At 42.5% G+C, this 119,628-nt stretch overlaps 2 protein-coding genes and 1 non-coding gene across 6 annotated transcripts; 1 reads left to right on the top strand and 2 right to left on the bottom strand.

Annotated features, from left to right (window-relative positions):
• Positions 1–2,835: 2,835 nt before the first annotated feature.
• On the bottom strand, positions 2,836–18,784 carry ITGA2B (integrin subunit alpha 2b). Its single transcript, XM_066366307.1, has 30 exons — positions 18,540–18,784; positions 16,234–16,355; positions 16,048–16,145; positions 15,764–15,932; positions 15,471–15,520; positions 15,349–15,394; positions 15,125–15,253; positions 14,742–14,789; positions 14,568–14,611; positions 14,369–14,425; positions 14,178–14,230; positions 13,778–13,989; positions 10,320–10,502; positions 10,037–10,082; positions 9,850–9,954; positions 9,712–9,767; positions 9,467–9,618; positions 9,189–9,314; positions 8,343–8,410; positions 8,043–8,190; positions 7,079–7,171; positions 6,726–6,805; positions 6,378–6,458; positions 6,158–6,254; positions 5,902–6,054; positions 5,694–5,819; positions 4,750–4,863; positions 4,348–4,449; positions 4,020–4,136; positions 2,836–3,066 (listed from the first exon to the last, which is right to left on the bottom strand). Exons 1-30 carry the CDS (start codon positions 18,725–18,727, stop codon positions 3,004–3,006), a joined length of 3,126 nt encoding a protein of 1,041 aa, XP_066222404.1. The 5' UTR covers positions 18,728–18,784; the 3' UTR covers positions 2,836–3,003.
• A 6,455-nt stretch (positions 18,785–25,239) lies between these two features.
• GPATCH8 (G-patch domain containing 8) lies at positions 25,240–118,339 on the bottom strand. Of its 4 annotated transcripts, none has more exons than XM_066363957.1 (10): positions 118,253–118,339; positions 91,725–91,799; positions 83,644–83,716; positions 63,902–63,969; positions 62,808–62,894; positions 53,918–54,061; positions 50,527–50,563; positions 37,371–37,420; positions 36,082–36,212; positions 25,240–31,370 (listed from the first exon to the last, which is right to left on the bottom strand). In XM_066363957.1, exons 1-10 carry the CDS (start codon positions 118,295–118,297, stop codon positions 27,494–27,496), a joined length of 4,587 nt encoding a protein of 1,528 aa, XP_066220054.1. In that variant the 5' UTR covers positions 118,298–118,339; the 3' UTR covers positions 25,240–27,493. The 4 variants fall into 4 exon arrangements, with proteins under 4 accessions (XP_066220054.1, XP_066220056.1, XP_066220057.1 ...); XM_066363959.1 differs by lacking the exon at positions 118,253–118,339 and adding an exon at positions 85,945–85,962 and having other exon boundaries at positions 91,725–91,800; XM_066363960.1 differs by lacking the exon at positions 118,253–118,339 and adding an exon at positions 65,905–65,949 and having other exon boundaries at positions 91,725–91,778.
• On the top strand, positions 97,273–97,348 carry TRNAT-UGU (transfer RNA threonine (anticodon UGU)). The gene has a single exon. It is a non-coding gene; the product is annotated as a tRNA-Thr (tRNA).
• Positions 118,340–119,628: the final 1,289 nt, after the last annotated feature.

Raw genomic sequence — 119,628 nt, 5'->3', positions numbered from 1 at the left:
TTTTTCTTTCTTTCTTTCTTTCTTTCTTTCTTTCTTTCTTTCTTTCTTTCTTTCTTTCTTTCTTTCTTTCTTTCTTTTTCTTTCTTTCTCTCTCTCTCCTTCCTTCCTCCCTTCCTTCCTTCCCTCCCTCCCTATTTTCCTATTTTTTCTCCCTTCCCTCCCCTTTCTTCCTCTCTCCTCCCCTCCCTTCCCCTCCCCTCCCCTTCCTTTCCTTTCCCTTCCCTCTTCTTTCTTTCCTTCTATCCTTTCCTCCTCTGTCTCATAAATTTCCATCTAACCAGATTTCCCAGTCCTGTTCTTATATAACCAAAATTTTGGAACCTCAACACAGGATTTAGCACTCATCCCTGATGAATTTCATCTTGTTGGTTCCAACCCAATTTTACAATCTGTCGAGGCTGCCTTGAATCTGCTTCAGTCACCCATAATATTGGAGCTCTCTTTCAGCTAGCAGCCATCTGCAGGGTGAAGGGACTCATGACAGACAGGTCAAGCAGCCCAGGGCTAGGATGGAACTTTGGAACACCCTCATAGAGATTTATCACCATTTTTCAGTTTTCGGGTGGTGGTGCAGTGGATAGCATGTTGGCCTGGGATGCTGAGGACCCAGGTTTGAAATCCTGAGGTTGCTGGCTTGAGCACAGGCTCACCACTTGAACGTGGGGTCACCAGCTTGAGCATGGGACCATAATCATGACCTCATGGTTGCTGGCTTGAGCAAGGGGTCACTGGCTCTGCTGGATCCATCCCTGCCACCCCCCGTCAAGGCACGTATGAAAAAGCAGTCAATGAACAATTAAGGTGCTACAACTATGAGTTGATGCTTCTCATCTCTTTCCCTTCCTATCGATCTGTCCCTGTCTGTCTCTCTCTCTACAAAAAAAAAAAAAAAAAAAAAAAGTTCAGTTTTCAGTCCAAATCTCTATCATCTAGCTCACATTTCTGTCTTGTGTATAAGAACAAATGCCAAATGCTTTGCTGGAGCAAGATAAATTGTCTGGGGCCATCCAATTGCAATGGCAGAGCGGGGGGGGGGGGGGGGGGATTTGGCTGGTATTCAAGAATCACAGGTTAATCTTTTCCTAAATATTTACAGTCACCCAACTAAGAACCTGTTCTGGAACTTGCCATGCATGGATGTCAAATTGTTCTGTTTTGTTCAGAATTGACCTTCTCCCCTTTGGGTAGCAGCTCTTGTGAGGTAAGCCAGTCATAATGGCTTCCCCCAACACTTAGCATCAAGTCCAAAGTCATCCCCTCGGCCACAAGTGCTGCCTGTCTGCCCCCACCCTGACTTCACCTCCTGGACTCCTCATCTGCCTCCAGCTGACGGACCTGCTTGCTTTTGCTGGAACATACAAAGGCCTGCTCCCACTTCAGGGCCTTTACGCTGGCTGCTTTTTCTGCCCAGAACACTTTATTTCTCTACAGCTGCCTGGCTTATTCATTCATTTCTTTGCTCACCCCATCAGAGAGGCCTTTCCTGACCACTCTGCCTAAGATGTCAGCCTGTTCCCAACACCCACATAATTCCATCACTAGCTCCTTACCTTTTTTATGCCCATCACTAACCACCACTAATAGACATTTATTTATTTTTGTACTCTTTACCCTGGTTGGATATAAGTTCCATGGAGGCAGGGACTTTTTTGTTGTTTTCTGTTCCATCCAAGCATTGGAATGGTACCAGGGACATGGTAAATGCTCAATAAATATTTATTGAACACAGGAACCACCAAATCTCTCAGGACCCTCCCCCCACTGCCACTATCTTCTCACTCCAATCTCAGTGGGGAGAGAATTGTCTTCCACTCTTAGTCCTGCTGGGAGTTCCCTGCCTGGTGCCCTCTGTCCTAACTAAAGACTCTTCTCCTTGGTGAGAAGAAGGAATAGAAGGAACAGTCGCACCTCGCTAACACTGCCTTCCTCAGGATGAGGGCTTAGTCGGCCTCCCTCTGCCCCTCCTCACTCTGAACACAGCTTTAAAGGCCTTTTTTTTTTTTTAAAGTGAGAGAAGGGGAGATAGTGAGACTGACTCCCAAATGCGCTCCAACCAGGATCCACTTGGCAACCCCACATGGGATTGATGCTCAGACCAACCAAGCCACTGGCTGTGAGAGGGGAAGAGGGAGAAGGGAGAGATGGAGAGGAAGAGAAGCAGATGGTCACTTCTCATGTGTGCCCTACCCAGGGATCGAACCTGGGACATTCATACACCGGCCAATGCTCTATCCACCGGTTGGCCTTGATCCAACTGGTCGAGTCTTTTCTTTTTTTCTTTAATGGGAGTGGGGAGAATGTGTTCTTTTCTTTTTTTTCTTTTCTTTTTTTATTTTATTTTATTTATTCATTTTTAGAGAGGAGAGAGAGAGAGGGAGAGAGAGAGAGAGAGAAGGGGGGAGGAGCTGGAAGCATCAACTTCCATATGTGCCTTGACCAGGCGAGCCCAGGGTTTCGAACCGGCAACCTCAGCATTTCCAGGTCGACGCTTTATCCACTGCGCCACTACAGGTCAGGCTGTGTTCTTTTCTTGATGTTTATCTCTTCAAAACCATAAAAAAATACTGTTTAAAGCTGCCCACCAGGGACCCTGCCTTCTTCTCTGCCCCCCCACAAGCCATCCTCAGACAACTCTCCCCCCTCTAGTCTCACCTAGAGGCTCTGTCCCCTTTCTCCCTTGTCTATCCACCCCCACTCTCTACTCCCTGACATTCCTCAAAGACAGTAATTTGCACACTGAACTCTGGCAGAGATGGTCTCTGCTCACATTCCCACCAGCCCCAGATCCCCACTCCTCCTCTGACCCAAGTGGAAGCAGCTCTCTGGGGGTTGGGGCTCAACCTTTTTATTTGGCAGCAGGAAAGGGGGTAACCCAGCTCTGATGGAAGGGGGGAGGACACCAGGAGGCCTCTATGGAACAGCTCCAACCCATGGGTGACCAGCGTCGGGGCAGAGCGAGCATCACACCCAGCCTTCCTGCTGGGAGAGGGCATGGCTGCACCATCACTCCTCCTCCTCCTCTTCTTCTTCCTCTAGGGGTGGCCGATTCCGCTTGAAAAAGCCAACCTGGGGGTGCACAAGGGCCAGGGACAGGTTACAAAGAAGATCCTTAGGCCCAGAGCAGCATTGGAAGAAGTAATTATGCTAGAAACCAGCCAGCCACGAGGTCTTCTCCTGGACCAGCGCAAAACATGGACCCCACTGTGTGCACAAATAAAGGCCTTTCCCCAGATAGAAATAATACATGCAAAAAAAAAAATGGTTTGCTTTTCCTTCCCTGAATTTTCCTTTCTTTTTTTAAAAAAATACTTTATTTATTTTAGAGAAGAGAGAGAGAACGAGAAAGAGAGAGGAGAGGGGAGGAGCAGGAAGCATCAACCCCCATATGTGCCTTGACCAAGCAAACCCAGGGTTTCCAACGGCAACCTCAGTGTTCCAGGTTAACACTTATATCCACTGCACCACTACAGGTTAGGCCTTCCCTGAATTTTTCTTAACTACTGATGGTTATCTCTCTATATGACTCAAGTGCATGATAATACATATTTGACTATTTGAAGTCTAATATGGGGCTTCTCCTAAACGCACAATGCTTCCCAGGGCTTGGGCACCTGAGCGAATGTGAGACCAGCCCACTGTTCTCCAGGCACAAAGGAGAAAGTGACCCACCAGGGGCTCATACAGAGTAGGGAGCAGGGCTGGATCAGACCTGGGTCTCCCGCCCCCATCAGTCCCAGCAAAAGCAGAGCAGGGAGGAGGTGAACTCTGTCCTCTACACCAGCAAGGGAGTTCCTGAAAGCGGGGCTCATTCCCTGTGACTCTTCCTTCCAGGGGTCTAAAGGACTTAGAATTCCAGGTGCCACCTCTTCCAGTGGTCTGTACCTGGAAGAGGTCCTCTGGAGAATGAGTCTAGCAGTAGAGTTGTAAATCAAATGGGCTCCAGGTCACTCACTTGGGCCATGTCTTTCTCTACCTCCCTGTGAGAGTGGGCACGACCCCACCCTCCCTTCAGGCCTCACCTTCCACATGGCCAGGACCAGGAGTGTAAGCGACAGCAGGCCACCCAGCACGCCTACCAGCACCCACCAGATCGGAATGTCCCTCTCCTCTGTGGCCCGAAGCAGCTGTGTCTGGACCTGAGGACAAACCCGTGCATGACCTCAGTAACCTTCACACTTGTCTTTCCCCAAAACTCAAACTTGTGGAGTGGTGACACCCAGTCAAGCCACTTACCTGTCTCACCCTTCAGACCCAGGGAGGCCCCGCCCCCATCCTGCTGGACACAGACATAGATGACCAGTGGGTCAGGCAGGACTCATCTCTTTGACAACATTCTTCCATACTCACCAGAGCTTCCCCACTGGGCAGGCTTAGGGCGGGCACCGCGTAGGGAAGGGAGGAGACATTGAACCAAGCATGCGACTGCAGCACAAATTGATCCAGTGGCCTCTGGATGGGGGTGGGGGGTGGGGTGGGAAACCATTCACACAGGGCCTATTGGTCGCAAGAGTCCCAGCCCCAGACTCTCCTTTGGGGAGCCTGCTCCTGGCCTAATCCCGTCCCCTCCAAAGTAAACTCCCCCCACTTAATAAAGAATTAGTTAATTAAAAAAGAAAAACAAAACAAAACACTAAATCTGGCCTTCCCTCTCTTCCCGCTCGCCAAAGCCCCGCCTCTCCCCCCAGCACACTCTGTCCTCGCCTCCAGAAGGCCCCGCCCCCGGGTCCTGCCCATTACGTCACGCCCCACCTGGCGGAGACTGGGCAGCCACAGGAAGGCCTGCACGGTGACCATGGCCCGCTGCCCGCGCGCCATCTCCCGCAGCTCACACTGTACTACAGTACAGGGCGCCGAGTCGCAGCTCTGAGGGGATACGTTATTAGTGTCCAACACTTCGTGACCCATCACCCCCTCACCCCAAGGACCCAACAGAGAGAAAGACTGGGGGAAGACACGGGAGGGAGGGTGTCAGTAAGGGAGCTTCGGTCTCCCCCTCAGGAAGGGCCTCAGATCTAAGCTTCAGACGTTATCCTTAAACGAGGTTGTTCGCACACTCCCAGACATCCAGGGAGGAAGCTGGAAGAAGTGGCCCATCATACAATGTTCAATATCCAGTATTTTTGAAACCCAGCTTTGGCATTTATTCCTTAATGTACTGGGAACCTTAAAAAATGCAAGTGCTTGCCTGACCAGGCGGTGGCGCAGTGGATAGAGCATCAGCCTGGGATGCAGAGGACCGATGTTCGAGACCCCGAGGTCGCCAGCTCTAGCGCGGGCTCATCTGGTTTGAGCAAAGCTCACCAGCTTGGACCCAAGGCTGCTGGCTCGAACAAGGGGTTACTGGGTTTGCTGTAGCCCCACGGTCAAGGCACATATGATAAAGCAATCAATGAACACCTAAGGTGTCGCAATGCGCAACAAAAAACTAATGATTGATGTTTTTCATCTCTCCATTCCTGTCTGTCTGTCCCTGTCTATCCCTCTCTGTCTCAGTAAAAAAAAAAAAAAAAAAAGCAAGTGTTCCCCCACCCCACCCCAGACGCAAGACCAGCACAATCCTTTATACTCACTTGGCCCAAAGTGACAACCAGAGGCCCACATCACTCTTTTGGCCCCTCTCCCTGCCTCCCATCGTCTCTGCCCCTTGGGCCCCAGGGAGGAGATTCCATCTAGAGACCACAGAGCCTGCTCACCACAAGAACTGGATCCTGAAGACTTGATGGCTGCTTGGGCCCTGACAGGAACGCCTGCCTGCGCTCCCGCTTGTGATGGGATGGGTAAACGGCGGAGGGGGTGGGGGTGGGCAGCCCCCAGTGCAGCTGGGGAGGCAGAGAAGCTGTCAGGTTCCACCCTCTGCCCACCCCCCTGCTCTCCCAGGGTGGCCCACACCCAGGCTCTCACCTTGAGGGGGTTGGGAGAGGGCTGTGGGGAGCACTGAAGCCCCCCCTGAAGCTGTATATCCAGGATGTAGAGCAGGTCAGAGGGCTGGGACTGGCCAGGGAGGTGGAGGCTGAGGTGGAGGCCGCTTACAGTACCAGGGCCATTGTTGTGGAGCTGGTGGGGGGTGGGGGTGGCAGGATATTAGGTGGCTCAGCACCTGGCCTGTAGCTCCTGGGACCCTTCTACCCCGGCATGGGCTGCAGAGGCTCCACCCTACCTCATAGGTGTGCTCCACTTTAGGGCCCCAGCTGTCTGAGCTGTTCTCCCTGTCGCTTTCTTCTGCGGCCACCACCAGGAAGGCTGGAAAGGAGCTCCTGCAGGGGCCGGAGCCCCCAAGTTAAGCTTGATCCTCTGACTTGCCTGTGGGAGTTCCCCCAGTACCCCTTGAACCTTAGGGCTCTGCCTGACATCTCCCCTGTCCACCCCCAGCCTCTCACCCTCGAAGCTCCACGTGGGCCTCAGCCCGGACTGGCACGTCCAGCAGCACAGTCTCACTGTTTGGATTCTGGCTGTTCTTGCTGGAGGGGAGAGGAGGGGATGAGAAGAAGGTCAGGGACACCAGCCCCCAGCCCAGTGAACATCGACTCTCTGGGGGCCGGGCCAGACTTTCAGAATGCCCAGGAAGAGCGACTCCACACACAGCGTGCCACACAATAGCCTGACCTGAAAAAGGACTTCTTCCTGAGCTCCAAAGCTCAGAGAGTCTGAAGAGCCAGCCTCCCAGAGGACCCTTCTGCATGGAAGGCACCTGAATGTGTTTGTGTCAGGGGCTCCCAGCCCAGTACCTCCGGATCTGCAGCCAGAAGGACACATGCTCCCCAGCCTCTTCCAGGTTCTCCACACTCACCAACATGGTGACCCCTATCTGAGAGACCGAGAGGGCCAAAGTCACTGTCCAAATGCCCACTCTGGACACTGAATGTGGCCTCCAGTCCTCATCCTCTAAGGTCATCATTATTATCTTCGTTTTACTCAGAAGCCCACCCAGAGAGAGAGTCACTCACCCAAGAACACATATGTAGGGAGTGTGAGGACCAGGATTCCAGCCCAGGGCTGACTCCCAACCCAGCCTCTAAACCCCAGCTGACCCTTAGACCCTGATAGAGGAGGCCTAACACACAAGACTCAGCGGCCTCACCCGGGCATTCCTCTTCATGGGGTTGCCCAGCTCACACAGCACCAACTTGGTCTCGTTCTCCTTCTTCTGGTTACAGATAAGCCTCTCAAAGCCCTTTGAGGAGGTAGTTTCAAAAAAGAAGATGGTTACAGCCTGACCTGTGGTGGTAGAGTGGATGGAGCATCAACCTGGAACATGGAGGTTGCCAGTTCGAAACGCTGGGCTTGCCTGGTCAAGGCACATATGAGAAGCAACTATGAGCTGATGGTTACAGAGCAGCCCATGTGTATTTAAATTCCTTGGAAAGTCTGGAAAAGACTTCTGTGCCAGGGTGGGATGAAGGCTTCTTGCGGTGAGAATTCAAGGGACTGTCACTCTAACACCTTATTATATTTTACTTTATTTTATTTTTATTTATTATTATTATTTTTTTTACAGAGACAGAATCAGAGAGAGGGACAGACAGACAGGAAGGGAGAGAGATGAGAAGCATCAGTTCCTTGTTGTGGCACTCTAGTTGTTCATTGATTGCTTCTCCTATGTGCCTTGACAGAGAAGCAGGAGGCTCCAGCTGAGCCAGTGACCTCTTGCTCAAGCCAGCAACCTTGGACTCAAGCCAGCGACCTTGGGCTTCAAGCCAGCGACTCTGGGGTCATGTCTATGATCCCGTGCTCAAGCCAGCGACCCTGTGCTCAAGCTGGATGAACCCATGCTCAAACGGGCAAACTTGAGGTTTCAAACCTGGGTCCTCAGCATCCCAGGCCAACACTCTATCCACTGCACCACCACCTGGTCAGGCAGACAATCCACCAAATATTAACAAAGATTTCTGTTAACAGTTAGTCCCTGAGCATTTTTGACTTGGGTTTTATCATAAAGTTCTTGAATTTTGGGCCATTAGCAAGTACTCTTCTTCCAAAAAAGAAGCACAGCTTTTACAGCAAAGCATAAGAGAAGTGCAGGCACTCAGGTTGGGGGACCTCACCTCGATGTTGCTGAGGGCCCGCATGTAGTGGGTACCCGGGGGCAGGTGCACCACCAGCTCAGCCTCGTAGGCTCCCTCCCCTTCATTGGCTGCGTCCATCTTCAGCTCCAACACATTGTCGGCTCCGATCAGGAGTGGAGAGCCCAGCCTGTGGAGAGGATAGAGTAAGAGACCAGGTCTAGGCCCAGGGCCTGGCGGGAGGAGAGGGGCTGAGGACAGCATATTGGTGTATGGCACCCCCCATGGGGAAGCGGTGTCCTCGGCTGACTGGGCAGGGGAGGGTAGAGTGGGAGGTCTCACACGCTGGCGGTGAGTTGAAGCTGGGGCACACACAGGTCATCTTCTCCACAGTCCAGGATGATGCGGGTCTATAGGGACACATCAGGGTATGTGGGTAAGGTAGGGGCATGTGAAGTTTGGGAATTAGAAGACCTGAGAATGAAAGGGCTGTGGAGATACCAGGGATTTGGGGTTTGCAGCTGGGTTTAGCAAATGTCGTGGTTTAGATGGTGACATTAGGGTTCATGGATTTATATCTGAGGTTAGAGGTGATATTGACATTTGAGGTTTATATTAGGGCTTAGGGGACACTGAAGTTTTGGGGTTTTCATTACAGTATAGTGACACCAGAGATTAGAGGTGTCAAAAAGGTTTTGGGGCCCTGGCCGGTTGGTTCAGCGGTAGAGCGTCGGCCTGGCGTGCGGGGGACCCGGGTTCGATTCCCGGCCAGGGCACACAGGAGAAGCGCCCATTTGCTTCTCCACCCCCCGCTCCTTCCTCTCTGTCTCTCTCTTCCCCTCTCGCAGCCGAGGCTCCATTGGAGTAAAGATGGCCCGGGAGCTGGGGATGGCTCCTTGGCCTCTGCCCCAGGCGCTAGAGTGGCTCTGGTCGTGACTGAGCGACACCCCGGAGGGGCAGAGCATCGCCCCCTGGTGGGCAGAGCATCGCCCCTGGTGGGCGTGCCGGGTGGATCCCGGTCCGGTGCATGCGGGAGTCTGTCTGACTGTCTCTCCCCGTTTCCAGCCTCAGAAAAATACAAAAAAAAAAAAAAGGTTTTGGGGTTCATATTATGACTTGTACACTAACTCTAGCCCTGACTTTCTGGCAGGGTTCCTTCACCCCCTTGCTTGCCCTGCACCCCCTCACCTGCTCCTGGACATGGGTGTCTCCATGCAGCACAAGAGCAGGGGCTAGTCCGTCCTTCTCAGGCTGCAGGGATACGTCGATGCTGAGCACGATGGGGCTCAGCTTGTCCCGGAAGTCAGCTTCGTCCTAGGGAGCGGACAAGAATCAGGCCATTCTGCTACTATGCACCCTACCATTGATCGCCCCTGGACTCACGGCACCCAGCCCACACCCCACACGCCAGGGCTGGATGAAGAAGCTCGCACACCCAGCCCCGCCCATCTCCACCCTGGACGTACACGGAGGAAGGCTGTGGTGCTGTGGCAAATGGGGCTGTGCCTCCCCCCCAGGTCTAGGTGCAGGGTGGTGCCCGCCTGTTGGGAATTCAGTAGAAGCACCCGCCGGCCCTGGCGAGGCTTCTGCCGGTCCAGCTGCAGCTCAGCGTTTAGGCCTGACAGGGCAAGCAAGGAGGGTCAGGGACTCCCGGGCCAGCCTCCAGGGGAGCCCAGGCTCACCTCCCTCCAGTCCCCACCATGTCACTCACGCAGAGTCTGAGGAATATTGTGCCCAGTGGCTCCTACACACATCTGGATGTTAAAGCTGCAAAGATATGAGGGAGGCTCAGGGGTTAGGGCCCCTGAGGCCCCAGATCCTGTCAGGCCCATGCCTTCTGACTCCTCACCAGCTCACTGGAGTCTTGGTGTGGGGCAGGACACAATCCTTCACAGCAGGATTCAGCGAATCTTGTACCAGCAGCTGGACAGTGGCTATTACCACCGGCTGAGCTCTGGTGGGATGGGGGAGGCTTGCCATTGTGGCCCCTCCTGGCCTGGTCTCCTCCCCATCTCACCCCTGGAGCTAGTGCTCACCTGTATACAATCACCTTGTCAGCCCCGTATGCTCCCACCAATAGATCTATAGATATTGGGAGGTGTTTGGAATTGGTAATTAGAGAGTGCATGAGGTCCTCACCTTCCCAGGGGTTCCCAAACCACTTTCCCAGTTGGAGGTGTGATCTGGCCCTCCCTGGCATCCCACCCCAACAGACAGGTCAGAGCTCTCAGTGGTGCACCAGGTCAGAGCTGTGCCTCTTAGCATCTCCAGGTAATGCTCTAGAGCCCCTCTTGTTTAGCTAGAAGCAGCCCAGGTCACCTGGGTATCCATTGTCATCAATGTCTGTGGCACCTCGCAGGGAGAAGCCAAAGGCAGAGCCGGTGGGGAAGGGGCTGTCCAGGACCTGGGAGGGTCGGGAACTAAGCCCCTCACTCTGACCCAGGAACACCTGCACTTGGCCCCGACCACTGGGACCCCCGTAGGGGGCAGCCACTGCAACATCTGGAAGGAACAACAGAAAGAAAGTGGCTCTTTGTTTTCTAATCTTTCTAGGTGGCCCTGTAAAACTTTCAGGAGCTCCTACGCAGGGCAGACCCCAGGGGACCAGGAAAGGGATGCAAAGGTCTGGGTCAAGGAAGCAGCAGCAATCTTTGAGGAGTTTACAACTGGGTCAGAAAGAGACCCATTAAGTAGGGTTATACTAAACACAGTAACAGCCCTCACTATCTGATTACATTTGACCCTAAAAATTAAGCATCATTATTCCCATTTTATTTTATTTATATGTTTAAAGTTTTTAAATTTGATTTTAGAGAGAGAAGGACAGTGAGAGAGCAAGAGAAAGAGAGAGAGATTTGTTGTTCCACTTATTTATGCATTCATTGGTTGATTCTGTGTGTGTGTGTGTGTGTGTGTGTGTGTGTGTGTGTGTGTGTGACAGAGACAGACAGAGAGGGACAGATAGGAACAAACAGACAGGGAGGGAGAGAGATGAGAAGCATTAATTCTTTGTTGCGGCACCCTAGCTGTTCATTGATTGCTTTCTCATATGTGCCTTGACCGTGGAGCTACAGCAGACTGAGTGACCCTTTGCTCAAGCCAGCGACCTTGGGCTCAGCTGGTAAGCCTCGCTTAAACCAGATGAGCCCGCCCTCTAGCCATGACCTCTGGGTTTCAAACTTGGGTCCTCCTCGTCTCAGTCCCATGCTCTATCCACTGCGCCACCATCTGGTCAGGCTCATTGTTTGATTTTTGTATGTGCTCTGACAGGAGATTGAATCTGCAACCTTGGCATATGGGGATGATGCTCTAATTAACTGAGCTAATTAGCCAGGGCTCATTATTCCCATTTTCTCAAGAAAACTGAGTCCCAGAAGATTAAGTAACCAAGACATATTAAATACTGCCCCCCCACCCCGTTATCACTAATAACTTTTAAGATCACTCTTGAAAATTTATGCCCTGGCCAGATGGCTTGGTGTCCCAAAGCGCCGAGGTTGTAGGTTTGATCCCTGGTCAGGCACATACAGGAATAGATCAATATTTCTGTCTGTCTCTCTCCCTTCCTCTGTCTCTAAAATCAATCAATCAATTCTTTTAAAAAAGAAAATTTGTTATTCATCATAATCTTATTAATTTGTAAGAATTTTCTGCATGTGATTAGAATCAAGATCTTTGATCTATATGTTGCAACTATTTTTCTTTGGCTTCTGTGTATTTTTTTTTTCTTTTAAAAACCTTTATTGATTTTTCTGAGTGAGTTACCCAGAATTTATCCAAATCAACCACTCTGACCATAATTGTGTCCCCAGCCTCTGGGCCTCCACTCTCTCCTGACCTTTGGCTTCCTCATCTCTTCACGACCAGTCAGTCAGCCCTGCCATATCCTCAGCCTACCTGTCCTACTGCCAGGTTGCGGCAAGCCTGGCCAGACCTCACCAGGCTAGCACCATGAGTACCCGACCTCCAGCCTTCACTAGGCACCGCCCAGCAGTCTTGTGGGGTGGGGCTGGGTTTGCTCAGCTCTGTCTTCCAGTCTGCTCAGCACTATTGCAAACATTCACCATTCTGTCAAGCTTGCAGGCCTTCACTTTCTCCACAAAAAGAAGCAGCCCAACTGTTTTGTTATAATTCTATACCCACTTTTCCTCCTTTTTCCTATCTGACCTTGGAATCGGCATCCCTCCTTTACCCTGCCACTGGGCTTAGCATCTGCCCCCACCTTGCATCCCCAAAGCATCAAAGGGACCCTTCAGCTCATTCCCCACCCCTAACTTCCCAACAAGATCTTTTTTCTTACATTCAACTTATGTCATATTCTTTGAAATTAAAATGACCTTCCCTTGACCCTCATCTCTCAGTAATCATCTTTTCTCTTTCACAAGCCAGTTGGAAGAGCCATCTATATTGGCTGCATCCAAGTCCTCACTTCCATTCATATCTTGCCCCGTGGCATTTGGCTTCTGTCCCTATCCAGCCCTGAATTGGTTCTTTCTTTTTGGCAGAGACAGAGAGAGGGACAGACAGACAGGAAGGGAGAGAGATGAGAAACTTCAATTCTTCATTGTGACACCTTAGTTGTTCATTGATTGCTTTCTCATATGTGCCTTGACTGTGGGGCTACAGCAGACCAAGTGGCCCCTTGCTCGAGCCAGCGACCTTAGGCTCAAGCTGATGAGCTTTGCTCGAACCAGATGAGCCTGCACTCAAGCTGGCGACCTCAGAGTCTCGAACTTGGGTCGTCTGCATCCCAGTCTGATGCTGATGCTCTATCCACTGTGCCACCGCCTGGTCAGGCCTGAATTGGTTCTTGTTGCTGTCACCAATGACCTCCTTCTTGTTAAAGACCATGGATACTTGTTTAGCCCCATCTAATTGTCCCTTTCTGAAACATCTGGAGCCACTGACCTCCTTCCTTCTGTCTAGAGCATTCTTCCTTTGAGTTTGTGCCATCAGATCTCCTGTTTTCTCTCCTATTCCTGTGGACAGTCCTCTGACCCCTTTCCAGATTTGTTCCTCTTGGAGTCCCCTAATGCTCTCTTGCTCCTCAAGGCTCTGTCCTGGGCCTCTCCTCACTTTTATCCCTTATCTAACCTCCCCTCTTCCACTCAGACCTCTCTGACATACCTCCCTAATGTCAGAAAGTCATTCAATATCAAACAGATCTGGAGCTGAACTTCTAATATCCCATGCCGCCTCCCCAGACCAGCCGCCTAGCCTGAGTTCCAGGCAGTGCAGGGCGCCAGCACCCGCCCAACTCCTCCGTCACCCACCCAGCTCTTCTTCCTGGACCAATGCAAACAAATTGGTTTCCTTTAACTCTCTCTGTTTAAAGCTCATCCTGGATCCGCCTGACCAGGTGGTGGCGCAGTGGATAGAGCATCAGATGGGGATGCGGAGGATCCAGGTTCAAGATCCCGAGGTCACCAGCTTGAGCGTGGGTTTATCTGGTTTGAGCAAGGCCCACCAGCTTGAGCCCAAGGTCGCTGGTTCGAGCTAGGGGTTCCTCAGTCTGCTGGAGCCCCCTGGTCAAGGCACATATGAGAAAGTAATCAATGAACAACTAAGGAGCTGCAACGAAGAATTGATGCTTCTCATCTCTCTCCCTTCCTGTTTGTTGGTCCTTATCTGTCCCTCTCTCTGACTCCCTGTCTCTGTTAAAATAAAAAAAATACAAAAAAGCTCTTCCTGTATCCTGCTGTCCTCAGGTCAAATCCATGGTCTTTATTGTGGCTGTTAACCCCTCTGCAGCAGGTGGGGTTCCTCTCCTCCCTTACCATTGTAGCCATCCCGGTTGAGGTCTCCCAGAGGCGCGATGGCTGAGCCAAATCGCCCGTAGAGTTGGGTGCCAGTCAGCAGGAGGCTGGGGCTGCCCAGCGCGTGGGAGCCCCGAGGCTGCAGGAACAAGTACACACGCCCCACCTCGGCCAGCTTGCGGTCGGCGCGGCTCTCCATGAATAGCGGCGCGCCCACCAGCAGGTCGTGCCTCCTGCAGGCCAGATGCGCGGTTACGTGGGGTGGGCTGGCGGGGTGCTGCGTCCCAAGGCTACATCTAGCCATTCAGGCCCTCCCGCTCCCTTCGACGGTCAGCGGGAGCAGGGGCTAGTAAAGGACACAGTCCACGCCTCTGGTAACTGGGGACTCAACTAGGCAGGGTTAGGGCGCTCCCTTCCTCACCCGTCCCCGTTGACATCAGTGACGGCCACCGAGTGCCCGAAATACGAAGCCACCTGCAGGAAGACAAGGCACACCTTAATTCCTGCGCCGAGACCCGCCACCCTCTCTTAGACATCGCCCCCTACACCCAGCGGGATATCCCAGGGTCCCAATCCCCAGCCTCTACCATCCCCATAGGAACCGGCTGGTACCTGCTCTCCATGCAGCCGGTGCAGCCGAGTCCGGAAATTCGAGTGCAAAATTTCCACCTGCGCGGACAACGCGCATGAGCGCGTCATTCTTGTTCCCCAAAGGCAGGCTCCCGCCCCGGGTGGAAAGGAGGGGTTGGTCAGACTCCGGAGTAGGGCCAGGGACTAAAGGATGCCGAACGGCGGGGTAGGTGGTACTTACGGCTCCCAAGGTCCAGCTCCAGGTGGGGGCACCGAAAACATACTCTGGGGGGAGCCGGGCCCAGAGAATGAGTCTCCTCGAACCCCCCTGCCTCCTGCCCATCATTCTGCACGATTTCGGTGCAGGTCTTGGAGGTGCTCCTCCCCAATCCCTGCCCCTAAATGGATATCTTGCCTGTAGTGTTGAGATTCCCGTCGAACTCGCCAACGGCCACCGAATATCCTGAAGACAGAGCGCGAATTAGTCTTTCTGTGAGGGCGAAGCGGGCAGGGGCAGAGGGCGAAGGAGGAGGGGACTCAGATATCACCCGGGTTAAACCCTGCATTATGCAGATGGCAAAACGAACGCCATCGAGAGGCCAAGACCTGCGGGAAAGGAGAGGGCGGAGCATGTGGGGGTTGGTCAGTCTGCCGGGAAAGGTGCGGGAGCAGAGGATGGCGGCGCCCTGAGCCCTGGGGCTGGCCAGGGGCAGCGGGCGCGGGGTCGCTCCGGCAGAAGGCGGTGGTGGACGGTGTGATAGCGTGCTGGGGTGTCTCTTAGAGAGGTGCTAGAGTTACCCCTGTAGCTGTCGAAGTACTCTGGATTGCTGGAGTCGAAGGTCAGGCGTTGGCTGCGCACGTGCCAGAGGAGTGTGCCCGGGCGGTAATTCGAGAAGATATCTGCTATTGGTGCCCGCGCCAGGAGACCTGGGTGCGAGGGGCAGTTGGTGCGGAGGCCCAGACTCCTTGGGATCTCCCCAGGCCGACAAAGAGTGGAGGGAGGTGTGCTGATGGGCACGTACCTACGAAGAAATAGCCGCCAGGGGCCCCAAGCACCAGCTCTCCGGCCTGAAAAGGAAGCCCTGGAGGTGAGACAGGGCCCTGTCTGGGAGCCGCCCTCACGACGCTTGGACTCGCTACTTGCCTGAGTGACTGCAGAGCTGAAGCCCACTTCGCAGTAGCGCTTGTCTTCCACTAGAGGGGGCAAGAAGGAGGGTCAGCGAGGGGGCGGGTCAGAAAGCGCGCGCTGAGCCTGTGGCGCGGCATTGGATCAGCGCCGTAGTGGGGGTGGAGGTGGGGGTCGAGGGGGTTGCAAGGAACTGGGCAGTAGGGCTGCGGGGTCCGAAGCAGGGTCAGAGGGCGCTGGGAGAAGGTTCAGAATAAAGGTTGAGCTAGTGGCCGCGAGTGTGGGGAGCCAAAACGGAGAGCGGAGCTCACAATACATATTTTTCGCGTAATCCGGGCTCATGGTGTTGGCCCGACAAGGTGAGAACTCGGCGCGATGGCGGGTGTTCTGGAGCTTAGCCAAGAAGCAGCCACCTACGGGCGTCTTCTCAGCCTCCGTGGACTCTTCTAGGACGTTCCAGTGCTGCCAGGGGGCGCAGGCCTGAAGGAGGACCACAGGACAGTGGGGAAGAAGCGGGACTCGGGTTTCCATCCACCCTCCCCCAACATGTCCCTATCCCCCAGCTACTTCCTGTGTCCCATCCGGTGGTGCCCACCACAACGTTGTCACTCCAGCTGACGACCGACGCCCCCAGTCCTTGCCCGGCCTTGAAGGTTTGGAAAGTCTGGTAGCCTACTTTTCGGGTCTCATCATCTGGAGGGCACAAGAAGAGCTGGGGCGTTGAAGCCCGGCTTCCACGCTCCCTGTAGCCCCTCCCTTTCCCTCTTTGCCTGGAACTCACTAAGGTCGAAGGGCAGAGAGGAGCACTGGCTGCCATTAGCCTTCCAGGGACACAGGAACACGCCGCCCGTTTCCTCTTGACTGCGGCCCAGGGTCCGGGGGGCGCCCACCAGGATGGCCAAGCTGCGTCGGAAAGCTGCGTGACCACGCGCGGATTCCGGGGTACCCTATGCCCCAGTGCCTGCGCTGGGAGCACCACCCTGAAGGGCAGTGTGACTTGGGGCACACTAGATCATATTTCCTCGAAGAGTCTTTAATGACCATAGAGGCCACCGCCTTTTCATTTTATGGCCCGTGAAACCTACGTCTAGTGAGGGTAAAATCACATGCTCAAAAAAACCCTAGCGAGCCTGACCTGTGGTGGCTCAGTGGATAAAGCGTCGACCTGGAAATGCTGAGGTCGCCGGTTTGAAACCCTGGGCTTGCCTGGTCAAGGCACATATGGGAGTTGATGCTTCCAGCTCCTCCCCCCCTTCTCTCTCTCTGTCTCTCCTCTCTCTCTCTCTCTCTCTGCCTCTCCCTCTCCTCTCTAAAAATGAATAAATAATAATAATTAAAAAAAAAAAAAACCCTAGCGAGTTAAGAGGAAGGCTGGAACTATAATCGTTTAGTTTGATATAAATAGGAGGGGTTTGATACTCTTACTGAAAAAGACCTTCTAAGCTCTGTACTCATCTACACTCCCTATCCCCCCCCCCCCCAAAGCCAGGGTTTACATGATTCCTAGCACATTAAAACTGTTACCAGATACCTTCTTGAGAGTTCATTTTAATGAAGAATTAGGGAAGCTAGTGGGCACTGCTAAAGTGGGGGATAAGGTGCTTATATTGCTGAGGACCCTAGAAGATCTAGGTTCAAACCACAGCTCTGCCATCTGTAAGTTGGGGACAATACCTATCACTCAATGCCATCAGGATAAGTAAATGAAGTAAACACGTGAGGGACATTCAGCATGGCACCAGCCGAGTAATTCATAACAAGTGCTCAAAAAATGCCATATGTATATATAGCCTGACCAGGCAGTGGCGCAATGGATAGAGCGTGGGACTGGGACGTGGAGGACCCAGGTTCCAAACCCCAAGGTCGCCAGCTTGAGCGGGTTCTCATCTGACTAGTGCACAGGTTCATCAGCTTGAGCTCGGGGTTGCTGGCTTGAGCATGATATCATAGACATGACCCCATGGTTGCTGGCTTGAGCCTAAAAATTGTTGGCTTGAGCAAGGGGTCACTCACTCTGCTAGAGCCCCCAGTCAAGGCACATATGAGAAAGCAATCTATGAACAACTAAGGTGCCACAACAAAGAATTGATGCTTTTCATCTCTCTCCCTTCCTGTCTGTCCCTATCTGTCCCTCTCTCTATCTCTCTCTCTGTCTCTGTCACACACAAAAAATGCCATATATATATATGGCATATATATATATATATTTAGCATACAAGGTGTTTGTTAAGTAATGCTCATGAGGAGGGGAAAGAAGCAAGAGTGGCTAGAGGAATCAAGCTGAGATTCAAGTCCAATGACAGCTGTGGGCTACACAAACACCCCAGGAACCCTGGAGTGAGGGTTCTTCAGAACTTCCCAGCTGAGGTGAGAGGGTCAGACCTACACCTCTCCTCCGTCCACACTCCTCACAGATCAATCATTTGTAGGTCACATTGGGAAGTGGACTTGACTTTGGGGGATGTGGCTGTCTTCAGCAGAGGAAATTCATTCACCACGGGGTTGATACTTGAATGCTCCCTGCCACTGCTGCTTCCCAAAGCTGGGTAGCATAGTGTCTACCACAGTATGTAACTAGCTCAGGGTAGTTACTGTAAAGAGGAGCCAGAACGCTAATCTTGGCAGTCTGATCTCACAGCCTGATTAATCCTAACCACTAATGCTCTATTACTTCTTTTCAAATATCTATAATTTTGGTGGGGATAAGGGGAATGGAGTAGAAAACCAAGGTGAGTAATTTTATAGTTTTGTAAGTCAATTTAAGACATGTGCAGTCCTCTCTGTATTTTGAGGGGATGAGAGTGGAGTGGATGATACAACTGATCTATGGGGGGGGGGGTATCAACTTTTGTTTTGCCTTTGTTTTTGCTGTAGTTTCAGCGACCATCTTCCTATCGGTTCCCCTCTCTGATCCTCTCACCTGAGCAGGTCCCTTCCCAGTATTCCTAACAAGAACTCAGCCCAAACAGACACTAGAAGTCACTCTGCTCAACCACTATCACAAACAGGGATCTTGAGGTCCACAGAAGCAGTAATGGTGGCAGAATCCTTCTCTTTCCCAACACCCAAACTTCCCTTAGGGCTCACCTCCCACGGCTGTCCTTGTAGAATTCCAAAGCAAACCCAAAGTGGCTGCCATTGGGGCCTGTGTAGAAGGTGGGCCTCAGTGGGTCCAGGTTCAAGGCCCAGGCTGGAGGAGCAGTACCCGGTCCCAAGAGCATCTGCATCCAGTCCAGAAGCCAGAGGGCCTGCAGTGGGCACAAAGCTCTGGCCATCTTCCTTCTCTCTCCCACAGCCTCCGTGGCAGGAATGGGCTAACTCCTTCCTCTTCTTTTCAGTTCACACCACAGGAAGTCTTTTCTTATCAAACTTGAACCCACTTACTGAGCAGTAGGCAGAACAAAAGGCCATGGTCCCTGGACCCTTATGGCTTCTAGGATTGCCAGGAAGGGAAGGGGGTGAGGCCATCCTGGAGGTGGATGCTGATGGCTGGAAGCCATGACTCCTCCCTTTTCCTGAGAGTAGTTGATCTCCACTTCTTGTTGGTTCTGTCTCTCAACTATGGCTCTTGAATCTTCACAGCCTTTCCACTACCACCATGCTAGTGTAAGCCATCCTAGCTTTCTGCTTGGGTTAGTTAAAACCATGAACTACCTGGTCCGTACACCTCCACTCTAGCCCGTGGTTCTATAGCTCCTCTTCTTCCCACACAGCTGCCTGCACCACTGTGGCACACTGTGACTCTGTCAGAGGTGGGGGAAGGAGCGAGGAAGCTGCTGTCTCCTGATAAGACCTGGGCTGCTGTATCCTTTTGGATAAGGCACCTATCCACTTCCTCCTTTTAAGGACCTTGGGCAGCTTCAGTCAGTCATATTGGCACAGCAGCTTCCTTATTCTTCCTCTATCCGAGGCCACGTCTTGATGTGGTCACAGCAGTTCAGGCAGGGCTGGGGAAGGCGTGGTGAATGGATCTTGGTTGAAGGAGAAAGGAGGTGGGAACAGAGTGAAGTTAGTTCAGGGTATTCTGGCTCTTGGATTTTGCAATTATGCACCAGCAGTTCAGTTGAAAGCAGCTCTCACTCCATCTTGGGTGAGAGTTCTTTTCCAATCATCAAGAATTGATTCTAGTGGGTTCATTGCCAAGGGGAAGCCTCCGCTGACTCTCCAGGCTGGCATCCTGGAGTTAACACACTGTTTAGTCATAGCCTGTTCACTGGATTGTGCCCATGAATCCCTGGAGATAAAGGTTCCTTTCTGCAGCCTCAGGCCTAGCCGAGAGCCCAACATGTAATATTGGGTATTGCTGAAAGACCAAATAGAAATGTGCACGGAGCATGGAAGATGCAAACATAGGGTCCCATAGCAGAAAGAGAAGGAATAGTTTTAAGCAGAAAGGCAAGGTGATTTTCTATGATGAGAGGAGGAGTGCCAAGTCTTACTGACACTGCATGCCTTCCCCAAAAAACAGGTTCTCAGGAAGGAAATTTGAGATCTGCAAGGGGCACAGGAACATAGCCACATCTTCCTTTTGCTCTATATTTTCTGATCAAGCTTAACCATCTTATCCTGCCCAAACTCTGTGCCATCCTGGACTCTTTCAGCTCCTCCCTTCCCCTAATTCACCACCTCAGCACAGAGCTCAAAATCCTACCCCTTAGCCTGACCAGGCGGTGGCGCAGTGGATAGAGCGTCGGACTGGGGTGCGGAGGACCCAGGTTCGAGACCCCGAGGTCGCCAGCTTGAGCGCGGGCTCATCTGGTTTGCGCAAAAAGCTCGCCAACTTGGACCCAAGGTCGCTGGCTCGAGCAAGGGGTTACTCGGTCTGCTGAAGGCCGGCGGTCAAGGCACATATGAGAAAGCAATGAACAACTAAGGTGTTGCAACGAGAAACTGATGATTGATACTTCTCATCTCTCTCTGTTCCTGTCTGTCCCTATCTATCCCTCTGACTCTCTCTCTGTCCCTGTAAAAAAAATAAAAAAATCCTACCCTTTATTAGGTTAGAAGCTCTTTGTACTGTAGCCCAAGACTTCTTCACTGCTGATTTCAGAGTGCCAGGATCTGTATGTAGTGCATCTATTAGAAAGAATACTTAACTCAGTCTTTTTTTATATAATTTTTTAACATTTCATGTGCTTTTATTTATTTATTTTTAATTATTTTTATTTATTTATTCATTTTAGAGAAGATAGAGAGATATAGAGAAAGAGAGAGAAGCGGGGAGGAGCAGGAAGCATCAACTCCCATATGTGCCTTGACCAGGCAAGCCCAGGGTTCTGAACCAGCGACTTCAGCATTCCAGATCAACGCTTGATCCACTGCGCCACCACAGGTCAGGCCTTAACTCAGTCTTATACTTACCTCCCACCTTCCCATTGTCAACCTATGTAGCCCCAAATTAACTCACATTTCACTGAAGATTTTAATAAGTGCTTATTCTGTTCAAGGGTCTTTAAAAAAGTTAGTCCAGAGGGAGTTAAAACATGAAAATGTAACTGCAGCAGAGTAATAGTAAAGGACGCCTTGAAAAGGGTAGAGATTATGTCTAGCTGAAATCATTTATATCATGTACTCCTCGTAACTGCCCTATTAAATAGGTACCATTGTGCCCATCTCATAAATGCCAAAACTGGCAGTTTTTAGGTAAACTGACTAAGTGTACATAGTCAATGGGTGGATTTAGACAAGTTTGTGCTTAATGTTACTAACCATTACACTATGTTGCCTTTTCTCAGAGAATGAAGGGGTTTTACACACTCTGTTTAAGCAAAGAAAGGCAGAAGAACACCAAGGTCAATTACAGGGAAGGGCAAGTGGTCGACTCAGGATAGAGTGGACTGGTGCATGTAGAATGGAAGGCTGAGGTCAAATAACGGGAGGTCCTTGGATGCCTTATATGGAATGTGAACTTTAATCTTTAATGTCAGAGAATAAGAGATACATTGATTTATTGTGCTTTAAGTTGGACAATTACACTGGCTGCCTGTGGCTAGAAGGAACTGGAAAAGGCAGGACTTAGTGGGAAGATCAGATGGAGAGCAACTGCAATCTTCTTGGTTAAAGGTGATGAGGCCTAAAACAGGATACTGGTGGCAGAAGAAGAGAGGCAGCAATGATCCCAGAATCAGTAACTGGATGTGGTGGACAGGTGTCAAGTAATTTGAAACTTTGGTGCCTTGTTGGCTGGTAGGACAGTGGTACCAGCAACTAAAATTAGGAACAGGTGGCCCTGGCCAGATAAGCTCCATTGTGAGCATCGACCTGAAGCAGAGGTTGCTGGTTCGATCCTTGGTCAGGGCACATACAGGAACAGATCTCTGACTCTATCTCCTTCCTCCTCCCTCCCTGGCTAAAATCAATAAATTAAAAGAGAAAAAAAAAAACCCTTCCTTTAAAAAATTATAAAATTGGGAACAGGTGGAACATGAGATTTGGGAAGAGGAGTTTGGTATTCCATAAGGATTGTCTCTGTGCCTTCCTTTGGGGTCAGAGCTGGGTTAATCTCCCTCTGACAGTAGGCAGAGGGGTGCTGCTGACATGCTGCTCCCACTTTTCCATCTGACCCGCCACCCGAGTGCTAAAATCCCTCCATGGATTCAAAGTTCTGTTAAGGCTTAAGTCAACAATTACTAGATTTCTACCATGTGCCTGGCACTGAGCTGGGTGATGTGTACATAAAGAAAAATCTTTCATCATCTTTGGTTTCCTTTCTATATCTTTTTTTTCTTGATAGAGACAGACACAGACAGAAATGGAGAGAGATGAGAAGCATCAATCCTTTGTTGTGGCACCTTAGTTGTTTATTGGTTGCTTTCTCATATGTGCCTCGACAGAGGGGGAGAGGGCTACAGCAAAGCAAGTGACCCCTTGCTCAAGTCAGCGACCTTGGGGTTCAAGCCAGAGACCTTTGGGCTCAAGCCAGAGACCCTGCACTCAAGCTGGTGAGCCCGGGTTCTAGCTGGATATGACTGCGCTCAAGCCGGCGACCTTGGGGTTTCGAACCTGGGTTCTCTGCGTCCCAGTCTGATGCTTTAGCCACTGAGTCAGTGCCTGGTCAGGCCATAATATCTTTCTTGAACATATATAATCAACATGTTGACTATGTGTTCACCTCCGTAAAACGCTCTAAAGAAGTAAGAAAAAAAAGGAAGAATAAGAATCCATCCCTGTTCTCTTGGAACTTCTAATTTTATTGGGAAGCAGTGAATACAAAATGAACTGCACTCAGATTCTAAAAAGCCAGTAAGCTTATCTGGGACAGGGAATTACATCCTAGAGTCAGGGAAGTCAGCCAGTAAATGCAAAAATTCAGACATGAATTGATAAGGGGGAGGTGATGGTGTCTCTGGCAAATAATGGAAATGCTTGACAAGGCCTGGATAAGTCATGGAGGGTGTGGGAGTATGTCTATGCTGCAAGCCCAGGCAGCTGAGACAAGCATTGCACACACCTTCACAAAGCACACTAAGGGCCAGTCTGCTGGTTTAATTGGCACCTTGCCTGCTCAGAAACTTTTTTTTAAAGATTTATTTTTTGAAAGGATAGAAAGGCAGGGTGTGAAGCGGGAAGTATCAGTTCATAGTAGTTGCTTCTCATAAGTGCCTTGACCAGGCAAGCCAAGGATTTTGTGGCCTCAGCATTTCAGGTTGACATTTTCTCCACTGTGCTACCACAGGTCAGGCAAATTCCTTTTCATTTTTTAACATCCTTTCTTTCTGGGTAGGAATTTTGCTATTTTAGGAAAATAGCAGATCTGAGCATCCAACCCAAGGTTCAAGCTGAATAGCTTCTCTTTAGGCACAGTAAGAATACCGCTGTTACACATAGGAGAGAAACAGACATTGTATTACTCCTTCCTGAAAGGCTGAGGAAGAGTCAGGGAGGTCAGCCAGTAAATGTAAATATTCAGACATGAACTGATAAGGGGGAGGTGAAGGTGTCTCTGGCAAGAATGGAAATGCTTGACAAGGCATCACTACAAATCTAGTTAACTTTGACGCTAAACTTTACCTTTTGTGATTTAAAAATAAATTAAAAATATTTTATTTATTGATTTTACGGGGGGGGGGGGAGGATGAGAATTATCAAATCATAGTTGCCTCACTATAGTTGTTCATTGATTGCTTGTTGTTATGTGCCTTGACCAGGAAATTTCAGGGTTTCGAATGGCAACCTCAGTATTCCAGGTCGACACTCTATCCACTGTGTCACCACAGGTCAGGCTGTGATTTTTTTGATACAGTAGATAGAGGCCTTTTATCAGCTCAGTATCAAGAATGTTTCCTTTTACTAGGTAGCTCTCAAGCATTGTACTGGTATTAAAAGATTGAGAATAGTTCAGGACTGGTTCTGGTATACAATACATCTGGAGGGCAAAGGCCAGGCAGACTCTTGTCATCCCACTGCTCTGAAGTTCATCCAAAATCCTAAAATCAAAGGCAGAAATTTCAAACCTATTTATTTAATGAGCACCTGCATGCCATACATTCTACTACACAGATTACATATCTAAGATGAAGGTGGACATAGAAAATCCTATGGGAGTGGAAAGGCAGTGTACATCCCAAGGTACCTAAGACTGAGAAACTTTTCTATATTTCCTCCTACACCATCATCTTTCCCATCTACTTGGGCAGCCTGAGTTCTGAGCACAATTCCAATCATCAAAAACAACGGCTTCAGGCCTGGGCCATTTGCCTCAGTGGGAGTGCTGGCTTGGCATGTAGATGTTTTGGGTTGGATTCCTGGTCAGGTCACAAGAAGTGACCATCTGCTTCTCTACCTCTCCCTCTCTTCCCCTCCTGCAGCCATCACTCAACTGGTTTGAGCACACTGACTCCAGGCACTGAGGATGGCTCCATGGAGCCTCCACCTTAGGTGCTAAAACTAAGCTTGGTTGCTGAGCACTGCAGCAACAGCCCCAGATGGGTATAGCATCACCACCAGAGGGGGGTTCCTGGCTGGATCCCAGTTGGGGTGCATGCGGGAGTCTATCTCTCCTCCTCTCACTTAGAAAAGAAAAATAAATTAAAAAATAAACAAAACAACTAGTTCAGGCCTGGCCTGTGGTGGTGCAGTGGATATCATGTCGACTTGGAATGCTGAGTTTGCCAGTTCAAAACGTTGGGCCTGGCCTGACCTGTGGTGGCACAGTGGATAAAGCGAGGACCTGGAAATGCTGAGGTCGCCGGTTCGAAACCATGGGCTTGCCTGGTCAAGGCACATACGGGAGTTGATGCTTCCAGCTCCTCCCCCCTTCTCCCTCTCTGTCTCTCCTCTCTAAAAATGAATTAAAAAAAAAAAAAAAAGAACTTCCCTCACTTTAAAAAAAAAAAAAAAGTTGGGCCTGCCTGGTCAAGGCACATATGACAAGCAACCAATGCACAACTAAAGTGAAGCCACTATGAGTTGATACTTCTGGCTACCCCCCCCCCCCATAAAATTAGTAAAATCTTAAAAAGAGAAAAAAATGTGTTCACAAGAGTCTATTTCTTTAATTTTTTTAAATTCATTTTAGAAAGGAGAGAGAGAGACAGAGAGAGACAGAGAGGAGAGAGAGACAGGGGGGAGGAGCTGGAAGCATCAACTCCCATATGTGCCTTGACCAGGCAAGCCCAGGGTTTTGAACCAGCGACCTCAGCATTTCCAGGTCGACGCTTTATCCACTGCGCCACCACAGGTCAGGCGAGTCTATTTCTTGATCGCTTCAAACAAATGTTATTTATAACCCACAATTCCATCCCTTTCCAACCTGAATGGATGGAGGAACAATCACAACAGACTCTGCTAAGTTTCCACAAATCATTGGTTTATTAGAAAGTTCCTTTCCCTAATTTTACAGCATATATATATATAGATATATATAGATATATAGATATATCTATCATATGTGATAAATTTAAATACAATCTGTTCTGTTACACTTGTAAGGAAGGATAGGCTATTTTCTCCTTTTTCTTTAAGTTTTAAAATCACTATTCTGGAAGTTAAAGAAAACTGCCCCTAGGAAGGTAAAGGCAGCCAGAGTATGGCTCAAACTACAACTAATGGGAAGCAGCACAAAAATGTTAATACTGTCTTGTTTAACTTATTTACATGGGCCGAAAGCAGAGAAAAATGAGTCCCTTCACTTCAAAGACATGATTTCATTTTTCCAGTGCTAGTCATCAAAATGTGATGCTTCTGAATCACACAGGAGCACTGAACAGGTAGGAAGCTCAGTCAGAGCCTTGTTTGTCTAGCATTTGCTTCTCCTAAGTTCAAAACCTTTTCATTTTGGTAATTTGAGAAGAAAGGCAGAACACGGAGCCTTGGCCCAGGTAACTAGGATTTGTTTTTCTTATCAGGTGACCACCCAACCAATTCTAGCCACATGCCAAACAGGGAACTGCTAACTATATCACACCAAAGATGAGACCAGCAGCATAAACACCTTTGGGTCAGTGTGTTAATTAAGTCTGAGCCTGAGTGAAAGGCAAGAGGAAGAGGAATTGAGATGGTACTTCCTCTCATAGGTGTCATGGTGTCACAGAAGAGAAAAAAGGAACCTTTACTACTTAAACTAAGCTGAGGCAAAGGCATAAAGACTATGAAGCAAAAGAATTTGCAGTATCTAGAAACGTGCTTACCTCCCCCAAAAAGGGGAAGAAAACTGTCTCAACTCTATCATTTCCCAGTCTACTTCAACTTGTTTCTAGCCAACCCAAAAGGCACATAAAAAAAAAAAAGTCAGAGGAGCCTAAAGTACTAAGAAGGCAAATGGACTGCCTGAAACAAGGCACCCAGGAAATTCCCAATCACTCTGAATCTGTCTTCAAATAACGCTTTTCAACATCTTCCTTCTCTGTGGGGCCCATCTGTTTCTCTGTAAAAATCAGCAAAGCATAGGAAGGAGACTGTCATAAGTGAGTATCCCTCTGACAGTCCCAGCTGAGCTGACTGATGCCCATTAGTTCAAAAAACCTGTTGCTGGATTAATGCAAATGACTGAACACTTTGTCCCAGCAAAAATGTTAAATAATGTTCCCTTTTTTTGTCTTAACATTTTTATAGTTCATAACTTCAAAAAATACATGAGCTTGATAAAATATACATGCTTAGTCATTTTTGCATCTAGCAGAAAACAAATACTTTATTTTTTGTTTCCATTTCATAACCTTTAGTTTCTTAATTCAACTAGGGCAAACATATTTACACAAAGCCACCAGAACAAGGATCACTTAAAGAGCTGGATGTAAAAAATATTATTGCAGTATACTACAAATACAGAACCTTTTTTATGAGCTACAAAAAGCAGCATTTACGTTTATAGAGTTCAGTGCAATTTTTTTACATTAGAAAATCCTATAAATTAAGAAGGAAACATCAACATGACAGAAGAAAATACACCCTTCAGACATACGAGCTCCTCTCTGGGGAAGCACATGAGCAACTCTATGTTCCGCATAACTTGTAATCATGATAGGATCTTCTTTTCTGGGATATGCCGATGTCTCTTCTGGGATGAGGGACATGAGGACAACAGTGCCAAATGTGTGGCTATGTGGGAAGTGGATGAAAAACAGCTCGAGTGGCATCTGATTCTAGGTCAGATTCCCTTTCCACCTCACCCGAGAATACAGTCACCAGGGGAAGGTCCAAGACACTGGGAAGGCAGGACAAGATGGACAAACCGCCAGCCAGAGAGGAGGAAAATGTTTTAAAATTTATAGAAGAGCAGAGGTTAAAAAGTAGAGGGAAGAAGGGAGTATCTAAACTTGACCGTGTGGAGATGTTGCTGCAGAGGGGTGGGTAGCACTTACTGATGTTCCCTAGCTTAGAAACACGAGAGGGAAGGACAGAAGGAAAGGGGGGAAATCCCTGATAGTGAACCCAAAGCAAATCTCAAATCTAACACCACCCCTGCAAGCCAAAACTCGATTCTTTGGCTATCAGACACTGCCCATTCCAGCTTCTACTTGCTGGTATTAATGGCTCAACACCCCCAAGGGAAGACTATGTGTCCACCATCCCTGGCCCTACCTGGACCCTCATCCCCCAACTCATGTGCCATGGCTGGGGGGGTGCTGCAGGTCCTGACCTGAGAAGATGGGGTGAAGCAGTGGGTGAAGGTGGAGGGCAGTGGCTGCTGCTGCAGCAGGCCGTGGGGCAAGCAGGGTAGGGTAAAGGGCAGCATGTGGAACAGGGTGGAAGGTGAAGGGTCCAGGATGGATGGCTGAGGCAGGAATGATGTGGATGGGATGGCTAGCGAGAAAGGTGGCGGGATGGCCAGGGATGATTGAGTGAGTAAGGTGGGACAAGGAAATGGGGGTCAAGTGGGGCTGGGGAATATGATGTACTTGAGCAAGTGGCTGGGGGTGAGGGTGTGGGTGAATGCCAATAGCGGCAGCAGCTGCTGCGGCATGATGCTGTAGGATGGCATGCTGAACAGTTGTGATGGAGGTGGCAGAGGCTGTGGCCGGCTGCTGAATGTGGATGGGCTGCAGGGCTGGAGTGGCTGGGGCCAGGGCAGCAGAGGCTGGAAAGGCCTTTACTTGCTTGGCCAGAAGCTGCTGCTGGATGTGTTGCTGTGCAGCCTGTTGGAGCTTGCTGTACTTCTCCATCTCCTCGGGGGTGAAGGTGATGGGCTGGCTCTCCAGGGGGGCCAGGGAAGCATCCTCGGCCCCATCAGCTGACTCAATACTAGGCTCCCCACTGGGAGGCGCATAACTGGGGAAGTGCTCAAGTTCTGGCACTATAGGCAACAAACTAGATTCCACAGGGCCTGGCTGACTGCCACTATCTAAGGATTCTAGGGTGTCCCCATCACTGGGGTCAGGGAGGTAGTTATGGGAGATGGCTGGGTCCCCAGGATAGCAATCAGAGTGCACTGGGGTGCCTAGTGGAGCCACAGGGTGATCAGCAGTAGCTTCTTCAGACTTTGGCTCTTCTGGAGGTGGGTCTGATAAAGGGCCAGCTGTTTCCTCTGAGGGGTACTGATGTCCAAATGGGGTATCACTATTCCCTGGAGGTGCTTCTTCTGTCTCTGACTGTTCTTGCTCATCCCCCCTTTCTAAGCCAGACTCTTCACATTTCTTGGTGTTGGGCTTTCGGGTAGCTGGAAGCTTCCCTATCAGTGGAAGGACAGGCTTATTGCCAAGAGAAGGGGGGAGCTTGGGCCCAAAGTAACCTTGTGGGGGGTCCTTGAGCTTGAGCCCAGCTTTATTAGGGGTGGCCAGCACCTCCTCACTCACACTGGGTTTCCTCTCTACTTTCCTCGACTGGATCTTCTCCAGTAGCAGTTTGGCAGTGACAAAGTTCTTATCTTCAGGGCTGCAGTCACCCTCTGACCCCCTTCCTGTGCCAACGTTGCTATTCTGAGAGGGTGGGCCTGTCCCTTTACCGTCATCTCTGCCATCTTCCTTCTTCTCAGGACCTTCTCCCCGGCCTGCTCGGAAATAATGAGGAGACTGGGAGCGGTAGATTTTAGAACGAATGAAGTCTCGACGGCCAGAACGCCTCTCCTCAGGGCTCTCGTGACCCCACGATCCTTTCCTGGAGCCTGATCTCTGGGAAGGGCTTCTGGTGCTGCGGCTGCGGTCCCGGCTATAGCTCCGGCTCCGATGCCAGCTGTGGGCTGTGGTACTACGGCTTCTCCGTTTGCTCCGACTGCGGCTACAACTACTGCTGCGGCTGCGGCCCCGGGATCTTGAGCGCTCTCTGGTATGACTCCGAGACCGGCTTCGGGACTGGCTGCAACTGAGGCTATAGTCATCATCAGAAGATGAATACTTGTGCCGTTTGGACCGGTGCTTAGAACTGGTATAGTCTGAGTCATCAGAGTCATGGGAGCGCTTTGAGTGCCTTCGTGATCGGTCACTATAGTCACTATAACTGTCATCAGAGTAACTGCGCTGTCTACTATAGCAGCTCTGGTCTGAAGAAGCATCTGAGCTACTTGAATAAGAACGTCGGGAAGAACGGTGTGAGGAGTGGCGCCGGCCAGACCGTGAGCGGCTATGGGAATGCTCACTGCCTGAGTCTTCCTCCTCCTCCTCCTCACTGTACTGGGATGGAGACTTCTGGTGCAGCCGGCGTGATGAAACATCATCACTATCCTCATCACCACTACTGGGTTGACTCCGATGGCTAGACCGGCTGCTCCGTTTGGTGCTAGCTCTTCGCTGGCAGGATGAAGTTGGAGGTTCACCTTCGTGTTTCCTCCCACCATGATCCTGGGAGCTGCCACCACCTCCACCTTCATCCTTCTTGCCACTATTCCCTTCTTCACTTGGGAGGGATCTTCGTTGAGAGTCATCTTGTGCTCGCCGCCTTCTTCTTGGTGGTGCAGGGCTACCACTCCCAGGGGGTTCTGGTTTGGGCCCCCGTTCAGAATCCGCCGGGGCTGACTTATTCTTCTTTCGTTTTCGTTTTTTGCGCTTCTTAGATTTCTCGCCAGACTCAACCTTGGAGCTTTTCTCTTCTGGGTCAGCCTTGTGTTTCCGTTTGTGTTTGCTGGATTTTTTGTGTTTCTTTTTCTTTTTGTGTCGATGGGACTTCCCAGATCGTTCTTTCTTGCTAGGAAGGCTTCTCCCTGTGTCTTCTGTTTCTGATTCATGGCTGCCGCCAGGCTCCTGCTTACTGAGGCTGCGACAGGCAGATCCGGAAGCAGGTGCATCCATCCTGTCTCCTGAGGACTGTTCTATGTTTTCTCCACCTTCCTTGCTTTTATTTGGCTCACTAGGATCAAGGCCTTGGAGGTGGTCCTTTGAGGAGCCTCCTATGTCCTTTGGTTTTCCTGTCCCTTTAGCTCTGGCATCTTTATTCCTTGAAAGTTTAAAGTCAAAGTATAAAGGGTTACAACTGTATGAAATGGAGGGTTCTGCCTTGGTGAAAATCAATAGCTCTGATGGCCATTGGAGGGCAGTGCTTTCATCTTTGCTTAAAACTGGAAAGAAGGGACCAGTAGGATGTTTGGGTCCCTCATGGCTTTCTTTCCCTGCTGGGGTGGTCTGAGAGGTTTCCTTAGAAGGGTTAGACTCACACATTTGGATCTCTGAAGCCTGACTCTGACTCTCTAAATTCTGCTCAGTTATATCCCCCCCTGAGGCCTTCTTTGTTTCAGCCTTGCTTCCAGGTTCTGAGGGCTCAGCTATACTGGTTTCTGCCTGCTGCTCGGATATATCACTAACTGTCTTTTCTGCTCCTTGGTTTGCTGCCACCCTGATGAAACCTTTAGGCTTGGGAGAATTGCTTTTTTTGCTCTCTAGGGTATTTTTTTGGTGTGTACTATTATCGGCTTCCATTTGTTCACTGGCTCTCATAAAAAGTAGAAAGGGAAAACTGGGTTTTACTTTGCAGTGTGCTGGTGGGATGTAGTGGTAATACTCTGGCTCTGTAGCTCCAGTTCCTTCTTCTCGCTTCATTCTTTTTAACTTAGATAATGTGGAGGCCAGGGACCCTCCATCCTGAGGGTCTTCGTCCTCTTTTTTACCATCGAGATTACTACTACCATCAGAATCTCCTACCTTCTGCAGTCCTTGGTCAGAACCCTTCTCATCAGCTTTTGTTCCATCTTCAGGGGTCCCTTCCTCTGCGTGGTCCTTGAAAACTGATGCTATTGATTCAAGTTTGACAGGAGCCTTCTTGGCAAAAGAAAATGACACTCCCAATTTTTGCAACGGTGTACCCAGATTATTCTTAATACCAAAGCTAACAGCTTGGGGGACTAACCCAGAAGCCTGTGCCAGTCCAGTGGTATTACTGGTTTGTACTGCAGTGAAAGGTCCTCCTTTATCTGTGCCGAGTTCAGATGCTAGTCCACACGTGGCTGTGGCACTTATGCCACTATTTGTAGCAGATTCATCTTTATCATCATCTCCACCTTCTTCATCTACAGCCACCGTGGTCGGTCTGAACATAGGACCACTTCCAGGTGCACTACACAATGGTTTAGAAAAAAGAAAAAATAGGTTTAGCAGTATATTTCATACTTTTTATAAAATACTTTATGTGCTTGACCTATGGTGGCACAGTGGATAAAGCGTCGACCTGGAAATGCTGAGGTCGCCGGTTCGAAACCCCAGGCTTGCCTGGTCAAGGCACATATGGGAGTTGATGCTTCCAGCTCCTCCCCCCTTCTCTTTCTCTGTCTCTCTCTCCTCTCTCTCTCCTCTCTAAAAATGAATAAATAAAAAATAAAAAAAAATAAAAAATTTAAAATACTTTATGTTCTATCATTCTTCACAGGTACATCTGAAAGACAAGGAGTAGTAATTATTCCCTAGCTTTGTGCTAATACAGGACACTGCCCTAGTGAGGTTAGGTAAAGTCTCACATTGTTAATCTATCAAGCCACATTTTCAAAATCAGACAGTTATTGCTATTTCTTCCTAAGGTGTCTAAAATTAAAATACTTTTTATCACTACCATCCACTACAGCCTACCCATCCTGTATCCATGTTCATTTCTTATTGTATTATTTTACCTATCAGTATGCTATTAAATGTATGGCTGAAAATCTACTCACAAAGGTTCTATTTAGCTTTAAAAAACCCAACAACCCTAATTTCCTCTGCTTTCAAATTTCATTTTTAAATATGTACATATTCTCTGAGTTAAACAGTCAGAAACCTCCACTGTGCTACTCTATGGCAAACTGTGGCTAGTATGTCTGTTTTAGAAAATAGGACCTGTGCCTTTCTCCTGGGCAAGCCACCCAAGCATTGGCTTTGGTTTTATGATTCTGTTTTTTTGTGTTTTTTTTTGTATTTTTCTGAAGCTGGAAACGGGGAGGCAGTCAGACAGACTCCCGCATGCGCCCAACCGTGATCCACCTGGCATGCCCACCAGGAGGCGATGCTCTGTCTATCCAGGGCGTCGCTCTGCTGCAACCAGAGCCACTCTAGCGCCTGGGGCAGAGGCCATGGAGCCATCCCCAGCGCCCGGGCCATCCCTCACTTCAATGGAGCCTCGGCTGTGGGAGGGGAAGAGAGAGGAAGGAGAGGGGGAGGGGTAGAGAAGCAGATGGGCACCTCTCCTGTGTGCCCTGGCTGGGAATCGAACTCGGGACTTCTGCACGCCAGGCCGACGCTCTACCACTGAGCCAACCGGCCAGGGCCTGGTTTTATGATTCTTTATGGGCATGATACTACCAAAGACTGTCTCAGCTCTGAATACAGGAACACTGAAGAGCCTCAAAGCCAGTTAAACTTCTGTTATGTCTGAAATTTTTATAGTATGTGAACTTCAAAGGTATCTCTCAAGCCAAACTGAAGAAAGAAGAGAATTAGATATTTGAATAAAATAATTGTTATCTGAACCTAGCTACTAGTAGTCTTAAACTCAGGAATCAAATATATTTGGATAATGTGGTATCTCTTGCTATCTGAACTCTTGCTACTGGAAGATGAAAACCCAACAGATCAGGATAGCAACAGACATCATGTGCCATGAAACCTACCCCACAGCAAAGAAACCCTGAAACTGAATAAAAACGGGATTTCTCTTGATCTTTTGCTTAGTCTTTGCCATGTTATTTCAGTATTACTTACTGTGGGGTCATGCATTACCCTTACTTAGGACAATGCAATACCTGATGAGCATTTAAAACCTTTTATTCTCCCAAAGGATTACTCGGTCCTCTTTTAGCTGTTTGTTTATGAAACTAAGGACTAAATAAAAGTCACCTTTGAAGAAAAACATGTATTAAAATATGTCCTGAACTAGCCTGGCCAGGCAATGGTACAGTGGATAGAGTGTCGGAGTGGGATGCAGAGGACCCAAGTTTGAAACCCCGAGGTCGCTGGCTTGAGCAAGGGGTCACTCACTCTGCTGGAGCCCCCTGGACAAGGGACATATGAACAAGCAATCAACAAACAACTAAGATGCTGCAATGAAGAATTGATGCTTCTCATCTCTCTCCCTTCCTGTCTGTCAGTCCCTATCTGTCCCTCTCTCTGTCACAAAATTAAAAATGTCTTTTTTTTTTTTTCTTTCTTTCTTTTTTTTTCATTTTTCTGAAGCTGGAAACAGGGAGAGACAGTCAGACAGACTCCCGCATGCGCCCGACCGGGATCCACCCGGCACGCCCACCAGGGGCGACGCTCTGCCCACCAGGGGGCGATGCTCTGCCCATCCTGGGCGTCGCCATATTGCGACCAGAGCCACTCTAGCGCCTGGGGCAGAGGCCAAGGAGCCATCCCCAGCGCCCGGGCCATCTTTGCTCCAATGGAGCCTTGGCTGCGGGAGGGGAAGAGAGAGACAGAGAGGAAAGCGTGGCGGAGGGGTGGAGAAGCAAATGGGCGCTTCTCCTGTGTGCCCTGGCCGGGAATCGAACCCGGGTCCTCCGCACGCTAGGCCGAAAAAATATGTCTTGAACAAGAAAGTAGCCTGTTACATACTTTTAAAAGAAGGTATCCTTGCAACACTCCCAAGAAGAATGTTTTCACTAAATAAAGAGCTGCCAAAGAAGGAATCTAGAGACAGTTTTACTCACTGGAGCTCATAAGTCAATTCTGTTTCAAAACTTACACTATATGTGACCTCATCCTTCCTTCTGCCTCCAAAACGCGAGAAGTAAATAAGTAAAAAAGGATCCAGAGACATAAATAAATCTAGTAAGTCCAGAAACTGGGAAACTGGCCCTGACTGGGCTAGACATTTAATAGGCACAGTTTGTTCTCTAACTGCAATCAGTTCCCTCCTTTGGGCCTGGCCAGCCATTAAAAACAAACAAACATGGGGGCACAGTCCCTCTCTGATTGGGGCATATATCCCATGAAATCCTCAAATGCTCAAAGATGGGTTCCCCAAAGTGTAGTTGCTTAGAAATTTAGCCCTAGGTGGAAATATTCCACCTAAGGCAAAATACCAGCTCCAGTTTGTTTTGTTTTGTTTTGTTTTGTTTTGAGAGAAAGTGTGGCGGGGAAGGAGCGAGAAGCATCAATTTATAGTAGCTGCTTCTTGTACGTGCCTTGACCAGGAAAGCCCGGGGTTTTGAACGGGTGACCTCAGCATTCCAGGTCGACGCTTTACCCACTATGCCATCACAGGTCAGGAACCAGCACCAAATTGTTAATCAAGAACATGAAGAACATTAAAAAGAACATTCAATAAGACAGGAATCTTAGAGCAATATTTCAGAGTGTTTAGTACTTAACTGGTAGCTACAACACTTGAATCTGTACCCCAGTACTTTTTAGGTATAAGACAGAATATTGTAATATATGTGATTTTCTATATAAGAACAATGTTAGAGAAAGAAACAATTATAGCTGTGTAATTTATTGAGCATCTTCTATGTGCTAAGCATACTTATACGCACTTTTAAAGTAATAACTTAATCACTCCTCACAACTATACGAAGTAGACTCCTATTACCATCTCTATCTTATATAGGAAACTGAGGCACAGAGGTTAGATAATTTAAGGTCACACAGACTGTAAAATACAGCCTCAGAATAGCATATTCTTAATGTTATACTCCAAGTGTAGATATGCTTTTAGGTTGAAAGAAGGATATATTAAAAACTTAAGAATTAACCCTGGCCGGCTGGCTCAGTGGTAGGGTATTTGGATGTCCCAGGTTTGATTACCAGTCAGGGCACACAGGAGAAGTGACCATCTGCTTCTTCACCCTTCCCCTCCCTCTTCTCTCTTTTTCTCTCTTCTCCTCCTACAGCCATGACTCAAATGGTTTGAGCACATTGACATCGGGTGCTGAGGATGCTTCCATGGAGCCTCCACCTTAGGCACTAAAAATAGTTCAGTTGTAGTCATGGTTGGTTGGCTGAATGGTAGGGTTGGTCCAGCGTGTGGATGTCCCAGGTTCGATTCCCAGTCAGGGCACACAGGAGAAGCAACCATCTGCTTCTTCACCCCTTCCTCTTTTCTCTTTCTCTCCCCTTCCCACAGCCATGGCTCGATTGGCTTGAGTGAGTTGGCCTTGGGTGCTGGGGATGGCTCCATGGCCTCTGCCTCAGGTGCCAAAAAAAGGCTCCGGTTGCAATGGCCCCAGACGGGCAGAGTATTGTCCCCCAGTAGGCTTGCAGGGTGGATCCTGGTCAGGGCACATGTGGGAATCTGCCTCTCTGCCTCCCCTCTTCTCACTAAAAAAACCACAACAAAACAAAACAAAAACCCTTAGCTGTGAGCATGGCCCCAGACGAGTGCTGCCAGGCAGAGCCCGCGTGGGGCGCATGCGGGAGTCTATCTCTCATCCTTTCTCTTAGAAAAACAAAACGAAACAAAAAACTTAAGGATCACAATTTTCTTTCTTTCTTTCTTTCTTTTTTTTTTTTAGTGCAAGACAGACAAACATGAAGGGAAAGAGATGAAAAGCATCAACTCGTAGTTGTGGCACTTTTTTTGGTAGGTTGTTCATTGATTGCTTCTCTTATGCGCCTTGATGGGGGGGCTCCAGCCAAGACAATGACCCCTTGCTCAAGCCAGAGACCTTGGGCTTCAAGTCAGTGACCCCGCACTCAGGCTGGAGACCTCTGGGTTTTGAACCTGGGATCTTAATGTCCCAGGTCAATGCTCTGTCCACTGCGCCACCATCAGTCAAGCAAGGATCATACTTCTTAAATTATAATCTTAAATCTCAAGGATTATAATTATCTGTAGACCCTTTGAGAGAAAATATCCTCACCATTCAGCTTGTTTTCTTTGCTCTGCCAACTCATGGAGCCGCCGAAGGGCTTTTTCCTGTTTCTTCTCATCTTTGCGGGATCTTGAAGAAACGTTTCGAGCAAACTCTCTCTGCTTGAGATCTTTCAATCTCTGGGATAACAAAAGAAGGGAACAGAGGATAGGTGATTTAGAATAACTTGGGGATCCTGAAAGCAAGGCCTTTAAAATTTACCCTCAATCAATGGTTATAGTACTAGTTTAAAATACATCATTATATTCTCTTCTGGTACTTGAAAACACAATGCTAATTACATACTTTGGGTAAAACACTTGGTGTATCTGCATTTCTAATTAGGACAGCATACCATTTACTTTATTGGGCAAACTAAAATGATGTCAGAAGCAACAAGCAAATTTTAGAACACTAGGAGGAAAGAAAAATGACTATTCGATCATCTGCTCTTCAAGGATGAAAAACTGGACAAACAGAACATGAGATAAATTGTAATAACACAGCCAAAGAGAACAGAAAGGGGTTAAGCCAGTACAGAAAATTACCCAGGTATAAGATCTTAAAAAGCAATGTACAGCTTACATGGGGAGGTTATTTGAATCAGAACAAATAAAAAGCATACTTTTACTTTACCATATAAAGGTGCTATTATTTCTTTTCAGCATGAACACTTTTCCTGTTACTATCAAACAAACCATTTTCCAATGCTAGCATGTTCAGAGCTCACCAGTTCGACCACGTATCAACTGGTCAGCCTGCTGAAATTAGACAGTAAAATGTGTAGCTTTTCATTGCTTCATAGCCCTAAGAGAAACATCCAGGGGATGAGGAGGGGAAAATAGAGATAAGTCAAATAATTTATTACTTAAAATCCTAATAAAAGAATGGGTCTTTTATTCTCAGAAGCTATTATACAATTTTCCTTAAAACAAAAGAAAAATAACCAAAAAGAACAGTGCTATGATACACTGGTGACAGAATCCAGACAGATCTATCTGCAATGAAGACAGAACTAAAATTATTTTCAACACACTAAATAATATAAAAAACAAACAAATCAAACCAAACCACATACATTAGCCTATGCTTTCACAACACCTTTAGGAAAAAGATTTTGACCCAATATAAAGTGGACATTGCTTTGTGGAAAGGCATGATGTTCAACAGACAGAGGAATTTTCTTATCTAATATATATGAAATGTGTTTCGAATATTTTTGAATTGGAAGGGGAAAAGGATAGAAAGACACACACAAAGAAAGATGTACAGCTAAAGACACTAGTAGAAAAACTCACTCTTGTGATCTGGGCTCCCAAATTAGAAGGATTTGCTTTCAATAGATCAGCTGAAAATGTCACATCACAAAGAAAAAAAAGTAAAAATAAAACAAGAGTAGAAGAGAAAAAAAATTAAGCAAGCATTACTTCACAAGCTCTCTTAGTGAATCTGCAATTATACTGAACAATCAAGGACAAAGCCATCAACTACAAAAGGGTTGGGGAGAAGGGAAGCACCTGTACAACACATATATGTGCACACACACACATACAGACTGACAGTAGTAATCCCTTCTAGATAAATGGAAATACTGCCTTTTCGGGAAAAAATGGTTATTGAACTTTAGGAAAGACTACTGCTGTCTAAAAGCAGTTATTTTCATTTACCTTTATTTTGGGGACACTCAAGTAACCAACAGCTGGCAAAATTGTTTTACTGAGGTTTGCTGCCAAGAATTACGAGTTTTATAAAAATCACTTTCAGATGAGCTATTTTAAATAAATATGAATTCCAGTGAGAAAGAGCTTGTTAGGACTATTATATGATTACTCTAGGACACAAACCTAGTTTTGTTTTTTTTTCCTATTACAAGCACTCAACAGATTGTTTAGTCAAGATTTAAATATAGTATTTTCACATCTGCTGTCTTCTCTCAGCCACTCAATAAGCCTAGAAAATTTCCCCGTGTCCAGTCATTTCCTTCCCTTTTAGAAATATTTCATTACTTCTAGGAGTTATTTCCCAAACTACAGGACATGAAGAGAATGAGCATTTTATTAGTCTGTAGTCTCCAGGGTAAGTCAGACAGAGATTAAGCTTTCCAATCATTCAGCAAGCCACCTGGTACGACCCTGGAGTTGAAGGGGATAGAACTCAGTACACATCATCCTGCAGACCCTCTATCTCAAATTCCTACCACAACATAATTGGAGCTAGGGTAGGAAGAAAATGAGACGATATCAATAAAACAAATCCAAATTGTAGCCCCTTCTATGCAAAGCTATTCTGGTACGACATAGGGTGTAACAAATACTCCTATCACCTTTACTAACTTTGTAGTTAAAATTGAGAATGCCAGAATTTTAACCCAAACCTGAGAGACAGAGCTTGGCAACTGCCTCAAACCCAAAATAAATATATTTAAGGTCTCCTTCAGATAGCACATTCTAATGATGAAAAACAATTCCTAACTCAAAGTCTCTCCTTTCTACTCAAGGTAAAACTGAATTCCCCTCACAAAGTTTCTACTGATCTCTCATAAGCAGGCATGATTTTGCTTCTTTCTGTACTGTCTTATTAGCATTTTGTGACAACATTCATCTAGCAACTATCATATTTTGCTCTGACTATACTTATTTCTGAAAGCAGAAAGGCTACATACACTATGCATAAACTTTCAGAGTCAGAAAACTTGAGTTCAAATCCATTTAATTATTAACAAAGTGGGTTTTACCTCTTTGAACTCCAGTTCCCTCATTAGAAAAAGAGGGATATCTAGCAATAGATTTATGAGATTGTCAAAGTAAATGTAAAGCACTTAAGAGTGGCAGAACTGTTCAGTTCTGCTCCCCTCCTTTATTTGGGGCAAGGACTAGGATTACCTTTATAATCAACACTGCAGTATATGGAACAATACTAAATCTACAAAAGATGTTAGTGGTTGGTGAAGAATTTAGCTTAAATGTTGGATTCTTGACTTTTCCCCATATAGTTTTTACCATTTATAGAAATATTTGATTATGAAATATTTTCATATCTCTACTAAGGACATATTCAAGTATATAATATGGTTTTCCTAGCTATTACTTTCAAGTTATAAGGAGTTACATTCTTTAGAGCAGTGGTCCCCAACCTTTTTTGGGCAACGGACCGGTTTAATGTCAGAAAATATTTTCACGGACCAGCCTTTAGGGTGGGACGGACAAATGTATCACGTGACCGAGACAAGCGTCAAGAGTGAGTCTTAGCCCTGGCCGGTTGGCTCAGTGGTAGAGCGTCGGCCTGGCGTACAGAAGTCCCGGGTTCGATTCCCGGCCAGGGCACACAGGAGAAGCATCCACCTGCTTCTCTATCCTTCCCCCTCTCCTTCCTCTCTATCTCTCTCTTCCCCTCCCGCAGCCGAGGCTCCATTGGAGCAAAGATGGCCCGGGCGCTGGGGATGGCTCCTTGGCCTCTGCCCCAGGCGCTGGAGTGGCTCTGGTCACAACGGAGCGAAGCCCCGGAGGGGCAGAGCATAGTTCCCTGGTGGGCAGAGTGTCGCCCCCTGGTGGGCGTGCCACGTGGATCCCTGTCGGGCGCATGCGGGAGTCTGTCTGACTGTCTCTCCCGGTTTCTAGCTTCAGAAAAATACAAAAAAAAAAAAAAAAAAAAAAGTGAATCTTAGACGGATGTAACAGAGGGAATCTGGTCATTTTTAAAAAATAAAACATCGTTCAGACTTAAATATAAATAAAACGGAAATAATGTAAGTTATTTATTCTTTCTCTGCGGACTGGTACCAAATGGCCCGCGGCCCGGTACTGGTCCACGGCCCGGGGATTGGGGACCACTGCTTTAGAGAATCAAAATTCTAAAATTTTAAGCCTCTGACTTACGAACAGAATTGTGCCAGATGCCCCCCAAAAAGATCCTGTCCAGAAACTTCTCAATTTCCTATATAAAAAGTAATTTTTATAACAAGGTACAAGGCCCTAATTCAGAGTCAGGTCTACCCAAGTTATTTATTCTATTCTAAGCCTGGGTAATTCGCCGCTGAATATCCATATAAAATTCATCCTGACTTGTACTTTCACTTTCCTCTTAAGGGTTAAAAAATCACTTTAGACTTTAGACAACTTCTTCAGGGAGCAACACATCTGTCTATTAGAGAAGAGACAGAGCTCATGTAAGAACAGGATGTGCCATCACCCCTGAACTTTGTTCAAAGGCTGAGCAAATTCCGTTATCATATACAAAAATTCAAGTTAGACTCAAAACTGTGACACAGTCTAATCTGAATGGTACAATCAATCATTTGAGCTAATTTCCAAAGCCAATACATGCCTTTATCTCTGAAAATTATAAAGTATGCTTTCCAAAGAGTTGCTAATAAATTTGCTTATTTACTGAACTATTAATGCTTATTAATAAAAAGTTAAGCCAAATAACAGACTTTTAGTGGGAAAATAAAATCACAAAAATTAGGGGATATTTCTAAATGAATATAAAATGATAAAAAAAGCATTTGATTTTATTTTATTAAACAAGAACATCAGAAAAGCAAATGACAAGTCAAAGAAAGTTGTTCAATAACACAAATGAGTTGCAAAACCAAGTTTTATTTCATTGGTGAAAACGCACTATTTAAAAGGTTAAAAGTACTGGAGTATGGGCCCTGGCCGGTTGGCTCAGCGGTAGAGCGTCGGCCTGGCGTGCGGGGGACCCGGGTTCGATTCCCGGCCAGGGCACATAGGAGAAGCGCCCATTTGCCTCTCCACCCCCCCTCCTTCCTCTCTGTCTCTCTCTTCCCCTCCCGCAGCCAAGGCTCCATTGGAGCAAAGATGGCCTGTGCGCTGGGGATGGCTCCTTGGCCTCTGCCCCAGGTGCTAGAGTGGCTCTGGTCATGGCAGAGCATCGCCCCCTGGTGGGCAGAGCGTCGCCCCTGGTGGGCGTGCCGGGTGGATCCCGGTCGGGCGCATGCGGGAGTCTGTCTGACTGTCTCTCCCCATTTCCAGCTAAAATTAAAAAAAAAAAAAAAAAAAAAGTACTGGAGTATGTGCACGTTCCCTGATCCCCTAATTTTTTTTCTGAGGTTTTATTTATTTATTTATTTATTTATTTAGTATTTTTCTGAAGTTGGAAATGGGGAGGCAGTCAGACAGACTCCCGCATGCGCCCGACCGGGATCCACCCGGCACGCCCACCAGGGGGCAATGCTCGGCCCATCTGGGGCATTGCTCTGTTGCAACCAGAGCCATTCTAGCGTCTGAGGCAGAGGCCACAGAGCCATTCTCAGCGCCTGGGCCAACTTTGCTCCAATGAAGCCTTGGCTGCGAGAGAGACAGAGAGGAAAGAGAGGGGTAAGGGTGGAGAAGCAGATTGGCGCTTCTCCTGTGCGCCCTGGCTGGCAATCAAACCCGGGACTCCTGCATGCCAGGCCGATGCTCTACCACTGAACCAACCGGCCAGGGCCTTGATCCCCTAATTTTTTTTTTTGTATTTTTCTGAAGCTGGAAACGGGGAGGCAGTCAGACAGACTCCCGCATGCGCCCGACTGGGATCCACCCGGCATGCCCACCAGGGGTCAATGCTCGGCCCATCTGGGGCGTTGCTGTGCTGCAACCAGAGCCATCCTAGCGCCTGAGGCAGAGGCCACAGAACCATCCTCAGTGCCCAGGCCAACCTTGCTCTAATGGAGCCTTGGCTGCGGGAGGGGAAGAGAGAGACAGAGAGGAAGGAGAGGGGGAGGGGTGGAGAAGCAGATGGGCACTTCTCCTATGTGCCCTGGCTGGGAATTGAACCTGGGACTCCTGCATACCAGGCCGACGCTCTACCACTGAGCCAACCGGCCAGGGCTTTGATCCCCTAATTTTTATGAGCAGTGTATCTGATTCAAGAAAAAAAAAGACTAAATCCCATTTAAATGAAAAATTTTCCTAAAAAAACAATAGCACATTTCTAAAAAACATGGCACAGAACACAAGGGAAAGAACATTTCTCACTGATTCTGAATCACATGGTAGCTGGGGTTTCCATTAAATTTCTCAAAAGACCAGTGGAGGGAAGACCTTAACAAACAACCTAGAACTTGAAATACCCATCCACATAACTAGGGCCATTTGGGCTAAAGACCACTTCAAATGTAAATGACATTCATGATCTTAAAACACAGCTAAATAGCACTGTATTGGCAGATAAAACATCTAATCCAGAAACAAACTTCTGCTCCACTAACTGTAAATAAAGTAAAACAGGGAAATGAGAATCTGGCAAATCTTACCAAGTTCTAAATATGGGTGATAAATTTGCCCACATCACCTATAATGTGGAGTTGTCAATAGCAAGGAATGGCACTGTGTTTAAGCTGGGAATGAATAAGATAAAGATATTTCTATGCAGTTTTCCCTAACAATGAGTTTGAGTCTAAGAAAACCTTTTTTTGTTGGCCCTGGCCAGTTGGCTCAGTGGTAGAGCGTTGGCCTGGCGTGCAGAAGTCCGGGGTTCGATTCCCGGCCAGGGCACACAGGAGAAGCGCCCATCTGCTTCTCCACCCCTCCCCCTCTCCTTCTTCTCTGTCTCTCTCTTCCCCTCCCGCAGCGAGGCTCCATTGGAGCAAAGATGGCCTGGGCGCTGGGGATGGCTCCTTGGCCTCTGCCCCAGGTGCTAGAGTGGCTCTGGTCTCGAAAGAGCGACGCCCCGGATGGGCAGAGCATCACCCCTTGGTGGGCAGAGTGTCGCCCCCTGGTGGGCATGCCGGGTGGATCCCGGTCTGGCGCATGCGGGAGTCTGTCTGACTGTCTCTCCCCGTTTCCAGCTTCAGAAAAATACAAAGAAAAAAAACCAAAAGCAACAAAAAACCCCCACCTTTTTTGTTATCTTTTGGTGCTACTCTTCTCTATCAAAACAAAATTTGATGCTAGACATTTGCTTGGTGAGTATACTTCACTAGGAATAAATCTTTCTCAAGTATTTTATATCTATTATCTCAATTTAAAATATAAAAACTATTGTTTTCACGTGAAAAATTCCAGGCATCAGAAAATATGCAGAGAATATTTCCTATTGCCACTAAATAAATCCTGTTTTAATATTTAATCAACTCTAAAGAGAAAACCTCATTTTTCCTCTTTAGTGTTAAAATCTTACCCATGGTTTCTTTCTCTACTAGATAGCAATCCCACTCTCCCAGCCACAAGGACATCCTTTGTAACTAACCCTGCAAAATACACACCTATAGCACAAGAGATGCTCAATAAACATTTACCAAACTGGTTTCATTTTTAAAATGAGTTGTTGGGAGAGGGAACACACACACATTTTTATGTATTATTTTTTGGTTATGAACAAAGATGAGAAGTAGTGAGTAAAGGAGGGATGATTGTATGCACTTCAATCTCATTTTTGGACTTGGTATATATATCTGGCCTTTTCTGAACCTTAACTACTTCCTCTCTCCATTAACAATCTGCATACTTCAAATCCATGGCCTCATCTCCCCATTATTTTTCTGCTTTGCTCTTATAACAGTAATATGGATTTCCTCTCCCAAACTGGAGTAACCATACTGTGGTTGTTACCTGGCCAGGTTACTTCAATTAAAGTCTGTTTTTGATGCTTCTGGATGAGACCATCCAAGACATCAGCATGCCACGGTGAGGGAGGAAAAAGACCAGGAGAGAACACGAAGTCTCAGCATTGAAGTACTCAGAGAAGAAAGGTTGTAGCTGAATGATTAAGGAAGTCCAAGTAATAAATGTAAATTCTTTCTTTTAGCATATGCCTATCAGTAAGTAATAAAAATTAATTTTATTCAGTAACAGAAAACAAAATGGTAACAAAAAACTAAACACTAATGCTGATTAGAAATACTGAAAATAAATCAGAGGAAAAAGAGACGTATACACTCTTTTTGTTGGGTGAGAGTACTAACTAGTCATTTCTGAGAATACCTTTTCAAAATTTTATTTTTATTTTTTAATTTTTTACAGAGACAGAGAGAGAGTCAGAGAGAGGGATAGATAGGGACAGACAGACAGGAATGAAGAGAGAAAGATGAGAAGCATCAATCATCAGTTTTTTGTTGCGACACCTTAGTTGTTCATTGATTGTTTTCTTGTATGTGCCTTGACCGTGGGCCTTCAGCAGACCGAGTAACCCCTTGCTCGAGCCAGCGACCTTGGGTCCAAGCTGGTGAGCTTTGCTCAAACCAGATGAACCCGTGCTCAAGCTGGCGACCTTGGGGTCTCAAACCTGGGTCTTCCGCATGACAATCCAACGCTCTATCCACTGCGCCACCGCCTGGTCAGGCCTGACAATACCTTTTATGTGCAATTATTTTGTAACAATGAGTATTAATATCATTTGGCAAATATCAAATTAATTAGTCCTAAAACCACTGTGTAACATAAGTGGGATATAAAACTGAGACTTACGGACATATATAAAAGTGAAGTGGTTACCAGGGGGAAGAGAATGTAGGGGAGGGGGAAGGAAACTTGAGTGAATGGGGGGTGGGGTGGGAAGCAAGGTGTAAAGAGGGACAAATATGAGGCGACAGAAAATGATTTGACTTTGGGTGATGGGTATACAACATAATCAACAGTTCAAATGTTATAGAAACGTTCACCTGAAATCTATATACTCTCCTTGATCAATGTCACCGTTAGTTAATTTTCTAAATAAAAAAAAAAAAAATCACTGTGTAATGCTTGCTTTGTTATGTTCAGGAATTCAATAGAAGACCTTAAAAGTATAGTATATTCTAGCCCTGGCCGGTTGGCTCAGCGGTAGAGCGTCGGCCTAGCGTGCGGAGGACCCGGGTTCGATTCCGGCCAGGGCACACAGGAGAAGCGCCCATTTGCTTCTCCACCCCTCCGCCGCGCTTTCCTCTCTGTCTCTCTCTTCCCCTCCCGCAGCCAAGGCTCCATTGGAGCAAAGATGGCCCGGGCGCTGGGGATGGCTCTGTGGCCTCTGCCCCAGGCGCTAGAGTGGCTCTGGTCGCAACATGGCGACGCCCAGGATGGGCAGAGCATCGCCCCCTGGTGGGCAGAGCGTCGCCCCATGGTGGGCGTGCTGGGTGGATCCCGGTCGGGCGCATGCGGGAGTCTGTCTGACTGTCTCTCCCTGTTTCCAGCTTCAGAAAAAATGAAAAAAAAAAAAAAAAAAAAGTATAGTATATTTCCTCACACACACATGCATGCACATGTGTAGATAGTCACTATCACCATCAAAATCAAAGCTGGAAAATGAGGTTTTAAAAATTTTTTTAATAAAAATATAATTCACATACCATAAAATCCACCCATTTAAAGTGTAAAATTTGGTGGGCATAGTACATTCAGAGTTATGCAACCATCACCATCTAATGTTAGAACATTTCTATTACCCTCAAAGAAACCCCATACCCATTAGCAGTCACTTCCCACTGCCCCTTTCCACTCAGTCCCCAGACACCTAACCTACGTTCCCTATAGATTTGCTTATTCTAGACTTCTCGTATAAATTAAATCATACAATATAGGGGATCTTTGTGACTGCCTTCTTTCATTCAGCATAATATTTTCAAGATTTGTGCACAGTGTATTTACCAGTAAGTCAGTTCTTTTTACTGAGGAATAATACTCCATTGTACCTTCACCTGTGGTGGTGCAATGGATAAAAGTTGACCTGGAACGCTGAGGTTCCAGTTTGAAACCCCAGGCTTGCCCGGTCAAGGCATGTACAAGAGGCAACTATAAATTGATGCTTCCTGCTCCTCCCCCTCCCTTTCTCTCTCCCCCACTAAAAAAATCAATAAATAAAATCTTTAAGAAGGAAAATTCCATTGTAGGGATATATCACTTTGTTTACCCATTCATCAGTTGATAGATATTTAGGTTGTTTCCACTTTCTGGCTATTACAAACATGCAGCTATGGACAATCTTATACTAGTTTTTGTGTGGGCATGTATTTCATTTCTATTGGGTATACACTGGTCATATGGTAACTCTCTGTTTAATATTTTGAAGAACTGCCAGACTGTTCTTCAGAGGGGCTGCATCATTTTACAACCCCATTAGCAATGTAGGAGTGTTCTAATTTCCCCACAGTCTCTCTAACACCTGTTGTGTCTTTTTAATATTTATTTATTTACTTATTTATTGACAGAGACAGAGAGTCGCAGATAGGGACAGACAGGACAGGAGAGAGATGAGAAGCATCAGCTCTTCGTTGCGGCACCTTAGTCGTTCATTGATTGCTTTCTTGTATGTGCCTTGACTGGGGGGTGGTGTTACAGCAGAGCGAGGACTCCTTACTCAAGCCAGTGACCTTGGAGCTTATGCCAGCGACCATGGGGTCATGTTTATGATCCTACACTCAAGCCTGCGGCCTTGTGGTTTCAAACCTGGGTCCTTTGTGTCCCAGTCTGACGCTCTATCCACTGAGCCATCGCCTGGTCAGGCTGTTATTGTCTTTAGTATGTGTGAAATGGTATGTCACTGTGGTTTTGTGGATAACAGGTTTCAAATCTAGGTCATATCTAGAAGCAAAGATTTGCCCTATAAGTTACATTTAAAGGATCATAGTTCATAATAGCTGCTTGGGCACAAAGCAAATGGAACAGCCATTCTAGTTCAGAGTTCTTTTCAGCACTGTCACTCACCAACTTACTATTCCTTAAGTTGCTTTAATTTTTCAGACTACAATAGAACATACAGCCTCAGCTAGAATCTCCACCACAGTGCAACACTGTGATGAATATAAGTGTACAGCAGGTCCTTGAATAATGTTTCATTATAAAGTTGATGAGAAGAAAAAATCAAAAAGATTGATTCCTGGCAGGGGCCTGTGTAGTTTGCACATTTCCCTCATGTCTGCATGGGGTTTTCTCTGGGTACTCTGGATTCCTCCTACACCCCTTAGAAGCACTGGTATGTCTATACACTGTCCCAGTCTGAGTGAGGGTGTGTGTGGGTGCACCTTGTGATGGAAGGGTATTACTCTTTTTGTATTTTTCCGAAGTTAGAAGTGGAGAGGCACAGAGACCGACTCCTGCATGTGCCCGATAGGGATCCACCCGACATTCCCAACAGGGGGCGATGCTCTGCCCATCTGGGACGTTGCTCTGTTGCGGCTGGAGCCATTCTAGTGTCTGAGGCGGAGGCCATTGAGCCATCCTCAGTGCCAGGGCCAACCTTGCTCCAATGGAGCCTTGGCTGTGGGAGGGGAAGAGAGAGATAGAGAGGAAGGAGAGGGGGAGGGGTGGAGAAGCAGATGGGCACTTCTCCTGTGTGCCCCAACCAGGAATCAACCTGGAAATTCCACAAGCTGGGCCAACGCTCTACCGCTGAGGCAACCGGACAGGGCGGGTATTACTCTTTTTTAAAATGTATGTATAGCTCATATTATTTCAATGTTTAAAATTAGAAGTGTTTTGGGTCTTTAATTAGAAGTGTGGTGATGTTTTTGTGACCAGAAATATGCTGTAGGAACTTAGTTTCTTTATGTCAGTTAGCCTGTGGTAAAATTGGTTTTATTATATATTGTTTTGCTTAAAGCTGCAGTTTCCAAGAACCCACTAACAATGTTAAGCCAGGACTTACTGTACAGGGGCAGAAGACAGCTTGAAAACTGAAGAACATAAATAAGGTAAAATCCTTTTTACTCAGATTTGGATTGTGTACCACGATGAAGTACAGAGTTAGAAATATATGGTAAAAGATTACAGGGTTTATCAGCAATCTTAGCTCCCAAAGGGTCTGTTTAGGGTTACCTCTGCTCACAGAAGCAGACAGTTTCCCTAAACAGACACAATTTTACAAGGTTAACGAGGTTGTGATAGCTGGGTTTAAGTCTATTCCCAACAAAAGCAGAGCTGGTGAGTAGGTAAAAGTTAACAGGTAAAGAGCCTTAAAACATGTACAATTTTTGGAAGCAAAAACAGCCCCAAAGAAAAGGCACCCATAGTGGCACAAAGTATCACTGAACCTGAAAATGGCATCTCTCTGCTACAGATTATTTAAACCACAATACCCTAAGTTTTTAAAATGTATACTTCTCTTTATAATTGATTTTCAAAGCATAATCTCTTCAGAAATGAATTGTGCTATTTAAGTCAACATTTATTTAGGTTTGTGATTCATAAGTACTTTATAATTTTCTTAACCTATTTTACATCTTTACAATAATTCATGGTTTTCTAAGAATAAACAGCTTATAAAGACTGAAAATACAGAGCACCTATGAAACATCTTCATTGTCATATGATCTTAGTGGTCTCGCTTCTCAGAAGAGTCATTTGCTTTTTATTTAAGCCCTAAAATAATCTTCTCTCACTTAAAAAAAAATTATTTAGGTCTGTGTTTCCCCCACTGAATATCAAAATAGCATTGAAAAAGGACTCCAGACAACATTTCTTTAAATCTACAGTGGCCTGCCAGAGGTCCAACAGGTTTTGATGTGCTTATTGTTCCTGATGTCAAATGTGCCAAACACACAGAGGATCAAATGTGGTAAAAGATCTTGGGAGGCAAAAATCCAACCAGTAAACAATGAAACTTCAAGTGTAAAGTGACCATGCCAAACATCAATGAAATTCATTAAAGATCCTTCCTCTATCACCATGGAATTTCTCAGAAAATATTTAAAAGGCCATGGCCAGGTAGTTCAGTTGGTTAGAGCATCATCCCACCAAAGCTGCAGGTCTAATCCCCCGTCAGGGCATATACAAGAATCAACCAATGAATGTATAAGTAAATGAAACAACAAATCGATCTCTCTCTCTAAAAATCAATAGAAAAACTTAAGTCAGAACTTATTTCATTTTTGAGAAACGAGAAAAACGAAAATTTCTGTTCCTTAGATACTGAAATAGTCAACTAACTAAGCAATGCTATCAAAAAGTAACTAACAGTTTAGCCAAAGTTAATTAAGTCATTTAGTAATTACTACTCTGTGTAATTTAGAATAAAGACGTTACTGATGGTTGCTACAGGCTTAATCTGTTTTAGTTATTTAAAGCTCCAGAAACCGCTGCTTTTACAGTTAAAAGAGACCCTGGTATTAAATGAGACTTTGGTCTTTCCAAAAATGTAAAAAAGAACACGGGTTTTCATACTGAAGCTATTTTAGAAGAAAGAAGAGGCAGTCTGAAAGCATTCCTTCTTCTGACCAATATATTGATTCTGTAAGTTAGAGAATTGCTCAAAGCTCCTTTAACGGTACCAGATTTTAGTAACTGGATCAGACTACCACAGATGACTTTGAAATCACAAGGACATTGGACCCAACACTAAGGTAGCTTTTAAATGTACTATACTAATTCCCCAGTGTCAATTAAAACCTGTGGGACTTTATGTCAAGAGGAGGCAAAGGTATAACATTAGATCACAAACTCAAATGTTTACAGGAGTTTGGCAGGAAATGTTAATGAGTCACACAGGTTGATGACAGAGAAAAGACAAAGTGGAAACCACAGCTAATTAAGTGTTAGTGCATATGTATGCCTTTCTGAAGAGATGAGCAACTACTTAGCTTTAGCCAACTGTTGTGTGTTGAAGTGAACACTTAGTGTTCTCAGATATTTTTTAAGATAAGCCAAATTCTGAATTATATAAAATCTCATTTTTAAAAATTAGGAACCAACTGAAATTAAAGTGGAAAAAACTAACAGCAGAAAGGCCAAAGTACATCTCTGGGACATTCTGTGGTCTTGGTTTATGTACTAGAGGCTGGTGAGGAGAGCCTTAGTGGCACAAATAGAGAGTAAGATTAGAAAAATCCTGAAGTGCTGCTACAAATTTACCTCTGGGGAAAAAAAGTTCTTTGAAGTTTGAAATTTAGGACCTCTGAGAAGCTAAAGAAAATGGTCTCCATTGTCATATCAATTAGCATACATGTTTTTAAAAAAGATATGCAAAATAATTAGAGGCAGGGAGGTAGAGACGGAAAAATACTTAGTTTCAAAGTCAACTTTAACTTATAACTAAGTCAACAAAGGCAGAAGATGGATACTAATGCTTATTGAACACTAAGGTATATAAAAAATCAACAATATAAAAAGGAATCATTGGGTTTTCTCTTGAGGAATGGAAAGGCATTCACTTGAAGATCTGAAAATTAATAAAATGATTACTTTAAAATATGGGTTGAACCACTGAAAAAAGAAAAAGTCTAACTTTTTCATCTTTGAGGATCAAGCTAGGTTTTGATAATTGTATGTTAATGACTCGCTTCACAAAATATCTTAGAAAATCTGAGGAAAAACTAGGAACAGTGAGAGGTAAAAAAAAAAAATCACCACAAACGAGGGTGACTCTATAGACCCTTCTTGAGAGATTATTTGTGCTTAATGAAGATAAGGGCATGTTTAGAATCCTGATGATACTAGTAGTTTACCATTAACGTAACACAGTATTTCTCCGAAAAATTTAATGGTGAAAATTTGAATGAAGATGCAAACTAGGGATTACTAACATAGGGTTGAATGTACTTACCTATTATCTCAGATTCATAATAATCCTGTGTGCCTTCCTGGAAGACAAGACAGGGTGTCTTTATGATTTTAAAGCATAAATTTGGAAAATGGTAGGTCCATTTGGATGGTAAGTACATGTCACTCAAAGGGGAATAAAAAATAGGACCTACCTCCTCTTAGGGGTTATTCAGCTGTGTTGTACCATGGTCAATTAAAGGCTTCTTAGAAATTTTAAGTGCAGGGAAGAGTGTAACTATACAAAATTTAGTGCTGTGCATTTTCTGTTTATATATTTATATTATTCTGTTTCAAGATTCTACCATTTGCACTAAAAGAGCAGTATAAAGAAAGATGAGGCCCTGGCAGTTTTCTCAGTGGTAGAGTGTTGGCTCAGTATGTGGATGTCCTGGGTTGGATTACTGATCAGGGTATACAGGAGAGGCGCCCATCTGCTTCTCCACCCCCCCTTCTCCTACCCTCTTGCAGCATAGCTCGATTGGAGCCTCAGCCCCCGGCACTGAGGATGGCTCCACGGCCTCAGACTTGGGTGCTAAAAAATGACTCTCTGGTTGCAATGGTACAAGGGCCCCAAATGGGCAGAGCATCGCCCCCTAGTGGATTTGATGGGTGGATCCCGGTGAGGGTACATATGGGAGTCTGTCTCTGTCTCCCCTCCTCTCACTAAATTAAAAAAAAAAAAAAGTGAAAAAGCCTACATTTCAACCAAATAAAGAATATGCCACCAAAACCAAAATAACAAATTCATAATACATCTGTTCTTTTTTTAATACCCAAGATGGGCTTTTGATCAAGGTGGAAAAATAAGTTAACATGCATTCACATTAATTATACCAGGTAAAAAATTTTTTCCCACACCTGAATCAGATATATTCTGTATTAGTAGATAAGGCAATTCATGAATTCTCTATCAGATATCCTTAATTTTACATTTTCATTTTGTGATAATATGAGTAATAAACAAATATTTGAGATCTAGATGAGCACTTTTTACAAAATAACTGGGGAGTTAAAATGATAGTGATTTGTCTGTATGAAGTAAAGGCCAAATGATATCACAATACTATATATATTTGAAAGTTTTCATGAAAAATTATTTGACTTTGGGTGATGGGCACACAACACAATCAACAGTTCAAATACTATAGAAATGTTTATCTGAAACCTATGTATGCTTATTGATTGATGTCAACCCACTGAATTTAATTTTTTAAATAAAAATAAATAAAAGAAAGTTTTCAGTTGTCCTAATAGAGCAGGGCTTCTCAACCTCAGCACTAATGATTGACATTTTGGGCCAGATAATTCTTGGTTACAAGGAGCTTTCCTGTGCATTTTCAGATGTTTACCAGCACTCTTGGCCTCTACCCACTAGATGTCAGCAGCCCCTTCCCCCAGTTGTGATAACCAAAAATGTCTCCAGACTTTGCCAAGTATCCTCTGGAGGACAAAATCTTCCCAACTGGAGAACTACCACAAGGAAAAGTGGTAAGAGAACTGAGTCAAATCAAAGTGCACAGAGAATAAATATGTCAAATTCAAAAGAAGCAGAGTTGTACCAATTTCTACCTTTTTCAGGTTGAAAGAAATCATTAAAACATTATCATCTATCTTATTAATGTTGTCAATGTGAATTGTATTAGTTCTATATTTAATAGTAAATGTTTCACTTTGATAGAAAAAAACAGCAAGTGTACACATTACTCAAATTTGAATTACACATTTCCTGGTTTATTCTTTTCTAATTAAAACTTTACTCAGAGCCCTGGCTGGTGGCACAGTGCAGATATAGAATATAGTTCTGGAGTGCTGAAGGTCACCAGTTCAATCTGGGAGTCACTGGCTCGATCCCAAGGGCATTGGTTTGAGCCCTGGTCAGGACACATATGAGAAGCAATCAGTGGGTGCACAACTAAGTGGAACAAGAAGTTGCTGCTGCTCCCTCCACCCTCCCTGCCTCTCTCTCAAAAAACAAACAAAGCAACAAACCAAGTCACTTTACTCAAGAGACTTCTTGTCAACTAAAAACATAAACTTTCTAAATGTTCTTCTGGTCCCTAGAGTTTCTTCAGGAGTCTTTTTAACTAATTATAGAGTGCTTAATTGAAGAAATTCTCAAGAGCCCAAAAAGGGTGGTTATGTACTTAGATGTAAAATGTCTTTGTTAACGCCATTTAAAAATAACCCGGAAGTCTGAATTATATATACACTGAAAAACTTAAAACGTTGTGAATAAGTATTATTCTCTGCTACATTCTTCTTTCTTGGCAGATGATTCTTTGAAGGAGTAAGGTACTACCAATATATCTTGTTCATATATATGCTCTCTTAATTTCTCTTGTTCAAATCAAAAAGAGTTCATAATATATTAAAGTAGTGTCCTAAGTTGTGTAAAAAGTTGGAAAGCTGTCTTAAATAAAACTCTTATCAGAGAAAGAATCTTAAATTGGTTAGGTATGGTTAAATGTGGAAGAGACTGTTGCATAAAATATAATACCACAATCAGCTTGAAACTTACCCGTTAGTAAAAGTAAAGCTTAGTCAAAGCCTGCTTTTCACCTGTGCTTTGAAGTTTTTGGTTGGTTGAAAAATAAAGCAACGGTTAAAAAAAAATATTGGTTTAAGGGTCCAGCATAAGAAGGCATTCCAGCAATGCCCATAAATCTTACAAGTTTAACAAACATAACTATGTACTCCTAACAAGTTCTGCTAAAGTCACCCAAGATCAAATAGCTCAAAATTCTCTAATAAGATAAAATTGTGCTATAGATTTATAGGTTATTTTCCTCCTTCTAAAACCACCCAGGGAAATTACTGCAGCCTTCTTTAAGCCAGTAACTAGTTAGATACAAGTTTTTTTTCTAAATCAAAGATTGCAAAGAATGTGTAAATCATTTTTCAGCAAGCTCTTCAACATGTAGCATCAGAGTTTTTTGTTAAAGTTAAGATAGCATATAATTTAATTTTCCTTCTCGAGATTTAGGAAAGAGTAGCTAATAAAGCATGCACTATTCTATACAGAAGATGAAACGATCAGTCTGAATAACTGTTCAAAGCTCGACATGTCTAGAAAGGAGGATAAAGAAAAACAAAGCTCCCAGTGATTCTCAGTTGAATTACCAAATCAAATACTAATTTATAAACCACTCAAACCAAAAATTTTATGCAATGTTTATGAAGCTCACAATTCTTCATTCTACATAAAGGTTGGGAGGGGGAGGTCTATGTCAGGACTTCTGTCACTGAAAAAGAAATCAAGTCAGTCAGATGATTTCTTATCAAGACTGGCAGATACAAGAAACCAAAGACACCAAGTTTTTTGAATCCATTCAAAATTCAAATAGTTTTAAACAACAAATAATCTTACTTTTTAGTAAACAACTATTCCTCACCTGCTTGTGTGCGTGATCATATGAGTTAATATGGTTGTCAAATTCCTGATGTTTCTGGTATTGTTTATCACAGAGTTCACAGTAAAAGTTGGCTCTGAGGTCTTCCAATGCTTTGGCAATTGCCTTCTCTTTGTCAACATAATCCTGTTAAGAACCACAAAATACAAACAGAAGATGAACTTTGTAAAATTTTAAGTGTAAATAAGTAGTCTTACCTGAAGAGAGAAAAAAGGGCTTTTCATAAAATTTAGTGATATAGGCCCTGGATGGTGGCTCAGTGGATAGAGCGTCAGCCTGGCATATGAACGTTCCGGGTTCAATTCTGGTCAGGGCACACAGAAGAAGTGACCATCTGCTTCTCCCTCTTCCCCTCCCGCAGTCAGTGGCTCCACCGGTTCAAGTGTAGTCTCAGGCATTGAGGATAGCTCGGACTGTTGGCCCCAGCATCAGCCTCAGATGCTAAAATAGCTCGGTACTGGAGCATCAGCCCCAAATGGGTTGTAGGGGGCAGAGATCCCATCTGGGCATATGTGGGAGTCTGTCTATCTCCCCACCTCTCACTTAAAAAAAATGTTTAGTGGTACAAGTAAAAGCCAGGTGCCCTGACTGGGATCTACTTGGCGATTCCTATCTGGGACCAATGCTCAAATCAACTGAGCTATCTTCACTGCCTAAAGCTGATGCTCAGACCAGCCAAGCTATCCTTAGTGCCCAGGGCCAATGCTGGAACCAGTCAAGCCACTGGCTGCAGGAGGGGGAGAGAAAAAAAAAGGGGAGAGGGAGGGAAAGAGAAGCACAAGGTCACTTCTTATAGGTGCCCTGACCCAGGATTGAACCCAGGACATCTGCATGCTGGGTGGATGCTCTATCCACTGGGAACTAAGATATTCTGGCAGCTCCTACACTTACCCTTGGCTTAAAGAAACCCAAACAGTCATATATATTAAATGTAATTTTTTTTTTTTGGTGACAGAGATAGAGAGAGACAGATAGGGACAGACAGGAAGGGAGAGAGAAGTATCAATTCTTTGTTGTGACTCCTTAGTTGTTCATTGATTACTTTCTTACTGCCTTGACTGGGGGGTGGGGGGGCTTCAGCAGACCAAGTGACCCCTTGCTCAAGCTAGTGATCTTGGGCTCAAGCCAGTGACCTTGGACTTCAAGCCAGAGACCTTTGGGGCTCAAGCCAATGATCCCGCACTCAAGTCGGCAACCTTGGGATTTTGAAACTGGGTCCTTTGTGTCCCAGTCCGACACCCTATCCATTGTGCCACAGCCTGGTCAGGCTCAAATATAACTTCTATTGCACTGAAGGAACCATGCAAGGAAAAGTAAATCCTCAAGACACATTTCTTTCCTGTCCTCTCTCTCTCCATTTTTTGCTGCACTGTGTATATTTCTTGAGATGCATTATAATTTAATATTCTCCCATGTATAATCTGCTATTAAAGCCTTTCATTGAGTTTTTACACTGTCTCTTGCCCTGTACTGATAATCTCAATCCTTTTTCTTTATATATATTAAATTTGCTTCTGATATTGTACTTTTTCTCTATCCCTGGGTATTTGATCAATTCATGTGACTTTAAAATCATCAGTATGCCAGACACTTCCCAAATTTTTATCTCTTGTTGACATCAATTCCTCTCTTATAGTCCAAAATGGAATATTCTGGTGGTTATCTTTATTGGAAATAAGAAATTTCCACAGATGATGACATGACATGACAATCAAAATTGCAAACCACACAAAGAAACAAACCACTGTGAGAAAGTCAGGAGAAGCAACAAACGATAAAAACATAGTATTATAGATAATAGAAAATTTGAAAGGAATTATAAAATAAGAACATTTAGAATGTTTAAAAATAAAAATAGCAGAAATAGTAACCAAAAGGTAAAAGAGCATTATTTAAAAAAAAAAAGTAAAACAAGTCAAGCTGGAAAAAAATTAAAGAGCTATTTTAAGAATTTTAAAAAGGTGTTTGGCAAACCATGTCAACCCAATAAATTAATTATTTTTTGGGGGGGGGGAAGAGCACAGATGAACAGACAGAAAGGGAGAAAGGTGAAAAGCATCAATTCTTCATTTTGGCACCTTAATTGTTCATTGATTGCTTTCTCATATGTGCCTTAAGAGGGGCGTTCCAGCCGAGTCAGTGATCCCTTGCTCTAGCCAGTAATCTTGGGCACAGCCAGATGAACCTGTGCTCAAATCAGTGACCTCAGGGGTTTTGAACCTGGGTCCTCTGCATCCCATGCTGACGCTTTATCCACTGCGCCATAGCCTGGTCAGGCTAAGTTAAAAATTATAATAATAATCAAAAGGCATTGATTTTTAAAAAAAGTTATTGATATGTAATAAAACAGTATTTAAGTGTTAAGTGTAGAATTCAGGTGGTAGGTATATGGGTATTCACTGTATAGTTCTAATTTTTCTGTGTGCTCAACAATTTTCTTAATAAAATGTTGGGGATATATTACTAAAATGAAAAATGAAAAAATAATAAGTACATACAGCTAGAAGAGAGAGCCCTCTCTATACTATATTATTTTTAAAAAATATTTGTTTGTTTTAGAGACGGAAAATTCTGTCTCAGAATCTTTCATTGAAAAGTTCACTCTTACCCTGGCGGGTTGGCTCAGTGGTAGAGTGTCTGCTGTCCTGTGGAAGTCCCAGGCACACAGGAAGTAACCATCTGCTTCTCCACGCATTTCTTCCCCTCCTTGTTCCCCTTCCACAGCCAGATAGATAGGTTGGAGCACTAGGCCCGGGTGCCAAGGATAGCTCAGTTGGTCCGAGGGCATCAAGTCTCAGGTGGGGTTGCCAGGTGGATTCCAGTTGGGGGGTATGGGGGAGTCTGTCTCATTATCTCCCTTCCTCTCACTTAACCCTTATCTGCAATACCATCTTTATCAAGTGGCCAAATACATAAGGGGTCTGTGCCTGGGCTCTCCTTTGTGTTCCACTGATCTACCCTTGTGTCAACAGCATACTGTCTTTCTTACCACAATTTATAATAAATTTTGAAAGCTGGTAAAGAAAATCTTTCTATCTTATGCTTTGAGACTGTTGGACTATTCTTAGCCCTTTACACTTTCATACAAATTTTGGAATCAGCTTGTAAAATTCCATATAAAATCCTGTTGGGATTCTGACTTGGTTGTATTAAATATGATATATAGAAAATTTGGGTCTGACCTGTGGTGGCACAGTAGATAAAGCATCGACCTGGAAAGCTGAGGTTCCCGTTTCGAAAGCCTGGGCTTGCCCGGTCAGGCACATATGGAAGTTGATGCTTCCTGCTCCTCCCCCCTTGTGTCTCCCTTCTCTTTCTCTCTTCCCTCTCAAATGAATAAATAAAATCTTTAAAAAATATATAGAAAAATTGGGGGGAAAAGTTTTTTTATATGTTTTATTGATTTTAGAGAGAGAGGAAGGGGGTAGGGGGTGGGAGGGAGAGAGCAGGAGGCAGGGAGAGAGGAAGAGAGAGGAAGAGAGGGAGAGAGAGAAACATCGATTTGTTCCTGTACATTCCCTGACTGGGGATTGAACCAGTAACCTCTGCATGTTGGGATGAAGCTCTAGCCATCGAAACTATGTGCCCAGGGCAAAAACAAACTTCTTTATAATACTAAGTACTCTAATTCATGAACAAATTATTAAAAATTGCATTTTTTATTCATTGCTCTTTAATATCTCAATAATGTTTTAGAGTTAAGTCTTCCACATCTGTATATCTAAGTCGTTGATATACAGACACAAACAAATTTATTATTTTATATACAGCATCCTGGCTAAACTGTTAATTTGTGTAACTTATCTGTATATTCTTTTAGATATCTATATATATAATCATACCTGCAAATAAAACAATTTTGTCTCTTCCTTTCATCTCTTATATCTTTATTTATTTATTTCTAACTACCTTACTGTGCTGCTTAGGACCTCCAGCACAATATTTAATAAAAATAATAACAGCTTGGCCCTGGCCAGATGGCTCAGCAGTAGAGCATTGGCCTGGCGTGTGGAAGTCCCAGGTTCGATTCCTAGTCAGGACACACAGGAGAAGCGCCCATCTGCTTCTTCAACCTTCCTCCTCTCCTTCCTCTCTGTCTCTCTTTTCCTCCTGCAGCCAAGGCTCCATTGGAGCAAAGTTGGCCCGGGAGCTGAGGATGGCTCCATGGCCTCTGCCTCAGGAGCTAGCTAGAATGGCTCTGCCCGCAGTGAAGCACCACCCCAAATGGGCAGAGCATCACTCTCTGGTGGGCATGCCAGATGGATCCCAGTTGGGCGCATGCAGGAGTCTGCCTCCCTGCTTCTAAATTTGAAAAATACAACAATAATAATAATAATGACAGCAGACATCTTTATTACATCTCTTCATCTCAAAAGGAGAACTTTCAACTTTTTAATATTAAATATAATATCTCCTACATAGTTTCTATAGGCATTCTATCTGGTTAAAGAAAGTCTTTTCTTTATCAAGTTGGACAAAACTAATCATCATGAATGAATGCTGCATTTTAAATAATGCTTTTATATTTTTTTGCATCTATTAAGACAAATCATATTTTTTCCCTTTAATCTCTTAATGTTGCTGATTGTATAAATTGATTTCTAACATGAAGCAATCTTGCATTCCTGAGATAACTTGGACATGATATATCTTAAATTCCCCTGTTTGCTAGTGTCTTTTTTTTTATTTTTTTTTAAAGATTTTTTTTATTTATTCATTATAGAGAGGGGAGAGTGAGAGAGAGAGAGAGAGAGAGAGAGAAGGGGGGAGGAGCAGGAAGCATCAACTCCCGTATGTGCCTTGACCAGGCAAGCCCAGGGTTTTGAACCGGCAACCTCAGCGTTTCCAGGTTGATGCTTTATCCACTGCGCCACCACAGGTCAGGCCTGCTAATGTCTTAAGATGTACATTTGTATTATAAGTCAGTGTCATATAATTATTCTTTGCATACTATCCTTATCAGGATTTAGCATCATGGTGGTATTAGTTTCTCAGCAAATGAGCTCAGAGTTTTTCCTTCTTTTCAATACTCTGAAAAATCAGAAAGTTGCAGGTAAGGTGTAAAGTTATTTCTTTTAGGAATTTTAACAGAACTCAACAGTGAAATTATTGGGCTTTATGAAAAAAAATTTTAAACCACACATTCAATTTATATAATAGTTTTAAGATTATTGCCCTGGCTGAATAGCTCAGTTGGTTAAAACATCATCCTGATATGCCAAGGTTGTGGGTTCAGTTCCTGATCAGGGCACATATGAGTCAACCAATAGATGCATAAATGAGTGGAACAATAAATCAATGTTTCTTTCCCTCTCCTTCCTCTCTCTAGTATCAATCATAAAATTTTAAGAAAGTTATAAGATTATCAAAGTTTTCTATTTCTTTTTTTAAAGATTTTATTTATTCATTTTACAGAGAGAGGAGGGGAAGCGAGCAATATCAACTCATACTTGCTACACTTTAGTTGTTCACTATTTGCTTGCTGTATGTGCCTTGACTGGGCAAGCACAGGGCTTCAAACCAGCAACCTCAGTGTTCCAGTACAATGCTCTATCCACTGTGCCACCACAGGTCAGGCTGAAGTTTTTTATTTCTTTCTGAATCTATTTTAACAATTTATAAAGAAAATGTTTCACTTAAACCTAGTTTTACATTTAGTGGCATGAAGTTGTTTTAGTGTCTGCTACATCTGAAAATAATACCCTTTTTTCATTATTGATACTGATTTTCTATGTTTTTTCTTAATTTCACCACAAGTACATTAAAGAACTAAGTTTTGGCTTTGTTGTATGTTTGTTTTCTGTTTTGTTCATTTCTATTCATTCTTTAGTTTATTCTGCTATTCTATTTCCTGAATTTATCTCCCGCTGCTCTTTTTTCCTAACATAAGCATTAAGAATATGTATTTGCTACCAAACACCACATTGCTTTAGCTTATACTGTAAGTTTTGATATGTAGTGTTTATATCTTTCAGTCTAAAATATTTTCCAATTATCACTTTGTTTTATTCTTTCACTGACAGGTTATATAAAAATGTATTTCTTAATTTACAAACAGGAATTTTTCTATTTTAACTGTTTTGTGGTTTGATAACTTGATTTCAGTTTTTGAAATTTGTTAATACTTTATGACACAATATATAATAAAATTTTCTTTCGTTCCTTTTAGCTGGAGTTTGTTTATTGTGTTATTCAAATCTTCTAAATATCTATGCTGATATTTTCCCTCTACTACTTTTATCATTCACTAATAAAGTATATTAAAATCTCCCACAACTGTGGTGATTATAACATTTCTCCTTGTAGTTCTGTCAGTTTTTGCTTTACATACTTTTTATGGTAGAACACATTAAAAAAACATAAATCCCTGCCCTGGCCAGATAGCTTTGTTGGTCAGAGAATCATCCTGAAGCACAGAGGTTGTTGGTTCGGTCCCTGGTCAGGGCACATACAGGAACAGATCGATGTTCCTGCCTCTCTCTCTCCCTCTTCCCTTTTCTCTCTAAAATCAATAAAATAAATATAATAAATAAATAAATCCCTTTCTCTCTTCTCATTTTAAGTATCGTGAGAAAGTAAGTTTACACACACACACAAGGTGTCCGTAAAGTCATGGTGCACTTTTGACCGGTCACAGGAAAGCAACAAAAGACGATAGAAATGTGAAATCTGCACCAAATAAAAGGAAAACCCTCCCAGTTTCTGTAGGATGATGTGGCAGCATGTGCGCATGCGCAGATGATGACGTAACACAGTGTATACAGTGGAGCAGCCCACGGCCATGCCAGTCGAGATGTGGGCGGTACACAGGAAAGTTCAGTGTGTTCTGTGGCTCGTTAAATTCGAATCCGTGACCAAAGTGCAACGTGAATATAGGCATGTTTATAACAAAGTGCCACCACATAGGAATAACATTACTCAGTGGGATAATCAGTTGAAGGAAACTGGCAGTTTGGTGGAGAAACCCCGCTCTGGTAGGCCATCAGTTAGTGACGAGTCTGTAGAGGCTATACGGGATAGCTAGCTAAGGAGCCCTAAAAAATCTGTGCGTGAGCCCACATTGAACTGCACTGAATAGGTATGAAACTGGGAGAGTTTTCCTTTTATTTGGTGCAGATTTCACATTTCTATCGTCTTTTGTTGCTTTCCTGTGACCGGTCAAAAGTGCACCATGACTTTACGGACACACTGTAGTTGCGTTCCTTTATTTGTGCATTAATTGCTTCTCATATGTGCCTTGACATGGGGGTGTGTGTGCCTCAAGCCAAGTCAGTGACCCCTTGCTGAAACCAGTAACCTCAGGGTTTCAAACCTGGGTAAACACTATTTACTGTGCCACCAATGGTCAGGCTGTTTACTATTCTTAAAACACCCCATCCATTAAAAAACAAAAAAGTTTACCAATAGGTATCAAACTCTCAAAGGACTTTTTTAAATTGTTACTTTTTTTTTTTTTTTTTAGAGAGAGAGAGAGACAGAAAGAGGAATAGAGGGACAGATAGGGACAGAAAGGCAGGAAGGGAGAGAGATGAGAAGCATCAATTCTTTGTTGTGGCACTTTTGTAGTTCATTAATTGCTTTCTCATATGTGCCATGATCCAGGGGCTGCAGAAGAGTGAGTGACCCCTGGTTCAAGCCAGTGACCACAGGATATCTATGATCCCACCCTCAAGCCAGATGAGCCTGCGCTCAAGCCGGTGACCTCGGGGTTTTGAACCTGGGTCCTCTGCGTCTTAGTACAATGCTCTATCCACTGCGCCACTGCCTGGTCAGGCTAACTGTTACTTTTTTAAAAATATTTTATTTATTGGTTTTACGGGGGGGGGGGGGGAGACAGTGGGGAGCAGCAAGAAGTAGAGTTGCTTCAGTTTCGTTGTTCATTGCTAGCTTGTTGCTTGTGTGTGTACCCTGACCAGGCAAGCCCAGGGTTTCAAACTGGTGACGACTTCAGCATTCCAGGTTGACAGTCTAACCCCTGCACCACCACAGGTCAAGCCAAAGAACTCTTAACAATTTTTACCGCTATTAATACCTACTGTGTACCAGGCATTGTGTTTTCAAGCACTAATGCAATCTTCCCAACAAATGTATAAAGTGGGTATTATTATCTCTATAGTTTTATTTTTAATTTGATTTTAGAAGGAGAGGGAGGGAGGGAGGAAACAAGGGAAGAAGGGAAAGAGGGAGGGAGAACGAGAGACAAAGAAACATTGATTTGTTGTTCCACTTATTTATGTATTCATTGGCTGAGTCTTGCATGTGCCCTGACCCGATATTGAACCAACAATCCTGGCGTATGGGGATAACACTCTAACCAACTGTACCACCCAGCCAAGGCTCTACAGTTTTTGTTTGTTTTTTTGTTTGTTTGTTTTTTACAGAGCCAGAGAGAGAGCCAGAGAGAGGAATAGACAGGGACAAACAAAAACGAAGAGATGAGAAGCATCATTAGTTTTCTGTTGCACGTTGCAACACCTTAGTTCATTGATTGCTTTCTCATATGTGCCTTGACCGTGGGCCTTCAGCAGACCGAGTAACCCCTTGCTCGAGCCAGCGACCTTGGGTCCAAGCTGGTGAGCTTTTGCTCAAACCAGATGAGCCCGCGCTCAAGCTAGCGACCTTGGGGTCTCGAACCTGGGTCCTCTGCATCCTAGTCCGACGCTCTATCCACTGCGCCACCACCTGGTCATGCCAAGGTTCTACAGTTTTTACAAAGGCAATAAATAGGAAAGTTCAGAAACTTGAGATCTACTACTTGAGATCTAATCACCACCAAATGTCAAACAAATGCTGCTAACAGAGGTCCTTTTCACTGAAACTTATTTCGTTCAGTGTGAGCACCCCACAGGCAAGAAAGGCTTCATTTAAGTACCTTGTACTTCTGTCTCAATTCTTCCGTGTCTTCTTTTTCCACTTCTAGGACACGGCGCCGTTCGGTAGCATCTTCGGCATAATCGAGCTTAACAAAAATAGGTACAATTAGTCTTAATTCCTAAAATGTCCCCAATTAGCTAATAAAAGTCAACTGCACACCTGCAGTACTGTATGAAAATAAAATACTCTGTATTTTGCTCAGCAATCTTGTTTTATTGTCAACTGACAAAGAAAATGGCAAGCGGAAAAGTTCATTAATCCTCTCATGCTGGTGTTTCTAAAAGGCATATTAAAAAAAAAATGGTAACAGACTTTAATTCAATGTTTAATGCCAAAGAGTTAGGGGTAAACAGAGAAAGTATTTTAGGCAATGAAAAGCTATCACAGATAACAGCTGTACACATCTCTATAGGGACAAAGCTTCGATGACAGCAAATATTTTAAGAGTTAAGCAACAGTGCCTACTGAAACGAGCACCAGGGTCTGAGTTTAAGTCTTATCTTGCCCTTTGGCATAACCCTTTGCAAACCATTCAATTTATTTATGCCTCAGTTAAAATAGGGTTATAACTTGCCACCTATCTGCCTCAAAGGCAGTATTAAATAAAAAAAAATATATATATATTTTTAAATTTCCAAAGAAAAATATTAAAACTATATTCTATTTAATAAATGTATTCTTGCACTGGCATGAGTTTAGAATCAATATACTTTTATTTATTTATTTATTTTTGGTGACAGAGTCAGATAGAGGGACAGATAGGGACAGACAGGAAGAAAGAAAGATGAGAAGCACCAATTCTTCGTTGTGACACCTAAGTTGTTCATTGATTGTTTTCTCATATGTGCCTTGACTGGTGGGCTACAGCAGACCAAGTGACTCCTTGCTTGAGCTAGCGACCTTGGGCTCAAGCTGGTGAGCCTTGCTCAAACCAGATGAGCCTGTGCTCAAGCTGGCGACCGTGGGGTCTCGAACCTGGGTCTTCCACGTCCCAGTCTGACACTCTATCCACTGCGCCACCACCTGGTTAGGCTAGAATCAATATAATTTTAAATGTCCCATAAAACAAGTGAGTTAATGAGATCAATTTACCTCCATTTCCATGCGACCCATGCCCATGACATCATACTTGACAACAATCGGAATGGGATCTGTTCTCCCTGTAACAGGAACACATAATCAAGGTAAGATGCGAAGCTAAACCAACAGCTCACTTTACACATTGGGTTTGGGTGGTTAGAGATCTTGCCTTGGAGTGCAGAGACCAGAAAGCTACAGTGAACCAAACACAAGCCATTCTCACAGCTTACAACCAAACCTACCTCTTCCAGTTTAAGCCCAACTAACTACCTTAATTATCCTTCCAGTGAGAATAATTCCAGATTACTATGGCAAAATTAAATAAGTAATGCAGAAAACACTTCTAAGCAATGGCACCAGCAGGTTTAAAATAACTTTTCATCAAGAATCACTTCACTCTTAATGTCCACTGATATCCTCCCATACACACTTTTAAAACCAGTAATAAATATCTCAACTGACAAGCTTAAATAAAAAAACAGGGAAACTCTATTAATTTTATATGCTTTACAGTTAAGTGGGGCTACGAAAAGTTTAAATAAAAAGCAACAGTTGCCTTTAAGAACTAAGAATAGTGTTTCTTTTAAACTGGTGCTCTGAGGCCCCATTTTCCATAGTGCATTTAACACTGGCTGCGGTAATAGGTAAGCTGTGAAAAGGACTAGGTGCGAAGAAAATTGACTTTAAACTAATCGATCTATGCTGGAGATTTTAAAAAAATGTATATTTAATCCACTCATAACCAGCCAAACAAAGCAAAATGGGGCAGACAAGCACTTTACTACCACAGCTGTTTTACATCACAACTTGCGCTGTTTATTGTGATGTAAGCCCACTGAAAAGAGGACTTACCTTATCCGTTGTACACCTTTAGTGAAAAAACACAATGTTTACTTCCCTCATCGTTTCACTCAGGCTGGTGTAAACAATTGTTTTTTATTTTTTGTTTTTGTTATACACACATATATATTATACCTTTGGGCTAAAAGTTAAGGCTAAATCAGAGGTATTACCAAAACCAAATTTAAAAAGAATTAAGGATATGATCATGACTAAGTTTGGTCCTGGAGAAAAAAAAAAGAAACTGTTTTCAAAGTGACTGGCAACCACTTGCATCTAGTTGCTTTGTATTTGTGGGATAATGTACTTTTATCTTAAAAAAAAAAAAAAAATCAGAAGTTTGCTTATCACCAATATCCCATTATTTTTTAAACAATAAGGAGATAATTAGGAGTAATTATTACAGCGGAAAAAAGTTTAAATAAAGAACCTCTCATGCCAGAAAAAAGAAAAAGTTCTAAAATACAGCCTTTTTTTGGGGATACAACATAACAACTGCCAGTTAACAAAATGAAAAGGCATTACAACCTTAGGCCCAACGGTATAATAAATAAGCAGTGACTGCAATTTTTAGCAAAAGGACCAAATTAAGACAGGTTATAAAAATGACTTCCTAGATGTAATATCACTTTCATAACGTCTCAATCAGGGATTTACTGGTAAAAACAAATGGTCCAATAAAAGAATTGAAAAAAAAAAGACAAAGGAATTTAGTTTTTTTTGTTGTTTTGTATCATTTTTGGTCTGTCAGAATTTGTTATGCAAAAATCAAGAAAGTTTTGGTATAAATTCATTACCTCTGTAAACCCCTGTTTATAAACTGCATTAGTACTTTTGCCTTCTAAGGCAGTCAAAGTTTGTTTTAATTTATTTATACATTGCAGTAGCAAGTGCTAGTGCCCATTACATTGTGGGAAAATCAAGTTTTTGACAGAATTAGAATTTAATGTTTTAACTGATTTTTTTTTTTTTGCAGTTCTAACACAAACAAATACATCCCTTCTTAACATTACCCTTTAATGAACGAGGATCAGACAAGTTGCATAAGGAAAGGAAAGGAAAGGAAAATGAAAAAGACCAAGCAGAAGGATGAAGGCTACAACAGAGAAAGTAAGCCTAACATATTGGTGCACTGATGACAAAAGGAGTAATTCAGTCTGAAAATAAAAAATTACCACTGCTAAGTTTACCATCACCACAACAAGTCCAGGATCATAATGCTGTAAAAAAGAAACACCATTTGTTAGGCAGAAACCATTAGGGTATGAAACAGGCCTTCTAGCAGGCAGACAGGATGGGGTCAAGTAACAACTGAGCTTTGTCCCTCCCCCACGTTCAGCCGGGGACAGAGGAAGGGCACTTTGAGCTACAGCAGTTATTTTCATACTGGTTGGACCAGGGTGTAAGATTTTTGTACTGCTACTTGAGAACATAAACCTCCACTTTAATAATGCAGGGGTTGGGAGGTGTTAATTCAAAATAAAAGAACTAGCTCTAGATTCCAATCTCTTATTTAACTTTGCATCTGCTAAATCAGTATTTAGGGCATAAGGTGGGACTTTTCCTTAAAGAAATAACATCAAAGATCAACAGTACAGGATCAAGTCATTTGCTTCACTAAAAGAACTCCAAAAAGATTAGAGTGGCAGGAGGGGAGTCATCAAGACCTTCCTAAAATATATACGTGTATATATAGTAAGTAAAAGGTATGGAAAATAACTTTTGATCTTTAGTGACTAGAAAACTATGAGCATTTGAATTGTTTGTTATGAATGAGTAAAGCTCTTGAATTAGCTTTCCTTAGAACTTTCTTGTCTTTTAATGAAGTCTTTTTCCTAGGTCCTTTAACATCTTTCTGCATATAACAAAGCCAAGCTTTGAAAGAGACCAGGAACTACAGAGAAAGTGGCATCAAAAGGGCTGTCACATATAAGTTGGTCCCCTCAGAGGTAACTCACAGAAAATAAACAGTTTGGCTTTCAAAAGAACCTGAGAGTGCAATTACTGCCCAGGCCAAGTAGTAATTTCTTTCCATTATCAAAGAGATTCCAGACCAAGGAATAATTTCAGTGGGAAAAGACACTGGACAATACATACAGGAAAAAGTTATAGCATTAAAAAAAAAATCCCTCCCTGGCTGGTTGGCTCAGTGGTAGAGCGTCAGCCCTGTGTGTGGATGTCCCAGGTTCGATTCGTAGGGCACACAGGAGAAGTGACCATCTACTTCTCCCCCCACACACTTCTCTTTCTCTCTTCCTCTCCCACAGCCATGACTCAGTTGGAGCAAGTTGGCCCTAGGTTCTGAGGATGGCTCCACGGCCTCAACTCAGGGACTATATAATATAGCTCGGTTGCCAAGTAATGGAGCAATGGCCTCAGATAGGCAGAGCATCGACCCATGAAGGGCTTGCCAGGTCAATCCCAATTGGGGCACATACGGAAGTCTGTCTCTCTACCTCCCCACTTCTCATTAAGAAAAAAAAAAATCCCTTCAATGTATTCATTTGCAATCAACAACAAATCCTATCATAAAGAACATCACTCTGGAACACCTGAGTAACAACCTACAGTGATAAATTTTCAAAAGTTAGGTAGCAACAGAACATTTCTTAATATGATATTCTCTAGAAAACTTAACTTCTTTTAAAAATAAATTTAACTCTGCCTGACCAGGCAGTGGCGCAGTGGATAGCACGTCGAACTGGGATGTGGAGGACCCAGGTTCGAGACCCCGAGGTCGCCAACTTGAGCACAGGCTCATCTGGTTTGAGCAAAGCTCACCAGCTTGAGCCCAAGGTTGCTGGCTCGAGCAAGGGGTCACTCAGTCTGCTGTAGCCACCACTGCCCCGCCAGGGCACATATGAGAAAGCAATCAACGAACAACTAAGGTGCTGAAACGAAGAATTGATGCTTCTCACCTCTCTCCCTTCCTGTCTGTCCCTCTCTCTGACTAAATAAACAAATAAAGAAAATTTTAAAATAAATAAATAAAATTTGACTCTAACCAGGTTCCCTATTTCTTGGTCTCTTTTAAAGAGGGAAAATATTTCTTAAAATCCATTAAATTAAGACCTTTTTAGCCTGACCAGGCAGTGGCACAGTGGATAGAGCATCGAACTGGGATGCAGAGGACCCAGGTTCGAGACCCCAAGGTCGCCAGCTTGAGAGCGGGTTCATCTGATTTGAGCAAAAGCTCACCAGCTTAGACCCAAGGTCGCTGGCTTGAGCAAGGGGTTACTCAGTCTGCTGTAGCCCCATGGTCAAGGCACATATGAGAAAGCAACAATGAACAACTAAAGTGCCACAACGAAAAAAACTGATGCTTCTCATCTCTCTCCCTTCCTGTCTGTCCATCCCTATCTATCCCTCTCTCTCTGTCAAAAAATAAAGTCTGTGATTGTCTAACAACTGTGCTATACTTCTGAAAAATATACAAATTAAAAATTTTTTTTTTAATTTATTTCACCCCAAAGAAGGCAACTTCAACCAAAACACTAAATACTTTCCTAAAAAGAAATTGTCATCCCTGGCTGGTTTGCTCAGTGGACAGAGCATCAGCCTGGTATATGGACGTCCTGGGTTTGATCCCTGGTCAGGGCTCACAGGAGAAGCAATAATCTCTTTCCTTTCCTCTCCTGCTTTTCTCTTTCTTCCCCTCCCTCAGTCAGTAGCTGATTGGAGTGATAGTAACAGATGCTGAGAATAGCTTGCCTGGAGGGTCAGCCTTAGGCACTAAAAGTAGTTCGGTTGATTTGAGCATCTGCCCCAGACAGGGAGGGATTGCCAGGTACATGCAGGAGTCTATCTATCTCCCTTCCTCTCACTTAAAAAAATATATTGTCCTCCTCAGCCAAAGATCTATAGATACTATGACTATTATCTACCCAACTAGAGAAGGAAATAAAAAAGAAAAACCTGACAAATATAGAATATACCAATACTAAAGTCATGTGATAAGGGAAAAAACTTTAAATATACACATATCAAATTATGTTATACACCAAAGCTAATATAATGTTGCATGTTAATTACTGAAAAAAAAAACCCTTTCACTGAACAACTAGAATTGTACTTTCTATATTTTAAATAAAAGGCAGTTTTACTTCTACAATGACAAAAATGTTAAAATGTTTATATATGCATCTCCTACTAAAATGTAATGGTATTCTGACTTATCATCACTGGAGAATAAGGCCAAATATAAAAATCCATGTCAATAGGTACTCTGTTTCTGAGAACAATGCCCCATGAATTAAAACAGTTCAGCCTATATACCAATCTATAAAAAATGGCCCAAAGAACTAGACTGTAGAGAAATATCTTTTTTGAGAAACACTATTTTTTTTTTCTTTTATTTTTTTTTTTCATTTTTCCGAAGCTGGAAATAGGGAGGCAGTCAGACAGACTCCCGCATGTGCCCGACCAGGATCCACCCGGCATGCCCACGGGTGTGTGTGTGTGTGTGTGTGTGTGCTCTCTCTGCCCCTCTGGCGCATCGCTCTGTTGCATCCTGAGCCATCCTAGCGCCTGAGGCAGAGGCCACAGAGCCATCCTCAGCTCCTGGGCCATCTTTGCTCCAATGGAGCCTTGGCTGCGGGAGGGGAAGAGAGAGACAGAGAGGAAGGAGAGGGGGAGGGGTGGAGAAGCAGATGGGTGCTTCTCCTGTGTGCCCTGGCCGAGAATTGAACTCGGGACTACTGCACGCCAGGCCGACGCTCTACCACTGAGCCAGCCGGCCAGGGCCGAGGAACACTATTTTTAAAGAGACAATATCTAACAATTGGGAAAAACATATTAAAATATGGCCAAAATCTGGTAATCAACTACACTTTAGAAACAGTAGACACATGACTTCCTATAGAAATAAATTAGAAATGAAGATGCTTCCAAAGTGATTAAAAACTGGTTGGACAGAGCGACGCCCCAGATGGCGAACATCGCCCCCTGGTGGACATGCTGGGTGGGTCCCGGTCGGGCACATGCGGGAGTCTGTCTGACTGCCTCCCCGTTTCCAACTTCAGAAAAAGAAAAAAGAAAAAAGAAACTGGTTGGATAGTTAACAGATTTAAGAACATAATTTATCTCTACTGCCTTTCCCCTTACTGAGATTCATTCAACAACAAATATTTATTTTATTTTATTATTATTATTTTTTGTATTTTTTCAAAGTTAGAAGCAGGGAGGCAGTCAGACAGACTCTTGCATGCACCCGGCTGGGATCCACCCGGCATGCCCACCAGGGGGCAATGCTCTGCCCATCTGGGGCATTGCTCTGTTGCAACCAGAGCCATTCTAGCACCTGAGGCAGAGGCCACAGAGCCATCCTCAGCGCCCAGGCCAACTTTGCTTCAATGGAGCCTTGGCTGCGGGAGGGGAAGAGAGAGACAGAGAGGAAGGAGAGGGGGAGGGGTGGAGAAGCAGATGGGCGCTTCTTCTGTGTGCCCTAGCCTGGAATCGAACCTGGGACTCCTGCACGTCAGGCCGACGCTCTACCACTGAGCCAACCGGCCAGGGCCAACAAATATTTATTAAAAATATTTGAGTTGGTACTGTGTATCAGGCACTATTGGAAGGCACTGGGGTTATGGCAGTGATCAAAACAAAACTATATTCCATGAATTATCTATAATTAGAAAAATAATTTTACCACTTTTAGCTTCTGGCATGAGGAGGAAAAAAACAAAACATTTGTGGAGCCAATGCATATATGGCTGAAAAGCTTAAAAATGTTTGAAATTGTCCTTTAAAGATGTTTAGCCTGCCCAGGCGGTGGTGCAGTGGATAGAGAATCGGACTGGGATGTGGAAGACCCAGGTTCAAGACCCCGAGGTCGCCAGCTTGAGCACGGGCTCATCTGGTTTGAGCAAAAGCCCACCAGCTTGGACCCAAGATCGTTGGCTCGAGCAAGTGGTTACTCGGTTTACTGAAGGCCCGAGGTCAAGGCACATATGAGAAAGCAATCAATGAACAACTAAGGTGTCGCAACGAAAAACTGATGATTGATGCTTCTCATCTCTCTCCGTTTTCCTGTCTGTCTGTCCCTATCTATCTCTCTCTGTCTCCGTAAAAAAAAAAAAAAATTCTAAAGTTGTTTTTAAAGACTAACTCTAATAAAGCAAAAGTAAATATAAAAGCCACTAAGTAAAAAAAAAAAAAAAAAAAAAAAAATCCACTTCCAAAATGCCATTAAACTGATAAAGGCCAAGGATCTAATCTAACATCTTTAAATCTATTTATTACTTTAAAAGCAGCTCAAATAAATATGTGAAAATCAAGACTACAAATTTAAGATAATGACTATTATCTGATTTGCAAAACTATCAAAAACAGGACTCTATAATAAGCTATATGTCAGCGCACTTAAATATAATTTCGCTTATTAAAATGGTGACTACACCCAATTTTGAGAAACACTGAGTAAAAAATGGCACATCTACCAGTACTGTTTTTCAACATTTTTATGTATTGATTTTGAGAGAAAAGGAGAGGGAAGGAGTGAGTAGAGGAAGGGAGGGGGAAGAGAGAGAGGAGAAAGAGATGAGAGAAAGAGAAAGAGAGAGAGACACACACACACACACATTAATTTGTTGTTCCACCCATTTATGCATTCACTGGTTGATTCTTTTTTTTTTTTTTTTTTTTTTTTTTTATTTTTCTGAAGCTGGAAATGGGGATAGACAGTCAGACAAACTCCCGCATGCGCCCGACCAGGATCCACCTGGCACGCCCACCAGGGGGCGACGCTCTGCCCCTCCGGGGCGTCACTCTGTTGCGACCAGAGCCACTCTAGTGCCCGGGGGCAGAGGCCAAGGAGCCATCCCCAGCGCCTAGGCCATCTTTGCTCCAATGGAGCCTCGGCTGCCAGAAGGGAAGAGAGAGACAGAGAGGAAGGAGAGGGGGAGGGGTGGAGAAGCAGATGGGCGCTTCTCCTGTGTGCCCTGGCCGGGAATCGAACCCGGGACTTCCGCACGCCAGGCCGACGCTCTACCACTGAGCCAACTGGCCAGGGCAGTAACTAGATTCTTGCCTTGCCTGTTTAGTGATCTATACAACAAGCAGATTAATTTGATTTTCAAACATAGATGTTTTCTAAGGGCATAGTTTAACTGTGACCTAAAGAAATCTCTAGCCTTTTATCTGTCCAAAGTATCAGAGCTGGCTTTCTAGGATCAAGTAGCTCAATTTTAATCATATACTCTAATATACTCATAAACAGGGACAGAAAAAGGGCAAAAAGGCTTTAGTAAAAGTGTTATGGAATTAGAATATTAATTAAGCCAGGAAAGGATAACTTATACAGGGATGACAGGAGATAATCAAGCCTTAAGAGAGGGAATAGAATTCAGGAGCACTTCCACTTTTTTTTTTAAGTGAGAAAGACAGACAGGGACAGAGAGACAGGAAGGGAGAGAGATGAGAAGCATCAATTCATAGCTGCGGCACCTTAGGTGTTCATTGATTACTTTCTCATGTGTGCTTTGACTGGGAGGCTCCAGCCAAGCCAGTGACCTTTGGGCTCAAGCCAGTGACCCTGTGCTCAAGCTGGTGACCTTGGGGTTTTGAACCTGGGTGCTCAGCGTCCTAGGCAAACACTCTATCCACTGTGCTATACCACCTGGTCAGGCAGGAGCACTTTCACTTTTAAAAAATCACCTAAAAAAATTATACTTTTACTCCAGATAAGACTGTTTTGGCTAAAAATTATATCAACTCACTGAAGTCTATCTCATGTTAACCATTATGGTAAGATCAATTTATTTTTTAAATGGAAAAAAAAATTAATAAATGCAATTTCAGGGTAAATAATCTGAAACATGAGACTTAAAGGAAAAGGAAAACAATATTAGAACAAACAAACAAAAAAAACCACGAAAAGTTGGAAACACTTTTGTGCCCTTAGTTTTACTTGTCTGTATCCTAAATAACTGACAGAAAATCTAGGATAGAGTGGCATTTAATTAAAGAGCATTTGTTGACTCAAGAGAATGAACATGTTCACAATGGGTCTCAAACCCATTTGGGTATAAATACAGGATGGGGCAAACCACGATTACAGTTGTTCATAAGGAAAATAATAAAATAATATATAATAATACAAGAATAAATTCTGTGTAAATCAACTTGTACCCCACCTGTAATTTTAGTTATCCTGGTGCTTTCTGCTTAATGCCACAGATATTGATGACTTATAATTGTCTAATTAAGGAATTATTTATCAAATAGGACATATGGCTATATTTACACAGGTCTCCACATCTCAAAAACTATGCAAGCTATTATAAAGAAATATTTGAGTCCTGAAATTGCAGTTCATTAGAGGCTTGTTTAGTTTGTTTTATCCACCATCACTCTTTAGCAGGCAAGGAGAGCAGGCATCAAATGTTTAAGACTTAATGGTTTCTAAGGTTCACTTCAATTCTTAAGTTTGCAGAGTAAAAAATAGTTGAGTAGAAAATATTTGAGGGAGTTATGCCAATTGTAGCCAGTTCTGTGGTACTATAATAATCCAACAAGCCTTAGAGTTGTATTCTCTCTCTCTCTCTCTTTTTTTGTGGGAGACAGAGAGGGGGACAAACAGGGACAGACAGACAGGAAGGGAGACAGATGAGAAGCATCAATTTTTCGTTGTGGCACCTTAGTTGTTCATTGATTACTTTCTCATATGTGCTTTGACCAGGGGGCTACAGCAGAGCCAATGACCCATTACTCAAGCCAGTGACCTCTGGCTTCAAATCACTGACCTTTCAGGTCAAGCTAGCGACCTCAGGGCTATGAACCTGGGTCCTCAGCATCCAGGCCAATGCTTTATCCACTGCGCCACTGCCTGGTTAGGCTAGAGTTGTATTCTCTTACTATTGGGTTAAGTTTTCCGTAACAACATTGGGAACTTTTTATCATTCCAGGATCACTCTATAACCCAAAAAAACCTTTTCAGCTTAATTTAAACTGCTCCTCCTTTACTTTCCACAAAAACCTTCTCCCCAATTCATTTTTAATTACTTTTTCTATATATTTCTAGGGGGTCCCTTAAAAAGCTGGGATAAATAATTTTAGCTCTACAGTAAGAGATAATCTCAACACTTGTATGACTTTTGACAATCAGAGCCCAAGTCTCATCAGCTTTCCCTGCAAAATGGAGGTATTATACTCACTTTCAAGATGTGCCATTCAGATCAAATAAGATAACACACAATTTCTGACCAGGTGGCTCAGAGAATAGAGTGCCATCCTGTACCCCCATCAGGGCACATATAAGAAATGATTGAGTGTATAACTAAATGAAGCAACTAAGTGGAACAATGAGTTGATGCTTTTCTCTTTCTTTCTCTCTCTCTCTCCCCTGCCCTTCTCTCTCATATCATGAAAAACAACAACAACAACAAAAAACAAAAAACACACCAGATGCTTTGTAAACCATAAATTATTATATAGGATGTTGTTAAATTCTAACCTAGTCATCTCCTTAAGGCTTCAGAAAATTAAATATTCAATTTGTTTTTCCTTTTATTTCCAAATCTAGTACTTTTGAAAATAAATATCTTAAAATGAAAGATAACTCTAAAACAGAAGCTGTGATCATGTCTAATGTTTTACATAAAATTTGGTGATAAGGAAACAACCTATTGACAGATGGAGGAAGTTATACATTATCCAGAATCAATAACCAAAGTATTATACAAAAATCCTTCCCATATATATAATTTGATTAACAAAATAAGTAACTATTGAGTTTGAAAAGCAATGTTACACAAATATTAAATTCAAGCCAGGAAAATTAACTTTAAAAAGCAAAATTTTAGCAAGATCTTTTCCAAATTAAACATATAGTACAAATCCTCTAAGAAAATAAATTTAGCACAGACAAAACAAAATTAATTAAATATTGTTAAAATGCTTACTATTTCTTTTAAAGATTTTATTGGCCCTAGCCGGTTTGTTCAATGGACAGTGTTGGCCTGGCATATGGACCTCCAGGGTTTGATTCCCAGTTAGGGCACACAGGAGAAGCGACCACCTGCTTATCTCCCCCTCCCGCTCCCCCTTCTCTCCCTCTTCCCATCCCACAGCCAGTAGCTCCATTGGTTTGAGCTTCAGCCCCAGGTGCTGACGATAGCTCCGTTGGTCCTAGAGCATCAGCCTAAGATGCTAAAAATAGCTTAGTTGATTCAAGCAATGGGGTTGCTGGATGGATTCTGGTTGGGCACATGCAGGAGTCTGTCTCACTATCTCCCCTCGTCTCACTTAAAAAAAGAAAGAAAGAAAGAAAGAAAGAAAGAAAGGAAGATTTTATTAGTGATTTTAGAGAGGAGACAGAGAGAGAGAGAGAGAATAAGAGAGAGAGAGAAAGGCAGGAGGGAGGACCAGAAAGCATTAACTAGTAGTTGCTTCTCATATGTGCCTTGACTGGACAAGCCTGGGGCTTCAAACCAGCGACCTCAGCATGCCAGGTGGATGCCCCATCCACTGCATCACCACAGGTAGTATTAAGTGTGGTATCTCAAATTTGTAACAGGTGAAGTCCACGTGGAATGTCACTGTATATTTAGAAAACAGGTTGAAATTTTTGAAAATTCTTTTATTTCCTTTGAACTCTGATAAGAGCCCAGAGATCTTAGGCCATCTGTTTTCCACTTCTATAATCTATGATTCCAAGTAGCTTTGAAAGCACTTTTGTTGATTTGCAACTCCTACACCAAAGTCTATGTTCTTTGCTCCTTCCTTCTGAGCTCCCACTGGATTTTCTGTTATTTGGTAGCTCTACTTTGTTTTCAAATGCTGCTCACAACGCCTTCACACCCTATATACCAAGTACTTTTACACAAAAATAAATGAGAATTCCTACTCTCAAGGAACTTAAAACAATTTTTCACATTAAATATTCAGATTGATCACATGCTTAATTCTAAACATCATGGTCTCTGTAGCCTCAATAAACCTTCAAGGTCTACAGTAGTTAAAAGGTAAGACCTGAGAGACTAGAAAGTAATCCTGAAGGACAGGAATGATGTCTTATCTACTCTGTCCATGGCTTATGATACTTATAGCTGACACAGCTAGAATATATTATTAGCTCAGTAAGTATTTGTTGGTTGCCTTATTGAGTGAACCTTAAAGAGGATGAGATATGAAATAATATCAGACCTCATTCTAATTTTTTTAGCTTTTGGAATATTTTAATAAACATGAAGGAAGACTAAAAGCTGAATAGTAAGGGAAATTCAAATACAAAAATAAACCCATCTTACAAAGTACAATTTTCTATCCTGCCACAGATAATTTTGTTCCTGAGTCAACATGCCTATACCCCAATCTATCCAGTGATAAGATATCTGCACTGTAGCCCCAATAACTGGCACTCTTTGTAAAAACCTGCATGGGTTAAAACAATTCTAAATGTTAACAACAACAACAAAAAATCCTTAAGAGATCAGGCTTAAATGTAAAAGATGTTAGAGCTCTAAAATCAAATAAAAAGGAGAACTGAAAGTTAACAGGAAGCTAGTAAACACAAAGAACTTTCGACGTCATGCGCCTAGAAATTCTATGCAGTGTGACTAATCTGTGCAAAACTAAGGTGGCATTATCATTTTCACTAGAGCAACAGGGCTTTCTTCAGTGGTTATTAGAGCAAAAGTTGGGTACAATGAAAAAATTTGTCATGAGTTATCTCAGTATGTCATAAATGTGGCTATATTCTAGGTCAAGTCATGTGGGTATTACAGAAAGAGTTATAAAAGAAACCAGCACAATGCCTATACACTGTTGAATCTGACGTTAAAAAATAAAGAGCCATTTATAAAACAATTAAACTCGGCCCTTAATGTTACAACAGAATAAAGGTTCCATTCATTTTGATGAGTGAAGACACTGTACTAGCCACTAAAAAGAAATGGTCTTTGTACAACAATGTAAATTTAACTCTACTAAAATGTACACTTAAAAACGGTTAGGATGGTATTTTTACATTATATGCTTTTCATCACAACTAAAAAAAATAAGAGGGGTGTTTTTCTTATATTTTATTGATTTTAAAATTTTAATTGATTTTTAGAGAAAGAGAGAGAGAGACAGAGAGGGAGGGAGGGAGATGGATAAAACCTAATTCCTTTTTTCAAAGAGCTCAAAAGTTTAAAGAGAACCAAAATTCTAAAGTATTCTTAAAATATTAATTTTACATCACCCCAAAATAGTTGAGTATACATTTAACTCCCCTGTCTTAGATTCACTCCCTGTCTTTGGTGCGGGTTCTAGTCTCTAATGCTTACAGTGAAAAATTCTGGGAATCAAATAGATTAGCTAGCCCCTAAGAAATGCCCTCAAATTCTAATTCTTATGTATCTGAACTAAGAGAGTAACATTAACAATGTTCCTAGGCATCTCTGAATAGGAAAAAGATGTTTCAAATAGCAGAGAGAGATCAAATCCAGTCTCCAGACTTTGTTCTGAGCAACAGTCTCCATTCAATTCAATCCAACACTTAGATGCAAACCGGGACAAATTCTATCAAGAAGTCTTCTATTTCACTTCTGATTACCCTACCTCTCTTCTGGACTATTACAAAATCTACAGTCTGTGCTATATAATTATTCTCTATAGTATTTTTTATATTGTTTGCAATGAGAATTTGTGTCCCTGGGAAAACAAATTTAATAGTAATCAAATCTATCTCCTCCAAAAATAGGTTAATGGTTAATGCTTATTAATAAACATTAATTGTAAATATATTTATTAAACATCTCCTTTGTGTCACCACTGAATAGAATTTGTTGGAAGCATAATTTAAAACGCAGCCTGACCAGTGGTGGCACAGAGGATAGAGCATAGACCTGGAATGCTGAGATTGCGGTTCAAAACTTTGAGCTTGCCCAGTCAAGGCACATTCGGGAGTTGAGGCTTCTTGCTCCTCCTCTCTCTCTGTCTCTCTCCCCCCTTTTTTTTTTTTTTTTTTTTTTTTTTTTAAAGAGACAGAGAGTCAGATAGGGACAGATAGGCAGGAACAGATCAATCATCAGTTTTTCGCTGTGACACCTTAGTTGTTCATTGATTGCTTTCTCATATGTGCCTTGACCGTGGGCCTTCAGCAGACCGAGTAACCCCTTGCTCGAGCCAGCGACCTTGGGTCCAAGCTGGTGAGCTTTGCTCAAACCAGATGAGCCCACGCTCAAGCTGGCGACCTTGAGGTCTCGAACCTGGGTCCTCCGCATCCCAGTCCAATGCTCTATCCACTGCGCCACTGCCTGGTCAGGCTCTCTCTCTTAAGTAAATTAAAATTAAAAAGCAAATGTTTTGGTCCTGGCCAGTTAGCTCAGTTGGTTAAGACAGTTTCTCCCTTAGCAGTGGCCAATTGGCTCAGTGAAGGGAGCGTTGGCTGGGCATATGGACCTCCCAGGTTCAATTCCTGGTCAGAGTACACAGGAGAAGGGACCATCTGCTTCTCTCCCACTCCCTCTCCCCATTTTCTCCTTTTCCCTCTTGCAGCCAATGATTCAATTAGTTCAAGCAGGGGCCCCAGATGCTGAGGATGGCTCTGTTGGTCCTACAGCATCAGCCTCAGGTGCTAAAAATAGCTCAACTGATTCAAGCATTGGCCCAAGACCGGGGGTGGGGGGGCTGTTGCCAGGTAGATCCCAGTTGGAGCACATACAGGAATCTATTTCACTGTATCCCTTCCTCTCACTTAAAAAAAAAAGAGCATCACCCCGAAACAACATGGTTGAAGTTGGATCCCAACCAGGACACACACAAGAAGCAGCCAGTGAATACATGACTGAGTGGAACAACATATGAATGCTTTTCTTCCTCTTCCTCTCTCTCTCTCTCTCTCTCTCTACCCCTTCCTTTCTCTCTCTCTAAAAATAAAAGATTAAGGTCTAGCTGGATAGCTCAGTTGGAGTATTGTCCAGAGCATGGAGGTTGCTAGTTTGATTCCCCAGTCAGGGTACATGCAGGAACAGCTCGATTCCTCCTGTCTCTCTCCCTGCCTTCCTCAAAACAAACAAACAAAGTCACCTGCTTGAAAAGTCACCTGCTTGAATGAAGCCCAAGGTCACTAGCTTTAGCCCAAGGTCACTGGTTTGAGCAAGGGGTCACTGGCTTGGCTAGAGTCTCCCCCAGTCAAGGTATATATGAGAAGCAATCAATGAACAACTGAAGTGACACTACTACAAGTTGATGGTTCTCATCTCTCTCTCTCTCAAAATCAATCAATCAATCAATCAATCAATAGTAAAGGTTTTAAAGATTGAAACATCCCGCTTTATACCCCAGTATAACCTGTTTTTCACATTTTGGTAGCTTTTTTCATAAAATTTTTCTTTTTAAAGATTTTTTAAAATAAAATAAATTTCCTATAAACCACATTTTACTTTGTTTTTTGTTTGTTTTTTTAATTTTTCTGAAGTTGGAAACAGAATGGCAGTCAGACAGACTCCCGCATGCGACCAACCGGGGTCCACCCAGCATGCCCACCAGGGAGCGATGCTCTGCCCATCTGGGGCACTGCTCCGTTGCATCCAGAGCCATTCTAGCGCCTGAGGCAGAGGCCACAGAGCCATCCTCAGTGCCTGGGCCAACTTTGCTCCAATGGAGCCTTGGCTGTGGGAGGGGAAGAGAGAGACAGAGAGGAAGAAGAGGGGGAGGGGTGGAGAAGCAGATGGGCACTTCTCCTGTGTGTCCTGGCCGGGAATCAAACCCAGGACTCCTGCATGCCAGGCTGATGCTCTACCACTGAGCCAACCGGCCAGGGCCTACTTCGTGTTCTTTTGATGTTTACATTTGGCCCTACTTTAAAACACCAGTGCGAAAGAAGGAAAGGAAAGGAAAGGAAAGGAAAGGAAAGGAAAGGAAAGGAAAGGAAAGGAAAGGAAAGGAAAGGAAAGGAAAGAAAAGAAAAAGGAAAAGGAAAAGGAAAAGGAAAAGGAAAAGGAAGGACGCACCAGTGCTTCAATATGGAAGAAAGGGGAGATTCCATTATCTACTAGCAAAGTTGTGATTTAGCTGCTTGCTTCTGTCTTTCCATTTCTTAAATCATTCAAGAAATAAATTGAAATTCTACGTGTTCAATTCTCTATGAAGCCCCACTGTAAAACTTCACAATTATGGTATCATTATACTGCATTATTTACTTATTACATTTGTCTCTCTCTCAAACATGAGCCTCTGGAAGGCAGAGACTATATATTCATCCTTGAACCCTTAAGACTTAGTACAGATCTGGCACATTCTATGGATTCAATAAATGTATGCAGAATAAAAAACTTTTGAAAAGCAACAACCGAGGTATATGTAAATGCATAGCAATTAGTATCATTTAGGAGTTTATAGTTTAATGAAGGTTACAGGACACATAAATATACATTATACAAGGTAGAATATTAAAAATGCCACAAGAGAGAAACAAAGTACAAGAAAAAAGAAGGCAGGAAATTACAGTATTTTCTTCTTCCTTAGAGACTAATTATCAACTATCTGTAAAAATGAGACCAAGGTTCTTACCACTCAATCTAGCCTCAAGTTTCTAGTGAATATATACAAATCTATATTAATCATGAAGATCACAAAAGTGTCCTAAGATAAAAATAACACATCCAAAGCTATCTCCAATTTTTGAGGTCAGAATAACTACTGTGTATCTCAATACTGTAGTATCTGCATTTCTCACCAACATCACACCTTTCTAGGAGACAGATTTTATATCCATTATAGCATATTAATTATAGCTTAGGTTTTGGCACCATTATTCTACCCCTTATTTGTTTTAAGATTGTGGGCAGTGTATTGCTCAGCATGTCAATTTCATTATCTGTAAAAAAGGAATGATACCTACCACAAGAGGACTTCAGTTAAATAATCCATGTACAATACTCAGTTAACACTTAAATAAATCCTTATTACAATGGATTAACACAAACCCAGGGAACAAAGGTTTGCTAGTTAGACACATGCATAAACTGACTGTACACTTTGCTTCATAGTTGATTTGTGCTATCATCCTTTATATGTATTTATACCTTCCTTTCCATTTCCATTGCTACCACTCTATTCTAGGCCCTGAACTCAAACCCAAGCAACTTTCTGAAAGGTTTTCCATCTTCATCTTCAGACATACTTTGACCAAACCAGTATTTAACTTCTACTGTAAATGCCCTGGTTGGTATAATTGAAAGAATTGATCACAAATCAGAGATTTGGGGCTGGTTTCAGCACTATCACTAATATATTTTGAAATCTAAATTTCTTCATCTATAAAGTGAATTTTGATTAAGTTATCTTCAATGTCTCTTTCTCTCTTTTTTTAGCAAGAGAGACAGACAGACCAACTGACAGGGACAGACAGACAGGGAGAGAGAGAGATGAGCATTAACTTGTTGTTGTGGCACCTTAGTTGTTCACTGATTGCTTTCTCATACATGCCTTGACCCGGGGGGCTCCAGTTGAGCCAATGTCTTGCTCAAGCAAGGAACCTTGGGCTCAAGCCAGTAATAATAGATATGACCCCACGCTGAAGCCGGTAACCCTATGCTCAAGCTGGTGAGCCCACACTCAAGCCAGACGAGTCTGCGCTCAACTCTCGGGACTTTGAACCTGGGTCTTCAGAGTCCCAGGCCAATGCTCTATTCACTGTGCTACCACCTGGTCAGGCTCAATGTCTCTTGCTATAAAAGTCTATGCCTCTCCTCTGATCAAAAACTGACCTTGGTTGACAAAGTTTTGAATTGGAGCAGCCTTAAAGCCTTCCATATAGAGTTGTGGTAGTTAGCATGGGCTTTGGAGACAGAAAGGCCAAAATTTGAATTCTCTTTAAAAAAAATTTTTTTTTTACCGATTGATTTTAGAGAGACAGAGAGGGAAAGGGGAAGGATGGGAGGGAAGCATCCATTTATTGTTCCACTTTTGTTGTGCACTCTCTGGTTGCTTCCCACATATGCCCTGACCGGGGATTGAACCCACGAGCTTGGCGTTTTGGAACGACACTCTAATTGACTAAGCCAACCAAACAGGCAGGGCCAAAATTTGAATTCTGAAATTGTCATTTACTGGTTGCTTATTCTTGAGCAATTTACTAAACTTCTCTAAACCTCAGTTTCTTATTCTGCAAAATGGGAACAACAGTAGTTATCTCACTGAATTACCGTAAGAATTAAACATGTATTAAGTGCTTAGCACATAGTAAACACTTAATAAGTACTAGATCAGTGTCTATTCAAACCAATTTCCCTTTATGTTTCCAAACTACTCCTCGAGACCTAGAACTCAGATCAACTGTGCCCCCCCTTCACCTATTAGGTTCAACATTTAAAAAATATTTTGGGAAGTTCTGCTAAAAACATTAAAAGTATAAAATCCACTGCCCTGTGGGCATTCTCTGATCCAGCCAATCATGCCTACCTTTTGGCAAATGTAATCACCTTGTATTTGGTAATACTGACTACTCCCTCCTTAAGGTTTTATTGTAAAATCTCACCAGTCATCACTCCTCTGATCACTCCTTTGAGCCCCGTAACACACACACACACACACACGAGTTAAGACTTCCCATTCAAATTATGAAAATTTATTTCCAAAATGCAAATAATTGGTCAACAACAGAACACCTTTCCCCAAAGATCCCTTTATACACAAGACCATTTATGACCAGGTGTACAATGATTTTTATAATTTCTGAGGTAGTGTTCACATCTGCAAAGAATAAACAGTAGCTCTTAAATGTGAGGGAGCAAAAAAAGTGAATCAAGTTGGCTGGTTTCCAACTAGCAAGAAGTTGGAAGCAGAAATACTATATAGTTATTTTGCTTTTATCCAAATGATTAGTATAGTTAAAAGAAAATAAATGCTCCAAATTGGATGGAAAGAAGTAACACTGTCATTTTTTGCAGATGACATGATACTGTATATAGAGAATCTTAAAGAAAAAAAAAAAAAAGGCCCTGGCCAGTTGGCTCAGTGGTAGAGCATTGCCTGGCGTGCAGAAGTCCCGGGTTCGATTCCCGGCCAGGGCACACAGGAGAGGCGCCATCTGCTTCTCCACCCCTCCCCCTCTCCTTCCTCTCTGTCTCTCTCTTCCCCTCCCGCAGCCGAGGCTCCATTGGAGCAAAGGATGGCCTGGGCACTGGGGATGGCTCCTTGCTCCTTGGCCTCTGCCCCAGGCGCCAGAGTGGCTCTGGTCGAGACAGAGCAACGCCCCCAGATGGGCGGAGCATCGCCCCCTGGTGGGCATGCCGAGTGGATCCCTGTCGGGCGCATGCGGGAGTCTGTCTGACTGCCTCCCTGTTTCCAGCTTCAGAAAAAAAATAATAAATAAAATAAATAAAAAGAAAAAAATAATAAATGTAACGGAAACTTGAAGCCACATATTTTCTACAGACTGAGCTGAACTCTGAGAAATGGCCTTTCTGCTCAGAGCACCATGGGAAACCTCTGCTTCCATTTTATGTTTCATATAAAATGGATTAATTTTTCTGTCTACTACTACATAGAATAATTTGCAGAGAAAAAGAGCCAAGGTAATAACCAGCTTCAGGGAGAATTGCACAAAAATTAAACTCTGCAGTTGAACAGTTCTTTATAATACTGAAGCCACAATACAACACCACTAAATGATACAAAGCACACCCTGCTACTATGTAGTTCTTTATTCCATCCACCATCACCACCAAAAAAATTGAAAACAGGTTGAGGCATACATAATATGTTTGACTGGAAAGTATTCATATCATTGCCACTTCCTCTTATAAATTATTAGTGTAATAGTGACTTAGAATAATACAGTTGTAGAAAGAAGAGACTATTCTAGGGGGGAGCACAAGGGGGAAAACCCAAACACGTTTTTAAAAAGGACAACAAACATATTCAGACACAAGATCTGCATTAGAAACATTTTTTCTTTCCTTCTTTTCGTTCATTTAAAAACTTACCCTGAAGAGATTTTCCCAATCCCTGGCCCAGCTTCCACCCATGTTTCTGGAGTAAGCGATGTCCAATATTATCCTGACAGACAGAACAGAGAGACAAACCAAAAATATTCCAATAATATATTCTTCCCTTCCTAGTGACATTTAAACAGGTGATGAGCAAGAAATAAGTCTACATATATGCATGCAAAAAGGTGCTAATAGTAGGGTAGATGTGCCCAATAAGGGGACATTAATGTAAAAAGAAATGCTGGCTAGTATTTTATATGGAAAGAATATAGAAAATAAGGGTCCTTTCTGATGGTGTGCTGGGCAACTTTTGTATATAACATTTTAAAAAGGAGAAAAGGGGGAAGGTGAAGGGGAAGGGGAAGAGGGAAGAATACATTTATGAAGTTTAAAACTAACATTAAAAATGCATAAAATCAAGGTACTTATACAATCATATCCACCACCTAGACAGCACCACTTTAAGATTTTACTTTAAAGAAAATCTACATTGTGTTTAGTTATTTTGTTTATGTGTCAGGCTTTCATGATACAAAGTAAGTTGTAAGTGTAAGACTGCCCCACCACTAGAAATGAAAACACAATCAGAGCAAAATCCAGGCTAGACTTGATTGGTTTTTTATATATATATATATAAAAAATATAAATATTTAACTAGCATGCAGCCAATATTAAACTGAAAAAAACAGTGAGGTTAGTAAAACAAGAAATTAAATTGATTAAACAGAAAAATAAAATGAGCTCAAGCACAGACTGAGTGATGCATTTCAACATGTAATCTAACAAAAATGCTAAAATGTTAGAATGAAACAGGCCTAGCAATAAGTTAACAGTAAAGAACCATTAGTGCATGTAGGGGGGGAAAAACCAATATACATAATGTCTCATCTTCTTAGGATCACACTGAGAAAGGTATTTCAATATAAATTGTATAAAATGACACTAGAAACAACAATTAAATGCCAGCTTTTGTGTAAGTAGTCAAGATCTTAGAAACCTCTGTACATCTTTGTCCAATTCTTTACTTTTTATAAATAGTAACCAGTATAGGGACAAAGCCAAAATAACCACTAACTGTATCAGATAAAATGAAGATATTTATCCAAGAGAAAAACATTTTAAAATTATAAACACAAAGTGTTCTATAAGTATTAAAATGTAATTTATAGTATTAATCTGGTATCATCATTTGAAAATAATCTCATATTCCCTGAAATCAATTTATAAAGCTTATAAAGCTAACAAACCATAAATCTGTATAAAACTCAAACATCTCATATGAAACTGCTTTTTATCTTTTAGCTCCCTGACAATGATAAAATGCTCTTTGAAGTTATAGAGGAAAGAAAAAATTTATTTTACTGTTACCTTCTCTGACAGAAAGTTAGGAGAGGAAGACTAAGCCTCCCCGATGCTCTGCTTTTTTATTTTAAAGAACAATTTCCTTCTACAAGTTTATGAAAGCACACAAGTGGAAAACTGGGCTGATCACTTCATTGATGGGGTTCACTGATGGGGAAAAAAGATCAGGAGACTTTAAAAAACAAAAATAAAGGAAAAGACAGCAAAACCTTGTTTCTAAAACAAAAAACACTTAAGCACACACAAAATCATTATGGTACACAAAAGGTCACTAAAAATTTTTTGCTAGAAACTGCAAGAATTAGAAAATGCTATGGGGTCAGGTGTAATCCCAGGTGATGACTTTCATGTTATTAAACATCAAATACTTAACACTGCTGCCGCTTCTTCCCCTCTGTACTCACAAATGAATTGTCAGAAAAAGCATCTCCTTATAACCAGTCCTGAGTACCTAAGTATTTATAAATAACTTCATTGTGAAAATAAGTAAACAAAAGTTAAGTCTTAATACAAGCAATGTTAGCAAAAAATGAAAAGGTAAAGAGGCCTGTATTATATACTACTATAAAAATAAACTTACCTGTATACAAAGTCCTTATTTTATATCCTAACTCCTACAACTGAATAATTAAAGAAAGGACAATGAAAACAGAATGACTCTAAGATTATGTAGTTGATTAAATTATTGTTTAATCTTTTAGTAAGCTAATGTTATAACTGTACTTGGCACAGAGATTTAGGGTATTAAACCATGCTGACAAAAATTGCTGCCCCCTTTTTTTACGTTGAAGAATATTCAATCTTTGGCTAAGTGGAGATGAGACATTATGCTGACTGTGTTATATTATGAATGCACTAAAATAAACAGACAGATGAAGCAGTATGCTATTTCCAAAAGCAGTGCAAGTGGAGTGAAAGCATTTCCATACGAACCTGGCTTTAAAAACTGGGCTGTCAAAAGAACAGTTAAATGTAACACAAAGTAAGAAACTGTCCGTTCACTAATGGTCGTTTTTTTTTTTTTGTCTTGTTTTCAATTCACTGCTTGCAATTAATGTATTTTCTAAAGAGTGAAAGCATAAGTAAATTCACGAGTCAAGACCAGCTGAGAGGTTCAAGAGCAGCGTGTTGTGACTGACAACAGTGAAAGGAAAAGCAAATGTTAAAGGGAGAGGGAGAAAAAAGAAAAATTTAGGGTTATACACATTAGCACCACTTTTACAAAACCACTCAAGATGGCTGTCACCCTCTCAAAAAGTAAAAAATAAAAAAAGCTATTGATACAAAATGGTAGTGGCCTTTCTCTTCTAAAACTTCAGGTGAAAAACTATTCCTTAATTAAATCTACTTTCCCAAGTGTGAATAGGGAATTAAATGTCAGGAACTATATTAAAATTATTAACATACCACTCTGTGTCTTTGTGATTATAACAAAGGCAACAGAAAGAACAGACATATATCCCAGAACCTCTTAGATTCACCCACCTCCTAGAGTAAGTGAGTAACTAACAGAGAAAATCTGGACCCTTCCTATCATTCCAAACTACCTGGCTTTTGGAGGAAAAAAGGCAGCTCTGTGACTCTGCAGAAAGGGCTAGTATTCAGTATGGTCCCTTTTCCTACCAAAAAAAGAAAAAAAAGTTTTATAAACATTTGTTAAAAATCCAGTAGGCTTAAGGATGATGGTCAACACAAGGAAGGCATACCAATATACCTTACACAAAATAAAATAAAGCAGACTTCTCTACCTCTGAAATGATCAAAATATTCATTGAACTTTCACTGTCAAAGAACAAGGAATTCAACTGCCAATCTGTGAAAATAATTAATCCACTCTCTGTGTTTAGGACTGTGATTTTCCCAATTATACTCATGGATTTATTTATAGAGCAAACAGGTAATCTAGACATAACAAGAGCAATGAGCGCTAATTAACTTCTAAAATAGTAATAATTACTATTTCAATCACTGTAATAATGACTAAAATATCTTTTAGTTTCTAATTTTTAAATAGAATATATAATTTGGGGTTTAATTATAATCTCATAGAATAAAAAATAAATACTTTTCTTTTTTAACACAGTCTGGTTTATGACTAACAAAGGGGCATGATATTAGAATTTAACTGCACCTAGAAGAACTACAGGGAAACACTAGCTTAAAAATAATTAATAAAGCAACTGAATTTTGCCCAAGAGTGGTAGACAGAAAGTTGGTTTTCTACAAGCTACTAGTTACTCTCTATGTTCATGACTCCAAAATGGTAGCAGGGTGGCATCTTCTTGTTTAGGTGTGAAGTTCTTAATTCTGGTTAAACCATGAAGCTGAGCTAAAACTTAAACTATTTTTACCTAGATTACCTCAGTTAGATTTTAAAACTTTTTTTCTAGTTTGAAAACTCAATGTATAATTAAAATGTTATTTTTATCCTTTGTTCCCTCTAATATATGAGGGTATAATTTTTAGTAAGATCTTTGAAAGAAAGTATATTATAAACAACTAACAATATGCTGAAAACACAACACCAGCAAAAAGAAAACAACAACAAAAATCCCATTACTAATTCAGTCATTCCTCAACATTTCTATTTATTAAATATCTGGTAGAAAACTCCCAGGAAACTGCTCTGCTGCAAAAAGCTGTACCATTCAGAGTAACAACAATTATTTTGGAAATAGTGCCACCAATCTGTATACTAGGAGTCTGCCAAAACAGTCTGGTTTTTAATTAAATTTATATTATTGTATGGGGCTCATTCAAAGTTTTTATAGCAAGAAATAGAATATCAATCATGTATCAAGAGAAACTATACTACAATTCTGTCAATGACTGAATGAATATTAACTCCACATTGAATTTTCTTTTAGTTGACAGCCACATTCAATTTATACCATTTGGTCTATATTCAACAGTGATAAAAATGGTTAAGTCTCTTGAGTGGGTTGTAAGCTTTGCTGATTGTGTATTAAAGACTCTATAAGCAAAAACCAAATGCTACTAAGGTGAACCCATGCAAACAAGTTGTAAAGATTCCCAAAACAAAAAATCTATAGCTCACTACAGATGACACAATGAAGACTAAAGAGAAAAGCCATATAGTAATGCTACACCATTCAGCTCCAAGAAGCACATTATTCATAGTGCAGTCCACATATGGTCACTGCTAAATGTCAAATCAACAGTCGTACACAGTTACAGTTTGGAACTAGTGGAGTCCACAGATCTGAACAGATATATAACAGGACAAAACCCAATTATACATAGACTGCTAAATCCCTACTGAGCAAAGTAAACATCAGCATCTGGAGTTTGAAACCTTAAATTGATTTTTAAAATCTGCTTGGTCAACCTGACAACAACTATAAAGATAGGATTTTAATCAGTCAGGATGAACAAAGACCAACTAATGTGGTAGTTTTACTTCCAACTGCAACAATGACAACATATACATATTTTAAGTCTATGATGCAGACATTTTGCTTTATGTACAGCTTATAACCACTCTCCCATCTGATTTCTCATTTTTCTTTCTAAGGTAAAGGTTATAAAGGACCATATATACTAAAATACCAATCAATTCTTAGAATTATGACAGATTCATAGACTGGGATATCTATGGCTTTAAGATTAAGTTTTGCTTCTAAATATTTTATCTTTTAAGTATGTGGAGATCATAATTATTATGGCTGGGATCTAAAAATCTCGTAAAGCAGTAACTTAAAATTCAAGTTTTAAAACGGTTTTTGTAATAAGGGTAAAATGTTAGCAACTCTCCACTTTCTCTTTAATTTATACAATCAAATAGTCTAGTGATTCTTTCATAATTGTCTTAGAACAGTGTTTTATTCTTGACCAGAAATTTTATTTAAAGATATTTGGTTGGTTAAAATATAACTTTATAACAAGGATTATGAAATATTTTATAAATGCTAGATTTTTAAGTGTTTTCAATATTTCCTAATTGAAATTAAAATACTTATATTATCTCAGGAACAAGTCTAAGCTTCGAAAGTTTACTAAAAGCACAATATATTAGTGCATCTTTTTATCTTATTTCCCATCTTGCTGGTTAGCAACAAATTTACCCTATTACAAAACAAAAGGACCTTAATCCTATACTCACAATAACCCTTCAAACAGGCATATTCTTGGCACAAACCTGTGCAGAGACTTCCACGGTTACCAGCTGCTGCAGATTACCTTTGTTAAATAAAAAAAAATGACTAGACCTTTAGCTCCTGCAATGATCTGTAGACTCCCAAAGCTGCATATTTCCAGCCACTTTCGAGTTGCATGCTGTAGCAAAACAGTCAGCACCTCTCAATAGATATTGCTGCAGAGAAAGATTTTAATTCAGCAGATACTCTGTCTGTGAGTTAGAAGCAACTGTTTCCCCCTAAAAACAAGACAGCTCAATATAGCCAGCCAGTCGTAAAACTATTATACACATGCTTGGTGGGCATTCCTTAGGTTATAGGGCAATTCTTTTCTTTTTGGGGGGATGGAGTCAACACTACACTACCCACTTTAATGCCAATCATTTAAAGAGTGTCTTTAAAAACTTTAAATTTATTCCTAAATAATTTAATAACAGAAATAAAATCTCCCTATCTTGTGTCCCACCTCTATCAAATATAATGTAGGCTATGAAGTTCCTCTTCCTATCTAAACTACCACAGCACAAATAATGCATATATTTATGTATTTTGGGAGTAAATTTATATTAGAAGTATAATTTATTAACATGTATCACTTAACATACACTTATTTATTAAAAAATTAAATGTCCAGTCTGAGTGCTATATCATTTGCTATTTTAAGTGAAGACAATACTATTTATTCATTAATAAATAAATAAGGCATTTATCAATTCCACTCCTACTCACTGACATTACTCAACAATGATTATTCAGTCAGACTGTCTTCTGATAATGTTCTATGACATGTGCTGGAAAAAATCCTGGACTGTGTGAGAGGAAAAGGGGCATTAGTCTCACATGCCACAGGAATAAATGTTGCAAAGCCCTAAGAGAAGGCTTAAAAATGTTATATATCATTTAATTTAGTAATTTTTAAAAAATCTTTGTTGAATATAGTGATCATACATATTAAGCTATAATTGAGTCGTTAAATTTCCTGCTACGGTAAAGTCAGAATACCCACAGAATTATAGCTTGTATAAGAACATTATTCAACCATGTACCTTGTAAAAGATGGTACTTGGGTCTTGTTTCTAACAGTTATGTTTGTAAACTTTGGCTCAAAGAAACATTTAAATTAAAATAAAAAAATAAAATTATATTCAAGTATAAGATATTGATATAGCTAGCCTACAGATTTCACTGTAAAATTCTGCTTTGTGATAATTGCCAAATTGATACAGAACAAGGCAAAAACTTCAGTGATTTCTTTGACTAAGCAAACTGGGCTTGGCATTTTATCCTTAAGTCAAAACACAAGACTGGGCTTCCAGTACAGTATCAGATATGAATTCTCCCTCTGCAGCATTATCACATGCGTCATCAATTACTGCCATGCCTAAGTCTAGCATCATGCCAGCACGTTAAGACAGAAGGTACTATATGCAGTGTTCACTGGACCAGAAGAACAGAAATAAGAGGAAAGGTGGGGGAGAAAGAAACCCTAGAGAAGAAATTAAAAAAAGGCAGACCGTGCAATACAAACCAGATCATGGCTGCTTAGCTAATATGGGCCAACTGCTGTGGAAGAAAAATGTCGAACACCCCAAGTTGTGTAAATTTCTGTAAACATCTAAATGCACACACAAACACACAACACCAACCTAATTAGGAACATAAATATATGTTGATCCTTTACTATGTTACAGTTGTGAAAGTAAAAGCTGAAGTTAAAATAGCTGTATTCTTTAAATTGCCTTATTTTCCTGAGGAAGGGGAAGCTAGTTTCTAAAAGGGAGAGGGGATGTCTTGATTGTTATAAAAATAAAGATTCCCTCTTTGATCATTTTTCACTCAAGCTGAAATAACTCACTGAAACCCTATTAAATATGTACACTTAAGCACAAATATTAAATACTGACAATACTTACAAGTTTAGACATTTTAACAATGGACTGCGTAATTTGAAAATAAAGGGCTTCTCAAAATGAAAACAATGTTCAAAAATTAAGATTTAAAAGAAAATAAGAATCAGAAAAATATATAAATTTCCTTGTATTGCTTTGTATCGATATCCAACACTAAACTATGTAAAGAGAATCAACTTTTGATAAAATCCAGACATCTCTTAAGCTACAGAAACCAAAATTATGATGTTTTACAAGAGTCTGGTAAATAAAATGTGTTAGTTCTTAACTAATACTAATGGAACATTATATAACTGTGTTGTCCAGGAGAGGTGAAGCTTTTAAAGGATCAAAATACATTTTACTCCTTTATCCAATTTATAAAAACACTAAACTTTTAACTTGCTATCTTTAACAGAGTATCAGTATGGGCCAAAATGATATTGTTCATCAAAATTCTAAATTACTTCTAGATTTTTCAGACTGATATCCCAACATATTAAATATTAGATTATATCCCAAATTCTATTTGATTACTGATAAGTATACAAGAAAACCACAGCTCTAGACTGTACTGTTATTAGCAAGTTTAACTTCATTCACATCAAGTGTCACACAAACACTACCTAACTACCTGTGACCCAAAATTAAACATTGATCATCTTACCGATTCAATAGGCTTGTCAAGGGATGCTTGTTCAATTTCCAAATGTCCTTCTTCATACTGATCAAAGTGATTACCCTGAAAAAATAAGAGTAAGGTTATTATTTCAAAAGCAATCAAATGAGGGGTTATTTTTAGACTTTTCCTTAATGTTTATTTTTATTGATTTTAGAGAGAAGAGAGAGAGAGAGACAGTGAGAGATAGCAACATCAATCTGTTCCTGTACGTGCCCTGACCGGGGACCGAACCAGCAATCTCTGTGCTTCTGGAGGATGCCCTAACCAACAGAGCTATCAGGCCAAGACACGAGGGATTATTTAAAATTTCTTTTCTTTCTTTCTTCCTTTTTTTAAGTGAGAGGAGGGGAGATAGTGATACAGACTCTCGCATGAGCCCTGACTTGGATCCACCTGGCAACCCAACTGGGGCTGGTGCTCAAATCAAATGAGCTATTTTTTAGCGCCTGACGCTGACACTAGAACCAACTGAGCTATCCTCAGCACACCGGGCCAATGCTTGAACCAATAGAGCCACTGGCTGCAAGAGGAGAAGGTTGGGAAATAGGGGGAGAGGGAGAGAAGCAGATGGTTGCTTCTCTTGTGTGCCCTCACTGGGAATCGAACCTGGGATGTCCAAAAGCTGGGCCACAAATGCTCTATCCACTGACCCAGCCGGCCATGGCTCATTTTAAATTTGTTATTGTTTTGTAGTAGACAACCAAAACTGTGCCACAAATTCAGACTTAAAAAAAAAATCTAAACGACTTATTAGGAGTCTAGTAATATGAACTCTCCATTCTACGACAAGCACTGACATTGCTAAAATACTAATCATTTGGGATATCAGCTTTCTTAGAATGCCTTTATTAGGAAGACCACAGTAATTTAAAAATAAAGGGCCAAATCATGTTTTACTTTCATAGACAATCTTGTACTGAAAAAATGTCACAATAATAGAATACAAATAAAGTCTATATTATAATACTGTTCAGGTCCAGTATTGATAACACTGCTTGTAACTGAAACTGCTAAAATATTCCATTTTAAATCAACACTTAGCTCCCAAGATTCAAGGAATTCAAAAACACAATCTCTTGACACAGTATCCTAAATGCAGCTATTCCTTAATCTTCTATGGGCCAAATTTTTTTCATGACTATAAAGAAATTTATGTAATGTAAAATCAACAAATATCAACCTATAAATACAAATTAAGGATGAATTCAACAGTTACAATGATTTTATTATAATGAATATATTTTGTAACTTTGAAGTAACAACGGCTTACAATGTTAGTTAGCACTTGAGTGTATAAAAGCTTAAGTATGGAATTCCATAAACATAGATATACATTGCATTTCAAACACTTTATTTTTGGAACCCGTGTACCACAGCTTTTTGCAGTATCCCCTCTTATCTGAAAAAAATGGCCAATGTGCTATCTCATCTTTTCACATATCTTTCACTGTTTGCATTTGGTCTCCTTTTCTTCTTCTCTTCTAATTATTTATCTACCAAAATTGAAATAGGACATCCTCCTTTCCTACTAATTCCTTTACACTCTTGACATAAACAAGATGCAATATCGGTTTTAAATTCCAACAAAGTGGCCCTGGCCAGCTGGCTCAGTGATAGAGCGTTGACCTGGAGTATGGATATCCCAGGTTCAATTCCCAATCAGGGCACACATAAGCAACAATCTGCTTCTGTTCGCTCCCACACACACTTCTCTTCCCACAGTCATGCCTCAACTGATTCAAGTGCAATGGTCCAGGGCACTGAGGATGGCTCCCTCAAGCCTCTGCCTCAGGTGCTAAAATAGCTCAGTTGTGAACATCAGCCCAATGGGCAGAACACTGGCACCTAATGGAGGTTGCGGGTAGATCCTAGTCAAGTTGCATGCAGAAGTCTGTTTCTCTGTCTCCCCTTCTCTCATTTAACTAAAAAACAAACAAGAAATTCAAAATTTCAATGAAGTATATTGATGCGTGTGGCTTATATATAGTATGTAATGAACAATCTCTCTTATATAACAGCCAAGCATATCACAAATACACCGAACTCTACTATTATATCTCACTGTTGTGACTTGAAAGTCACAAAGCTCTATCATATGAAAATAACAAAATGATTGTTGAAATACAAACAAGAGATTACTGACATACAAACAAAGAGCTATTATGTAGGTTTTTTCTTGTTTACCACACACTTACAGAAGAAAAAATAATAACAACTGCACAAGATGGTTCCTATGGCTTCTATCTGCAGACAACTTGCAAAAGCATGTACTTTGCTATCTCAGGTTAGAGCTGATAACCACTACCAAGAATGTGACTGTTGCTAAGAAGATATTATATAACAAGACATATATGCAACCTTGTGGTAAAAAATTAAATACTGTAAATTAATAAAATACTGATATACTAGTATGTGACTTGAAAGTTACATGAGCCCATAAAGGGTTAAATGATTTGCCAAGGAGATAACCATGCCTTTATAATACCATATTTGACCATAATCAGGCAAGCTATTACTGCAACTAGAATAAAATAAAAATAATCCAATTGAAGATAGGTACAGACAACTAGAAGTTTTCTCTCATCATGTTTTTTTTTTCCTTCTGATCTCTCTGCTCCATTAATTTGGCTTTATATCAGAATATCAATTTTCTGGTTCCCTTTTCTTTTTTTTTAGCGAGAGAGAGAGGGAGGGAGAAGAGAAGCATCAACTCGTAGTTGCGGCACTCTTAGTTGTTCACTGATTGCTCCTCATACATGCCTTGACCAAGGTGCTCCAGCCAAGCCAGAGACCTTGGGCTCAAGCCAGAAACCTTGGGCTTCAAGCCAGCAACCATGGGGAGTTGCTGCAGGATCCCACACTCAAGTCAGTGACCTCGGGGTTTCAACTGGGGTCCTCAGCGTCCCAGGTCAACACTCTATCCACTGCGCCACCACCTGGTTAGGGTCTGGTTCCCTTCTTAATACAAAGTAAAGGGCATGAGAATTGGTGAGTCCTAAATTGACCTAAGTCAAAAGACTAGACTTCGCCCTGGGCAGTTGGCTCAGTAGTAGTGTTGACCCCCGGTCAGGGCACATATGAGAAGTGACCATCTATTTCTCAGCTGCTCTGTTCTCCAAACTCTCCCCTATCCCCACTCACAGCCAGTGGCTCGACTGGTTCCAGCGTTGCCCTGAGTGCTGAGGATAGCTCAGTTGGTTCGAGCATCAGCCCCAGATGCGGGTTGCCGATTGGATCCCAGTCAGGGTGCATGCAGGGAAGTCTATCTGCCCTCCTCTCACTTAAAAAAAAACAAAAACAAAAAAGACTAGACTTCAGTCTATCCTAAATCAATTCAGCATGTGGAGTGGTGTGACAATTTCAATGTTAACCTAACAAAAAGATACTTTGCTTTTCCAAGGTAAACTTTTAGTTGAATAAACGTTTACCATAGAGAGCTCTAACACAATACATCACATTGTATCATAAATAGGTTTACTTGTTTCTCTCAACAAGAATTGAGTCTTTTTTTTTTTTTTTTTCTGAAGCTGTAAACGGGGAGAGACGGTCAGACAGACTCCCGCATGCGCCCGGCACGCCCACCAGGGGCGATGCTCTGCCCCTCCGGGGCGTCGCTCTGCCGCGACCAGAGCTACTCTAGCGCCTGGGGCTGAGACCAAGGAGCCATCCCCAGCGCCCGGGCCATCTTTGCTCCAATGGAGCCTTGGCTGCGGGAGGGAGGAAGGAGGGGGGTGGGGGTGGAGAAGCAAATGGGCGCTTCTCCTATGTGCCCTGGCCGGGAATCGAACCCGGGTCCCCCGCACGCCAGGCCGACGCTCTACCGCTGAGCCAACCGGCCAGGGCCATGAATTGAGTCTTGTTTACCTCTTACAACCCCCAAAATTTAATACAGTGGTTAAACTTTACAGAACAATTAGGTGCTAAAATTGTGTGGTAGTGATGAAAAAATTCTGGAACTAGACAGTGATGGTGATAATGGTCCTAAAACACTGTTAGTGTACTTATTATTATTTTTTCTTAAGTTAGAAGCAGGGAGGCAGAGAAACAGACTCTCGCATGTTCCACCCAGCAAGCCTCCAACAGGGTGATGTTCTGCCCATCTGGGGCTGCTGCTCCATTGCTCGGCAACCGAGCTATTTTTTTTTTAGCCCCTGAGGTGAGGGCACAGAGCCATCCTCAGTGCCCAGGGCCAACTTGCTCCAACTGAGCTGTGACTGTGGGGAAGAGAGATAATTAGAGAGAGAAAAGAGAGAGGGAGGAGTGGAGAAGCAGATGGTCGCTTCTCCTTTGTACCCTGGCCAGAATCGAACCTGGGACATCCACATGTAGGGCTGACAGTCTACTGCTAAGCCTACTGGCCAGGACCACAAACCAATATTTAAAAACTATAAAAACTTATTTATATTGTTTACTGTTTTAAAATATACCCTTTAAACATCAAGAACCACAACACTCAGTCACAAAGAATAAGAAACTCCTACCAACAAAAAAAGCACTTTTCATACAAGAAAAAAATGATCACATCTTCCATCTCAGTTCCTTAAATCAGTTATCACCAATTCTAAGTCCTGGTTTTATTGCTAAGTTGCTGTATGACCTCATATAAATCATATATTTTTCATTCATTGTATATTCATTTATAAAACAAAGATTTTGAAGTAGACACTCTTTTATATTATATTTCTTGGTCTAAAATTCCATGAATTTGCAGATTTAAACTGAATTAAATTTACACTACTGAAAATGGCTTAATACCAAAATGTCTTAATACAAAAACATAAATACCATCAATTCCCACAAAAGCAGAATGTTAACCACAATGGGAATAATCCTTGGTAGAGAAGCATGAAACATTTTTTCACCTACCACCAAAATAAATGTAACCTCATCCAATGACATGAAAACCAAGTAAAAGCAAACAAGGTTACTTTGGGTTTGGTGACTATTAGATCAACAAAAGGCATAATTTATTAAAGAAGTAATTGATAAACTGACTTTATTAAAACTTAAAAACTTCTTTTAAAGACACTGTTAAGAGAATGAGAAGATAAGTCACAGATTGAAGTAAAATATTTGCAAGACATATCTGATAAAGGACTATTATTCAAAATATACAAAGAATTCTTAAAATTAAACAAAAACCCAATTAAAAATTGCAGGCAAGATCGGGCCCTGGGCCCTAGCCGGTTGGCTCAGCGGTAGAGTGTTGGCCCGACATGTGGAAGTCTTGGCTTCAATTCCTGGTCAGGGCACACAGAAGAAGCACCCATCTGCTTCTCCACCCTTCCCCCTCTCTTTCCTCTCTATCTCTCTTTTCCCTTCCTGAAGTCAAGGCTCCAGCTGGAGCAAAGTTGGCCCGGGTGCTGAGGACGGCTCCATGGCCTCTGCCTCAGGCACTAGAATGGCTCCAGCCGCAATGGAGCAACGCCCCAGATGGGCAGAGCATCCAATATTTGTTTATCCTGGTCAAGTGCATGCAGGAGTCTGTCTGACTGCCTCCCTGCTTCTAACTTTGGGGGGGGGGGAGGATCTGGCCCTGGCCAGTTGGTTCAGTGGTAGAATGTCAGCCCTGTATGCAGATGTCCTGGGTTCAATTCCCAGGCAGGGCACACAGGAGAAGTGACCATCTGCTTCTCCACCCTTCCCTCTCCTCTCTCTCGACTCCTCCTGCAGCCATGGCTCAACTGATTTGGGCACATCATTCCAGGGCACTGAGGATAGCTCTGTGAGCCTCCACCACAGGCACTAAGAGTAGCTCGGTTGCAGGCACTGCCCCAGAAGGGCAGAGCATCGGCCCCAGACGGGGTTGCCGGGTCGATCCCAGAAGTATTTATTTCATTTAATTACCATAAAAGCACGCTTGGACTTTATATATATTTTCTTTAATATTTGACTTAATTATTATAACATATTTCTCAGAAATTTGTATATAATGCACCTACAATTATTTGTAGAATTTTATTTATTTATATATATATATTTTTACAGAGACAGAGAGAGTCAGAGAGAGGGATAGATAGGGACAGATAGGAACGGAGAGATGAGAAGCATCAATCATTAGTTTTTCATTGCAACACCTTAGTTGTTCACTGATTGCTTCCTCATATGTGCCTTGACCGTGGGCCTTCAGCAGACCGAGTAACCCCTTGCTCGAGCCAGCAACCTTGGGTCCAAGTTGGCGAGCTTTTTGCTCAAACCAGATGAGCCTGTGCTCAAGCTGGCAACCTCAGGGTCTCGAACCTGGGTCCTCCGCATCCCAGTCTGACGCTCTATCCACTGCGCCACCACCTGGTCAGGCTATTTGTAGGATTTTAAATGTGCCCCAACTTCAAAAAGTTTGAGAACCACAGGCTTAGTTGGTTAGAGCATCATCCAGTCCTGACACACCAAGACTGCAGGTTCAATCCCAGGCCAGTGTACATACAAGAATCAACCAATGAATGCATAAATAAATGGAACAATATATTGATGTTTCGCTTTTCCCTAAAATAAATAAATAAATAAATAAATAAATAAATAAATAAAAATATAGTTTAAAAAGGAGAGAAGCTGGCCATTAAGGTGGTCAAGGAAGATGAAACTGTTTCTTTAATCAAAAAAACTAAGCATCCTTGGTTTTCCTTGAACCAGATCATTTAAAGCAAATCTCTTTTCCTTTATAAACTGTTCAATTTCAGGTACACACTCTTAATGTTAGAAGGCTTTTATATCAAATAAATAAGTGTACCTAATAATGTCACAAACACAAACATACAAGTCAGCCTGACCAGGCAGTGGAGCAGTGAACAGGGCATCAGCATGGGGCGCAGAGGAAGCAGGTTTGAAACCTCAAGATCACTGGCTTTAGCATGGGCTCATCAGGCTTGAGTGTGGGGTCACCAGCTTGAGCATGGGGTCACTGGTTTGAGTGTGGGATCATAGACCTGAACCCATGGTTGCTGGCTTGAGCCCAAAGGTCACAGGCTTGAAGCCCACTGGCTTGAGCAAGGAGTCACTGGCTTGGCAGGAGCCCCCAACTTCACCCCCAGCCCCGGTCAAGGCACGTATGAGAAAGCAATCAATGAATAAATAACTAAGGTGCTGCAACTATGAGCTGATGCTTCTCATTTCTCTCTTCCTATCTGTCTGTCCGCTGTCTGTCTCTCTCTCTTATACACACACACACACACACACACACAACACACACACAAATTAAAAAGTACAAGTTAAAGTGTTTTCTTTAAAAAATTAAACAAATATACAGGGGGTCCTCGGGTTATGACACAGTTCTGTTCCTACCATAGTGACATAATCAGAATTTTGGTGTAATTCAAAACATACCCTAGCCCAGGGGTCTCAAACTCGCGGCCCGCCCGCAGACTAATCCACGAAGTTCAAAATATTTTGGATAAAATTAAGTAAGCCTAGGGGCCTTCTTGTATTTTTCATTTCTCTAGCATCCTAGCTAGATATTAGCTTAGTTAACAGCAGTTGTGATGCGAACTACAGTTTCTGGTCGTTTTGTGACACTGAGTAAACTGCATGTACGATTGTGCTTGTTGTACTGATTTTTTTTTGTTTTCAACTGCAGTGAGAAAAGTGTTGCGTAACAGTTGCCTTTTGTAGACCTAGTGCGGCCCGCCGAAAGGCTGTGATCTTGCTCTGCGGCCCACATGCTGAGTTGAGTTTGAGACCCCTGCCCTAGCCTAAGTCACTTACCTATCCTAACACAGTTGTAAAATCATAATCTAGAACATAAAAGCACAACTAAGCCACAGAAAAAGAATACTGCATATTCTTCCACTGCACGCAACCAAAGTAGTCAACGCTAATGGTGTAAGCTGAAACACTCATGTCTCAACTATTTTACATTTTTATGGGAGTGAGCATCATAAACTCAAAACATTATATGTCAAGGCTGTTGTAAACCGAGGAACCCCTGTACAATAAAAATTAGACATAGGGTCAAACTGTGCTATATAGAATAGTGGTTTTCAACCTTCTTACATTTGGGACCCGGTGAAAATAAGAGAATTATTTCAGGGACTGCTAAGGAAGGCAGAAATCACCCTAAGCATAAGCAAATTCAACTAAGATCATTGGGTCTATCATCTTTATACAACAGCAGTGTGGCTAACTCTTTTGCTGATCGGCACAAAATTTCTGGCAGACCGAACCAGTGGTTGAAAAACACTGCTATCAGCCCTGACAATCTCTATAACTTTATTAAATAATGATTTTTAAAAATCCCCAAACCCTATACAGTGTGAGTCCAGTTGGCTGACCCAAAAAAAGTATAATTTTGATTTGTTCACTCTGGATGGCTGTTATGTTGGTTGTCATTTTTTAATTTGACAATCTAAGGGAAAAAGAGCTCAGTGCCCCTGACTAAACAGTTAGGTATTACATGTTTTAACAATTTTTGCACAGCCTGACCAGGCGGTGGTGCAGTGGATAGTGTCGGACTGGGATGCTGAGGACTCAGGTTCAAAACCCCAAAGTCGCTGACTTGAGCGTGGGGTCTCACGCTTGAGCATGGTATCATAAACATGACCCCATGGTCGCTGGCTTGAAGCCCAAGGTCACTAGCTCGGCTGGAGTCCCCCAGTCAAGGCACATAAGAGAAGGCAATCAATGAACAACTAAGGTGCCAAAACTATGAGTTGATGCTTCTCATCTCTCTCTCTTCCTGTCTGTCCCTCTTTTTCTCTCTCAAAAAAAAAAAAAAAAAATTCTTGTGCACATCACCGACCTATGGTAAAATTGGTTCATTATACACTGTTTCACTTAAAGTCCCAGAACCTATAGATGGCATTCAGTGAGGACTCACTCTGTAGGATTTGAGGATGTTTAAAAATCATTATTGTTTTACAAATAAGGAAAGTTATAGAGATTGTCACAAATTCACAAAGGGCTCTGATTATTGGTCTCATATTCCTACCACTGTATTATACTATACAAAATCTAAACGTCAAAATAGTAATAATAATAATAATAACCTTCCTTCCATAATTCTGAAATAATATTCTCTATAGAAAGCAGAATTAGTCAAAAACTTCTAGCTATCACAAAGAACATGGACTGAGGAACTATAGTATTACAGATTAGAGACAAAGAATCACTAAATGTAATGAATGTGGAATCCTACATGGGATCCTGGAACAGAAAAAGGGTATCAGAGGAAAAACTGGTAAAATTCAAATAAGATCTATAGTTTAGATCTTATTTATTATTACTGCATCAACCTTAACTTCCTAGTTTTGATAATTATGGTTATTGTACAGATATTGTAGTAGGAAAAGTTAAGTGGTATATTACAACTCTCTACATTATTTTATTTTTATTTAAAATGTATTTATTTATTGAATTTAGAGAGAGAAGGGAGACAGGAACACTGGTCTGTTCCTGTATGTGTCCTGAACGAGGACTGAACCGGCAACCTCTGTGCTTCGGAGCAACGTTCTAACCAACTGAGTCATCTGGCCAGAGCTCTATACTATTTTTACAATCATGCTATAAATATAAATCTAGTTTAAAACAAAAAACAAAAACCTCTTAGTTACGTGATAATCTCAAAGTGCTGAAAAATGTGTTTGCATGCTACCTTTTGAAAAGGAAGAGTCAAGAATACTTGTATATATATAGTTTGCTTAAAGGCTTTTAATCACTGTAAAAAAAAATAGAAGACTGGATAAAGAAGATGGGGCACATATACACCATGGTATACTATTCAGCTAGAAGAAATGATGACATCGGATCACTTACAGCAGAATGGTGGAATCTTGATAACATTATGCGGAGTGAAATAAGTGAATCAGAAAAAAAACAAGAACTGCAGGATTCCATACATTGGTGGGACATAAAAAATGAGACTAAGAGACATGGACAGGCGTGGGGTGGTTACGGGGGTGGGGGGAGGGGAGGAGGGAGAGGGGGAGGGGTACAAAGAAAACTGGATAGAGGGTGATGGAGGACGATCTCTCTTTGGGTGATGGGTATGCAACAGAACTAAATGACAAGATAACCTGGAAATGTTTTCTTTGAATATATGTACCCTGATTTATTGATGTCACCCCATTAAAATAAAAAAAAAAGAATACTTGTATATGTATTACGTATCTCTGAAAGAACAAACGTAATTAGAAATAGTGGTGTTTTTTTTTAGTGAGACAGGGACAGACAGGAAGGGAGAAAGATGATGGACAGGGGGTGGGGGGGCTCCAGCCAAGCCAGTGACCCCTTGCTCAAGCCAGTGAGCTTGGTGTTCAAGCCAGCGACCATAGGGTCATGTCTATGATCCCATGCACAAGCCAGCGACCTCAGGGTTTTGAACCTGGGTCGTTAGGGTCCCGGCCTGAAGCTCTATCCACTGTGCCACCACCTGGTCAGGCAAGTAGTGCTTGATTTTGAGAAGGTTAACATTTGTCCCCTTTGAATGCTATACTAGAAAAGCAAAAATAAGAGGAAAGAAAATGTGACTTCAAACCCCCAGGGTACAAAGTGTAGAAGTAGTAGTGGTAGTGATAAATATTTTATTTCTTGCCTCTCCTTACCTCCCAAAGTTTTTTAAGTCATTCTGATGAACTGACTTAATAAGATCATTCCTTCCAAAAATAGTACAGCATCTGATTATCTAAAGGCCTCAACAGGGATTTGAAGAGAAGAACTTTTTATTTCCTGCTTCACCCTGCTTTCAAAACCTCATTTCAATCTCTGATCTCCCATTAGAACTAGGATGATCATATAAATAATGTATCACACAAATCAGGGCACTTTGAGAGTATAAGGGAGTATTAATAGTAATTATGCCAGGACAAAAGGCAAAAACTGGAACATATGGTCATTTTAGAGAAAATTCAGATTCCATGTTAGAACATTCCTAATATTTAGGGGTTTTTTTTTTAACGTTTAATTATTGATTTTAGCAAGAGAAGAGGGAGACAGGAACATTGATCTGTCCCTGCATGTGCCCTGACTAGGGATTGAACCAGCAACCTCTGTGCTTCAGAACAATGGTCTAACCAACTGAACTATCTGGCCAGGGCCTAAAATTTAGTTTTAATTGATGACTGCTTGGAACACTTTTTCTTTTTTCTTTTTTTTTTCGTATTTTTCTGAAGCTGGAAACGGGGAGGCAGTCAGACAGACTCCCGCATGTGCCCGACTGGGATCCACCCAGCACGCCCACCAGGGGGCGATGTTCTGCCCATCCGGAGCGTCACTCTGTTGTGACCAGAGCCGCACCTGAGGCAGAAGCCATGGAGCCATCCCCAGCGCCCGGGCCATCTTTGCTCCAATGGAGCACTGGCTGTGGGAGGGGAAGAGAGAGACAGAGAGGAAGGAGAGGGGGAAGGGTGGAGAGGCAGATGGGTGCTTCCCCTCTGTGCCCTGGCCGGGAATCGAACCCTGGGACTTCCGCACACCAGGCCAACGCTCTACCACTGAGCCAGCTGGCCAAGGCCGGAACACTTTTTCTATTGTCTAAATCAACTCTTTTCTTTCACCTGTTTTCAGAACCGAAACACAGCTTTTTCATTTATGTGGATCAGAAATTTAAGTTCAAAGAGATCAGACTAGAAGCAATTTCACTTTTCTAAAAAAATGTGTTGAAGATTTTTAAATGCACATATATGTATATACATACACCCAGGTAAATTTCCTTCAACTGCCTCTTCTCTTAAAAAAAAAAAAAAAAAAAGCTTCAATTCCTAATAGGTCTAATTACAAAAGAATAGAACCTGCCTGACCAGGCAGTGGCGCAGTGGACAGAGCGTCGGACTGGGATGCAGCAAACCCAGGTTTGAGACCCCAGGTCCCTGACTTGAGCGCGGGCTCATCTGGTTTGAGCAAAGCTCACCTCAAGCAAGGGGTTACTCGGTCTGCTGAAGGCCCGCGGTCAAGGCACATACGAGAGAGCAATCAGTGAACAACTAAGGTGTCGCAACAAAAAACTGATGATTGATGCTTCTCATCTCTCTCCATTCCTGTCTGTCTGTCCCTATCTGTCTCTCTCTCTGTCACTGTAAAAATAAATAAATTAAAAAAAAAAAAAAAGAATAGAACCTGGCTGACTTGCATGTTATTAAAATACACAGTAGTTTTTGCCTGACCAGGCAGTGGTGCAGTGGATAGAGCGTTGGACTGGGATGCTGAGTACCCAGGTTCGAGACCTCAAGGTCGCTAGCTTGAGCGCGGGCTCATCTGGCTTGAGCAAAAATAAAAAAATGCTCATCAGCTTAGACCCAAGGTCGCTGGCTCAAGCAAGGGGTTACTCGGTCTGCAGAAGGCCCGCGGTCAGGGCACATATGAGAAGGCAATCAATGAACTGAGGTGTCGCAACGAAAAAAAAACAAACTGATGATTGATGCTTCTCATCTCTCTCCGTTCCTGTCTATCTGTCCCTATCTATCCCTCTCTCTCTTCCTGGAAAAAAAAAATACACAGTAGTTCTAGTTTCTTACAGGTCAAGGATTCTGCTTCCATGCACAAGACAAATGTGGAAACTTCTGTATTACAAATTTAGCTATGGTGATCATTTAAATATAGACAGAAATTGCCCTAAATTTATCGATGTAGTGTTAATATGGGAATCCACATAATCCCACAGCTGTGCCTTTTCCAGTGATTAACTATACTGTAATTAATTGGAAAAATTAGAACTAGAGAAGAGAAAATTATTGGGACAATTCTTCAAAGATCAAAATCAACAGCCCACAGTCTCAAGTAGCAAAACACTATTTAAGACTCTAAAAAAGGTAACATTCTCCTCCATCTTCCTATGATTATTAAAATTTAATACAAGTTCTTTTAAAATTTAATGAAAAATTATTATTCATAGACAGTGGATCTAAGGTTTCTGATAAAGTAATCAATTATTAACATGAGGATTATACACACTGAAGTTTTATTATTTTTATTTTCTTTTTGTGAGAGAAAGGGATAGACAGGGACGAACAGGCAGACAGGAAGGGAGAAAGATGAGAAGCATCAACTCATAGTTGAGGCACCTTTGTTCACTGACTGCCTTCTCAACTGTGCCCTGATTGGGGGGGGACACCTCCAGATGAGCTAGTGACCCTGAGCTCAAGCTGGTGACCTTGGGGTTTTGAACCTGGGTCCTCATCATGCCAGGCCTATGCTGTATCCACTGTGCCACTACCTGGTCGGGCCACACTTAAGTTTTAAATCCTATCGAACTTTTCCCACTTAGACTAAGTATGAACCTAGTTTAAATCCATTTTATCTTTGGCAGTATACTGTACCACTCATCTTAGCCCATTCTTTTCGCACCTGGCTCTGACTATTGAACTGCATATTGTAGATGTTCCAGTCTCTCTCTGCTCCAAATCTCTACAACTGATATTTATTTTTTATACTGTACTTACAATTATTCCTTTAGAGATAGTCTAATGTCACTAAGTGGATCTATTAATCATAGTCCTACCTCACAACTCAAGTAACATACAGTACTTGATTATAATTTGGACTTTCTAAATTCAAAACATACGATGCTGATCTCACATGCCATGGACAAAAAGTAAAAAAGGTATGTTTAGCTGATAGAGCCATCCTGGATAGTTTCCATCTATGAACAAAATCAGTCCTCCACTACCACCAAATAAGTGAGAGACTTCATCTTCATCTCTGTCCCCTTCTCTTATACTCATTCCAAATAAACTAATTGTAGTATTATCCTAAACAATTCAGAAAAACATCTCTGGAGGCAAAACCTATCCAAAAAGAAATGGATATTCTGGGGGATTATTAGTGTCATTTTATTTGTATAGTTAAATTTTATTTCAATTTAGAAAGTAGACAGGAACACCATTGTGATCAATTCCTCAAAAACCCTAACCCTTCACTATTGTTTTCATAATCATATAGTCTGATTTACAACGATTTCCAGTATATTATAAAAACCAAAGATCTCTGAAGTCAGAGACACCAGAAATCATCATTGCCATCTGTCCGCTGTATAACCTTGGGCAAATTACCAAACCTCTCTCTAGGCTTAGGCCTGCTTCCCCAGCCATAAAATCCAGATGATTACTCTACAGTATTACAGCACAGGTTGTGAAGTTTAAAGAGGTACAAAGTAATGAATTATTATTTTAAAGCATAGTTGAGACCAGTCAATAACCCAGAAGAATAAATTCAGCTATTAAATTTAATTACATGTAAATTGATAGGAAAAATAATTGGCTGCTAGCAAGCTCAGCAAATAAGAACTTGAAAACACATTACATTGGGTCATAGATATGAGCATATCACACACTGGTCTAAAAATACATGCACACCTGTTTGACATACCAAATTTTCTGGATAATTTGACTAGGACTGGGTTTCAAAATAACACTATACTTGAAAAATTAAAATTTTAAAAGCCTCACATAAGCAATCAATCCTTTTCAGAAATGAATGCAAAATAGAGCACACAATTCTTGAGGCATTCCGAAAGGTAGGGAGAGGCCCTGGCCAGCTGGCTCAGTGGTATGAGTGTCAGCCCAGTGTGTGGAAGTCCTGGGTTTGATTCCTGGCCAGGGCATACAGAAGAAGCGCCCATTTGCTTCTCCACTCCTTCCCATCTCTTTTCTCTCTTCCCCTCCTGCAGCCAAAGCTGCATTGGAACAAAGCTGGCCTGGGCGCTGAGGATGGCTCCATGGCCTCCGCCTCAGGCACTAGAATGGCTCCAGTTGCAACAAAGCAATGCCCCAGATGGGCAGAACATCGCCCCCTGGTGGGCATGCCAGGTGGATCCCAGTCGGGTGCATGCAGGAGTCTGTCCTCTGCCTCCCTGCTTCTCACTTCAGAAAAATACATTAAAAAAAAAAAAGATGCCTGACCAGGCGGTGGCGCAGCGGATAGAGCGTCGGACTGGGATGCAGAGGACCCAGGTTCGAGACCCCGAGGTCACCAGCTTGAGCGCGGGCTCATCTGGTTTGAGCAAAAGCCTACCAGCTTGAACCCAAAGTCACTGGGTCCAGCAAGGGGTTACTCGGTCTGCTGAAGGCCCGTGGTCAAGGCACATATGAGAAAGCAATCAATGAACAACTAAGGTGTTGCAATGCGCAATGAAAAACTAATGATTGATGCTTCTCATCTCTCTCTGTCCCTGTCTATCCCTCTCTCTGACTCACTCTCTGTCTCTATAATAAATAAATAAAATTAAAAAAAAAAAAAAAAAGAAAGAAAGACAAAAGGTAGGGAGAGCCCTGACAAGATAGCTTGGTTGGTTCGAGCTTCACCCTCAGGTATAGAAATTACCAGTTTGATTCCCGGTCAGGGCACAATACAGGAACAGATTGATGTACCTGTACATGCCTCTGGTCTCTCTCTCTCTCTGTCCTTTCCTCTCTCTCTCTAAAAATCAATAATAAAAATTTTTTTAAAAAACATAGACAACAGTTAAGAATTCCTCTGGGACCCACAGTAATGCCTATTATTCATTTTACCACTGGCTGATATGATAGATCTCTGTGCAGACATTTAACAGAACTTTTGCACAAGTCCACAGAAAAACAAGCGTATGTATCACACAAAAGGAAATTCACAACTAAAAGATGATTGCTGTAATTAAATACAATATATAATAAAGTGAGATTATAACTATCTATAACACAATCTCCATACTTGAAATATCCTCTAGGACAGCGGTTCTCAACCTGTGGGTCGCAACCCCGGCGGGGGTCGAACGACCAAAACACAGGGGTCGCCTAAAGCCATAAATATGTATTTCTGATGGCTTTAGGCGACCCCTGTGTTTTGGTCGTTCGACCCCATCGGGGTCGTGACCCACAGGTTGAGAACCGCTGCTCTAGGATATCAAAGAAATGGTTCAACCTAGATAAAACTACAGCAGGAAGCTGAGTCTCCAGTCTGGACGTTTTCCTCAGCCTATACAGAGTCTACATGCTTTCCATTATTTAACCATTAATTCAAATAACTGAACAACTTCTAGGTGCCAGACCCTAACTCAATGCTGGAAAAAAAATAATAAAAAAATAAAAAAATGAGAGACTCTCACTCAAGGAGTTCTAAGTCCAGTAAGATGAGACACTGTACATTATAAGAAAGTACATAGTAGGAAAGGTAAAACAGCACAGTTGTAAAAGGCTGAGACTGGTCCAAACTACCTGAAAGCTATTTTTTCAACTAACTCTGTGAGTGGGGTTAAGTTTTTCATTTGTAAAATGGAATAGGATCTACCTTACCAGGGGGTTACATGAGATACTAGTGCAGGGGTCCCCAAACGTTTTACACAGGGGGCCAGTTCACTGTCCCTCAGACCATTGGAGGGCTGGACTATAAAAATAACTGAACAGGCCCTGGCTGGTTGGCTCAGCGGTAGAGCGTCGGCCTGGCGTGCGGGGGACCCGGGTTCGATTCCCGGCCAGGGCACATAGGAGAAGCGCCCATTTGCTTCTCCACCCCCCCCTCCTCTCTGTCTCTCTCTTCCCCTCCCGCAGCCAAGGCTCCATTGGAGCAAAGATGGCTCGATGCTGGGGATGGCTCCTTGGCCTCTGCCCCAGGCGCTAGAGTGGCTCTGGTCTCGGCAGAGCGACGCCCCGGAGGGGCAGAGCATCGCCCCCTGGTGGGCAGAGCGTTCCCCCTGGTGGGCGTGCCGGGTGGATCCCCGTCGGGCGCATGCGGGAGTCTGTCTCTCCCCGTTTCCAGCTTCAGAAGAAAAAAAAAAACACACACAAAAAAAAGTAAAAAAAAAACAAAAAAACAACTGAACAGACCCTGGTCGGTTGGCTCAGTGGTAGAGCGTCGGCGTGGCGTGCAGGAGTCCCAGGTTCGATTCCCGGCCAGGGCACACAGGAGAAGCACCCGTCTGCTTCTCCACCCCTCCCCCTCTCCTTCCTCTCTGTCTCTCTCTTCCCCTCCCGCAGCCTCCACTGGAGCAAAGATGGCCCGGGTGCTGGGGATGGTTCTGTGGCTTCTGCCTCAGGCGCTAGAGTGGCTCTGGTCGCAACATAGCGATGCCCCGGATGGGCAGAGCATCGCTCCCTGGTGGGCAGAGCATCGTCCCCTGGTGGGCGTGCCGGGTGGATCCCAGTCGGCGCATGCGGGAGTCTGTCTGACTGTCTCTCCCCGTTTCCAGCTTCAGAAAAATGCAAAAAAACAAAACAAAACAAAACAAAAAACTGAACAAATCCCTATGCACATTGCACATATCTTATTTTAAAGTAAAAAAACAAAATGGGAACAAATACAATATTTAAAATAAAGAACAAGTAAATTTAAATCAACAAACTGACCAGTATTTCAATGGGAACTATGCTCCTCTCACTGACCACCAATGAAAGAGGTGCCCCTTCCGGAAGTGCGTGGGGGCCGGATAAATGGCCTCAGGGGGGGCACAGTTTGGGGATCTTTGTACTAGTGCATAACACAGCTAGTAAAAGAGTAATCACCCTACATTGTTAGCTAGTAAAAGTGTTACCATTAGTAAAAGGACTACTACTAAAATATGGCCGAAGTGCTATAGGAGCACAGAAAATGAAGCAACTAACTCTGCCTGGGAAAGGTGTTAGCGATAACAAATTGAGTCTTTAAAAATGAGTAGTAGGGGCCCTGGCCAGTTGGCTCTGCGGTAGAACGTTGGCCCAGCATATGGACATGCCAGGTTCAATTTCCAGTCAGGGCACAGGAAAAGCGACCATCTGCTTCTCCATCCTTCCCCTCTCCCTTCTCTCTATCTCTCTCTCTTTCTCTCCTGCAGCCATGGCTCAGTTGGAGCAAGTTGGCCCCAGGTGCTAAGGATGGCTCCATGGCTTCACCTCAGGCACTAAAATAGCTTGGTTGCCCAGCAACAGAGCAATGGCCCCAGATGAGCAGAGCACTGCCTGGTGTGGGCTAGCAGGGTAGACCCCAGTTGGGGTGCATGGGAAAGTTTGTCTCTCTGCCTCCCTGCTTCTCACTTAAGAAAAATAAGAAATAAAAAAATAAAATAATAATAATAAATGAATGAGTTCTTGGAATTCCAGACAGGTAAGAATATATGCAAAAACAAAATAATGAAAGAACCTAGCTGATCCAGACAACAACAAAACCTTCAGGGTGGCAGGACGAGGGGAAAAAATATATACCTGTTACAAGGCATCAGATGCTTAAGAGTCTTATAAGCCAAGTTAGTAAGTTTAGATCTTATATATTGAGACAATCAGGAACCACAGGAAAAGTCATCACATCTTAGGAGAGACTGGCTACTTTTTTACGGGAACAAATGAACAAAATAGACTGATTTTGTCATCTATTCTTATCCTTTTACGATGTGATGCTAACACAATAAATGTTTGGGAAATGGAATTGTCTAGTAGACCTATACACAGTAAAAAGGCCTGAAAGAGTATGCAATAAACAATCAATTAAATTTTAATACTAAGATGTTTCTGAAAAATATATATATATATAACATTTAGTGATAAGCACATCAACTATGCCCTACCAGTTAGGTAACTGGTGAAAAATACTGCCTAGTATTAAAGAGAAGGCATACCAGCACTCTTCTCTTTGAAGAGAGGCCAATGTATATACACCACAGCAGAAAAAATACTACAAAAGAAATCAGAAGATTAAAGTTCAAAATCCAACTCCATACTAGGTAAAATAATTTATCTGGACCTCAGCTTCTTCTAGAAGAGTTACTACCTATTTCTATTTACTTCACTGAGTTACTAGAAGAATTAGACAAGAACGTACATAAGGGTGCTTATTAAATCACAACAGTGGCCCTAGCCGGTTGGCTCAGTGGTAGAGCATCAGCCTGGCATGCAAAAGTCCCGGGTTCGATTCCCGGCCAGGGCACACAGAAGCTCCCAACTGCTTCTCCACCCCTCCCCCTCTCCTTCCTCTCTGTCTCTCTCTTCCCCTCCCGCAGCTGAGGCTCCATTGGAGCAAAGATGGCCCGGGCACTGGGGATGGCTCCTTGGCCTCTGCCCCAGGCACTAGAGTGGCTCTGGTCGCGACAGAGCGACGCCCTGGAGGGGCAGAGCATCGCCCCCTGGTGGGCAGAGTGTCGCCCCCTGGTGGGCGTGCCGGGTGGATCCCGGTCGGACGCATGCAGGCGTCTGTCTCTCCCCGTTTCCAGCTTCAGAAAAATACAAAAAAAAAAAAAAAATCACAACAGTATATGATATGTTACCATTCTAATATTCAAGGTTAGATGATTTAACCATACCTTAGTGCCTGTTTCTTAACTTCTTTTCCTCTAATGATCTTGCCCATTCTACCTTGGCCATTTCACTCTTATGGTCGTTAAGAATATTCTCAACCCTCCCATAATCTCTATTTCAAACACTGTCCTCTCCAACCACAACCTTCTATCTTTTCAGTTCATTTCCTCTAATACCTTCACCTCAATTCTTAAATCCCATCAGAATTTACAATCCCATTGGTCCCACTTTTTACTCAGCCCCTTATCCCTTAACACAGCTTTAACTCTAAGTAGAGCACACCTAATACAATTGTATCTGAATTAATCTTCCCTGAGGAAAACTGCTTTGAATTCTATCCCCATTTTTTATTTTTTTAGCTTTCTTTTATTGATTTGAGGGAGAAAGAGGAGGGAGCGGAGAGAAATATCAATTTTTTATTCTACTCAGTTGTGTATTCACTGGTTGCTTCTTGTATGTTTCCTGACAGAGGATCTATCTTGCAACCTTGGAGTACTGGGACAACACTCTAACCAACTGAGCTACTGGTCAGAGTCTCCCCCTGCTTAAACGCTTTAAATAGCTAGTACATTCCTGCTTAAAGCATTAAAATAAAACTTAATTTTGTAACCCTACCTTTCACTTTTTCCCTATGCCCAAAGGTTTATTCATTGTCCTAAAAACCCAATCCTGCTTCGTCCACTTCTTTCTTCGCCTTGGCTATTTTCTCCAACTGAATGCCTCCCATTCTTTTCCTTTGCAAGAATGCACTCCCATCATCTTACAAGACTGGTTTAAATGCTAACTGCTTCAAAAAGGCATGCTCAATCATCTAATTTTCAGGATCCTCTCCTTTCCTTAGAGTTTTACATTTATTGACTATACTATTCATCTGATAATCATGCTGGTCTTATAAGCAATGAACTAAATATTATTATTTTTGTTATCCCTCCATCTGTAACAAAAGCTCCTTAAAGAACATTTCTTAACCAACTTCCCCAAGGCATAGTCAGACATACTTCTTCATACCATTACTATCCAAATAGTTTTATTTAATAATAAATTTTTTAAAGATTTTATTTGATTTTACAGAGAGGGGAAGAGAGAGGGGAGTGGCGCAAGAAGTATCAACTCATATTTGCTTCACTTCAGTTGTTCGTTCGCTGATTGCTTGCCGTATGAGCCCTGACCTCTGACCAGGCAAGCCCAGGGTTTAAAGCAGCGACCTCTGCTATCCAGGTCAACGTCTTTCCACTGTGCCACCAAAGGCCAGGTTTATTTAACAGTCTTTTAAAAAATTAGTTTATATTCTAGAAAATAATCTCAAGGTAAATATATCTATCCCTTGGTATCTCTTATGTAGATGATATGCTAAAGTAGTATTAAACCAATTATATTTTCAACCACTTTTGCCCTTCCTTTTAAGATATCTCATATTACTTATAGCAACAACAAGGGAAATTACTAATACTACAGCATATAATCCACAAATATCAGGTTTAGCTTCTTCTGTAGTCAAGACCAAGAGTATGAAATTCATTTCCTGATTTTTTATAGTACCTACAAAAAAGGTGAAAAATAAGCTTCCATTCTCTCAACTCTGGAAAAATGTTACATGAGATATGAGTACTTACTTTTCTAACAATTATTTAAAATGTCAGCCACAAAATACGATAAATGACTTTTTCTATTTCAACTTTAAACCCGTAGAGCTGTTTTAATTTCACTTCTATAAAACATGATAAATTGAATTCCTCTTTGAAATCAATGTAATTGCCACAGAGTGGCAAGGATGACAATAAATAATTGTAAAAGTAGTTTCTTGTTGCTTGAGATTTATTTGACCTCAACATTGTCAGTAAAAATATTAAGGAAAGTAATTAATGTTTTAGCCCTAATTTTAATTTCTTACTGTCTATAGAACTTACTAAAACATGTGCTATGAACCTATTTAGAATGCCAAAGCAACTTTAGCTTTTTCTTCAATACATTCCTAAAGTAGGTATAAAATACTTAATGTATTATTAAATCCCAAAGAAATCATTTAGTATAAGCATGACAATCCAGTATTTTGTCTTTCAGCCTGAGCACATTTAAATTTCTGCACTGACTAGTACAATATGCACTAAGAACATTTGATTTGACTTCAGAGTTAAATGGACAATTCACTTTTTATAACTGCAAAATCATCACAGCATCTTCTGGTATTCATTGCAATATCAAATCAATGATTTCTTTCACTATTTGTGGTGGTCATTTGTAATTCCTTTTGTAATTACCATGAGCCAGCTTTCACGCAATACTAAATGGCAATACTAATATGAAAAGAGAACTAATGCCAAACATACAAACAAGTAAAAGTACCAAGTTATTTCAGGGAAGGAAGGAATTTTAATATAATTCAAGAACTGGATTTCTACCTCAAGCTGGAATACATTTTCATTAATAAAATATGAGAAATTTATTAAATCACAAGAACAAAGATAAAACCTCTACAAAGATTTCAAATCCTCAATTCAAGAAGTCAGGAACTTCTGCAAGTCCTTTTCAGAAAATGATAATTTTGACCACACCAAAAAAATGTCCTTTTTTTATTTTATCATGTACTCAAATAGAAATTATATGGAAATGTGTATTAGCTACGAAGCATCACAATCAGGATATGAATGTGTTTTTTCAAATCATAGTCACAGATTTTAATCCCGGTTATGTAACTTATCATAAAGGCCTAAAAATGTGATAAGAGAATCTCTCCAGAATACCCTAATGAGAACTGTGTGACATGTATAGAATAAAAGAAAAGAAGACAACAAAACACTTATTTTTCTATACTACTGATGCACTAGAACGGCCCTGTAATAATCAGCCTAATAGTGAGAATATTTGCTTAGATCTGTTTCTTCTTGGTCACCACATGTGTAGTCCTGATACGCCAAGGCTGCAGATTAGATCCCCAGTCAGGGCGCATACAAGAATCAGTTAATGAATGCATAAATAAGTGGAACAACAAATTGATTTTTCTCTTTCTCCCCCTTCCTCTTCCTCTAAAAATCAATGAATAAAAATATTTTGAAATAAAAATATCTGAATGTCACATTCTGGTATCATACATGAAACACAAGAAGGAATCTTACAAACATATTACATAAAAGTAATACATGACTTGTTTATTGCTATTTACCATTATGATTATTCACATGATCATAGAAAGTTCTTGGGTAATTTTTATATTTTTATTATAACCTTTAAGATAACATTTGTTTCTCTCATTACTTTATTACTCACTGTTATCATAACTCTTTTTCATTAGAAATCTAATGCAGCCCTGGCCGGTTGGCTCAGTGGTAGAGCATCGGCCTGGCGTGCTGAAGTCCCGGGTTCGATTCCCAGCCAGGGCACACAGGAGAAGCACCCATCTGCTTCTCCACCCCTCCCTCCTCTTTCCTCTCTGTCTCTCTCTTCCCCTCCCGCAGCCGAGGCTCCATTGGAGCAAAGATGACCCGGGCGCTGGGGATGGCTCCTTGGCCTCTGCCCCAGGAGCTAGAGTGGTTCTCCAAGCGACAGAGCGACGCCCCGGATGGGCAGAGCATCGCCCCCTGGTGGGCGTGCCAGGTGGATCCCGGTTGGGTGCATGCGGGAGTCTGTCTGACTGCCTCCCCGTTTCCAGCTTCAGAAAAATACAAAAAAAAAAAAAAAAAGTGCACATGGCAAGCAACCAAAGAACAACTCAAATGAAACACTGTGAGTTGATACATCTCGCTTCACCCCCCTAAAATTAATAAAAATCTTTTAAAAAAATCTAATGCAGAATACATCCAGAACAAGGTGGAATGAGAGGATCTTTTAAATCACCAGCCTGCTAAAGGCACACAAACTGAAGAACATTTCCTTACTAGTATTCAGCTGCATCACCATTAAGCACAACCACTATTTAACACCTGATAGTTGTACATCACTGTACAAATAAAACTTTCCTTAGTGAACCTATTATTACAAGTGTTAAATACATCTACATCCTAAATGTGAAAATACACCTTAATCTGGTAAATGTAGGCAGAAGTCATGTCACATTCAGAAATTGAGGACAGATCCTTAAAGGAGAAGTTAAAACTCGTAAAGCTTTTTTAAAAATAAATACATCAGCCTAGATCACAAAAATTAAATACCACTTTAAAAGGCTACACAAAAGAATGTCTAAACTAAAACAACAGTTAACAATATGTCCTTTAAAACAGTGTAACTGATCACTGTCAGAAGCCTCCCTAAAAGCCCTAGGGAGACCAACAAGAAACAAATCTGAACAAAATAAAACAGATTAAAAACTAATTGTATTACCTCTCTAAAAGCTCATTTGTTCTGTGTGACCTATAAGTTTATATCATCTATAGTCGAGGCCTCAATTAGTTATATAAAATATATAACTACCAGTAAAGATAATAGTCCTGAGCACAGGTTCAAGAATCAAAAAGCCAGAGTCTGAATCCAGGGTCTGCCACTTACCAGCTCTGTGTACCTGGAAATTATTTAACTCTGTGCCTCAGCCGCTTCCTTTGAAAAAGTGAGTATAAGTACCTATCTCATAGGATTATTGTGGAGATTGAAATAATACATGTAAAGCCTGTAAAATGGTACCTGTTTATTATTAAAGTTATCAAAAACTCTTGAAATCAATATAATCTTATTTAATGTCACCCCAATAAATTTAATAAAAACAAAACAAAACCTCTTAAATGTATGTCCTTGATAATGATTATTCTTTATGTCCTTAAGAGCTTCAAGTGGCATACCACAGCTATACCTCCTCATTATACCAAACACCTCTGAAACTTCAGGTGTTCACAAAACCTAACAGTGAACTCACCTTCGACTCCACAACTAAGTTCAAGAGACAACTTGACGGTGTCTCCAAAATCTGCACTTGATGGTAAATTGGCAAAGAAAATAGTAGCCATGTAGAACTTACCAGAGAAGATGCATGGAAAAATTTCCAGCACTGTAAGATTTGTTTAAAGCAACAGGATCTATGTACTTGGTTTGGAAACCTACTTTGATTTGTTTTCAAGTGTATTCAGTGGCTTCACCTTGTTTATCACTTAAAATCTTAAAAGGAGGCCACATTTATTTTTGAAAAACCTGACCCTGAAAAATTTTGATATACTACTTGCAGGAGCATCCTATTACAATTTCTCTCCAATAACTTAAATCAAAGGACATCATTAATGAAAATCAAGCTATACTTTTTCCTTTAGTAAAATAAAACATCCAGAGAAATATCACTTTATTTTTAAATGAAAGCTTTTAAAGAAATATTAGCACAATAATTTACAAAAGTTTTAACATCTTATAATTGTCTAAAAGCTTTAATTCCCAATACCCTACCCATCCATAGCCCTAGAATATCTAACTTTAAAAAAAACCATTTCCCTGGCTGACTCAATACAGCAGGAATTGGTAATTCCAACATAAAAGGAGGAAATAAATTTAAGATATATGTAGTATCTTCAAAGTACTACCAAACTAAACAATAGGTTTTACATAACTCCAAAATATATAACTGGCAGTTACATATTTTATATAACTAATTGAGGCATCAACTATGGAGGATATAAATTTATAGGTCACACAGAACAAATGAGCTTTTAGAGGTGATACAATTAATTTTTAATGTTTTTTTTGTTCAGATTTGTTTCTAGCTGATCTCCCAGCATCAGAAAACAAAATATAATCTCACTTGAAAAGTAGAGGCTTTCTCAATTTTTTCAGGTGACAGCATCCACTCTGCTATCCAGTTTTCAAAATCTTCTTTCAAGGCCCTGCAAATCCTTTTTTCCTTATTTAAACCTGCTGAAATTCTGTGGTTGACAGCCATTTTCCCTCTAAACTTATTTGTTCATCACATTATCTATTTTGAATTTTACTAGGTCACCTTGAAATTCTCTCCTCTGAAAAGCACTTGGGGGTTTTAGTTATCAACGTCTCTTTAAAAAACTACTAATAGAGCCTACACATCTAGCAGCCTACGTCGTTTTATGGTGCTAAAGAACAATCTTTCTCAGGGATCAAACCGCTAATATGAATTGCTTCCAACTTCCCTGGATCTGCATTATATCCTTAAACACCTTGAGATCCTGTATTGTGCTGCAGCTAGCTGTACAGCAGGCGCATGATCACAAGGCTTTCCAATAGCCCCCAGATCCCTTATCGTTGCAAAACTTCTCTCAAGCGTTCTATACACTAGACTATTCAGTGTTGGTTTAATCTGTTTATTTACCAACCCAACCATTTCAGGGAACTCAAACCCTTCAAACTGCTTCTGAATAGTCCCATATTACTTTGAGAATGATCTATCTGCAGGATAAAAACTTGAGTTCTGAGGTTCATACCCTGACCCAAATTGCTGTTGCCAGGATATGCGGTAGTAATGCAGTGGTTTCTTAGTCTCTAAGGATGTATCTTATCATAGAAATAGCCAATTTCTACTAAATCTCTCGGAACTGCCGAGATTTCGGCGGTAACACTGCTCAATAATGCTCAATAATGCTCAATAGGAACGTATCCTAAACAGCCGAAAGATGAGTTATTCTAATTTGCCTCTATTTTTTTCCTCAATAATGCTTGCTATCACAAGGGCATTTTTCTATACGACATTGGCAACTAGAGAGCGAAAAATCAAGCTTTTGGCACTAATCATACGTTTGGAAAGTCCATTATCATTCTGCTGCTTACGATTCTTCCTTGGAGGTAAAATGTGGGGCGAGGCTCACATCGACCATAGTCCTATAACTTACTGTTTTCCAACCCCAATTAACGGCCTAATAATAATAACAAAACACGCCCGGAGAAATCTCAATGTTTGACTAACCAAGAAAGCGTATAACTAATGCACTCTTTCCCAAGTGAGGAATTTGAAAAGTAGACAATGAAAGGAATTTAATTATTAGAGGAGAACCCCCCCCCCCAAAAAAAAAACTGTGAAAGCAAAACCCAGGGGTTCGGAAGTCCCAACACTCGTCCCAAATCCTCTCACCCAACCCTCTTTTCCCGGGGGAGCCAGCGGTGCGCCTCCACAGGCCGGGCAGACGCAGGAGAGCACAGCCCCTAACCGCGGCCAGGCCGGGGTTCCGAAACCCGGAGCTCACATAGGCTGAAGGCCGCAAACCCGGCGACGTGAGGTTTAAGAGATAAGAAAATATGGGGTGAGAGGAGATGGGGCCTCGTCTCAAGGCGGGAGGCCCCTGGAAGAATCGCAGGCGGCGAAAAGCGAGCTGGTTCGTAAGCCGGAGCAGAACCTGGGCGGAAAGAGAGCAGGAGTAGAGGAGAAGGAGGTTTCGGTTCGGCCAGCGCCTTCCTCGGATCCTCAGCGACGCCCGTGTTTACCTGAAAGTCTCGGTCTTCGTTGAAGCGGGAGAAGCGGTCCGCCATTTTGCCGCCTTCTCTCCTCAGAACGACACCCTCCGGTTCGCTCCCTCCCTCCCGCGATACCCGCCCCCTCGGCTCAGCTCCCCAGTTCCCCGCCTCTTCCCACGCCCACCCAGCGCGCGCTGGCGAGGAAGGGTGGGAGCGAGAAGGCGCGGCCTGACCGGAGCCCGGGAGGCGCATGCGCCTTTAAGTCCCAGAGGCGGAATCTTCCCTTTTTATCGCCCGCTCTGCGCACCGCCCAGGGCGACCCCGGCTGCCGCGCGTGCGCACTCACGCCAGCGAGCTGCAAGCGCTTCCGGAGAGAAAGGGCGTAGGGGGTATAGTACCTCGCTTCCGGATGTTTTCCACCTGCTCTTTTCCCGAGTGTGTTATCTTTTATTAACGTCCTGCTTCCCTGTGTTCGCAGAAGCCATTACCCTGCTTTCTTCATCCGACAATAGCATAAAGTAGTGGCTGAAAGTGCAGATTTTGGAGCCAGATTGTTTAGTTTCGATTCCCGCTTCTCCCTAAGGATTCCAGGAGTAGTCAACCTTTTTATACCTACCGCCCGCTTTTGTATCTCTGTTAGTAGTAAAATTTTCTAACCGCTCACTGGTTCCACAGTAATGGTGATTTATAAAATAGGGAAGTAACTTTACTTTATAAAATTTATAAAGCAGAGTTACAGCAAGTTAAAGCATATAATAATAACTTACCAAGTACTTTATGTCGGATTTTCGCTAAGTTTGGCAGAATAAATCTTTATAAAACAACTTACTATAGTTAAATCTTTTTATTTATACTTTGGTTGCTCCGCTACTGCCCACCATAAAAGCTGAAGGCCCACTAGTGGGCGGTAGGGACCAGGTTGACTACCACTGGTAGACGGTGAACAAGACGGGAAAGATAACTTTTTTCATAGGGCTTACATTTCCAGTGAGGACTATCAGATAAATAATAAAATAATTACATAATCCCAGGTATTAACGAGTGCTACGTGAAGAAAAACTGGTGCAGTGATAAGAGGGACTTCTGAAATTACCCTTTACTGAGGAATAGCAAGGGACCCACACCTTGGAGCAGAGGAAATGTTAAAACTAAAGGCCCCGGCCCTGGCCGGTTTGCTCAGTGGATAGGGTCTGATGTCCCAGGTTTGATCCCTGGACAGGGCACACGTGAGAGGTGACTATCTGCTTCCCCTCTCCCTCTCCCCCATCTCTCTCTCCTCCCCTCTTGCAGCCAGTGGCTCAGTTGGTCTGAGCATTGGCCTCAGGCGCTGAGGATAGCTGGGTTGATTGGAGCATAGGCCCCAGTCAGGGGTTGCAGGGTGAATCAAGGTTGGGGCATATGTAGCA

This window comes from Saccopteryx leptura, chromosome 2 (assembly GCF_036850995.1).
Source record: "Saccopteryx leptura isolate mSacLep1 chromosome 2, mSacLep1_pri_phased_curated, whole genome shotgun sequence".
Lineage (NCBI taxonomy): Eukaryota > Metazoa > Chordata > Mammalia > Chiroptera > Emballonuridae > Saccopteryx > Saccopteryx leptura.
This window is presented reverse-complemented; position numbering and strand designations above follow the sequence as displayed.

Coding starts and splice junctions, on each gene's coding strand:
- ITGA2B (XM_066366307.1), bottom strand. CDS start 18,727: ATGGCCAGAGCTTTGTGCCCACTGCAGGCCCTCTGGCTTCTGGACTGG. Junction 6,459..6,725: donor TTCTGGCTGCAGATCCGGAG/GTACTGGGCTGG, acceptor TCTCCCCTCCAG/CAAGAACAGCCAGAATCCAA. Junction 6,255..6,377: donor GCCCACGTGGAGCTTCGAGG/GTGAGAGGCTGG, acceptor CGGCCCCTGCAG/GAGCTCCTTTCCAGCCTTCC.
- GPATCH8 (XM_066363957.1), bottom strand. CDS start 118,297: ATGGCGGACCGCTTCTCCCGCTTCAACGAAGACCGAGACTTTCAG. Junction 83,717..91,724: donor TTGACAAGCCTATTGAATCG/GTAAGATGATCA, acceptor TCTGTCTGTCAG/GATAATATTGGACATCGCTT. Junction 50,564..53,917: donor ATGATCACGCACACAAGCAG/GTGAGGAATAGT, acceptor CTTGTCTTCCAG/GAAGGCACACAGGATTATTA.